Genomic DNA, 144,179 nt, shown 5'->3' on the forward strand with positions numbered 1-144,179 from the left:
CGTGTCATTTCAGGTTGTTAATGTTGGTATTGACATATTCTCTGAAAGGTTTTCTTAAACTCATCGTCTGTTTTCGATTAATTTCATTCATACTTTATTTCCCTCATATGAGGATTACTTCAGAACGTACAATTATACATACATTCAATACATATAATTATAAAACAAAGCATACGTATTTACATTGATACACGCAATAAAAACACAAACAAAAATTCCAATAAAAAAACACAAAACAAACAAACAAACAAAACCAAAGAAAGGGGGGGGGGTCCTACACGGGGGAGGGGGCACGCACATACACAGGTTATGCTGCTTACATTTTGTTAGGTTGAGCTTTGAGGGCCCAGATTGTAGCGTGCAGCAGTGTGTCGGATGTAACGAAAGTTAAATATACGAACAGGAACAAGCGATGTGTGGAAAAATGTCTACAAACATGGTGTCGCATAGTCTGCAGATAAAGGGAGTCTGTTCCGGAGGGCAAACTATAAGCTTGCAGATTTTACATGGAGAGATTTTGTATGAGTTGGACGGAATAGACCAGATGTAACTTGGGTTTTGGTTTTGGATAATGGATTTAAAACGGTAAAAATCTATCTTTCTATCTATCTATCTATCTATCTATCTATCTATCTATCTATCTATCTATCTATCTATCTATCTATCTATCTATCTATCTATTAAACCCTGTATATCTATCGATTCATCCATCAATCTGTCAATTCTTCTTCAATGAAAAATGACAATAACAAATTGTCAACCATCTCAAAAATTTATAAAACGAATTAGAAATTCAAAGCAGAGCAACACGAACCCCTAAAAAGATAGAGGTAGGATCAGGTGCCTTAAAGGAGTGGGTATCCTCTGCTGACAGGTCACACCCGCCGTGTGCTCCTTGTCACAAGCATGTTATGATCGAAGTAAAGGCCAAAATCGGGAAAATGTCATAATGGGGAAAAATGAAACGTTGATTTGATTTCTTTGTGATGGTCAAAATACAAACAGTGAGCCAAAACGGGCCTCCATACCATTGGAGGTAGGAACAGGTGCCCAGGAGGAGTGAGCATCCTCTGCTGACCGGTCACACCCGCCGTGTGGTCTTTGTCGTAATCGGGAAAAACGGAAAGTCCGTAGCCAATTAGGTTATTTATTAAATTTAATTAATTAATCAATTCATCCATCATTCGATCTATTCCTCCATCAATCTACCATATAGCATGATCTCATCATCACCATGCAGCAACAGCGTTTTTATTAACGCATATATATATATATATATATGTGGTGATTGTTCAAAACTCCTGAAGATTATAATGAAACCGGTAGAGTTTTGATTCGGCTTTCTGTTATTTTTTATTATTTAATACTTGTGTGGATTAACTTTACTCATTTTGGATTATATATATATATATATATATATATATATATATATATATATATATATATATATATATATATATATATATATATATATATATATATATATATATATACGACATACTCCTAGTACTTTTGTAACGGGATAAACCGTGACATTTATAGATTCTCTCGACTTCGCTTGTTTTTCACTTCGTAGCCCTAACAAGGCTTTAGGTCAAATCTCACTTTACAGCGAATTACAGAATACCGGTAGAGTTTTCAATAGCTTGCTAGATTGATCAATAGGGTATTCAATTTGGTCAGCAAGGTATCACATTAGGTTTAAATCTAGGTCATGTGATTACTCAGGTATGACAGCAATAGAGTGAGTTAATCTGGTTAACATTTGCACGTTTTGGGCCTTTTTGTTTCTCCCTGTTATCCTACATTACTGCTATAAAAGTCTGAACTAATTAAGCAGTCAGCACAAAAACCTATTAGTGCTGTAAGATGCACCAGGAATCAGGGAACTAAAATGTTTAATGATTTTTTGCAGAGAAAAATATCTCCTTTTTAAAGTTATTCTTTTCTCTTTTGTTTATTTCTTCAGAACTGCCTTTTGAATTACATTTTTTGTAAAACAAAATTCAAATTACTCCAAGCAGAATTGATGCTCTATAGAGTCCAGTGCTGTCCAGGTGAACATTCTTTTTAAAAGTCTATGAATAGAATAGCTAACAATAGGAGAGAGTGTTCTAGAGGTTTTCTTTGTGTAAAATGAATGGGTTGAGTGCAAAATAACAATCTACACTTGAGTAACCACAGGACCTAGATTTAAACCTGATGTGATACCTTGCTGACCAAATTGAATACCTTATTGAGCAATCCAACAAGCTATTGAAAACTCTACCAGTATTCTGTAATTCGCTGTAATTGTTGTCAGTTTTCCAAATAAGAGTTTCAGAAAAAAGAAAAAGAAAAAAGACTGTCTTGAAGATAAAGAATCCCCCATGCAACTTCCCCGTGTTATGAATCCATCATTTATAAGGAATAAGGAATCATTCTTTGAGTATTATGAGGTGATAATTTCGGTCGGGGCGTGATCAAATCCAATAAAGCCCGAAGGGCTTTATGATAGATTTGATCACGCCCCGACCGAAATTATCACCTCATAATACTTGTATTCAAAGAATGATTCCATATTACTTATATTTATATAATTTTAAACCATCATACGATTATATATTAAATATAAATAAGCAAACCCCGCTGGCGCCTCAATTTGGCTTTATGAGTTATATAGTACAAAATCGATACGTAGTGTTATCACAGGCAAAGACACTGGAAAATGTAAATATATTTATATAACACAATCTGTTCATTGTTTACTACCAATCTGTCGTGTTAAAAACCTGTATGAAATTTATAAAAAACACTTGTGGATGCATATTTATTTGCATATTTTAAACCAAAGCTGTCAGATATAAAGTATCTGCGCAACGGTTAACTCGCCCTTCACTTTCCGCCATGACATTAATTAGTCTAACCAACCCACCTTCCTCGGCACCCGTTCTGGAAAGTTTTTTCCATCAAAACTAAAATCGTATCAAATTAATCCAATTGATTAATTAAAAAAATATATAATTTTTTTTTATTGAACCATACACTGCCGATTAATGGTATCGGACTGCGATGCATGACGAACTCGTCCTGTAAACTCGCAATCCTTGGTTTCCCCGGTCCGGAAAGTTATACGACTAGACTTTGAGCCGTGCGTGCACGGGTTGGTATTGGATATGATATCGGACATTTACGAAATAGATACATCAACACACCGTATTGTTGACATTTACATAATTAAGCTTTAAGCCAACAATTATAATGCTATTAATTTCACTACACTCTGATTAGTTAGAATAATCTAACTGTCTCGGTACAGGCCTTTGCCACAGTTAAAATGCCTCCCACATACCCGAAATGTAGCAAAAAAATTCAGAATCGCTCCAAAACGATTTTGCAGAAAACCAATGAAGCTGCATTGAACATGTTGAAAATAACAGTTAATTTATTCACGACAAACCATTTTGATGCTGTAAATACCTTTCATCTAAAAATTAAATTCATATTAATGAAGAATTCATCAAAACTTTTTCACCAACGTTTTTTTCTCGCTTCGAATTTACACACCATGTTAACATTTGGAACTCTCAGGATTTTTTTCATATTAAATGCACTGAGTTAGAGTTATCTCCGTATTTCCTTTGATGAACAGAATATATGAAAAATTTTCAATGAATATTTACATGTATTTGTAATAACGTTTGTGAGTTTATCCATGCAAATGTGATATTGTGGAAACAAAAACTAAAGAGCCTCCCGTGATTAGCATGAATGTGATGCCCATGCGCAAAATTGTAAAATCCAAATAATCCAGATGATTTCCGGATTTTTTAAAGGAATTTTCGTTGATTATTAATTACCGAAGCTTGATTGAGAAAAAATAAAAACAAATTGGTAATCTTCAAGTACCAATGATGTTTAAAATATATAAAACAAAAGACAGTATTCTTCCGATTTCTCGGTATTAAAGCCCAAAAATTCGAGTCTATTATTTTAATATAGTAGTATAGATTTTCTCACCAGAGTTCGTGCTTTGCAATCATCAAAGCTAAAATCGCGCATTCAAGAAAAGAATTGACTCATTTTTTTTTATTCAACATTTGTCATTCTTAATTTCTATGTTTACCCTAAATAAGTTTCCTATAAACATGTTCACACTTTACGTAATAATTCAATATAATTTCATTGCAAGAATATATTTTGATGCAAAATCTCCCTGACTTGGATCCGCCAAAGCGTGTCCACCACCTTACTATCATTTTTTCTATTCGGACTGGTTTATCAAAAAAAGTAGGTTTTTAATTTTATTTCTCAATAATTATTTATCAGGTAAAATTCAATTATAGCTTACGGCACACGTGTTGAAATACCAAAGGTATAAGCAGTTACTCTTGTGAATGCATTTCGTAGTTTACTGGCGAAATGTTTAATGTATAAGTAAAGTTATGCATACAGCATTGCCACAATAAAGCGTAACATCATACAATTTTTCTTTAACAATATGTTGTTTCTATGATCCTTCTACGATCCTCAACCTCAAAGTATATTTTATTTTCATCATAAAAATGTCATTTATCCTTCAAACTTCATAAATAAAATCAAATCAAATTACAATTAGTTTGTTGGTTGCATCCATGAATTTTACAAGGCAGTTGCAATTTTTGCCACGATCGCTATGATAAAATAAATATACAAGTTGATATAATCAGAAAGAGAAAAAAACCAGTTGTACCGGTGTATCAGTTGCTCGAACTCCTTTACCTTTGGGTACGAGGCCTTCCTGTAGCCTGTAGCCAAGCAGTTCGTTGAGAAGATGTGTGCAATATTAGCACTACACGACCTATATATCAAAATAATTTCTTTATACGAATAAACAAATTCCGGACAATTTAAATTTATCGAACATTGTTGAGGATCGGAGATCGTTAAAATATCTCCTAAAAAATACAAGTTATGCAGTTATCCAAGAAGAAGGGTTTTTATCATCTTACATTACATCAATCGAATCTTTGTGGTTTTTGTGACGGGCATAAGTAGCATTTATAAGAATTCTTTGATTAAGTACAGATGTGAGTAAATAAACTACTTAAAAGTAGAGAAAACAGAATGGGGTTTTTGGAAACCCTCTACACCCACTGGTGTCACGTGGTCTTTGTTTTTAAAACATAAGAAGATTTTTCAAAGAAGTGCATTTCATGGGTCTTGAGCATATAGTTATCGAGTCGAAACTAATTGAATGCAAGAGAACAATAGAATATAAAGTCTAATGCTGAGGCAGTTGTTGTAATAAATTCATGTCAACGATAAAACATTATAGTTGACAGTTTGACACATAAAGTCGTACATGTTTAAAATAAAATAAGGAAAGCTGTCAATGTAACAGCATAACCGGCTTAATTTTCTTTTGTATGAACAGTATATTCACAATCCATTTGTCAATCCTGAATCAATGAACACTACATATCCAGAAAAATGGGGTACTCTACATGCAAAATTTTTGGCAAAAAAAGACTAAATTCAACAGCTGGTATTTTTTTCATAAATTATCAGAAATCTAGATCCTAGCAACAAGCACGTCTCTGTTATATGTGCAATTGATCTGTAAAACAGCATTTTTCTATCTTGAAAACTGTAGGAGGAGTTATCCGTACAATAAGGGTAATACTTTCCTTTTGGCAGCCCGTCTGCTTGGCAGCAGTTTTTTATCATTTCAATAACCGGATTTTTTCCCTTTGGAAAAACCCGGTTAAAAAGACAAGAAGACTATATTGACGTTGGTCATTTATTCCATGTAAAGACATGTATGATATAATTTACATAACGGGGCCACAGGTGACCCAAAAAAACTACAATGTACATAAATGGCAAAACACTAATACTTCGAAAAAACTTCCGGTTCATTGCAATGTGGGAAGTCAATGCATGACGGGAAAATAGAACATGACTATTTCGATGTCAAGTTGGCATTTTAATGCCCTTTTTTCGTGTTTCTACCAGTTAGAGAGTAAACAGTTCATACTACAATGAATCCCACATATCAATGCTAAGTCGCTAACATAAAGTACTGAATAAAAAGAACAGATTTGAGCAAAAATTAGACATTGCACGGCGCACTGTGGCTAAAATAGAGAAAAAATACCTTATTTTACTCCTTCCAAAAAACCAAAAATTAAAAAGAAACAAAATTGTTCCATGATTGACCAATTGCTGTGGATAGGAATCCTAAAGAGTTTTCTAATGAAAAACGGTCAGTATTTAATCTGACATTTTAGAGTCCATAAGACAAGAAATATAACTCGCACAAAAGATAAGTAGCCCTCTACCACGTGACAAAAAACAACCAATCAATGATCAATACTGACCACAATGACAGAATACTACAACAGATTTTTTTAAAAAGAGTAAACAAGTACGAAAAACAAAGCTAGTGAAAAAACAGTTTGCATAATTTATATATATTTTAAAATACATAAACAGACTTATCTATGAGACGCATTTCTCTTACGAAAAGGACGTGTAGAAAAAGGTGATTTAAAACCAAGCTATTTTTACTTTCGGAAATCTTTCACTCGATTTCCAAATGTAAACAATAACAAAGTGTCACTTGATTGACAAATTGCATGAGTGATCTGTAAGCAGTCCCTAGTTAATATACTATATCCTCTGAGCGTTTTATTTTACAGAGATTGTCAACTAACAAGAAAGAACAAATAGAGAGCTACCCTGTTAACGATTAAAATCAACAATGTTAAACCTAATTTTCCATAGTACCGCTACACACGACCAAAATTTATTAACAAAGAACTTTCAAAATGCAATTGTATCTTTAGAAGAGGCCTAGACGGCCATGCCCAAGTTTAAACTATATCAATTTCCTTCAGAAGATGAGCTTTGTAAAACGTTTAGGAAACATTTCTAAAAGTAAAATACTAGTAATTGGATATTCATCGACCCAAAAATAATTTATAGCTTTAAAATCATAGATAAATTTTTAGCTAGATCTGATGGGTAATCTGTTGACTATTGAGCCTTCCTACGGGAAAGTACGAATTTCTATCTCTAAAGGTTCGATGAAAACTGAAAAACCATTAACCATTGCAGCAGAAGGTTGAGTATCGATTTACAGACAAAAGCAATCACTACTAGTAGATATTTGATCTCTGAAGCTAAGTTTGATCCTCCTATGTTTTGTTTTGTTATTTTTCGTGATGATATTTCATACCCTGTGTCATCGTAATTTTGTTCTATACGCTACATTATGATTATGCTACAAGTATTTCTAGCCCTGTTTGTAAAGTTTAATTCGATTGGTCAACCAAACGCGTCGCATTTCACACGAATCATTTGATTGACCGCTCAACTCGTATGTTCAATTTGATTGGTCAATCACAATATCCTCAATGATTATTCACTGGATTTCGTAGTAACACAATAATATGAGACAGACAATCAAGATGTAAGCAAATATATAAAATCAATAATAAGCATAAGTTTGTAACAAGTGATCTTATTGGTCTATACATCCATTGATACACACATGTAGTACAGTAAATACACTTTCACGCCACATTCACCAGCAAACCTACAGCACTAATACCAAATCAACAATAGTTATATAAACAGTTGCATATTTGTTGACATTTTGCGAACGATGAATATCATTTTGATAAAAACCTATCCTACTTGAGACTATTTTACAATAAATAAATAAAAACATAAATAATTGATCAATTTCTACTCTCCAGATTTAAATTCAATAACGTGTACTAAATGATATTCGTGTTCTGTGAATGCAAAACTTTTCGGATGACGCAAGAATCGCATAACGTCAGTATAAAAGTGACCAATCATCTGGAAGGGATTTTTCAGTGTCATGGAGTATGTAGGAACATTTTCATAGAGGAAAAAATGGAATGTTTTATTATCTGTACAACATCGTTGGAGAGTGAAACCTTTGAATGAGGTGAATTAGAAAGAAAATGAACCATTCAAAATAAGAAGGAAAAAAAGACATTTCTAGTGCAAAAGTGCTTATCGAATTTTTGTTGCATATTAGCCTAAGGTGTGACAAGTGAATCTAATGACCGACTCTTTAACTCATCTAAAAACACAACCTTGTTTTATCATCTAACAAGTGCGATGGTGCATTTTAGCAGTGTTTTTATATTGCTTTAAAAAAAGGGTAACGGTGCCTTCGCATTACTTTTCAGAGTAGACAAAATCACTACTGGTTTACATGTGTATTACCCCTGAACAAGTTTACCGAAGCCTTCTTTATACGATTTTAAAAACTCCAAATAAACAAAACATTACAAAGAGATCTGCCGTTTTGAACACTTCATTAAATCCCATAAAAAAGTGCAGAAAATTTCGAACTGGAGTGATTAAAAAATAACACTATTACGTTTTAGCAAAGAATCATTATCATTCCTATTTCTTTTTAAAATTGAAGTAAGTAAAATGAAAAAAAAAAACTGTGAATCTCAAAAACTGAAAATTCTACATGTCCTGTTTGTTTAATATCTGTGAGTTTGTGCTTCTATAAATCCATCTTGTCATCCGATATGTTAGAACAGTGGACGGATAACCTTGGGAAATCTATTCCGATATAGCGCACTATCGATATAGCGCCGTATCGATATTTCGCTTCATGCTTCCTGTTGCCGAAAGCTGTCTGCTTACACACCCTAATACCAGTTTACTTCCCCATCACAGTAAATAATTATTTAATTTTTTTTAATTTTTTTTTTTCAAAACTGACCTTTTTGATAAATATTTAAATGCTAATGTTCATGCATCTCTTGTTCTTCCTTTAAAATTAGTGTTTCCTACAAAATTGCAAGGCTATTATAATTAAATACAAACGTTAATGTAAATTTCGCTCAAGACATACATTATTTTTGAAGAGTTGTAAAACCAGTTGCTTCTTTCAAAAAATTTAAACAGCAAAATACAAAAGAAACAAATTGCTTATTCAGGATAGCAAATCTAGGAATCGTACATTCATGATTTGTCAACAAACGTCTCGAATGATCTTGGACAAAAAATAAATAAATCTTAAAAGTCCCTGGGAAACATTTATCATACCTATCAAATAACACACGCTTTTCATCACAGCAAAAATGAAGAACAAAAAAAATCGTATATACCAATCACAATGATTTTGTAGGCATCAAAAGTCGATGACGTCACAATGGAGTGCACTATTTCATTTTCTTTGCAAAATAATTGATATTCATATTAGATTCTCAACAATTATTCGAACGTGATAAAAATTCACACAGTTCTGAGATCTTCTAGGTCTCTTTGCTTGAACTCTAAAGACCTTCTTATTTGCATATCACTTTGTGACGACAATGTCAGGTGACTTCATCAACCAATCAAAATCTTTCATATACATGTAATGTATGCATGACTTATATAATATCAAATACACGATAAACATTAAGTAACATGGATTATCTACAATGAGAATCAATCAACATATTGTATACAGATATATATGTATAATATCTTATAGAATAACAATGTCTTTACCACAAAAACCAAAAAGTCCTCCTTATTCAAATATATAATATATCATATAAATAAATTTAAAAGTAACACTCGCTAGCGATATGAGACCATAAGTATTATTAATAGCAATCACTCAAAAGGATGAAACAAAAAAGCTTCACTGATGATTATTTTTATCCAATCACAGCGAGTCTCCTCGACAGATGCAGACAACAGGAAGGGGGAAAAGCCGTTCCTATGGAAACACAACCTTTTGAATATTTATGAGAAAATCGTTGTGGTGCTTACTGGGGATAGACCAGAGGTTTCTTCCTTCTTTCCCTGCAAAATAAAAATAATTCAAAAGATTATTTTCAATTAAATACGTATAAATCATAAATGACTTTTGGGAAACCGTTATAAATAATGTAAAATAGTTCTAAGTTGTAAAAGTCAACAACAAAACTTTTAATATGTGGGTTTTTCTTAAATTTTTATTTAACTTTTATTTTAACTATTTGTAAATAATAAGTAAAAGTGCTTCAAATAAATGATTTATCGCCTAGGATAACAATGTTCAATATTTGTAGAGCATATTCTTTCATTTAATCATATATTTTCTTTTAAATATCGCATCAAAGAAGGAAAATCACCTATAAAGAAATCATGGGGGAATATCACTCAATATTTTAACATTTCTGATGATCCAGTGCTTGCAGTGAAGTGAGTATATAAGCTTAGATAAGAAACTGAACATCTACATGCGTCCTTAACTGTCAAAGGTCAGGGAGCAGGTTTTATATTCAAACAATGAAAATTTCGCACTTAAAATTATATTTTTTAAAAGGTAAAAAGGTGGCAGTTTTTAAAAATTCTGAAAAGCAACTTTTATTCGTGTGCGAGAAATTTGTACGGGGTTTGTAAAAGCCTCATTGTCGTGATTATTTCTCGCAGCTAACCAGTATTTGCCATATAGTTGTAACAAAAAAACAGGTGTGGATAAGGCTTGGTCGCGAAAATTAATCACCCCGAAGCAGTTTATCTCAGGTAAATCTTGAAATAAAGTTGTCGTGAATAATAGCATAGTATTTTCCAAATGTACCTTTTGAAAAGCAAAACTACTAAAAATAATAGAGAAACTCAAAGATAAAACGTAGCTACATAAACGTTTCTTTTTCTTACAAATGAACTTAGAAAAAATTATATTTCTTTGTCCTTTTGTTGATTCAGGAAATCATTTTCAGATACTCTATTGTTAAATTCAATCTCCAATTAATTGTTCGAGTCAAGAACACAAAAATATACCACGAAAATGTTTGATGATGGCTTTCAAGGCCCTATGTTAGGTCAACAAAAATGCCCTGTATTTGAGCCTTATGCCCGTCTGATTATTACTCACCGTAAAGTCATGCAGATTATATCACTCCTACAAATCACCACACATGAGAAGGAAGTTTCCATTGTTTAATGTTTACTACTTTTTAAAAATCCCATTAACTACCCCCCCCCCCCCCGTCTAAAAAATATATTTCAAATGCATATGTTATGTCCGATTCCGTTTGTTTCCTTTTTTCCTTTTTTCAATTTCAAAAACTTGGAATGAGTAGCAAACGAATCTAAATGTGAATCTCACAGGCAGGTTAAAAGTATTTTTTTAAGAAGGATTATTTCTTGTATTGTTATAATAACGTTATAATATCATAGTACAAAAAGTCATCCTACTATAAAAAGATAGTTTTAACCTCGGTGGTAAAACTCCAACTGCATAACAAACACGAGTTCCTTCCCTTGCCTGGTTGATGGTGCAACAAGCGGTGAAAATATGCTATGGCTGAATACAGGAAAAATACGTAATGAACCTTACTTGCATAAAGTTGGTTGGTTGTAGCGGGTAACATTAAATTCCACTCACCACCTCTCCCATCTTATTTTTAGCATACTCGATGCGGATTCCGCCTCGATCTGAGGAAAGAAGGACGAAGCCCTGAAGTCGCCCCATGGCCTCCGACGCTTGTCTCACATCCTGTCAATCAATCCCATCATGCAACGTTAGAGGGTGTTTTTTTTTCAGACAACGCCATAATAATTTTCCTTCTCACGATATTATTTAATATGCAAATTGAAGATCTTACATGGTGTTTTGTTTCACAGAAAAGCATTTTAAAACCTATATATTTAACGAATAACAAAAATTTAATTTGAATGTTCTTTTAAAAATTAAATTAAATTTTGTAAACCCTCCAAATGATTTTTGAAGACGCATATAAATAGTTGCCGCTCAACAAATTTCGTAAGATTGCGATAAGAAACAAATATATTGGGCTTTTTTTTGGGGGGGGGGGGGTCTTATTTAAAAAAAAACAGTTTGTCCTTCCCTAGATGGGTGTGTCCCATATCTCTATATAGTGTCAAATCGACGTGAAGCCCTCACCTGAAACTCTACAAATGCTACGGGTGATCCTCCTTTGTTATGCATTCTTAGCCGGCTGAAACCCTGGAAACTAAAAACAGAAAGCAGACATGTTGTTTAAAAAAATTGCTGATAAGTTGAACATTCATTGACAAGTGCTTTTAACACTCAAAAGTTGAAGCAATGTTCAAATTTACTCTTTTGTCATTGAATCACAGAAAACTATATTTGCAGAAAATTGACACCGGAAGTAAATGTTGTATGATATGTCATATAGAAAGTCTTCCTTCAAGTAGTACGAGTTTTAGAGAAATGAATAAGCATATTTTCATTGCTAACATTGTTCTGATTTTTTTAATGTATGTCAAATTTGACACAGAAAAAATTAATACGCCAAAAGTAGTTCAGAAGATATAGGTGAATGGATCGCCAACCCTGGGACAGTGTCATAAGATAGAACTGCAAGGGGGCGTGTCGTGATCACAACGAGGCTGCATGCAAACTAGAAAATGGCGGCGATCGAAAAAAGCAAATTTAAACTGGGGTTTAATGTAACAGTTTGTGTTTTTCTTTGGTTTTTGTGTTGACACGGTTGTGAGATATCCTACATTGTAAGTGTTGAAATACATGTTTACATTCATACACAACGATAACTGACCAAAATACTTATTTTAACAATTTAAATGCTGTACAACTGTTGACTGATAAGTGCAAGTGTATTTTGAAAATAAAAAAGATAACTCAAGCTTTTTGTACAGATATTTTCAGTGGACAGCGTGAAAGTTCAAAATCTAATAAAACATTTTACTTTATAGTAAACTTTCGTGTTTCACCCCTTCCTTAAAGGAGTTGTTCTCTCCTCACTATCTATACGTGGCTTGACATCTACTGACACATAGTCTATGTCGTGTGGTATATAGAGTTGTGTTGCTCAATTCTGCATTGGCTTTGTGATAAAAGCGAAGAACACTATATGACAATAGTATTCCGTACAATTGCAAACTACCCCTTGCTGTATTTGCTAAACCTTTTAGGGTGTGATCATATTAGTGCCTAAACAGCTTGACCAAGGAAACAAAAATAGATTATATATTGCATGTGACACCAACACTTGATGGATATAATAAAGTAGTGACCAAAAATTGGTATAGTACGTTGCAAAGCTCTATATATTGTATGAATATATATGTAAACAAGAGGAGAACAGACAAGTTGGTTAAAAAACTGAACATGTTAAAAAAGTATATCATGAAAATAACCTCATTCCATTCACGATGCATGGGGAATAACTCATTGTGGTCTAAGTAGAACAAGGGAGGTAATTTGTGATTCTTTAAGAGGGGAGTAAACAAAATGGTATTAACCTTGCAACTCTGTTCTGAAATATGGACTTCAGTTGATATTATCATCAAGGATAACAAAGGAAAAGCACCAAGGCTCTCTGTTGTTTTGTTTTCCATCTTGATAACACAACTGAAAGGTTTGTCTCTTGGTGAATTCTCAATATCAAATACCCAAGAGACATTTCAATCTAATACAGCAGCATCCATCTTTCACGAGGTCAGTTCTTCAAGAGACGATTGGCTTTCATGTTTAGTGTTAACCCCTTTGAGTCATCGTATGTGCATATGTTCTGCATCTATATTTGACCTCGGTAAAGAGTTCTGCTGCTTCAGAATGTCAAGGTCATTTGCAAGTTCCGGTGAGCTGATCTCAATGTATTAATTTAAAGAAAGAGACAAATTCCAAATATAAAATTTTACAGGAATAAATATTATATAATAGATTAACCATATCATGTACCATTAAGTGAACAAATATTTTAATACTTATTTCTTCCACAACAAAAAATTCTTTATCGCCATTCTGAAAATTGAGATTAGCAAGAGGATTCTTTGCAGATTTTGCAAAAAAAAAGGTAAATCAGCCAGAAATCAATAATAATATTATTATTATATAATAGCCTTGGTGGTCTTTGACAGATAAAAGAGTGAATGGTCTCTGTATTCCTTCCAAGCGCTGAGTGCGTCAAATATAGCTACGGTGTAATCAGTGTCTACCAAACTCTTGTTGTGAACTATAAATGATGGTAAAGATGTCAAACGTTCGTGTGATCTATAAAATGGAGATTAAACTGGTCCGCTTACCTTCATGACTTAACGTTATATCTACAATAACATTTTAACGTTTCACTTTCACTGACATGATACATATCAATGACATCAAATTCAGAGAAAATACTGAATATTTTTTTTTATCAAGTAACCATGGTAATAGAACGGGGAAGGTGTTCTATAGAGGAAATACATGTAGTCCAAGACAGGGTAACATTTTATTATTAAGAGGACAAGACCATAAGTAGATTTATGTTTCCGTGTTTCGTTTTAAACGAACACAGGACTAGAATGTTACAGTAAAATTATAATCATACAAAATCCTTTATCAATCCATGCAATCGAAAACGGATCATCCAAACATTTTGCAGATGCAATCACGTTCTATCGTCTTGCGGTGCATTATGGAAAATTTGTTTTAATTCTGAAAAGGTGACCGACAGATTTTAAAATATTAAGACTTAGTTTCCATTCAATCACTTTTTGTTTATATGTTTTCCATACACATAACTCCCTTTTTTATAAATACGTGTATTATGAGTCTTCACCTACCTTCTCCGAAAAAGTCAAGTAAAGCATCACAAATGGTTCAATCTGCTCTCTGTTGTTAACCAAAGACCACAGACATAGTCTCTGCCGATACAGAATTATTCTTGCCCAAAAATATCATGATTCAATCACGATCCCCTCTGCTGTGAACAGGAGAGCAATTACACCCACCTGTTGAACAATCCCTCTTGCTCCAGTTAACAACCACCTGTTGAACAAGCCCTCTTGTTCCCGTTCTTCGAGAAGTGTGTAATAACAAGAGACAGATCACACACTTACCTGTTGAACAAGTCTTTAAGCTCCTGCTCGGAGGAGAACTGTCCCAAATTGGCCACAAACAGGGTGGAGCAGGGCGAGTTACTGGTGTGGGCCGCCATGGACACCCCCGGGCTCTGGGAGGACGTCTGCTGGACCTGTAGCGTGCCGGCGCCCGCCGTGCTGACGCTAGTGCTCAGGGGGCTCGTAAGAATGGGCGTGGCCGCTATAGGGGGGTGTGGCAAGGCGGCCGACACAGCCTGGGGGGAGGCTACCATGGTAGGGTGGTGAATCTGTGGAAAGGACAAACCCATGACGTCACAAAGCCGTGACGTCACTGTCACGGGTCTCCCCCAGCATACGGGTGTGGTCTTCGCATTTTTTTTCTATTTCCCAGACACTGACTAGCCGCAGGCTACTCTTCCTAAACCCCCAACCCTGCCTTTGTAATTAATAACATTAACAAATGGATTTAAGGTAGTGCCTCGCAAATGGAACGACATGCGGTTTATATACACATCCTTTAATAGACAGAGTCGACAATTTAAGACGTTAGGTCACCTGATACTATTAAATTATACATATGATCACTCTTGTTGGATACAACCACCAATGAAAACTATCAGTCCATAACCTGGTCTGATTTTTTGTGAAGAGGAAGAAGAGCTTTCTTGCACACCCATCATTCATTGCTTGTTTGTAACATTCCCTGCATGCATTTCATCGCCACCTACCTGCTACTTTCGACTTTAATACTGCTTGAACCTGCTGGGTTTACTTAAATTATGCTTGATTTCTACTTGACTTCTACTTAAACATGTTCAAATGACATAAATCTAAATTTCTACTTGAATTCTGCATGAACCTTCTCGATCATCTAAAAATAATGCTTATATTTTTACTTGAATTTTGCTTAAATCTACTTGGTCAGCTTACTCTTGGCTAATTTCTTATTTTCTTATGTTGGTATTCTGTTTACAAAATTACAGAATACATAGAGTCAAGTGCAAAGTTTGTTAGTAGCAACGTTTGCTTTCTACAACTTGTATATTAAGTCCTTTCCTGAATAGTTAACATTTGAATGTTCAAAGTGTCCTTTTGTGCATGGGATTCTTTGGAAAAAACACTTATACACTGTACAAAGAAAAAAAGGGGTTCACATAAATTTTGCTGTAGTGACTACTCAAAAATACAAGGGATACTTTGGTTTCGTTTTTCTTTTTCTATATTAAAATCAATTGCATTGAAAGAAGATAGAAAAAGTGCCACACAGATAAAAAGCACATCTAAACATATGTCACAACTGGTAAATCTACTACCACTCAGAAGGGTTGAAATGTATTGGACAATAATCTACTAAGATGAGAATAGACCGCATTTTTTGAAATTTGAAAACCCACAATTTGGAGATACTATTTTTCTTTATGATTTCATTGAGAATTTTCATATAAAAATTCACTTTGAAAAGACAACCAAAATGAGCAGAGCATTAAAAAAAATGCATGATGAATTTTTTTCCATTTTTATTTAGATTGAAGTTTTTTGCTCCCCACCCATTGCCAAAAAGTTAATAAGTGAAATATGCATCAAAAAGAAAACTGAAATCTTGTAAAAAAAAAAAAAAAAAGTCCAAAAAAATTATAAAAAAATAAATAAATAAATGAAGCGGCAGAGCTATACGTTTTGTTTTAGTGATTGTTAGCAATGAATGAGAGTGGTGCCAAAAGCCCTCCTTGCATGCGACCCCGGCTAGGTGTGTGTCTGAGGTTTGCTGGGAAAGACGCCGTACTTTGTGCTCTATACAGAGAAAATTCGGGTGCTGAAAAAGACATAGGCAGTTTTCTATCAGTGCAGAATCTCTACATCACAGCTTTATAATGGGGTTTAGGTTTTGTTTCTATATTGTTGCTTTCTGTGCTCAGTATCGACGCTGTCAAATCAAAAAATTATCAGCAATGCTGATTTAATTGTGGCGTTTGTTATCATGATCTTTTACATATCTAACATAGTCAGGCATTAATCAAACAGCATGGTTAAATTTGAGTAAAAGATCATGCAACTTTGCCTATGTCCATCAAAATATTTTGCTTAAACATTACATTTTGCCCACAGATTTCAATTTTGCTCTAAAATAAAAAGTGTAGGGGTATGAAATTTAAGCTTCTTAATGCATGGTATGATAAGAACATTCTCCCATTATTTGACAAGAAACTGGAATTGGAATTCATCCTCAACCATGATTAAGAACAATGGTTTGTTTGTTTTTTATTTTCTCATATACTGGTGTACATTGCAGAAGACTGTGATGCCGAGAACTTCATGAAAATAAAATATAACATGTCATGCATATAACGAAGCTTCTACATAAACACGTGAGGATGACCGATATTACTAATTAAAATTAATGGCTTTTATATTAGTGAACCCTCTGAAAGGAACACTGTCCTTCACTCAATTATCTCCCTTTGACAATGTGGTTCAACAAGAAAATTGGTTGGACACAGTTTGAAAACAGGGCATTTTCAAAGCATAAATATGGTTGTAGTTTTACTTGTCATTTTTTTTCTTTTCAGGTAGGTGCATGTACTGCAATGGTTAGGTTGTAGAAGAAAAAAAGCTTAGACCAAAAACACATGCGTTATTTGATCATGCCATATTCTGAAATCACACATTTGACAAGTCTGTTCCGTAAGACATTTCAGTGAGAGCAAGAACCATGAGTGTGCCAGCTATAAGGGTTTTTTGGATTAATGTGCGGGTTTCAGAGAAATAATTACCAAGCCAACAAATTTGCTTTTCCTATTAATTCAGAAAACCCACCCCCATACAAACCCAATCAAGCTTATAAAACTGATCGAGTTTAACTTAAGTTTTACTTATGTTTTCTCTTGAAAACCAATAAAATGCTTTTATTACCTGAAGATGAGGAATCCATTCCTATAACAATATAGATTAAAAGTTTTCTGTTAAATAATGTCTCATGTGAATTTTGTAAAACAAAATAAGTATTTTGTCCTTTAAGTCTCAAGATTCAAGTTACAGTCTTAAGAATTTTTAAGTTACAGTATGCAGGAGAGAAGGTGTGCTGTAACTATAAGAGTGTAACTAGTTGTGCATTCAGTTGCTGCCGTGCTGTAACAGTTTGGAATCCATGTCTGGTTTCTAATCTTACATGAACCATTTAGGTAATTTTCAAATTTTGCAAGCTTTTGTCTCAAAGTTAAAACATTCATTAGCATTGTATGTGACGTGATGACCTTATTAATGTAGAAACTCTGAAAATGGGTAATTACTACATGTATTTTTGCTTTCTATTTTTTGTCTCCCAAGACCCTTGTGCAAAACAAATGTGCACATGATTTTATTACAGCCCTAACAAGCAGATGCAGTATGGCAAAGATATGGAGGTTATTGCATGATATGTATATTGAAGAGGGGCAGTATTTTTTTTTTTTTGGCTAATAGGTACTCTTTTTGAAGGAAGAAGGAAGAGCATATTTGTTGCCTTGGTAACTGGTTGATTGCGTGCCTGGTAAGTGTAAGAAAATAATGGTATTTTTTCTCATACCTGAGGAAGGGTGTGAAATGTCCATTCCTAGAATTTTACAAAGAGGACAAAGGTCAAAAACAAGGTCAAAAGGTTAAAACATAACTGAATAAGATTACCTAGTACATAGCAAGACACAAAGACTCTAGCTTTTTGTTGTAGAAGATAGGGGTGTTCTGTTTTCATATATTTTTCATTTTCTTTTCCAATTTTTTTTTTCAGTACTGCCATACAGTCTTATTTCTTTTCTCTTTTTTTTTTGGTATATAAATTAACTATAGAGGAAAATAGAAAACCCACACACATTAAGATCAAGAAATCAATTTGGAGGGGAGGTAACAAATATCATTAGTGGATGAACTTGTTAATATAACTACACTGATATGCAACAGGGAGAGTCTCTAAGTCTGCATCTCTTATATGTAATCAATTCAACAAACACTTTATTTACCCAACAGCCAAAATTAATAAATTTTTAGATCAAAATTTTGCTTTTTATTTTTTCAATCATATTCCAAGGTCTTTAAATTTTAAATATTAGTTGGAGATAGCTGTTGAGTAAATATCACATTTTATCCAAATTTCATAAAATATTCAACATTTAAGAGGGCCTTTCAATTTACAGCTATCACTTTATACAGATGCCCTCTTCTTATACCAATTACAACACCGTGCAAAACAACATTCAACAGGAAACAACAGGAAGACAGATTTTTCTCCCACAATTCCTCTAGTCAAAGATACCTAGAAAAGGGGTGGTTTCAAAACCATATGGAATTTGGACTATTTTTTTACTCAATTGCACAACAGAAAGATACCACATCATAATTTACAACATAAACCCCCCCCCCATACCATTTTTATGTGCAATGGCTACATCTATATATCAGGAGAGGGTAGGGGAGTTGCATTTATTATTTTTTAAAGAAGAAAATCAATAATCATTTTGAGTTTATGTATGCTGATTAGGGACTTTTTGTCACATTAATGAAAATTCATATGCAAATTATTGACAGATACCCCTTTCTCCCATGGCATGTAGTTAAATCTTCCTAGTCACTTAATCTCTATCCTTCTGTGTGCTTGTTGTTTTATCTCTTGTCACACTGAACATAATGTTTAATATATTGTTTTGGTATTTTAGGATGTTAACTAGCTTATCTAGGGATAATAATATAATGAATATTACAACATAATGCACCCATGTGGTTATATCTATGTTATTTTATTGTTGTGTTTGTTTTATTTTGTGGAGTTTTTTTTTCTCATCGATGTTTAACAGACATGGTCCAATTATGTGAAGGTGTACAAAAAGTAAATGCCTAGTATTTCCCATACTATAAAATGAAAATAAGGTAGTTGCTGTTTCAATAGTACTTTTTAAAAATACTGACTAAAATATAGATAAAATTTGTTGCAAGATTCGTTGTCATTTTTGTAAATTATATATTAGCTAGTGCTCTCTACTGTATATGCATTGGTAATGCATTTACATATAATTAGTCAGTGAAATAAATCTTTAAACTCAATTTTATGCCTATTTACTACCCTACTCTGTTCAATAACAAACAAACACACATTCTAAGAATAGTAGTGAAAATTTTAGTGAAAGTGTGAACTTTTTTACCCAAGTGAAACCATCAAACCCCCAAAAACACAGTGGTTGCTATGCAACACTCCCATGTGATGAACAAGTTACCATGGTGACAGTGTTGCTATGCAACAATCCCATGTGAAATAACAAGTTGCCATGGTGATTGTGGTTGATATGCAACACTTCCACACAAGTTACCACAGTGACTGCTGTTGTGTTCCTTTTAACAAGTGTTTTGCACATGTGCGGTAATAGGTATAATAAAATGACGACTAACCCGTACCGGGACTTGAGCCAGAGCTGGGTGCTGTATGAGAGCGTGGTGGTGGAGGGCGGCTGTTGGTGCGGCTAATTCTGGGTATGCCGCAAGGGGATGTGGTGCCCATGTCTCTGTGGCTCCTGGGAAAAAGGCTGCACTAAGTTCCTCTGAAAGGCAAAGGGAGATAATCCACACGTGTGCATGAAAACAAAGCATTGTGTTTTTTTATGGTTGTTACTAAGCTGGCTAAATATTCATAAACCAAGAATCCACCATAATGTAATGTAATGCTTTGCAATGACCTGCTTCCCTTCATATTTTTTACATAAAAAGAGAAATTGTATTAATGTAATAAACATATTAAATTGCTCTGCAACAGACTTACATTAAATACAATTACTCTGATACAAGTGAAAGCTTAAATTTGTGTGCTGTCTCTTTTGCTCTTGATTTCATTATTAGTCTGATTCACACTATACTCCAACCACTAGAAAAACAAATTCCAAAGAAAAAAGACACCTCCATAACCAAAATATTGTTTAGTGCCCTGAAGATTGCTGGTGCTCAAAATTAATCTCCCTTGGCATTTCTGACATCTAAATACAAGATACTTCTTTAACTGAACTTTATGCTTTTAAATACTTCAATTATCTTTTAATCTGTATTCTGCACATTTTCTTTTATAGTTACAAAAGCATAATAATGTTTCAACACTAGCTAAATCTTAACAAATAGTGAAAATATTGGAGAAAAATTTGCCACTGATTCATTTGTGTAAATCTTAAATTATTGCAGGTCCCAATGTGGTGTGCTATTTTTTTCTTTTTATCTCTTGATGGAAAAGTCATATATTTCATGATACATCTCCTCAAAGTAAACATTGTTTCTCTTTTTGGTGTGATATAAGGATTATTTGGAATGGTGATACTGAATGTGTTGTAATTAAATTGGCACTGTGATATCTGATATGTGATCAATGATTGGTTGAATATCTCATCTGTGATATCTGTGATTGGTTGATTTTAATGTATGTGAAATCAGATGTGATTGGTTGTTGGTTTTTCTGATCAGTGATTGGTTGGTTTAAAGGATGTGATGTAAACCTTTGTCCTGTGATTGGCTGATTTCAGAATGTGACATGGAACCTGCAATGTGATTGGCTACTTACGCCCTGTGATTGGGTGGATAAGTGTTGGGTGGGTGGCAGCCGGTTGTGGACTTTGCTGTTTAGGTTTGGTGACTTTTGTATTGCTTTTTGCAAACTCCAACCTTAATGTCTGTGGCAAGTCAGGGTCAAATCTTACTCCCTGTAAAATATCACACAAAAATCTAATTCAAAAATACATTTTCTACAATGCAAACTCATTGTATTCAATGCTTAACTATTACTAACAGTAGTAAATACTTGTATTGCATAAAAAAAAAGTCAATTTCAAAAGTTTATATTCTTTTTATTGATCCTTGCACTTCATTAAAAATATATAACTTGAAGCTTTTAATATGTGTTTCACTACTAAACAAATACACCTAAATATATATTTTTTGCATTATAGAGTTATCTTTCTTTCAATTCAGAATAAAAATTTTCTTCCACATTGAAATATATGATTAATGCTGGGATATTTTCCTTCATAATTTTTTTTTCCAATTAAAGAGGCAAGAGACTAATTCAAACTTAATTGACATGGAACTAAACCAGAGGAAAATGGTTTACCTTTCCAGGTTGAAAACTTACACACTTACCTGTAAATCTTAAAAAATCATTAAAAAAATTAATAAATTACCTGTAAATCTTGTTTGGCAGCCTCAGCGGCACTCCTAGAACTAAAGGTCACGAACCCTACCGGCTGTAAGCACAAAGATGATTGGTCAGTTTGAATCATCACAAAATCATCAGAACTTTAAGTCACAGAAATTCAGTTCATTCTTTACATGTATATAATAATCAAATATCTCTTCATTAATATTGAAATAGAGAAATTGTTAGTATGAAATTCTTCTCTGCAAATGATTAAGTGCTGTTTGTATAATAGCAAATAAGAAAATAATTATATCACTGAATCAAAAATAAATTGTCTTGACTGTAATTGTAATGTTTAATTAAAATCAGTGTAAAATTCTGAATATTTCTTTACAGTAATATTTAAATGATGAAAAAGTCTGGAGAGAGAGAGAGAGAGAGAGAGAGAGAGATGAGGCTCTGAGAGAATGAATGAATGAAGATCAGGAATACTGGAAACTGGATTTAGGGGAGGAAAATCTCTGCATGTATATCAGATTCAGGACTTCCTAACTTTGCATGGGTTTATAAACTGACAGCTGTTAAGCTGGGTTAACAGACAAAATCAAGGTTTATAAATATAAGATAAAGATAAAGATTTTAAACACCACATCAATATCTGTTCAACAAGAAAAGAAATTGAAAAAGTAATTTAAAGACCTCTTGTCATACATCTGTATTAATTGCGTGGCCAAAAAAAAATCTAGATTTCAAGTTTCATTAATTTTGCTCATCAATGGTAAAGGTAGCTATTGACTATTAATGTTTACTGTAAACAGACATGCAAAAGTTTGTTGCAATCATGCATAAAAAAATATATTGACAAAACTATTCAAAAATTCTTTTCAAAATTATTTCTATCATATTATCATTTATGCTAGATAAAGTAACAAACCAAAATTATACAGGAATTAAAACTACTGTCAAATACATTCTATTTTTAGACAGCCAATCAAAAACTTTGAAATCTAACATTGGGTAAACAGAGGGTTTATGAGAGAAAGCAGATAATTATATAACATTTAGTCAGTATAAAAGAGCATTTTAATGACATACACGGCAGGAGAGACATCTCAAGGCATCAAAAACAGAGGATTTAGGATTAGGTAAATGAAGGAGAGATTCCTATTAATATCTAACATCACATAACAGAGGGATTGAGGAGTAGGAAATGGTTTCATAATGGAGGGAACAGAAGAACAGAAAAAAAAGACAGATATATGCCATATAAGATGAAGGAGGGCATCTGGTATTGCTAGAAAAGAAGACATGGCATACATTTCATTTTCTTGAATAATATACCACCACCTACAGTCATGCACAGTCAGACTGCCATGCAGAATTTTTCACCAATCGCATTACAGAATAAACTTCTTACAAGATCAGCTGACCAATATACAGTCCAATCAAATCACACAATATATAAATTTGGTACATTTTCTTTCTCATAGGTTTAATAGTGATCATGATTGTCATAAAATGGACAATATTCTTTGATATACCAAAACATGTAAATTGATGTGCAAAATGTTGTGTATAACATTTTGATTAGTCAGCTAAAATTGTATCCTGATCACCCCTTCAGCACACACATGGACTAGTCCAAATCTCTGTGACAATGACCCCACACATATTATGAGGGGGTGGCAGGATGCTCTGTAACGGATTGGCGAGTGATGAGTACTTACGGAGGTATTTTTGCCGTTTTTATTTGTGACTTTTAACAGAGAACCTTCGTATCCCTGTAAAATAAACATGTGATCATTCGCAACATGAGTGCCTGGTGAGTTACAATGTGACATCAGACATTACGCCTCAGACCTGCTGTTGTTCAACTACAACACTGGAATCATCTACACATCTCTACCCCATTAAAATGAAAACCTGTTTATATCGAAACACACTTCGTTCAAACAGGTTTCATTACAAATAAAATTTAAGCCTCTCTTTACATAAGAAACAAATTAGATATTTTATAAATCCACTCTTTGAGGTCATTCGAAATATATCTATCTTCAAATTCTGTGTCATTCATCTTTGATGGATGATAAAGCGCTGTCAATTGTTTTGCAAACTTGAAAGGATCTGAGATTGGGATGTCCAGTGTTTAGTAGAACTCATTATTAATTAGCATCAAACTGATTGCTTCAGACCTAATGTTCAGAAAAAGATCACAAAGCCAGTCATTGCTTCTTAAAATGACATTGCATCTTTTTTCTGAACCCATAATCTGAAACATCAGATGACACTTGTAAACATGTACATATAAAAAACAATATTAGTGAGTTAATCAAACGCATTCAAACCTATGGGTTAGCAAACACGCATACACAAAAAGAAACTAAGTTAGTCTTGCACATAATTAGCATGCTAGATTATCATTTTTTAATTCAGTTCAAAATGGCCATAACCCTTTGTACATGTAAAAACCATTAGACAAGTGAATGCTGCCAGCCAGAACGCAATGTGAATGTTACTTTGGTGACGGTGCTGTTATGACGACGGTGACCTTTGAACTTACACTGTTATTTTTGCCAGGTTTTCCCATCACCTTTAATAAAGCGTTTTCATAACCCTGGAAGCAGAACTTTTGTGGTCAGATATTTACAGACACACAGACAGACACAGTGAGAGATTTTATGAGGATGTTGCAATTCTTTTTCAAATTGTGAATTACAGAAAACAGAATGTTTTGTTATGACAAAAAGGAACTGTGACCAAAATAAAAACTTACTCTAATTTGAAAGTGTATTATTTAGCCTAGATAATCCCAAATTTCTATGCCTTTATTTTTTGTGTAACAATGATATTTCTCAAATTTTGTTGGTGGTATATAGATCATGACTTTTAAAAAAAAGAGTGCTTTCAATGACTGTACAAAAAATGAATTGTCAAGAGTAAGAAATTTGGTGGAAAAAAATATTAATATAGAGAAAATAAAAGGAAAAAATGTTTTATTTCGGTGTTATTTGCATATGAGTGTATAAAAAGTATTTCAGAATTGCGTGAGAGTAGGGAACTAATTAATTGCAATGCATCATCCACAGTAAACAAAGAAGGGGGAGGGAAAAAATTACAAAAGCAGCAAATAATTCTGAGTAATTTTCTACATGTAACATAACAGCTGAGGAGGGGAGCACTAAGACATTATTAATAAGTTACAAGTTTTATTGGGGGAGGGAGCAGTTATTATTTGGGATTATTTTTGGGATCACACACTCACACACATGGTAGCACACATTGACACAGCACACTATAATAATGATCCAGGCTAACCCTTTTCCACATCCACTGATTTAATTAATCCCAGCACAAAAGGGGTTAATTAAGTGTTCACATACAGAAACAAATACCAATACACCAGTAGCTCTTGTTAATTAATCAGTCAAGGCATGTTGTTTGTCCCTGCATGTTATCACACTGTAAACAGCTTTGTTTATTCAACCCTCAGTATCATAATAAAGGGCACCTGCCTTTGTCAAAATGAGTGATGATTCTGCCTATTATTCATATCATTATATTTGTCAGATCTCCCTTGCAATATGTGTAATCATAATTTTCCCCATAAATATTTGTACATGTGTTAAATATATACCGGTATATTCTCTGGAAGTTGTAGTAAGCAGTTTGCAAAAATGCAGCATTATCAATGAATGAGATATCTTAATTCCAAGGATGTTGATTACATCCAGAGTAGATCAATAAACTAATGCTAGATTTATATACATTTATTGCAGAGTGTTGAATTTTTGTCAAAAGAACTACTCAATAAATACTCAATGAATTATCTATTAAATCAATACACTGTAGATACAACAAGTTGATAATGACCCTTTTACTATGACTTAACTTATACCCTGAAATTCATACATCCTGTGTTATGTGGCATATTAAGTTTAGTTTATTTGCTCTAAACCATAGTACATGGATGATTTATAGGTAAAAGTATTAACTTAAAGGTCGACGCCTGACATTTGCTACTATGTACTAATACTAATAAGAACCCCACACCTGTCCACCCTACACCCCAGAAATCTGTTATTTAGGAAGGCTTAATTAGAAAGCTTCCAGACAAAGTCATAATTATCACTGTCTGCCTATTGAGACCAGTCGTGACAGCTCTATATATCAAAATCCAGACTTTGTATTTTACATCTAGAAACGAGTAGGCTGAATGAGACTTTGAAGCGTGTTTGATACAGTAAATTTAAAACAAGTTTACTAAGATTTCACCTTAAAATCAACAATATCAACAAGAAATAATTATGAATTTTATAGTTTAAGGGATAAATAAGGGGAGTAACTGGTTAACGTCAATTTTTTAGGGGAACTTTGAGGTTACTATGGTTATGACCTTGACCTTACCTTGTAAGCTCTGAATAGGAGGTAGAGTTCCCGGGGTTTGGCGTCCATAGGCAGCCCGCTCACAAACAGGGTGCGGACCTGGAAAACACAACAAAATCATACATAAGACAGAGGTACTAAATAACTGACAATAAAATAAATATCAAATTTTATTAAAATGGATGTGATATAATTGAGGATGCACAGCCAAAATTCTTTGTATTAATTGAACAGCTGCATAAGCACCATTGATAGATTGAAATGGGTTGCTGTTCATTTTATTTTCAATCTCGATCTCAATAACTTAATTAAACTCAAAATAAAAAGAAGCATCTTTTCAGGCAAGATCTTCAGATACTAAAGTTTTTTTTACAAATTATTTACTCTTCATTATCATATAAAGAGATTTCAGTTTTCTAAAAGTACTTTTTCATTGAAAATTGTCAATCGACATTCAGTCTGAATAACAATGCACAACTAATTGATATATTGTTGAGCATAGTTCATAAGAACAACACATTTTTTCTAATTCTATACTGTCCATTTTTGGACCAAAATTGCTAACTGCAATAATCATTTTCCCTGTTTATTGCCATATTAAAAATTTCATAGCTGGAGAGCCCAGCTAATTTTCTTGGAGAGATTGGACGATCTTGGCGTGAGAAAGTTAATAAGGGGATTCCCGCAGTTCACCTCCCATAAATCTGCCCTTCTGATCACAGAGGAACTTTTTGAGACAGTCCCCAAAGAATCTCTCTTTCCCTTCTTCCCTCTCTCTCTCACCCTTACACTGGGTACACAACTAATTATTAATAAGATATTTTGTAAGTCACCACAGGTTTAGGGTTGGTTGTTTGCGATGATATTCATGAGATAATATTGAGCTTGAATACAGTGAAAGAGAGGTTCCTTCATCAAACAATGATACTCTAATTCAAAACAACTAATTAACAGATTATATGTCACCACAAATTAAGTACATGGGTAGGGAGGTTGCATTATTTGCCTATTCTATAAAGAGATTATTGAACCAAGGAGTTGCTTCTTCATTAATTAATGATAGCCTAATTCCTCTCAGATAGTTCATAGTAATTGAAAGTTATTGATCTCCAGAACAGAGCAGCCATAAAGAGACCCATTATTTCCTCATTTACTCTCTGAGCCCTGTGTCCAACTCTATCTATTTTTCACAGGGGCCACACAAAAGTGACCACCAAGGGAGAGCATTCTGTAAAAATAAAATCCTAATTAGGATTTAGAGGGGGTTACCTCCCGTATTCTATCTTAATATTCCCTTTAAATCATCTTTTTTTAAATAAGATTTGCTCGCCATTCAACTTTCTATTATAAAAAAAAAATTTATCTAGATGCTCTAAAAAAAAATAGCTTTCCATCCATTTGTCCATTAATGGAGGAAAATTATAAGCTCAGATAAACCAAAACTCTGCATTAAAATCAAAGAGTGACACCTCAATCGTCTCTCTCTCAGCAATTGCAAATTCTGCTTATTTGCAACCAAATAGACATGCATAGATCAGTGGGGAGGGGTAAGTAGGGAATGGGTGGATGGTAAAGTTGTTTTAATCTATCCGTTTTATCACTACTGAATTAAAATCTACCTTGACAGGAATAAAACATTCTTTCACATTGCATAATGTCTGCATGACATGTTATTAAATTGTGCTAGCGTCAACTTGCCCCTTCAAAGTGTTTTTTTTTCTATCTGTGGGTTTATGGTTTTCCAATTATGCAACTCACCGATACACAAATTTCATATTCATATAAATGATTGGAAGGAACCATCAATTAACCAAATGCCTGATCAAAACCACATGAAAATAAAATATGAATTTCAAATTTCGACCTGTCTCTGCAGAAATTAACATATACGTGTACCGGTATTATGATTGTACACATCACAACATTATATTTGTGCATTTGTACTCCAAAAACAAGAAATAGTGGGATTAAGAAGTTGATCAATTTCAACATTTAGAAGATTATAGCCATGTGCTGATTTCGTTGTCGATATTATCTGTGTCCCAAATGCATTAAAAAATCAACCAAGTGCTAATTATGAAGAAAAAAAACCATAACATGTTTAACAACGAGATTGATTTCTCCTTAAAAGTCGGTAGAAAAAAAGAAGGAAATTACAGGAAAACGGTGAGAGAGAAAAAAAAAAACAGCCATTGACTCCAGAATCTCGTACCTGGAATTTCAGCATCATGCTGCACTCGCTGTGCTCGTTATATAATGCAGTATTGATCCGAGTGTCATCAGCGTAAAACATTAAATCACGACAGTGTCACAATATTTTCTTAAAATCTATGAAGAACTCTTGTCTCTTCAAAGACTCTCCAAAGAAAATTTCCTCAACACAAGTTTCAAGGGTTGTTAACAATACTCAAATATATATAATCCATGAGAAGACTCAAATTTCTGTCAAATCACAGACTTTTGGTTCAACACTTCAGAGAGAGAAACATCAACATCTAAATATTGTCGGATGCTTGACAAACAAAGAAAACAGCTTTCCAAAATCCATACAAATAGGATGCTATATTTGTGCCATAAAATCCAATTTATAGAGCCAGATATTGTAAACTTCTAAGATCCTCACAAAAAATATTCCAACACAAAACAGATAAACGTAAATATGCCACCTTTTCCTGAAAAATTCTTTAGAACGATGTATGAATATCAACTGTTAGTGTCCTGTAAGCATATTAAAGTTGCACACATTGATACCTCCATCCAGTGGGTTCAATATCAAACGTACACCATAGAACCTTTCCCGCATTAAATAACACTGCTCTCCCCAAGAGCATATCCTTGATTTAATATATATGGCACACACAGGATCTCCCTCCAAAGACTAATATTTATTTCCTCCCACATTAAACCACTAGGGTTCCTACTTCAACAGAATCTGACAAAAAAAATCTTCAAACTCCGAATGATAAGGCGTTTTGGATCTTTTTTTTTGGATTCAAAGTCACATACGCTACCACAGAGTTACAAATTGTTGTCTATGTGGCGACAGGTGCCTCCGTATTTTTCTCTACCCCCTTAAAATCCTCTCCTTCCCTGGAGTCATAACAGTGCATGAGCAACGGCAGATCTCTTAATAGAGAAAGGATCCTTTTATTACAATGGGTCTCCCAAGTCCCAATCCACTAAAACATGAAGACTTGAGACTCACATATATATCCATCCTGGAGGAATATACAGCTAGTATACAAAGCACAAACTCCTAATTAATGAAAAAAAAATAGGTTTCTCTTATCACTTTGTGTCTCAAACTACTAAAACATTAAGACTTGAAAACCATGATTGTGCACATATTACATATTCCTCCTCTCATAATAGATTCTGAGCCTTGATATCAACATGTGTTGCAAGGGACGTTTTTTTGATGTAGGCGATAATACCACATGATGAAACCACCGGATGACAATTTAACTGCGGAACACCAACCACTGGTTTCAAAGAGCCATGACAAAGACGGGACCTAACTATAGCTTTTATTTTGTTAGTTTGGCCTGATCAAGGCGCTATTGAACATAGGTTCCACACAGTAGTTAGTGTGTCATGCATTGGTCCCCAAACACTGGAAAATCAGCTTGGTTCTGGTCATCGGGAGTTCATATAGGACCAAGTGTGATGATTAAACTGAGAATGTGTAATATGCAGGCAGCAATTTTCACCTCCGAAGGACCAAAATATCTCACCTTATACCAATCAAACTGATCATTTCATTATAGAAATGATAACATTCTGTAGTACAGTAATTACACTTTCATTAATAATTCACCTGTACTATTACCTAATCATAATAAATCAATTCAGTTTCCATTAACTGGGATAAAACTCACTGCTATTATTAAACTATTCTAGGATTTATATACAATAAGTCACCCTGTATCCATTCAACTATACAGTCATGCAGTTTCCCCATTTTCTTTCTTCTAGCTCTTATCATCAATGAAATTCTTGTGCTGAGATCAAATTTCACAATACTCTAATATTTTCCCCAACAGACTGCCTGACTAATCCATAATTCTAGCCCCTGGGACACATTTTCCTGATGCCTTAATTTGACCAACTCTGATCCCCCCCCCTCCCCCACTGAAACCATTTCTCTTCCAAATACAGGCCATGAGTTCTTGGATGCAATATCAACAGCTCTGAGTTTGCTATGCCCTGCAGTAGCACATATGAGTATGACAGTGTGTTAAGATTAAACAGTTCCATCATCTGCCTAAAAGATTGCATTAACTGGAGTTAAGTTGCCCTAAAAACATGCCTTCATCAATTTCCCCCTGTTTTCATTCATTTCAACATCATCCATTACATAAATTGCATGAAACCCTACACACTTCATAATACAGGCTATAATGGATCAGTCATCCATGCTGTTTCTTTCAAAAATAAGATACGAGCATATTGTATATCAACTGCGAAATTGGATCCCACTGTTTATTTTGTGTGACAAATTCATTTCACTCGCAGATGGATTCTATCTTACAAATCTGTAGCAGTATTTACTATCAGTCTGTGCTCTGAATATGTTAAAACAGACATGAAAATATTTACACAAAGATGTCAGCTCTTTATCAATTAAAGATACAAAGGGAAGATAACTCATGGTCCATTTCCTGATCAAGGGAGGTAATTCATGTCAGGGAAACCTACTATTTCTTCATTGATTTCAGGAACTCTTCCTGATGGAATTGATGCCATAAATACTTCTTCTGTCACACTAAATTGGTTTAATAATCAGGTTCCTCTGACAATAATTCCTAACCACTTCTGCTAATTATCAAGTTTTCTCACACAATATCATACATTACAACTGCGATGCTTCTTCAAGAATTCCGCTTGAGAGCTATTGAATTGTCACATCTTAAAGAACAACCATGCTGGCGATAAATCACATTTTAGGTGTTGGAAGATTAAGACCTGATTAAAGTTTACTTTTGATGTCAGAAAATCCACGACAATCTTATTCAAGGCCCAGACTTGTTTACTTCGTTCACCCAGTACTGATTCTACCCACCTTAATACCATCCAACATCTTACAAAAGTCAAGCAGACACCAGACAACATATTCTCTACAAACCATCATCCCTTTTGGGACTAACCGACATTTAAGTAAGGCATGGAAGAACATGAGACTAAAAGCTGAACTGAATGTAAATGTGGCTCTGTTATTACAGCTTCAAGTGTTCACACCTTTCACAAGGGCCAGACTATCAAATCTCTGAGTATTCTCTTCCATCAGCTTCTATGCAAGTTCATTGATCCTCATAATAACCCTACTGTTATGCAACACATCAAACGAAAAACCTAACTGCTTTTCCTACATTTTATTTTATGCAGCTGAGCCTTTTGGGATGTAATGGTCCCACTCTTTGTCAATGAATTCCAGGGATTACAAGAATTTTTGCAACTTTTGTGACAGCTATGAAGTAAACATGATTAATCGAGTTCATAAGAGATTCATGAAAAGGATTCTGATGGGTTATCTCCCTTGAACAAGCACCTGTTCAATTGATATTGGATTGCCTCCCTTGAAAAATGGTTGGCAGAAATTCATAAAGCAGTAGGAACTCCTGGCAATCTCTCCTTATTATCTAACTTTGATAACTGTTTCATCCTTCCTTAACACATACATAAAAAAAATATATATATCATATTGAGGGCATTATAACTCAAAAGATTATCAAAGCTAACTCAAAAAATATGTTGTCAGTTTTGCAACTTGAATCAGTCTGGTGGTTTCAGAAAACATGTTTGTGATCTGGGCAAAAAGTTCTAACTCCGCTGAACAAGCACGTTAAAATCAGAACGCACATCCTTGAATCAGGATTAGAGAACACAAATTTGATTTACCAATGTCTTAAGCTTTATATTTTAAGAATCTAGAATGAGAATTTAAGACTGAACTGCATCCAAAATGATCGACAACTGATATCAACTTGCCCTAAATAACCCTGAAAATATCTAAATACGACAATCAACAATAACTCATCATCAAAGCTCTCCTTTGTTTACAATATGGTCAGTTCCATCCTATCACCATTTCCCCTCATTTTCATCCATATGGTTTTCTTTTATAATAAACAAAACTTCACTTCAGTCTTTCTGCTACATCTCAATTAATCTTTATCACCATTTCATGTCAAGGTCGTTAACCTTTGGTAAATGATTTTCTTTGATAACACTGATTTCAAGGTTCTTTTTTTTTTCTTTTTTTTTTTTGGAGGGGGGGGGGGGAGTGGGGGCAAGGGAAATTGAAGGTTCGGGTTGGGGCAGAAGGGGTGTCTTTTTTTCCTTAAAAAACTAGGGGAGGTAAGGGATTTAAATCGGCTGTAGATGTTGAAATCCTTTACTACAGATCAAAGCCCTCTATAGAAAAGTTAATGTATTATTTTCTCCGTGTCATTGGTTTATATAATTACATTCACATCAATAAATTACGACGATCGATATATTCTCCTTGTTTTCAGCTGACGCCTCGGAGTACAGAAATATTCAGTCAAGCTTCAGTGATACATAAAACAAAAAAAAAACCTTGTCATGATCACACGAACGTTTAAACCTATACAACAGAACTGCATGGCTAATATCAAACAAAAAATTCAATTTCTAATGGCTGTCAATTTCCTTCCATTATTTATACTGCCTGGCAGACATCAATGGACAGACATTGAACTAAGACATCACTAATACACTATCAGCATTCATAACCAATTCGTGCGGAAACGGCTCCCTTTTGAACTGTACGTGGAAGTCAACGGAATATGGATGGGGCCTCAGAGGTACAATAGAATCTGCTGTATACATTGAAACATTTGTCTCATTAATTTCATTAAAACTGCATGAATGATTATACATTATGATATAAATAATAAAATGCAAGCTGACAGATGGACAAAGAATGGAAAAACAGACACAGAAAAACCAGACAAATTTTGTCCATATTCAATAGTACAAGTAGCTTCACTTTTCCCCATTCTTTTTTGATAGGTTAAAGCACATGATTGTGGATATATTTATGAATATCAAGTTATATCAATGGAAGTCAAAGATTATGAAATATTTAAGAGACATTATTGACACAATTTATAACACTGCCATATAGGAGCAATGACAAACCAACAACTATTAGTACACAAATTCTGAGAGAGGATGTCATGCTCATAGAACCCAAGATAAATTCTACAGAACAGACCATTGCCGAATTTACAAAATAACCCTTGGGAATTTTTTTTCAGTACTCTATTCTGGGCAAAAGAGTGTTTTGATCGAGGGGATCAAAAGAATGTGTAATACAACAATAACTCTAAAATTTGGCCGTAAATAAAGACCGATTTTCCGTATGCGATCGATACATTTTTTTTAACCACGTTTCGGAATTAATTGATTGAATTAAGCTCACAATACAGTAGCCATTTTCTATGGCGTAAGAGCAGAAACAGACCCCAATACACAGGAACAATCAAATTTAATTTCTCTTTATACAGATGCGAAACAAACACCCTCCGACAAGACAAAAATATTCCTCCATATCCCATTAGTAGCATCCTCTGAGGGTTTGAAGAATAAAACTGGAGCGGGAATATTCTACTTTTCATTGCGAAACGATTCTTTCGTTTATTTTGTGCTGTAATTCATCAGACAACCACCTCATTGTACAAAGATAGATGCGCGCTGCACTCCGTGAAAGGAACAGATATACAGACAGAACTCTCCGTAGTCATCCATAATGCAGCAACCCTCGGTTTGATGTTAGAAACGACCACCTCTCATGCATGTTTTATTTTATTTCTTTCTCTCCTTTTTTCTGTTTTTTTTAACATTTTTTCTCCCTTCACTTTAAAAGATCGATGAAACAATCTTCAAAGGTTTTTTTGTTTTTTTTAAGAGCTTTAGTGTCGGTGAGAGACACACAGAGAGAAAGAGAGAACATATTTTTCCGTAAGGTGAAATTTACAGCTCTACTGTTTAAAATTTGCATATCGCCAATGCTTCTAATTTACGTAACTAATGGAAACAGGAAAAACAAATGGGCCCCAGTCCTTGACATTAACATTATAAGATTTGCAGACAGCGCAGGTATAATGATGAGTCTATACCAGGCATCAAAACAATATCCCAATTAGGACAATTATTCTCCATCTCCAGGTGAAAATCAATTACTAAATACTCTCACACGATGTTTACTCAGGTTTCAGAGTCATTTCAAGAACAAGATCTGTACTAAGTTATACAATAAATTCAAAGGGAAATTCATCCATTTTACATCTTCAAATCTTAAGATACTTAGTTCAAGATTAATATTATTTTGAAGGTAGAAGTTGTATTTCTTGAAAAAAAAAAATGCATTGCTCTGAGAGAGTTGTATTTCTTAAAAAAAAAATGCATTGCTGAGAGAGAGAGAGAGAGAGAGAGAGAGAGAGAGATGTAATTTAGCTGACACAACACAATAGATCTGTTACACTCATCCTAATCTAGATCAATAACAACTGGCAGGGGGCATAACTCTTGTAGGAGACTTCTTCCATAAATATCCATCTTCTATCTCCATCTTTATTTCTTTTTCCAGCAGTCGAGTGAGAACATGTCGCTTATTTTAGGACTGCTATATTTCTTTATTTGGGAATCGACTTAACAATGCCACCTGCGAACTGAGGGAAAACTATTAACCCTCTTCCCCTACTCCATAGCTATATATTATTCATGGACTGGCCAGCATTGTTAAGTTCATTTGTTGCCTGAAACCACATGCAGGCTTAGCAATACCAATGCCTAAATGTATTTTGGTGCTTTTTTAAAGGCCAAAAAAAAAAAGAAAGCACCAAGTATATTTAAGTGGAATTAGATTCCGATGTTCTAAATTAATATTCCTAAATTTGAGATACAGGAAATCAAATTCTGGGTCATCAAAAAAATATCCCTAAAACACTCCTTGTATGTAAACATTTCGGAGTATAGCAAGTTCAGAGTGAGTTTCCTTTAATGCTGATGTTGTATAATTGTAGCTACTGAGCCTACATCCTTGATAAAAGCATTATCTGCAGTTTCCCTGGGGAAAGTTGACTTATAAGGGAACACGTTTTTTTTTTTATCCAAATTATACTTTCACATGCAACCCTCCATTGTCTGGGCTGTTTCTCTCACCTTGCTGACTCCATTACACAATATAGGATGTTTTTTATTTCTGACTAAAAGCAAGCAGCTTAAACACTCCTGCAAAGCCTTTATGTCAATGGATTAGACTCCTTTTGAAATTGAAATTTTTTTGTTTCCATTTCGTTTCTTTTTTATTTTACTACAGCACTTTGACATAAAAGAGAGAAAAATTCTAATTAGACACAAAGAAGGAAAATTGTGCTAAAAACCATTTACTTAGAAAGCTTTTTTGTTCAGTTAATTTCATTTCTTCAAGCTCTTTTTACCCAACCATCTGTTAAACTTTTTTGTATTTTCATCCTTCAAATTTCCCCTGAAAATACACAAGTTTAAAAGAGGACTGAAAAACCCCCTCTAATTAGTAGAACCCTTTTTAGACTTCCCTGCCATCATTCGATAGGTGTTTTTTCATTTGTACACAGATTTTCTGTATCTTTTTTTTTTAATCTTTTGACTGGATCTCATTCAATGGATGATCAAAACGTCAAAACACTGTAGATTAACAAGAATTAAGGGTCAAAATATGCCGAGGTCTTTATCACAACCCAATTAACTCCCATCAAAAACAGAACACATCTAGCTCCGATAACACCCGTGCCTTCCTCTCCCCAAAACTGCACTATACTGTTTGCTAATAAGTCAATTAGGGAGCCAGATATGGATGGATGTTCTGGGGTTCTGTAATTAACTCCAACTTTAAGGACCCCCCTCCAAGAATATCCCAGAATCCCCTGGGTGTAATTAACCATGAACTAGGACCCAAATTTGCATGCCTGAAACTAATTCCATTTGAATTAAAAATTAATTGATATTATCTTGTCTTGTAGACAAAATTAATTATCCTAGGGCCCTTTTGATGATGCTGACTATCATGGATCACTCCAGCGTTTGACTTGCTTGTGCAACACAGTTAGGCTCCAAGAGTCTAGGCAGCCTGGATTATATCATAGGATCTGTTGAGGGTTAATTTAAAAAGCTGATTTTGACATCAAAGAGAGAAAATTGACTGAACATAATCCTTGTGGTTTTTCCTATTCTGAACAAATTCCCAGGGAAATTTTGTCACTCTGTGTTTGGTTGGACGTTAAAATGTATTAAAAAATTTAAAAGATTCTATAAATCCCATAGGAAATGCACATCTTTGGTTCTCTAAAGTTAATGGAACAAACAAAATGGCCCCTAGAAAACTTTAATTAAAAAAAGGGCGAACATTAAATTTCAGCGCAACAAATTCAAAACGGAGAGCTGAACCATTTGGAAGAAACAATTATCCAAAAACACGTACTACAGTAATGCACCAGAAGCTCTATGGGTTTTATTTAGGCGGTCAGTTCGAAGTGATAAAGTTTGCACTGTTAACATGTTTACATATCACTCTACTTCACTGATCCCACACATCACTGACATTGAAAAAAATAACAGAAACCACAGCCTTATCTTCTGACAAGGAACTTCAAGCCAGCACTGACAAGAACTCAAATCTACAGGGGTCTGGGGGGTTAAACAGGTTCTTCTTCTGGTAGAACCTTGAGATCTCAGAAAGTCTGAACACGATCTATATAGAGAGGAATATAGCACCTCAGAGAGGATGATCACTTGTGAAACCATTATGTATGAACTTAAAAAGAAATGTAGAACCTAATCCTGTATAATTTCACATCTCAGGACCATCTCGCATCACTGTGAGGACATTCTCAGCATGAGAGGAGCAAAGCACCTAAGAAGGATTTAACATCTCAGGACAATCTCAGATCTCTGGACCATCTCACATGACATCTCGCACTTTACCTGAGCTTGCATGCACTTACTTTGTTAGAATGCATCTCAGTTTTGTAGTTTCCACTTCTTGATAAAGATCAACATCTCAGATACATGTATATCTCACATCCCAATAACATGTCATATTAATGATTTGTATTATCTCAAATCTCAACAGCATCTCAACTCTTATAAGCCGTGATGGCTTTATTTATTTACCTTCTAGAACTCTAATTCTATAACAACATAAACATATTAACTAAACAGTAGTAAAATATTGATTTCATATACATGTACATTGGAATGGATGCAGTCTAGAGCATGACCTACAATTGAGGTCTGAAGTGTAACATGAATCCCAATTCATCTTTATAATGGGTATATATAGAGGTGACTTTTGACTTTATTTCAATTATCAAGCAACAGAATGGCCTGGTCTGTGTAAGAGTCCCATGATGAAATTCAGAGCTTTTAATTTTTATCAATGTCTTTATAAAACGTGACACTAAATGTAAAATACCAAAGTTTTCAAACATTTTTTTCTCTAAATTAAGTTAAGACTGTTTTGAGTTTAGGGAGCTTTTATTATCATCGTTGAAGCAAAATTCCTTTTAATAACTTCCTATTTTTTTTACTTAATAAATAAGTCTCAAAAATGTATACCGTGACGTCTTAAAAGCATGGAAGTCTATAACTTAATAATACCCATGAATTATGATTTCATAAAACACTCTTTATTAAAATAACCGGATCTTTCAGAAACTCTTCGATTCTCTTGCTTTCACATTCATTACCCTATTTTTCTTGAACTTAAAAGCATTAGCCAATAAGACTTCGGATGAGTGCAGAACACTTACTTAAAGCAATAATTCTAATGTCACCAGCACATGGAGTCGAGCATCAGATTAAAAGCCTATACAACTTATTGCAAGTAAACATTCAATCAAAAACAACAAAACGTATACCCCATTAAATTAAGAAAAAAAATTCTAAAGACAAATTTTCATGCTCAAATGAACCATATAAAAACAGGTTAATTTGCAGCCAATGTATAATAAATTTCTTCAGAAAATTTGTCATTTAAGTGTTAAAATGCTTTTTCAACTGCACTTTTTATCAAAACAGGAATAAACAAAATTACTTCCAGTATGAATAAGCAGAGTTACCTAAAAGTGCCTTGGATCAGCAAGTGCTTGTTCATGCTAATTTACATATTTATAAACAGCATTTCATTTAAACCATAAATATCAATCTGTCAAAGGGAGATCACCCACTCGATCAAAGTTGTCTCCCCTGTGATCTGTCATATTTATTGCAGATTTCATGGATTTACAAGCATCAAACCAGTTTTGCAACTTCCTCTCTTTTTCTTTTATAACCCCTGAGAAATATTTTGCATACATTTCACACATTCTGACACTGAAAGTCTTTAGATCTCTTTGCTACAATTAGGTGATTCATTATCTGGGGGCCTCAAAATCTATAATTTTTCAAAAACTTTCATAATAATAAGTCAGACATTTAATATCATTCATTTTTGAGTCCCTATCTTTTCAATCTTGACCCCCCCCCCCATGTTTTGAGGAAGTGGGGAGGGGGGTGGGGACTACAGTTTATATAAAAGATAATAAACCTTATTTATTCACCATTTTACAATTGATCTATACATGTATAACATACTAAGCATGTACTAAGGTACTTCCTCGTACCATCTATCTCGATCTTTTGTTATGAAAAGAGGGAACTGCACAGCTGACAATATATATTGTACATTAGTGAGTTATATCTCATTCAACTATCAACATAAAAATGCAAATAAAGTTGGAGAAACAGCAGTTTGGTTTTCATCAGATAGAGAGAAAACGAGACATCATAAGAGTCTAAAGTACAGGGCTGTACCTATATAATACATATGGAAACCTCTATTCAATGTTATTTCATTTCCATGTAAATTTTGCATGTTACTTCAAATGCAATAATGACCAACAAAACAAGGGGGCCATATCAAAGTTCAGAAAAAACCAATTGATGGAATTCCTATGCAGACCCAGAGTCTCTTCAAGTAAACATGGATGTGGCATTTTAATTCATTTTTCATATGAACTTTTTCTGCTCTTTAATATGTCAAACCTAATTAAAAAAAGTTCATGTCTGCTGGCTAATTAGTTGAGCAGTCACACAGGATATTTGGTATTGCAATCATTTTTTATCGTCTTTGTATTTGCGATGCATATAGTGCCATCATTCCACAATGATCTATGACTACTAGTTCATTAATTATGTTAATTAAAATAACAATTAAATAGTACTTCTCATCTTCACTTAAGAGAAGTTTCTTTCTCTGAACCCATTCTAGGTCTCAAAAAAGCTTGAAATTTTGGAATTTGTGAAATTTCACTTATAAATACCATATGATTAAAGATCACTCTTCCCAAAAGGAAAAAAAAGGATGATTAGCATGGGATAAATAAGAATTAAATTGTTAATCAAGCAATATAATATTCAATAGGCAAAATGTTTCACATGGAGGCCAAACATGTATTTACAAAGCATAAAAACGGACACTTACAAAAAAGTTCCTTACCCGAAGATTAACGATATCATAGGGGGGATAACTCATGGTGAACAGTAAATATGTACCATCAGAATTCACACACGTAAGTAACAAAAAAAGGAAATTTTAAAACGAACTGTCACTAAATCTGATCCATCATCAAAGCGAGTCCATCGTCTCCGATTTCAAATACATGTTTAAAAATCCACGTAATAACAACAAACAGTAATCATTTTTCAGCAGCCTCCATGGAACACGATGTTGTTTTCCATAACAGTTCAGTTATAATCACACGGAAAAACGAAGTGATAATTTCTAACTAATAAGTTGTCAATCTCCGTGTCGTGGCGGTATTATTCTTCGCCAATTGAAACAATAGCTTTTTTCACCTGCCTTTCGCTATAGGTAACTCTACAGAGTGGTAAGCTTCCCTCATCCATTTACCGTACAAACACGTTTGTTTCACCTTCATGATTTTATGATCGGAAAAAAGTAAAAGGAGGCGAATTTGACAAGTAAAAATTTAAAACGTCACACTAGGCCGAGCAAAGTACCTGCATCATTTATGCGAGGATTTTTTTTTCTTTTCTGTGTGTGATTTTCAAACGATAATGGTTTTGTCGGTTGATCATGTATAGTATGCAGTTCATCTCTTCTGGTCACACCTGGATGAACACACAAAGTTCCATTATGGAAAGTCGGAGTCCCTGTCTATAAATTTCATAAATGTTTAAAACGGTCTCGCTTTGTCGACCATATATTGATAGGGAATGATGACTAGGACATTTATTCATCATTCTTCGGATGACATTCTCCAGAATAAAAAAAAAAAAAAAAATGATAAAAACAGGTTTGAGAGTTTAACAAGATTTTATACAGGATACTGTGTGAGGATAATTTGATGCAAAAGAAATTAACACCTCCCTGTTGTGTGAAATGCTTTCAATGACAGAAAACAGTGGAGAGATGTGACGAATCTAAAACAAAGAGCAGCAGCCATCTTGTTCTGCGTTCAGCCTCAGCGGTTGTTTGACGATTTACCTGGGGTTAAACCTGTCCAGGTAAAACAAAGGTAAATCCATGCACACCTGATCAATTTTCACCTGAATATCAGATATTTATATATATAATATACAGAATATGTATAATAAACCTCCTACAGCAGCTTTTGAATTCTGAATATTTAACAATGTCAGCTGGCCATCCTGATGCTACGTGCACACTTGCATATTAATAATTCACAGCTCTATATTATCAAATGGGCCCTTACATGATTCAGTTCTTAATTAACTTGAGTATAGATTGTATAAGCCTATATACCTGTGACAGACTCAGTTATTAAAGGAAGAAAAATGTCTGCCGCACAACAGCGAAATACCCTGGGCCAACAGTACTTCTGCAGCCGTATTCAGGTATTAATTAAAATAAGTCCTGGTTGATGACTTCATTAATTAATAAGGAGACAGTGATTATGTTCTCTCCTCCATGGGATTTCAGGCTTCAGAGAAAGTTGAAGTTTCACAAGGAATAATTCATTTCCTTGCTTTCAAGCATTCAAAAGTCATGTTCCATTGAAAGACAGTGGGAAGAAAAAAAGGAACCTTTTATTTTTTACGACAGTAATAAAAAATTCCTTTTGAATTTTTCAATAATTTTCTTTTGGCGATTGTTGATGATTATAAATTCAAACTAATTTCTGGCACTGTCAATTTTATTTCATCCTATCTAACCATAAAGAAATACATTAAAGTCATCGTAACATCTGTGGAAGGTGGACAATCAATGTTCAATTATATCAACTTTTGTATAAAAACTTCTTTATACATGAATGTGATACATTGTTCTGTAACAGTCTATCTTCATATACTATTACCTCCAGTTTTCTCCCTTGTTTGAGAGCATTTTTTAACTAAATTATGTGGCCATGCTTTGTACCATGTACTATGTAAATGAGGCCATCAGATCTATGCTCCACTTTTATTAATGAGATGCATAGATCATTATCAAAAGTACTTTAATTAATCAAATCAACTGATTGTTTCCTCTCTCTCTCTCTCTCTCTCTCTCTCTCCTCTCTCTCTCTCTCTCTCTCTCTCTCTCTCTCTCTCTCTCTCTCTCTCTCTCTCTCTCTCATGTACTTTAACAGTTACATGTGGTATAGGTTTCCTCAAAACAAAATTCCACAGATTAATGAGTTATTGGAGGTGAGAGGTCTCCCATTGTTAGTATATAAGCTGTTTGTGAAAGTTATTTGACTATATTTGATGGTTTCGCTGTCCTATGTTTGGCTGTCCTATAAATACATGAACGTGTGGGGAATATTGAAAATCAATGTCAATGAGAAGTTTGAATCCCTCTGTAAGTAATTAACAGTCATTAAGAATTCAGCTCACCAAGAGCTTAACAATAGTCACCTGTTTACTATAGTGAAAGGACTGGTAATTAACAATGAACACAATGATAATTAAAACGATCTCCCTCGACACATTATCTATCAATTTTAGGAAATGAAATTTTCATCAAGTTAATTCCCCTAACAGTTATTAATATTTTCAAATGTTAAATTAGTTGATGCCATTGAGAGAATGCACAATTTCATGTTCAGCGTCCACATTTCAATTTTTATGGGTAATAATATTCCTTAAAATTCACTCATGAATTCTTGAATATCACATTGATACAGTTAAGTAGCTATTTAAGTCACACATCCATCATTTAATTATTGAAGTCATCCATATCATCCATATCTGGGTTCGGAAATTCTTTACATAGCAGAAATCACCATTGTTCACATGATGAACATTTAATTCTTTTTTCTGTCAAATCATATTTCCTAATTATGAAAAATCCTTACCCAAAATATTATATAATACTGCCTAGTAAAAAAAAAACAAAAAACCTTTATTTGTAAATGCCTGCCTCTTTAAACACAATATCCTGTCTTTCAGCATAATTTAATACAAATATATATCTGTCAGTTTTTCATTTATTTCGTTTTTATCTTTTTTCTCCCCAGTAGCCTTTATCCCTTCAGTCAGAGGCTGCCCCTCCGATCTACCATTGAGGGGTGATAATTAGATACCTGCTCAGGTATTCAGGTGTCACTCGTCAGTCAAGTAAGTCTGGTCTGTGCTGAACACTGACCGCCCCTGAGTGACAGATGGACAGATTATGGTAATCAGAGACAGCTAGCTGCTGCTGCACACAAATCACTGCCGATCACACCTCTACTGCCAGGTGAGAGGAAAGGTAATTCTCTCTTTCTCTCTCAGGTAAAAATCAGAACAACACACCTGTCCTCTAGTATTGATTAATGTGTCTCTTCAGACATGCAAACCTGAGTTTTCTCCCTTCGCATGTAGAAAGACATTTTGAAATCTTATATTTTAGGCTTATGTCAGAGAGAGAGAGAGAGACAGAGAGAGAGAGAGAGAGAGAGAGAGAGAGAGAGAGAGATATTATTCCTTGTACTTTCAAAAAGTATAACGATATAGCTATCTGTATAGTATAATTGCTACAACAGTCTCTTTTGTACTGCAGAATGATTCATAAAAACCATGCACTATCCTATTACAGGGCTACACAGAATGGTTGTGTCCAGGGAAAATATTTGCACACATGATGGTGAACCAGAGCATATCTTATAACAGTATGGATACACAGTGGCCACTGTCAAAACAACCTGGCCCCAACAACAGTTTTTATGCAAGGAGTAAATGAGAGAGATTAAAGAAAGAAAGAGCACAGAGAGAGAGAGAGAGAGAGAGAGAGAGAGAGAGAGATGTGACAATTCATACCAGAAAGCATTCTTCTAGGAACACTGAATTCTATCCTCCTTATCTCATGTGGATATTTGACTCATCACTAAGTTTATGTGTACACATGGAGATCCATGCAAATTTATCTTTTATAATTAAAAGAAAATTCTATCCTGCATTGAAGAAGCCAATGGACAAGGTACTGTTTTTACAATTCACCAACCTTTGACAATTGATTATTTTTATAAATACAAAAAGAGTACATGTAAGTGTCTAGAGATGATCAAATAACATACTATAAGAATTCACCAATACTATCGGTACATAGCGATATGTGCAAGACCCTCCTTACAGTTGAAAAAAACCTACTCTGAATTCAATAAAGCAATGGTGTTGGTACTGTTTTCACACCTTGACATGCTTAGACATTGATTATTGCTGGAAGAACTGAAGATGGTCAATCAGCCAGCACTCCAGGTATCACAGACATATGGTGTGTGTAGAGAAAAATGATATCTCCTAAAACAAACCATCTTAATGATTAAAAAAAAAACTCAACCCTGCAAACCAATGGTGAGGATACATTGTGACACCTGGTCATGCTAATTTAGACATTGATCACCTGACAGGTATGACCTAAGATGGTCAGCTACAAGGAATCACCAACACAAGATACAAGTACACATTGTGCAAACCCTTCTGATCATTAAAACAACACTACCCTGCATTCACCTGTTTTAATACCTGGTCATGTTAAAGACATTTTTTTTTCACCTGACAGGTATTACCTGAGATGGTCAGCCACCAAGAACTTACCTGAACACCCAGCATGTCCAGATCGGCGGACGACGATCCAGCAGAATCCGATGACATCACAGCGGTCGTTAATAATCAACGCACAAGTTCATTATACCGATAAAACATAGGGAACCATGCAAAATGTCACAATAGGGAATCACAGTTGAAAATCACTCTCCACCTAAATTCTCAGGTGTATCCAATGTCTAATGCCAAATAGTCTCTCCCTCTGTGTAAACCACGTCTAAACACACACAGTGTGAATGAGAGAGAGTGAGAGAGTTGTTCACAATTCAAACCAGGAGTTACCTGCCCTTGGGTGAATGGGTATGTATATGTATAAGAGGCTTTTGTTGAAAATACCTGTGTTTAGAAAACACAGAGAGAGGGAAAATCTATATGGCTGTCGACTGGTTTGACTGGATGCAAACGGACGCTTAATGGATTTCTGAGCGCTATATCCCTTTAAAAAGGTTTCCCTCTTTTGTTTGCTTTTTTTTCAAAAGTCCATACAAACAACTCAACACTAATATTTACTTTAAAGACAAATATGGAGTGACCGACCTGCATTTTTCAAAGTCTGGGGTCATTACATCACGTTAAAGCTTTTCTTTTTTATTCTTCCTTCTTTTATTGAAAAAAAAAATCACTGGCACATATATTTTTTTTTTCATATTTGTCGATCTCCCTATAGAATTTATTAATAAAACCGAAAAGACTTTGACGCCGCGTAAGTAAACAATAGCTTATGAGAGGAACATATCCAGAGAGAGAGAGAGAAAAAAGCCTCACTTATGACATTGATTAGCCTGGGTGCTATATTAAAAACCGTGTCTGAAAATACCCGAGACTTAGAAAATCAACTTGACAAGTCCTAATAACGGGGCAATATTTACCTAACTTAGCAGCCCCGCTATGTGGAGAGAGATCTGGTGTGTCAAGAAAACTAATCTGCTTTAAAACATTGAGGACTCGGAGAGACGTGTCAACTTTCAATATCTGATCGCGCTTGACTTTCTCTGAACCCCACAGGTAAGGGGGGGGGGGGGAGTCATAATGGAGAGAAGAACAAAAACCCATAGAGCTATAAGCTCTCGAATTCAAGGACTCCCTGATTTATAATCGTTCCTACCAAACTCAGAGTTGTTCAAACTTTGTTTAAAAATACAATACCATTGTTATTCGCAGTGTTTTGAGAATGTATCATTAATATGAAAATAAAATCATCATCATTTCCAAAACATGACTTATGATTCATTTGACATGCTCTTTATTAAAATAGACACCATGCAGTTTCCAAAACTATAGTTATTCCGGACCTGTGAAATGTTTGCACTGCAAAGAATGGAAGTACACTGTTCATTATTTACACAAATTCCAGGATTACTCAACAAGTTTTAAATCCAATGTCGCGAGATATTTATTATTTACATGCCTGTCGCGTAATCGTAACTGAGAGGTACACCCTGTGACGTAACAGTCATACAATTCCATATTGATAAATACGTGACAGAAGACCACCTTAATTTCTCGGATGACTGGTCGCAGCTTAAATTCAAATAAGTAAAAGTACAAAATACTGGACCAATGGCAGAGTCAAATGTTTGAGCTCTGTGAAAACTCAGACAAAAGATTCAACCTGCCCTCACAAGGCGGGGATATATTACCGAATCTCTATACTATTGAGCTTCTCTAAAAGAAGCCATTAACCTTCACAAAGGAAGCAATTCAATTAGAAAGTCACAAGGTATGAATGTCAGAGGACAAAAGACGCAGCATTTTAAATGGCATTTGATGACAATCGACCCTAACTGTCGCTTATACAATAAATCGGAACAAAATATTGAAAAACGTCTGAGGCTCACTGATTTCTAAATAATATTTTCACTAACGAACCACAAAATGACCATGAGAGATTCAATCTAAAAACCTTACCCTCCACATTCAGTATGAGGCAAACAAAGGAATATTACCTGTTTGATGTCTTATGTTGGCTGTATTCATTTTTAACTTAATCTTCAGTTTGATTGTCTGTCTGTTAATTTTTTGCATTTTGCTACATACCAATCTCTTCAATTTTTTAAATTTGTAGTATATTGCTATGATACCATTTTCTCTGATCATATCGATCAATCAATGCTAAAATGATTAAAATCACTATAATTGATCATTCAACCTATCATTAGAATAACAGAAGAAATCTACAACCCTTTTTAATAATTGACATGCTCAATTAAATAGAATCTCCTTTTTTTTAATATTCAATTTCTACATGCATAATGCATTTTAATCTCTGTGACAGACATATTGAAAATTCCTGCATTACATCAAAGCTATCATGAAAGCAATCGTTGCTTGAATCATCAATGAATGAACCTGCACGACTGTACTAATTCTGCCAAGGAAATCGTGATTATCAATCACAATATGGTGGAATATCAAGTTTTACCACTTATTAACCTGGATCTCTTATTGAATTGGGGATTTTTTATCTTTATTTCATGACACCATTAAAACTTCAGAACCAGTCATTAAATCAGTGCAGACTCTGCTCTATATTATAGCTTAATTCCGAGGTGGGTATTAAAAAAATCTTGCACGTCGAGATGTTGCACAAATTTTCTCACCAGTATCTCTGATCATACAACAGAAAATTCAAATAAAAGGAGGTTTGTTTTAATAAGTCGTTTAAAAAACCCCGACAATTTTCTTCTTGCTCTAATTTTATATACAGGACTGAGAGAATCTTAATGTCTTTGATTCAAGAGGAAGAAACAAAAGTAATAAAAGTAAAGAAAGGGGTTGATAGGGAGGCTGGGTCAAGGTCAGTAGATACCAGCTAAGTGTCAAGGTCAGTAGATACCAGCTTGTTTTGGGGTTTTTTTTTGAAGAGATTGAAATTCAGTTCTAAGGGAAGGTCAATTTATACCAGTTTAACTGTGCAGGGGTGGGGGAATGTGATTAAGTTAACATTTATTTTTTTGCGGGGGGGGGGGGGGGGGGGGGTGGAAGGTGATTGTCTCAAGCATCACTGAGGAGGGTGCAGGGGGCTAGGGTGAATACCAGTTTGCCAACCAGTACCTTGGCTCCACATAATTTTGTTACATAAGATAGCTGTCATATTACTTCACTGACAGATATTGAATCATATCAAACACAATATCCACACTAACCAATACAGCCTCTCCAAGAGACTATTGTGCCAGGTTCTAGGACTCTTTAACATTCATGTCTCTCCCATTCAGCTTGTCTCGCATTGTGCAAACCGAAAAGAAAACTCATCAATTCATTTCAACATAAGATTTTGAACATGCAAATTTACACATGCCGTAAGTGCTATTTGTTTTATGGGGGACTCATCAGCGAACTATTGTCCATATTATGTAATGTGTAATGAAACCCCACACGCATTTTCCTACACATGCCATGAATTTATTGTTCCTAACAGTAGATATATGTACCCCTTGTGTCTGATCGGCAAATACTTCATCACTCCCCAAAATGAAAACCAGTTAACCTTGCAAATCTTACAGAGTGTTTTTGACATTGTAAGGGAGACAGTTAAAAAAAAAATTTTAATATACAGTCCCAGGTTTTCCCCTCCTCTTCTCTTGTCCTGTTGTGGATCTAAACACAGTTAATCTGTTTTAGAATTTAATCGTAACATAAACGCTCTGTCGACCATCATGATGAAGGACTCTGTTTAAGGGATTAAGATGTATTATAACCGCTAAAGCCTGGAGTTTCTTAGGTTCACTGGATACACACTGTTATGGTGTATAAAGACTGTGGACACAGGCTACGGTAATTCTGGGGGAAAAACATTGCTCAACTCCAAACTAAACCTTATACACTAGACAATTCAAATAAGACAGCTGGTTTTAGGGTGGGTGAAAAATGAGATGGGGGTGGGGTGGAGGGGCAGGGCAGGGCAGGGCAGGACATGGTGGGTCATTAAGATTCAATACTCTAGCTGTTAGAAGGGGGGGGGGGGGTTAAATTGGGAGGCTGGGTAAATAAGACATCATTCAGTTACACCTTTCCTTCCTATTACCATCAATAACTCGATGACATTATCTAGCTTCACGTTGCCATCAAACTCGAGATTATAGACTGATATATAGTCATGAGGCGGTAATTGTAGACCGATTGTTTGTCGTCTTTTGGCTGACAGAGCCAGTCAATGATAAACCTTAGTCCAAACATTAGTGTTACCTGGAATATAAACACTGGCTTCACCTGAGTCTGTGGTCGGTCCCAGAGGTCGTGACCCCGGAGTCGGCCCTGGACATCTTGACCACAAGACTTATACGTCAAGACAAAATAAGAGAAAAGACCCCATGTTAGAGTGCCGAAAAAGAAACCACTGATTTTTACTGCATAATTACATTACTACAATAATTCAGTGTTTTATATTTTATGGATTATTCATTTATTGCCATCATTTTTCACCTCCATTAGTCAATGTCCTCAAAGAAACTACTGATTTTTACCAATTTGTCAGTCTTATAAGTAAAACAGTTTACTTGATAAATTCACCTCAATATGTTAAAGGAAGCAACTAATTTTTTACTGATCCCTATCAGTGGTAATAGTAATTTAGAAATATTTCTATTATGTCACCTAACTGTCCTAAATGGATCCCATAGAAAGACTTGATGTTTATTGGTTATTACCATACGTTAGTATTATATTGTAATATATAAAAATCGCCATATATTTCACCTCAATGTCCAAAACAAAACTGTTGAAGCATGTTTACTGATCAATATCACATTGGGGCAGTTAAATCACCCGCAACTTCAATTGACACTGATTATATTTCCAATACAAACTGCTTGACTCCACACAAATGTGGAAAAACTATCACCATTTATAAACTTTCAAGGTTTTTCATCTATTGAGGTGGGTTATTGTGATAGAATATGATAGAGTCAGCTTTATGGCTTACCGCTTCAATGTTTACATAGATTCAATAGGTATTTTATCATTATTTCTTGGATTTGATGAAATAAGCAAGAACAATTGGAGAACGTGATGAACGGATGGCTTTCGATTTATTCCGACATTCATGATATGGATAATAATTTAAAATTTCTATTCAGGATTGAATGTCTGCAGTAACAGTTATCTGCCTTAGTTTAGGGGAGAACCGGTGTAAGTTGATGGATTTAAAGCTCAACTTAACACGACATTAATTGCACTCAATCCATAATTAAACTGAATGAAAACTCTCTTGTACAGTGCTTAAGAGTCTGTAATATCAACACACTCCAGCGAGCTAGCTCAATGCCCAGAGTACACAAAAACCGTCCACTTTTGAAATTCATACGCGAGTCTATACAAAGGCGTCCCCTCCACTGCCCTGCTAGTGAATACATTACGTTGAAAGAAATTAATCTCGATATTCATTGCTTCTAAATGACTCGCTCATAATATTTTTCAAGTTTTGGAAATGATTTTTTTTTCTCATTATAAAATTGGAATTAATATCGTCATTTCTTAACAGCTTGTGGTTCTCAAATGGTTTGCTGTACAATATATAAGTACGCACTTTTGAGAGAAGATATGCTTGGATATAGTAGAGGCCTTAGAAAAATGGAACAATGCTTTTAGAAAGAGTGAAAATTCCCTTGCGTCTCATTATATTTACAGAAAATGGTCGGAAAAAAATGATTAATAATAAAATTTCTTTCATTAGATAGGTGGAGCATCTATTTGACATTTTCACATTTATTACAAGTTGTATTGTTCCTTTATGGCGAGTGTGAAAAGAAACCCTTGTTGAGACATTTGACAAATAAAGCCGCCGCAATAACCAAAATGTCGAATCACTTTCTGAGTAATTCCAGACTTAATAATTTCAGGCATTTATTCTTTGCCCGTTCACGCACACAAAATGTTATACCCACTGAAATTATCTGTGTTTTGATTGGGTTTTTTGGGTGTCTTTGGTAACTTAGTTTATTGGAGAAAAGAAAACCTGACTCCCAAAACTGCTAAAATGTTGTCCACACATCAAAAAAAATGTTTTCCACGGTTTGAGTAAACAAATCAATCGAGAGCATGAGGCAGTTGACAGATGACTTGATATTCTAATGAAAATTCATTATTCCTAATTCCTCATTAAATGATTTACAATCATTTTAAAGTACTCATATTTTGACTGCATTTTAATACGACAAGCTTCTTTGTTTTTTCCATCATGCATGATCCAGGAAATTTTTCAGGGGGGACTGGGGGGGGGGGGAAGAGTCTGAATTAGGAATATTTAAGTTTGCCAAGAAAGGTCAAAAGCATACCGGTATTTGGTAATTTTAAGAAATTGGAATTTTCAGAAGGGGTGTCGGGGGAGGGGTCCAGACCCCCTGTCCCGACCCCCCTCTAGATCTGCATTTTCCCATATATTACATATATTAGTCAACAGTTTCACAATGCATACCTATCTTTAGCTCTAGAGTTCCCCCTTTTCTTATACCTTAAATAACAGGTATACTTCTTTCATGCATGTTACAATAAATCTTACAACTATCATATAAATCAATCAAAATACCTGCCTTAATAGGAACATTATATCAATCATTTTAACAAAGAGTTATCTCCCCTCTCACTATAAGTCAATACTCCATAGAATGACCTCCCCTTGTAAACATAAATCAACCTTTCAAACTCTTAGCAGCTATACAGGAGAGCTCCTGTCAATCAAACGCTTCAGACACCTTGACTCTTATCATTTTCTCCAGTGAACAAACTTTACATGCCTCATGTACATAGGGTCATTTTCTGCTTAGTTAAACGCAGCAAAGTTATTCTCCTCTCCCTCTTTGCTATACGATAGCCATAACGTCTTTATCACAGTCTCCCATCTCTCTATTCTCTTCACTCAAAAAAAAAAAGAAAATAAATAGGGGGCATAAACTTTACAACAACAAAAAACCCTTTAAAAATCATAGATAAGGTTGAAACATCTTCATTTATTTCCTTTTTTCCGCCTGCTGCAATCCTTGAGAAATAAATTAAAAGCTGCTCTACCTCTGAAGTAGAAGGAGCTCGGTTTAATTCCATGTTAACCTGGGAGAGGCTGGGAAAAGGTAGGCGTATCTCAAAATCTAGAACTAAAAGCAACCATCAAATGGCGTATTAACTTCCTCTCTGGCCATTCTTTGAGGGTCAAGGAATAAGTGGAGATGCAAGGCTTATAACTTGTTTTCCAACAGAAAGAGTAATGTTTTTATCGGGGCTCTAGTCTTTACAGCGAGTGATCTATGATATCTTCTAATTTAAATTTCCTGAATACAGGGTTTTATTTTTCAACATCTTTCTCCTTGAATATCTTCCCAGATATATCAGATAGGCAACACCCAACTTCTGTTTTATATGTGTATATATATATATATATGTACTAATGGTTTTCATGTTCAGCTCTCTTAAAATACAAGAAATCAATTTTCTTTTATTCTGAGAAAGATCTAGGGGTGTTAAAAAGATGGAGGAAAGAACAAACACATAAAAATCAAGACACTCTGACAAAGAAATAGAAAGTCTGCCAAACTTTGAGACCAAAAAATATTTTTTAATTAACGGGTACTTATAATTACCCATTAAGTAGTCAGATAAATTAAATACCTCTTTAAGGTATTTCTGAGCTAATATCACCCAACATAATAATGCTTGGCAGTGGGTACCCAGTATATAAAATATGTTCAATTATTAGTTAAATTATTAATAATCACCCTGAATAAACATTTGGATATCATTTCAAAACTGTTGTAGTAGATGAGATCATGGGATCACATTTCCGTGTATCATGACAAAGGGAATATTATAGGCGGCATTGTCCGAGCTGTCATCTATTTAGATGACACAATGAAATTCCTGATGATCTCACTCAAAAATTCGCGTCAAATTAATATCCATGATCTTATTACAACAAAGGAAGTCTTAAAGCGCTCCAAATGAGGATTAAATGGGCACAAGTTCGAAGATCTTTTGTTCCGTCGGAACAAAAACGGAAAAAGCAAATGGAAATAAATAAAATTTTATATTTTATTTCTTATGCGGACTCAATAGAGGGTATTAATGGTGCTAACATTTAAAAAGCTTTGTTTAAACAATGGCTAGACCCTGGCGGCTAAGAATTTAGTGAAATTTAGTGACCCATATTATAAATATTTAAACACCTGAGTATAAGAGTGTGTATACAACATAGCATCATGTTTCAAAGGGATCTTTTTTCGTCAAGGCAGATCAGAATCGCTGATCAAGGTCTATAGAAAGTTTTGACCGAGACGTTCAGGTATTTAATTGTTGAATATATAGAGATATAAACTTGTCAGACGCAACAATGGTCATGCTCTTGTGTCCAAAATGAGGCCCTCACCATTTTTAAACATACCGAGGATTTTGGATTCTTCATTAAGAATTCAATGCATTCCCTTCCTACCATTGCAAAATTCCATTGAATTTGCTATCATAATTTGTTTTTATTTCATTGTATTTTTTGTTCATTTGAATACATTTACTATCTGTGAAATGCTTATTACAAATTGTGTTTCACAAAATTTGTCCATTTTTTTATAGATAAAAATGAAAATTAATCATTAAATGCACTTAAAATAAACCATTCAAAAATTAATCTCTACAACTGTAATGCGCAAAATTCGATGAATCAAATAAATGCAATTTGATTAAGTAAAACATAGCACTCGTAATGCAATTTTAAGCAGTTTTCAAATTCATTCATAACATTAATTAAGCATGAATTCAGTGGAAGTCTTGAATAATTGTCATATTTTTTCCCCGCCTGAAAACACTTAGAATCAAATTCTGTTATTAGATTCAAAAACACATCTGCCAATAAATTGAATGAAATCAAATGATTTCAACAATAATCCTCTCCAATGTCCTTCTCTCCTTATAAACTGTCAATAATCCGCAAACATACTCCTAGCATGAACCATCATCAACACGAAAGAAAAGAAAAAACATTCGGATGATTGCCATACAAAGCTATGCGGGGAATCGCTAGCTCGGAGAGTCTATTCGACAGAAATTACCGACAAATAGTTTTTCGGGAGCTTATTTGATTCCGGTAATAAAACAATTGATTATTCTTTATACCAATTGTTTCCATATCAGTGGTTTAAAGATTTTTTTTCCCCTGCATTAATGGGAGGTCTGGGAATTTCCTACACATCCTGACAGAGAAGAGAGGTGAATCCATTGATAAAACTACACTCTGGTTCTACACGTTCTCCGCAAAAATATATCATTTATTGACTAGATCGCTCCGTGAATTGAGAGAACATCTTCTTGAATCTTTTTTCAGTATACATATGTTCTCTATGCAGCAGTGCTGATGCATCAAATCTCTATAAAAAACTGTTCATTTTCATTTGCAGACTTAGCTGCTTAATAAACTCAAATTTATTCCAGGACCTAAGGCCCTCAGCAATTAATCATGCAACCAGTATATGTTCTTCACATCAAGAAACTTTGTACCCAAAGGCAGTGCATGCTACATCAGTTCAGAGATTGCAGTATCTACATGTAGACCATGCACGCAAGTTCACACAAGTTCAAGCAATGCAGCCCAGAACCATGTGCATTTTAAGATGTCGGAATCATGCCCCTGCTTGTGTAGGAGGTGTCAATAACAAAGTTGTTCATCCTTTGATAAGAATTGTCTTATAACAGTGTCTTAATTTGTACAAATGAACAGTCCAATGTCTGTGATTTCTTTTTATCATCCGAGGGAGCATTCATTGTTTACAGTTGTTGTTGTGTCAACACTCACTGCTCCCTCACCTCCCTTATGTGGTCAAAGATTAATGGTGTTATCAGCAGGCATGTCACAAGATCTCTATCAATTGTCTCTTGTTTGCAAATTTTTGTTTTGCTCTAATCTGCTAAATTCAGTCAGATGTCAGTAATACTAGGGGAATGTACAATCAGAGTTGCCCCCCTTGGCAAGTAAATTCTCTCTCTCTCTCCTCTCTCTCTCTCTCTCTCTCTCTCTCTCTCTCTCTCTCTCTCTCTGTGCCCCAATCAACCCATCCCCACCCCCAACAAAGCAGAGTGGTGTTCTGTTAATGGAAAACAGTGTGTAAAACATCACTGACGACAAAAAGTTCAGATTAAACATGACATATTTTATGTATTTTCAAGGCAGGGCCGCCACAACATTCTCAACACGTACACTCATCTCCTAGTCCCCAATCTATAATCATTCTAACACTCTCCCCTAACTTCAGCCAATACAACTGGGAGGATCATTGAAGTACCCCCATAGTTGCCTTGGCTTGTAGTTTTGTATAGATTTGTACTGTGCAATCGTTCCTAGGGGAGAGGTCTGCTGAATTAAAGCAGCTAGCCAATCAGAAGAGAGAGCTGCGGTCCGGTTGGAGATAACACTAAACAGATAGAGTACAGGGAGACCGACATTGATACATAACAAGCCTCGCAGCAACAAAAGCCTCAAAAACTGCACCACGGCCAGCTATATATACCGATCATTACCGTAATGTACAGCAGCGATATAAAAGCAAGACTGTTTGATGCCCAGCTGCCAATACAAATTTCATGTATACCAGTTCATGTTAAAGATTGCCAGAACAGTTTAGATGTCTCGCTGTTCTATCATACACATTTTGTATCAATAAAAATTGACAATTTAATCTTCCGCAATGTGATTTTTTTCCCCCCCAAAGAATAATAGAAACTCAAAGCCTAAATTTATATCCTGTAGTGACTGAAGAAGCTTGCAAGGTTCCTTATGTCTTGTTAAAAATTCAAGGTGGCCCCCTTATACCATCACTAATCAGCTCCATTACAATAAACAGGTGCTTGTTTTAAAATTAAGTGTCCCAGTAGGAAACACTGAGCTAATACACACGAACATTGCAATTATTAAGTTGTTTTAGTTGTTTTTCTTAATTTTTTTCTTTTTGCTGAAAATTTTCAAACTGTATAGTCAGCAAGCCGCTTATCTTGAAGTTTTATCCAACATCTGACTTTATTTACATGCAGCGGAATGTGCAGCGTAATTCTGTTCTATTTTACATGATTACTTTATGCGATTATTTTTTATTCTTCATTACGTCCTGTATCTAAATGAGGTGGATATCAGGAGTAAGACTTGATGATTGAGACACTGCTTCCCTGACCTTTTTGCACTGAAAGTGGAGAAATAAGCTGAAAATCATGCATACTTCACACGCACAACACCTTGCAAACATTGTACCCCCTTTCGACAGATTTACTTTCCATTACTCAGTTTAATTGCGCCCGTTAATTAAAAGCTCTTGTAATGTTTTGCCATACTCAAAAGATCCATTTCTCATGTACTTTCTTGTCTGTGTGTACCCACAGACAATCAATAATACCTTTACATGCAAAATCATGATGAGAGTGATTAGAGGTTAATGGCTGTCTGGTGTCTTAGAGATCACAACAGAATTTAATACAATGATGATTTATCCGTCTTGTAATTTGTGTGTGTGATAAGGGAGAAAGAGTGGGTGTCACACATAAGTGTATGTGTAATATAAGTAATTAAATCAAAGTGTTTATTAGCACTCCTATGCATAAATATTAATCATAAATTTTCAAAACAGTGTGTGACAAGAAAATATAGCAAGAACCACAGACACAGAGAGGTTAGCTAGGGGGGTAGGGGTGTGAACAATGTGCCTTAGATTAATGTACTTACAGACAAACAAACGAATACATGTATACAGATAGACAGATAGATGTATATGTAATTCATTGAGAGAGGGGGGTGAGGAATAGAAATAATATACTATAATACTCCATGAAGGTACAAAAACATGCATGAGAGAGAGAGAGAGAGAGAGAGACTCAGAGAGAGAGAGAATGAATGTCAAGAGGTACCGAAGTATATGTACACACAGACAATTGATTGAGGCAGGCACCTTGATTCTCTTAATACCTAGCTTTTAATGAGACTTAATGTTCGGCCCTATGTCAATATTTACAGAAATACAATTAACACCTCAGCTGTCCCCGACCAATCAATGGGTCTAATTCACTCCTTCCCTGACCAATCAATGATAGTGTTAATGAACTCTCTCACTAACACTAGAAATATTTTTTTTTAAAAATTCACTTTGTAAAATTGATATCATTATTAGCCCAACAATATTAGCATCCTGATTCCCACATGATCCAATTCCACTGAAACTTTGACTTACGCAAGCACAGTGATGGATCCTTTTTCAATTAATTTTCATTAAATTGATCAGAAAATTAATTAAGGGAAGGCATAATGAATGTGTGCACATACACAATTGCCCTTTTTTTATGCTATAAAAGGTCAACTTGGGAATTATTCTCAGCTAATCAAGAGAATGACATCATATTAACATGCATCTAGATCACTTCAGATTTTGGACAGACATAATTAATAGCTATAAATAAATAAGCTGTCTTATCATAGAACAATGTGTACCAAAGGAATTACTTTCCTCTACACAAACACCAATATCCCTACACAACACATGTATTCAGTCAGTTTAAGGTTCATTACTCTTCTATTTGTTTAAATGATCCTCAACTCCATCCAGAGGAAGGTGATTTTGAATTTTACACAACAGTGCATCAAAACAAGGGAAGATAACTAGGTAGATCAAGGGGAGATAACTAAGCAGATCAGGGGAGATAACTAGATAGATCAGGGGAGATAATTAGGTAGATAAAGGGAGGTAATTGGGTAGATCCATGTCCTCTGGTCCCTCGATGTCTAATACCTAAAGAGTGTTTAATCTGGCCATTTTCACCATACAATACCTCAACACTGCAAATATTTAATATTTTCTGTGACAGAGTTCAGTCTGGCCTATTACATAATAACATCAATTGTTAATGCAAGAGTGAAAGGATTACTCATTTAATAGACTATTGGTAAGACACTCTGCAAACATAAATCAGACAAAATTTAAAACCAGAGTGACTGAGTACTGTAAACATAAACTTTACAGTACAACCTAGTTTTTCTAGTACATGTGCTAAGAACTGGAAATTTTCTTGTATTGTTAAAATTGCTTCAGTTATATGGATTCAAAACACCAGAACTTGAATCCATCTTGCAAGATAAATGCAGGTGAATATCCTAACCTTTCTACGGCAGAGATTTTTTTTTTTTGTTGGGGGGGGGGGGGGGGGGGGCTTCTGAAATACCAGTCAGGTCGATTAGCTCTGCAATGTTGCAATAATTGGATAGGTGCATGTTTGTGCTATATTTGGCTTGAGATGAAGCTGGGCCTTTTAGACTATGTCTGCAGTTTATGGAAATTGAATGATCTGGATCATGGCAGATGCAGATACGTGTATAAACAACATACTGCATTGATTAAGCTGCACTGGTTAATTGCCAGGACATAAATCATACATAATGATTGGTCAACACACAATTAGCCGAGATCGGGTTACAGAAGGAGGCACTGTGTGAGCCAACAGCGTTATCAATAAACAGTGTACCGGTGTACAAAACTGAACTCTTCTAGAAGGCATGGGGCAATGTTGAAACTCCATTTGCCCAGCAGTAAAGAAGACAGAGTAAATTCAGTCTAGGCAACATGCTGCAGGCATTTGCAAACAAATCATCCCCTTCAATTAAAACCTTCAGTGGCCAATCAGAGAGGACAAATATTGCCAGTCGTCGTCTCCCACTTGTCTGTCACAATCTGTTTCCCCTCCATATTTTTTTTTCTTGCTGCATCATGTAACAACAGCTGTGCAATAACTGTGTATTAGCTATCAATACCCACACAATACACCCCCTTACTGTGTCATCAATACCTCCATTCATTCCCGTACATAAACAAACTCAAAAGCCACAGCATTCACAACAAATTATTTCATCTCCAGCTTCGCATGATAATTGTTATCCTAGATTGAAGCTAACTATTCTTTCTTAAAATCTAACACTCGATGCCCTCTCCCAATTATAATTCTAAGCTATACCTCATCTTAAGGAAAGCTATACTTCCCCACCTCACCACCCCCTTCAAAACAGCTACTGGTACTTGCCCTCCCACCCCACCCCACCCACCTGGCCTTCTCTTGAGGAAAGCTAAGTATGTGCCCCCCCCCCCCTCTTCAGTAAAGCTACATCTCCCCTTTTGTCCCCTCCCCTACTACTTCATTAATCTTACTAACCAGAGCCCCCCCCCCCCCCAAATCTTACTAAAATTTAAGAAAACAGGATCACACTTTGCACCCCCTTTCCATTCCCTCTTGCCTCACACACAGTGACTGACACCCTTGGTGTGTAGAGACTGCTGTTAAACAACGCTGTTATTTGTAACTGACATATGTTTTTGGTTAATGGAGATGTACACCTATTTGTCAGGTGATGGCCTGATGAATTAGCCTGATTGATGCTTCACACTGTCTGTCTCTCTGTCTCTCTATCACTCTCCATTTCTTCTCCCAGTTTCTTTCACACGGTTACTAATGAGGCAGTCATCTTGGTAATGTCTATCTCCCATTATAACAATTTACTTCCTCGCAAGCACAACATATGCATGTCTCAGTTCAGCCAGACAACCGCTAAGGAAAGTGGAAGAATGAATGAACGAACGGCAACTGGTTCTCGTTTACTGGGTTTCTGCCCTGATTATGTGATCCCAGTGGGGTCTGGAGATAGTTACTTCATGTGCTCAACAAATATGTTACAGCTGACATTATTAATCTATCATCACTACTGAATGTCAACCCTCCATCCCCCATCCCCGAAAAAATTGTAATCAAGGTTGGTTCCTTTTGGACAAACTCACAGTGCTGACACTGTCAATGTGTACTCAATAATTTCAATTTGATGGTCTGAGGTCAAGGTCATTGTACTGTACTAGCATGGACTTGACATTTACAAAATTATACTACACCTCAATTGAGTTTTTTATTCTCTCTCTCTCTCTCTCTCTCTCTCTCTCTCTCTCTCTCTCTCTCTCTCTCTCTCTCTCTCTCTTCCATCCAAGCTCCGAAATGTCAAATCCCTGGAAAAAAGATAAGAGTCTGTCTGTTCCAGATTGAAATGTCTCTTTTATCACAGTCAATCTGATTACTGACTGTAACACACACCCATGAAGCAGTGATATAATGTCACACACAAATAGTCTACAGTATTCATTGATGTGATAATCAAATTATATTAATTAGAAAACAATCGTCTGTTATCATAAGGAACAGACAGACTTGTGTCCACATCAGGAGCATACTTTGACTACTGTTATTAAGGGAATCAACATTAGAGTACCGAATTCTTGTCTCTTACCTCCGATATACAGTTCGTGTCTATCTGACTAAAGATTTCCATCCCAGATGATTTAATTTTATCACACAATCAAATCTTTCCTCTTCCAAATTGAATTGAACAATGTGGGTTTTATGCCGAGATAATTTTTCCTTTTCTCCACTGTTTTTGGTTTTTGAGTCTCAAAACTGAATATCATCTGAATTTCTCAATAAATCACTCCTGCCAATCAGGTTCCCTTTGAAATGTCTTCACCGTCGTCAAAAGAAGAAACGTACGGTAAGTGTCAGTAATATTCATGTTTTTTCCCCACGTAATTATATTCCTGTTTTAAACTTTTTACCGACTTGTTTGTATTAATTATGAATTCATAAATTTTCACTCTTTTATCTTTTCCAGCCTCGTAATTTACTTCCATTTCACACCTGTAATGGCATATATCCCTACAACTAGATCTAACATCTCAACAAGCATGAAGTAAAATAAAAATACGAAAAAAATAAACATCAACACGATTTTTTTTTTATTCAGTGAATCTCTTTACGTTAATGCACCTTTAAATGTCGTAAAGAAATTCATAAGACATAAAAAACAACTTGTCATAAATTAAACGCACGAGTAGAGAATAACGGCTTTTATGGCGGAACACATTAGCCTCTCAAGTTCAAAGTAACTTAACAAGCTTTTTTTTTATGATGGAGGGAGATCTAAGAGTGTGATGGACCAGGTTGAGTATTATTTGTATTGGCTGTTTTCATTGGTTGCGTAGTACAATGTAAAATTCTCCCTTACCCACTTGTGTATAAGGACTCTATGTCAATCATGTAGATAATCATTTGTCCCAATTTTCAGGTTGGTAGACCAAGTTACCATGGAGAAAGAAGAAAACATCACCATTTTAATTTTAATTTTAGATATTTTCAAGAAATGAAAAACACAATTAATTTTTCATAAAACGTCAACCTAGATTTTTCAACAATTCTTCTTCAGTTAGGAATTTCGTATACATGTACCATATTTAGGGCTAAACTTGAAAATTTTTAAATTTAAAAAGCCTTGAAAAATAGTTGTGCTGCAGGGTTTTAACATTCAAATTTAATGCAATCAAACACGCAAACAATAAATTATCTCCCTACGTTAAAAACTTCAATTCACTTTCACTGCCTTCCACAAGCTGTGTTTCCAACACAAAACCCTCTGACTTGTGCATGAAGACAATTAATTTTCAGAATTGATAATTGGCTTATTAAGTGCAGCAATCAAATGAAGACATTGTCATTCGATAATGATTGCAATCTTTTAACCGGGAAATGGTCTGCCCGCAAATTCGCCTCTGTTCAAAAGAGACATTGACGTAAGTCAGTACGAAAATTCGACACGTAATCCATCAAAGAGAGAAATTCTATTCCATTTACATTGCAATTTATTCATATTTCACGCCCTGGTTGAATTATGCTGCACTTTTAATAAGTCTTATGGGAAATATTAAAAGACCATGCAGACATCTTGAATTTACATATAAACTGGCCAGAAGAAGTGTTTGTTTAAAAATTCATATTGCTGAGAAGTATGAAATAATTTAAAGTCTAAATTCATTAAAGGACTTGAAAATGTGTTAATTGGTACATAATTTTGGTGTAAAAATTAATCCTTCAGCTAAAGTAAAACCCATAACAAAAAAATGTAGCAATGGTGACAAATAATCACTTTTCTTATTAATTGTGCAGTAATTTCTGCGTAAATTCATGGATTAATAATCACGACTCTCAAGTGCAGGGTTGATCACTGTGCAATGATCATGAACCCTTGAGAGATTAACATAACGGCACTGATTTCTGTGTCCCTGTCACTGAGGATGATATGAGTGTAGGTGCATGAGGCCCTTAAAATAGAACTAGCAAATTTCACTCTGTCATCACAACTTTCACCAATATGACAGTCCACCCAGAGAATATGTCATAATAACAGTAATAACAGTCTATCACCACTAATTTTTGACATGGATTGACCCTTGCCATACACTAACAAAACCCCTTTTTTAACCCACCCCCCCTCCTCACCCCCATTATATCACCCCCCCCCCCCCCCAACACAATGTTTTATGAAAATTCAGAATTCATGTCATTATAACAGTTATAACCACTATTTTTTGACACTGGTGAGTGCCCTGTCCTTACAACGACACCAATAACCCCCCCCCCCCCCCACTCCCCCCTTCCTCACCCCCTCCCCTTCAATCCCTATCATGTCACCCCCACCCCCATCCCCCAAGCCAACGTTTTTGAAATTTCCAGAATTCATGTTGGTACAATTAATGTACAGGAATGGTCATGAAATGCCGAATTTTATGTGAAAAACATTTAATTTCAATAACGAGATTGCACATTAAAAGCCTTGTACCGGCCATTAAACGGTTTTACATCCATCGATAACTTTGTTGAAAGGACATGAAAATTCAACAAAAGTTCAGACCTAATGCCTGGTTATAGAAAAATTGGTCTCTCATTCAAACTCTGGAAATTTAAACCGAGTGAGAATGGTTTTATTCAATAGGTTAATTTCAATGTATTATATTGTTGTCGGGGTATATATGCATGGTCACTGCACACTGAAATTCAACAAAGGTATGGACTGTTAGCGAAAAACACGAATCCATTTGTTTAGCTAACACAAAGCTGTATTTTAATTTTTTTTTTTCATTTTTTGGGGGGCAAATTTTTGTTCCCCTGTGATCTCTATATTAAAAACCTGCCCCGACATCATAAATCGACAAAGGTATCAAACATGAGAATGAACGAATGAACAACATGCTCTTCATAATGCCCAAGTAAAAAACAAAGCACAAAGAAAAAAGGTAGGTTTTCCCTTAAGTTTAGGTTTATGAGTACCCTTTAAGCCTTTAATGAACACAATATTTCTTTGTTCTTAGGCAACGATCCCAACATTTTTCATCGTTCATTTTGATCACGACTTAAAAATGTTTCGACATGGAGAGAGAGAGTGTGTTTACCCCAGATACCCCAGGGTTGACTCGATTTCGGTAGTTTGACTAAAATGATTACAAGTAATTTGTATACATCAATATAAGATTCCGTCCCTAGCGCATTTAGAATGGAGACAGGCAGAAAGTCTGTCTTTATTAAAAATCTGGCCGTGTTTGTATGTTACATAGATCAACAGCTAAATCCTAGGGGGATTAAAGCCCAAATCCTTCTAATATGAAACTTTACAAACCAGAGGTCTCCTATGAACTGACAGAAATGAAATATCTGGAGGATTTGTTTTTTCAAATCATATTGAAATCAATTTAATCACAAAATACATGGCTAATTCAGAATTAAAATGAAAGGGATCAACTTTTTGGGAAACGTGTCGAGAGGCCCCCGGTGGTGAAGGCCCCGCCGACTCTCGTTTTTCTTGTCGGGAGTCACCTCTGCATTTGAATTCCTGGGGAGCACAGGATTCTCCACAAGATCATGTTTGCACAGAGATTCCTGTATTATCTAAGCTTTATCCAGTGGTTCGTTAGAACTACACCAAAACTTTTCTCGAAGTATTCCAATTAATGGACCCCTTCGACTCTCCACTGGCTTATAACACATACTTCAGTCCTAATCTAACAATTCCTGTCTCCCAAATTCCCCTCACCCTTGCTTAGTTTTGACCATGCCATGACTGAATAGACAATCCTCTCTATTACGAAGCACAAAACCCAAATTCTATCATTTATTCTTTGGTATATTCCCTCAATTTTTTTCCAATCTTCAACTATATTTTCTAACTTCTCCAGTACATTTACATCATGAACTTGGGAGGAAAAGCGAAAAGTACGCTACACTCATAAAGACAAAACCTTCACAAGTACACAAGATTCTGGGTCCTATATCTGTTCGTTTAATTACACGTCAGAGTTTTCCTTTTTGCACCTTTAATATTATAAAGGTACTCTTAACGGATGTCCATGCAAGCGACATAGAAAGCCACTACCCATTTTGTCAACACTGCTGCAAGATCTTGCCCCATCAATAACATGTCAACACCTGGGTTTTATTTTTAATGCCTAAAATGGTTTTTTAAATTCTGTCAACATTGACTTGGAGAATTAAGAGATAAGGGCTGGGAGGGTTGAGGCGTACTCTATTGAAATGTGTTCCTTCCTAGCTATGACTGAAATAAGATTTCTTATTAAACTAAAATTTGTTCCAAAAATGTTCCATATTGTTGTATATCAAACGTGTTCCCCATTCTATACTCTATATTTCATGTCTTTTCGAAACATGTCTCCTAACACTTTTTTGGAATTGACTGTTCCTTATATAGTTATCTTGAGATAAGTTTTTCTTGACCTGAAATATGTTCCGAAAATGTTCCACGCATATCATATATAGACTGAAATATTTTTAAGCTTAAACTGAAAGAATTGTTCTCGAACTGGTTTGTTCCTTAACTTTAAATTGGTACCCTCAATGAAATTTGTTTCTTATCCAGTCACTTATTGAAATCTGTCCCCATTTGAATGAACTTTTTTATAAACTAATTTAATGAGAAGAACCTTTAGTCCGACTATAAAGGATTAAGGCAATCTCTACTTGTAACATGGCCGTTTGACCTGCATGTCTTTTTCATTTTTTCCACCCTTTCCATTGAAAATTTATTGCTGACTGTTGATTTTATTCTTTTGTAATCTTAATGAACTGAGAAATTTGCCCTAATCTGTTTAAGCGACTATACATCTTAATCCTGTATCCCATGATTACAGTCTTAATCATTTAATCTCTTAATCCATCTGCATTCTGTAAAGAATTAAACAATATTTCTTCCTGTACAATTCATTTTAGTACTGTACCCCAATATTGGTTGAAACTTTTTGAAAAACCCAATCGCAAACAGCGAGAGAATTAGAAAAATGTACATTAATTGATTGGCTGATCAGTGACTTTTGATGATTGAAGAATAGCAAATTTATTTATTCATAACCAATCTGTTATAAACCAAAAGTAACTACAGAGAAGACCCCCCCCCCAAAGTACATCAATAAAGACATTATAAACAATGAACTGAGAAAAATGACAGAAATTGTAATTAAACATTAATGCCCTTTCCGTGGCACTTTTCGCCTGCACCACTGAGAAGAAACATTGTGGATCTAGCAAGCTTTGGAATTCTTGCAGCAAAAGTTCCTGAATAATTTACAGCTTCTTCTAAAGACCAGAAAGAAAGCCATAAAAAGGCTTCAACTGACTGTAGAAATTGTGTAAGTAAAAGAGTAAAAAACATCAATAGCATCAATTTTATATTACATTGATAGAGGGTTTTTTTTGCCAAGAATTGGTCCAGATGTCAAAAAAAAAGTCAAAGGCTTCCATTCTGAAAATATTTTAAAAGATAACATTAAGGTGTTTAAATATTAATATTTTGCCTTAGCCCAGATATTACAGTGAATGAATTTCAAAGCTTATCTCAGGAAGTCTTGATAAAACAGACCAAAGTCCCATTGAGAACAACTGATAATTCTTGGAACATAATCTAAGCATCCATAATGAAGTGTGATTGATTTAACATGACAATGCAGATGAGCTTTTGAGTTTCTGACTTGGGATCATGTTCAATTACTCGGATCAACCATTGGGGGTTTTTTTTGGGGGGGGGGGAGGGTTGGGGATGTGATTTTTTTTTATATCCCTTTTCCTTTTTCTTTAATCCCAGAGAGTCCAGTTACTGAAGCACGGCTTGCATGTGATATATTTGTAGGGTGAGTGTAGCTCCATTATGGAATCACACCTCAGGGGCAAATTTAGGGTGCATTATAGCCTCATTGTGACTCAAAAAACCCCAAATGACCTCCCAAATGACACTGCAGATATATAACAGTATATCTATCTTAATAGTCTCCGGAAATCCACTATTTATATATACATATATAATGTCAGTAATGGTTGTAGCAAGACCATCATTTGGAGCTAGCATGCAAACTTAAAGCCCACTTAAGTGGACTGAACTCCAAATGTTGTAATGGATTGCTTCCAGTCATCTGGTCCATTTAGTTTGTGACTAAGTTGTACTACAGTGTAACTGTCCCACTATGGACTTGGGTATATACCAAGTTAAGTCAAGATTGATTCATCTCCTAATACAGTGGCTAAAGTGTTCACCTACTTCCGACCATCTCTTACAGGCAAACCATGAATCAATAATTTATTAAAGTGTCAAAAAAAGGAATTGATCCCTGCATGGTTTTTTGTTGTTTACTTAAGGTTAAAAAAAATGATTTTTAGACGGACTTAACTTCAGACCAATATATAAACTTTCTAAGCAAGGAATAAAAGACAGGTCTTAAGTCCCCATACAAATAAATATTGACTGTCTTTACAAACAATGGGAAAATTACCACTGTATGATTTTTTTCCCCTTCAAAATTCAGGTCATCTTTTCGACTCCAAAGTAAAGTAATGTTTTATCAATTTCACGCTGTAAAGAATTCAATGAATGCATTGATCCTACCCAGTGCAAGGTCACAGGAAAAAGCTTTTATTCAGAAATTAATTGATTCTAAAATCGGGGATAAGTCTGTCGTAAAATGAGAGCTTTTTCGATTAATGTTACGTCAGTCATGGGTATAGGCTTCTTATACGACATCAGATGCTTGGTAATTAAGGTTTCGTAGGTACGCAACTCAGGAGACTTAGTGAGCTCTTAACAAGAACTAGTCTACCAAGGTTTTTTTTATAAGGTAGATTAGGTAATAGAACAAAACCAGTCTAGTCTCATTACCTAACATCAGAATGTTAGACATGAAGAACCAAGAACAATTCTGAACACCCGAAACAACAATATATGTATCATTTAAGTCAATTCTTTAATATACTGAAAACTGCTAAGAGGACACGCAGACTGATAGACAAAATGATTGACAGATAGACATGTATTTGGATGGATGGATGGATGAATGGATGGATGGATGGATGGATAGAGATATGGATGGCTGGAGATATGGATGGATGGCATGGACTTCGTTTTGACCATCTATATAATCTGTTTTGATTGCCTTGAGCATAGCTCACATGACACCCATGAGAGCCTTATTTATTACGTATCATAGATTCCCTTGTTAAATTGCATCATGATGTATATCCTATACAACACTGCAAGCGATGTAGACCTTATTTTTGGATAAAACTGGGCAGGAGATTGAAACCAAATGGCAGAAATTATGTAATCTCCTACACCTTGGCCAATGTAAACATCCTTGTAAACAGATCAGTTTTCGTATATATACGCTACCCCCCCCCCCCCCCCCCTTCTCTACTCCCCCCTCCTTTCTCCTTACCCCCCCCCCCCACCCCTTCACTTCTCCCTTCTTCAAGACCAGGGTAAGTGGTCCTAAACATTTTGGACAGTGAAGAACTGAGGTTAGGAGTGAAGTTGTCACATTCTACCAAATAACTCAAGAGGGGGTTGGGGTGGGGGGTAGGGTTGGGGGTGGTGAGGGGGGTTAAAACCTTAATATTTTTAATGGTTAAGAAGAATCTTCAGATCATAAATACTGATACAGACAAATTGATAAGTGGATAAATTCCAGTGGAGAACTATATATATAGAATATAAATATTACATAGGGTCTATTTTTTGTGTGATTATTGCATCGATGAGGAGCACAGGCAGACATCCCGATCAATGCATAATGTGGTAGATTTGATAGGAATCAACATCATAATAATACCACAGCAGCAAACTCAATTGATGCAAGCGCTCTATATGAAAATGCATTTGCATCGATTCGAAAAATTAAGGAAAAAAAACACCATAAATGCATCAAGCCATTTTGCCTGCATTATTGGCATGCAATGTTTTATCTATGGATGTATATAGGAGATCGAGGACGGTAGTATACTTAAATGCTGACATACATGAGGGAAGGGAGAGAGGCATCAATGTATACATCTTACTCAAGACTGACATTTTAACAAGCGCGTTCAGGCATTGATGTTCCATTTACAAGTGGTGCGCAGAAATTGAGGTGTGAAACAAAGAGTTTCTACACACCTACAGCTACGCCAAATATCTCCCGTCAAATTCCGTTGTTTCGCTGGGGGAGATTTTGTTGAAATTAAAGGATTTAAGTAAGAGGATGTTGGAATTTTATTTTTTTTTTTGCTGTAAACTTGAGCCTCTCTCACAAAGCTGCAGCTTCTTAAATGATCGTTTACAGTTAATTTTCCCTCAGATTACTAACACATCTTTGCTTTGCTGTAGTGATTGGATCGGATGATTTTTTTGAAAGATTTCTCACTGAAATTTCTTGCAACCAAAACCATGGGAACACGGGATCTTATAAAAAGATTGTTTTTTTATTTGAGAGTTCAGAGTCTGCATGAACTCACAGAATCTCAATCCACATCACAGTACACGCTTCTTTTGGGCCCAACCCCAGCCGAGAATTTTATACAGGTCTTATCACAATCTCCCTGGAACTCTTGCTTCAATCATTTAGGTACCTAATGAAAACTCTGAATATTCATCAAAATTCATATTCATGATCACAGTGTTAATTAAACACAAAGAACTCATTCCAACTTCCCTATAATCCTTCCCCCCCCCCATGCCTGCCTCTCTCTCTCTCTCTCTCTCTCTCTCTCTCTCTCTCTCTCTCTCTCTCTCTCTCTCTCTCTCTCTCTCTCAGAGAGATGATCAGTTTTCTCTCTTTGGTGCAGGTGAACTCTTTCAACAGTTAAGATAATAGCCATACATCTATAAAGTCTGTAAATTCATGTCACTTATATTCCAACACACATGTGGCAAAAGAAACAAAAGAGCAGCCACTATTCTACATACCAAAACACAACACTGAAATGGATAGCAAAGCCATATGGTTCAAATCTGGAATAATTCATTCTAATTGGAAGAAAACAACAATTTGAAATATATCATTTTGCCTGTTTCTGCCAAGAAAAAAAAAAATTATAATGGAATGAGACAAGCAGTGAAAACTGCATTGCAATGCAGACAGATTTATAGATAATCTTGTCTGGGACAATCAGTTATATATATGATATTGTATAATCAATTTGAGGGGGAGGGATATAAAGTATGTTGCAATTTATCCTATACACAAACTTGACACATTTTCTTTCTTTTGTTTTTTTTCAAAACATCTATCATCAACATCAGCAAATTGACAGAATCCTGAAATTACAGACCCGGTTCAGATATTTCAATCTCCCTCAATCATCTGGCAACCAAATACCTTTGAAAAACGATAATGAATTTTTCAAATGCTGGAGGAAAGTTGAAAATTGAAACCGGCTAAAATCTACCCACTCAGGGTCTGACTATGTGTGTGGGTCATCAATATTGTATTGTGTACGATACCTATAACCTAGCTCTGTTGTGTATGGTATAATATCACTTGATCTATAATACGCCATTTACAGTCCTACTGTTTTATCTAATATTTCTCCGGTAACGGGCAACAGCTACCACCACTTTATCACACAACGATCGAGGCTGGGTAGACCTTCTATCTCGAGATAATTCAACTATGAGACATTGTACTCACTCACTCGAGATTATACCTATATATAGGTGCTAAGATCACTGTCGTTTCTACTGCATTGTAACGCACATATAATAGGATTTAGTTCTGTCATAGACAGATCTAGATCTGTGAAAAGCAAACATTTAGGCGTACATTGATAATTTTCACACTCCGTTTGGAGAGCTGAAGAGACGTGGGTTCAGAGTACAATAAAGTGTGACAATACTCTTTAAGTGTTTCTTTTCTCTAAGAATCTTTGAACTACTTTGAACAGAAAAATAGTCCTATGGTAGCATATTATTGTATTACACTTGCATTCCCTAAGAAGGCTTCTGATGACAGCTGATAGAAGTCTGGGTGCTGGTCCAGTAAAGCTCAAAGTGTCCTTGACCCAGGAACCCAACAACTTAGGGTCAGTTAGGTTTAAAATTACCTTGACCTACATTGGTCAAGGTCGTTCCTCAAAACAAATAAATAGGTGTTTTCAGTGTGACTACTCTCATGCAAACAATTTGTTTATATTCACAATGTTAGCCTGACTCTGACTATATAGATTTATTTGCTCTGATAATAAGGATATTGTTCTTTTGCCCAAACCGTTCATAATTCAATTATACGCATCTTATTCCATCCATTCTCTCTCTCTCTCTCTCTCTCTCTCTCTCTCTCTCTCTCTCTCTCTCTCTCTCTCTCTCCGATCAATAGGTCAGGTCTGCCGTGACATAGATCCCGGTTAACACATGCTACCCCTATCCTCCGGTTACCCTGGGCGGTTACTAAACCGATACACATATCACATGACAATCACTAACGGGGGAGATTCCGTTACACCAGCGATCCATTCCATCACAGTGAGCGATGGGCAAATTGTGTCAACTCTATATTACCCACACCATTGACTGTACCTAAGTGCATTTAAGAATCAAAGAATGAAAAAGACCTGAGTAACAATTTATGTTCACCCTTTTATCATTTGAGTGGAAGAGATATAAAGTAACTCTATGCTGGTTTAGGTTATGTTTAATTTTTTCTGAATAACTTGTGTTAGTATGTTGTGTATACATAATTATGCCTTATCTTTCGTATTGACTGTAATAATAATTTTCCACATTGGTACTAATTCCTTAGCAATTACAGACTTTAAATTCAAAATTTCAAAACTTTACTCTCTTCTTTTTTTTTTTTTTTTGGGGGGGGGGGGGGTGGGGGGGTGAAGCTTTGCTGGTTATTGAATTTCCCTGTTATTGGCTCAACATCCCATCTAGCATTTCACCCTGATACCAAAATTAATGTCTTTTTTGCATGATGGCAAGATAATATCTTGCATAAATCATAAGCTTCATGCTTAAAAAAAAAGTTTTGCTTGCTGGATTCTCAGCAGCTAAGCCTAGCTGATATTGCCTTGAAGCTAGCCCTGTCTACTGTTTTGAAACTCTGTATGTACTTGTATTAGCTAGCTCAAATTTTTCAATAAATGAAAACAATATGTTTTCCGCACTTTCCGATGATCGTGGTTATTTAAGTCTGTTAAGTTTTTTTCTACATCATATAAAAACAATTATGGGAAGGGTATCTGTCTTAATTCATATATTCAATGTACCAGCAATTAGGAAATTTTCTTTCAAACTTGAGAGAGAGAAAAAAAGGGGATAGTCAAGCATATAAATCCTCAAAATTTACGCAAACTTCCCTTCCACTAAACAAATGAAACAAAATAGATAGCTAAGTCATTTCTCTTTCAATATTTCTTTTTTTTTCAATCATCATACTTTGAAATATTGATTTTATATCAAGAAGAAATAGTAAATTCATCAGTTTCACCAACATTGAAAGTTTTTCTCTCTTTTTAATCCGATAAAATAAGTTAAAATTATGGCCTTTAAATAAAATTCCACAGAATCAACTCCAAGCTGTATCTCTCCCTTCTTCAACTCAGTATCAAATATTCATCAATTCCGTGTTCCAAATTCCATTAGATTAATTAACCAGCAAGGCTAATCAGTCATTCTCCCTGGGCTTAATTGCCACAGAGTCGTAGCATTAAGGGGGAGCACACACATCCAGGGCTCTCCATGGTAGACTCCCAAAGGAAATGGTTAGACTAACCCCTTCATTGTCTTGTACAATAACAATAAATACTCGCAGGAAGCTATAATTTTGGAATCAATACTTTGATCCCTTATAAAACTCCAAAGATCCCCCGACATTGCACGTATCTTGTGTTAATCGGGGATCTATATAGTTTCCAGAGGACACCGTAAGTCGGCAAAAGTCGACATTAAACGGGTAAATTGTTCCGGGATGTTCATTTCGGAGCCGATAATCAGAAGGTTGGGAGGCTCTTTAATGGAATATATATTGTATGTTTGGCCTGATCGAAGATTAAACACCGTGGCCATGAGACACGAACTTTGTCCCTGCGGACCGGGAAATAAAACCGATTAATGAAAGTCCATGCAGAAATTAACGCTATGCAGGAATTAAGGTTCAGCAATATGTAGCTTTTCTATCCTCCTAGATTAACATTGAAAGTACTACAAGCATCAGTTTTTAATATAGCTATCCACTGACAGCTACCCTTCACAAGCTTACATTGGTATCATCTGATCAGATCATTTATACAACCAGAATATCAAGACATCAAATTCTTACAAACTTATACCATACAATATTTACATTTTTCAGTGTCTTTGTCTTTGATATCACTATTAATTGATTTAATTGATACAAAGCAATAAATTCAAATGATGTTTGTTTAGGCGCAAGTGGGGTTCACATAATTAATTTTCAAATATTTAATCGCAGGATTGCTGAAAATTATATAAATATAAGTAATAAGGAATCATTCTTTGAATATTATGAGGTTATAATTTCGGTCCGGGCATAACCAAATCTATCATAGAGCCCTTTGGGCTTTATTGAATTTAACCAAAATTATCACCTCATAATACTTGAAGAATGATTCCTTATTCCTTAAATATCATCTTACAGAAGTATTTACATTCATAATTTATTTTTGTGCACCAGTTATTTCAAATAACATCATATGTTAGGAGTAATAGAACCATGATACACAATTTATAATCAATAATTGTGCCCTGATCAACATCTCTTGTCAGTGAAATTCTTCGAAATTCTTAGATCTTATTAACAAATATATTATAGCTTCTGTTACAAATGATCAGAATGAATTATGAATAAAAGATTGCATTTAAAGTGCAACGCTAAAAGCCAGTAAAAGGAAATTGTCAGAAATTAAAATCTACATTAATTAATAATTAGAAAACAATTAATTAAAAGCATTTCCTTCAAGGTGAGGACAAGCTAAAGGAATGAATGCTAAACACAACTCTAGTTTTAGTTTTTTCTTTTTTTTTTAATTTTACTTATTTGACACACAATCTTTAAAATTAAGAATGCACTGGAGTTTTCTGTCTGTTTTTATAATTTTATTCAAAATTTATTCATTGAAAATTGTCTTACTCTTTTGGTATTTATTCAAATATTATCTAATATTCCACTGGGTTGTTTTTTAGTTAAATTGAATTAATAAATTTGGCATTTTCGTTTTATTGTACATTAATTACAATAAACTTATTAAATGAATTCATGCACAGCGAACTGTTTTTCCCACCTGACTAATAATTTCCTTATATCTGATGGTGTGGACTAACTTTAAATTAACACTGCACTAATTACAATGAAAACAAATAAGATTGATATCATTCAATAGCAGAAAATGTCGAATATACGACCAGAAGGAAAAAAGTAAAAGGGGGATGAGATTCTCGTAATTAAGAGGGATGGATAATTAGGCAGTGTGCTAATTAAAGCCATATCCAATGACAATGTCAGGAATATAGATGCCTCCTTCTTATGTTCTGGACACCCAGACAGACTCCCTATGTATCTCACATGCTCAATATGTGTTACAACAGATGTTTACATGTGTACGTACTGCATGTATCTTGTATTGGCCACTATTTGTGAAGTGAGCCAATGGGCAAAGAGACAACAACAAGCGCCACATCCTATAGTCACAACTGTTATCTACAGAGTCCACAACTGTTGCCCTTTAAACACTCTGACCAACAACCTTTGTACAACTTCAACAACTGCATTTAAACAAAAATATCATAATTTCAAATGACCTCACCCCCACCCCTCCTTGACCCCCCCCCCCCCAACCTTGACCAACAAAAGTCCTACACCCTTTACTTTTAAACAAAGTGTGTATTACATGTTCTATGATATATAAGATTTATTATCTGTATGATGTCCCAAGATTTTACACAGCCCCAATTGGTATCAGATATAACCTTTGTTGATACGTATATGCACTGGTTTTGTAGTAAAGAAGTTATGGAGACTGAATTGTCTTTTTATCTTTTTGAGTGACATGTGTAAGAAAACAGGTCATTCGTGAAACTGGCCAATTTATTATATTACAAACCACAACAATATCCCAACCATTGCTATCAAATCAAATAGGAAAGCAATTAGGTGAGAAATTCTTTCTGGATATGATCCATGCCAACAGAAAAACATGTTGACATTAGGGCAGGAGGTTGATCAAACCCAAGCATCGATAACCACCACATCACCGCCACCCCCTTTCCATAAAGAGAAGTCCCTTAATTCACTTGGATTCACCCCAATTAAGGTCTGATTTCCCTGTCCCCTACCCTTTGAAGTGCATCCCTCCTTAAACTAGACCTATGCAGTAATAACCCCCCCCCCCAGCTATGCAACTACTCTGATTACTGGGGATTAGAGGGTCCCCTACTCCTTTAGATCCACCCCTAAAGAAGTTCTGACCCCCCCCCCCCCCCCCCCCAAACCATCTGTGTTGTGTATCACCAACACATAGTTTGATGCTCCTCCAATACGAGACATTGTACCGTACAGTTTGTAACTGTTGGACCCGCCAAATCACTGTATACACAGAAGATTGTCTTATCACTGTACCCTGATAAAAGCTGACAAAACTCCAGATAAGCTCAACAAGGCCTGTCCTAATCACTAACATAACAGGTTGTTCTGGCCAAAATTCACATCTCATCATTTTGTGTGAGTGTGTGTGGGGGGGGGGGGGGGGAGGGGGAGGGGGTTGTATTCAAATTGCTATTTTTTTACTTTTCCAAAACTCTCTGCCTTTCTTTTTTCAAATTGAAATTTTCCCTGTTCCGAGACAAAATTCTACCTTTCTTTTTCTCAAATTGCTATTTTTTTCCCCTGGTAAAAATTTTATAATGGTAGAGGAAAATCATCATTAATTAATTATGATTAAGCTATATTACATTGCAAGGAGGGTTGATTTCAAAAGAAGGAAAGGGGCCAATCTCAGATTTATTTTCTTACTCAAATCATTGCTGGATCATGTGCCTCATTATTCGAAAGATATCCCCACATTTTTGGATTGGTGATTACATATGCTTAGTTGGCACATTATGTGGGTTGAATATTATTTCATAATCATAAGACTCAGATCCATACACTATTGAATTTCCCTTTCCTTTGAGTGAGAGGCACAGATAGTTTTATATATGTATAGCTATGATTTCAGTGGTCTAAAGATTCATTTTCTATACTACATGTCAAATGAATACAAGAGAAAATTGGACCTTTGGGTCAGACAAGAATCCCTTGCCGTTGAAACTCGTGTAGAGGACCTTTAATAGAAAAAACCTCATTCAAATTCCCCATCGCCGATTTAATTTCACGTTATTTATACAAAAGCTACATAATCAGCCTTATACACATATTTGTCGTACAATATGAAAAAACATATTCATACACTGCCAAAAATTTCTTTTTCCCTCTTAAGTTTGCCATGCATTTTAATACTTTTCGCATTGGGCTGTCTTGAAGTGACATTCTATAAGTGAAATGAACAGAGAGAAAGAGAGAGAGAAAAAGAGAGAGCTGAGTTAGGGCGAGAGAGAAAAAAGAGAATAGCTTTAAATGAAATGCTGTTATTATACAAGTATTAAACCGGTTTTTTGATATAAGACTGGGGTATATCGTTATAACCCAAGCTGGCGTTGAGTAGATCGAAAGAAAAATCCCCCCTCATTAGCGCTAAAAGCCCATTGTAGGCATTAACAATGGAGTCCTACTGCTCCGAATCTCCCAAACTTGTTCCGAAATATGTACAAATTAGACACCCTGCCCTTTTTCCTTTTGGGTTTCTTTAGAGAAAACTGTCCGTTCTCTACTGGTTAACATATTTCTATTGGGTAGTGGGAAAATTAGCTAAGCTAAAGTACACCAAGTTTTGACAACTCTTCATTTGGAAAGGGAGGGGGTGGGTTATGTTAAAGACAAGGTAAAATATAGGTTTTACATGCACATGAATAAGGTTTCCCTGTTCAGCGAATGAAAATCATACTAGAAAAATTTTCACTGGTCTGAAGATTCATAACGAAATTTGGACCTTGCATCTTTGCACTTTGTTGCAAGTTGATTAAAAAATTGAAATCTAAGCTTTTTTCAGTCTGAAACATGAATACATATACTAGTAGCCAAACATATTTTAATTCTAAATGGGTCCAATATTAACCTGCGTCAAAGCACTATTGCAAATTTAAGCCCCCTCCCTCCCCCTCCTTAAACAAAATATCCATTAAAAAAGTTTCTTTCCCTTTTATTCACCCACACCAAAAGACTTATCAAACTTTTCAAACTTTAAGACATACGGCTGATAAAAGAGGAGCACAGAGAAGAAACAACCCTTAATCCTCAGATTTATCAAGACACAGTCGATTTTGCATCACACAAATTAATGAAGAGATTCAAGGGCTGCAGTTCCTCGGCTGGTACCAGAATCCAGTAAAAAAAATCAGAATAAAATCCCCGAATTTGCTGTTGCTTGAAACGTTTTGGAGATTATCAGAATCGCTATCATGATAAGACAAGGGGATCACAAGGCAAAGTTGGTTCTGCGGGACCCCAGACTTTGCTCTGAGGATGTTTTTGATTTGCTTGACTTGCATTTCATGTACTCCAGAGGCATACGTTCTCTTCTTTGGAGCTTTTTTTTTATCGTCTTTAATTTAATACAGTAATCAAAGAACTTGAAGCAAAAATTGGGGTCGCGGGATAAGACAAGCCTGAGGGCTTATGGGAAGAGAACGAAGCAATTTTATGTAAGACTTATTAGCTTGATTAATTCTTTATCATCATTAAGTGAACGAGGTTCTCTTCTTGCAACTCTTTCCCTTCTAATTTCGTTTGATTTTATGAAATTCTTTCGAGGGAAAATTAAGAGATTTTACAACATAAGTTTTCTTCTTTTTCTTAGAAAAAATAGACTCATTAGGCTTTGGGTGAGACCTGCTTCAGATAAAACTTGGCTGGAATAAAAAAAAAATGCAGGGTTTTTTTTCATGCCAAACTTTTTTTCTCTCTTACTTCATATATGATAGACTTATTGCATGACCAACTAACAAAATTAATTAGTGACTTGGTAATTTGATAATTAAGTCTGCCATTACTGCGCTCTGATCATTGATTTATCTTATGAAGACAACGTACAGATGTTGTGAATTTTCAATTCGTTATTGATTATAGACAGGGCACCCTGACTATAATCTTATATCCTCCGAGTCTGCTGTCCGTGGGGTCAGGCTACATAAGTGTGTGAAAGTGGTTCACATGTGGTTCCCACCCAGAAGAAAAGTATCCAGCCTGGGGCCATAAAACTTGGACAACTCACTTTTGGTCTCAGAAGCACCCCCCTCCTCTTGAGACAGAATGAGATCAAAAGTGAGCTCTTTTAAGAATAATGGCCCCAGATCCTCAGTCCCTAACCAATAATTTTTTTTTTTTTTGGGGGGGGGGTTAGAAAAAAAATTGAAGGGCTCTTTAACTTTACATTATCACTTTTCAGATCAAATCATGGAAATTTGGGAAGTGGTGGGTTTCTAATTCTACATGATATGTCCTTTCCCTTTTATTTCATGAAAGGGGAGGGGGGAGATTTTAAAAAGCAATTAAAATGCAGACCAGCTTAATAAATATATAAAACACAATAGAAAACACTGAGCCGCTTAGCCGAATGCTCTGGGTCAAATTTAACACAAGGAGAGAAAACAATGAAACGCTCTCTAAAGTTTAGAAGATTGTAGGGAGATTACATTATCAACGGACACTAATAAAACAGTTTCACCTTCGCTAACCACTGTTGTGAACCACTGCATACTGACAAAAGCCCCCAGGGGCTCCCTAAGTTCAACTATAACAGTATAACAGCAGAATATTATGGAAATGAAACACATTGCCCACACATTTGCATGTACAGTGTACATGTAATATCATGCAGGAAAAAGAGCACTCTTGAAGAATTTTTTGGGAAACCTGGGAGGAGAAGGGGGTAGGATTATAATATGATAAAGGGCCTTGTACTAAAGTCGCAGTAAACTATACCCTAAGAGCCTGACTCGTCAGTTTTATGAAGTTTTATTTCATAAAAAAAAGCCACAGATTTGCGTGCTAGACGCTATATGCACCGAGTTTAAAGTTTCGATTAAAAGTTGTGACATGTTTACTTTTTTTGTGTAATTTTGTTTTCATACAATATTCCATTGTGCTACAGTGGCTGCATGTACAGCCTGTTGTTATGTCTGCTTCACATGGAACTCTATAGCTGGTATTTAAAAATTACAGACTGTTTAAAAATTCCAAACTGTAAAATCAATTTCTTTCTTAGTCATTCAATTTTAAAGATACGTTATACAGTATCCCCAACTTTTTTTTTCAGGGAAGGGGAGTTATTGTACAGCATGGATGAGGGGAATTTGAGGGGGGTGGGGGTAGGGTGGGAGGGGGCTGGCGGGTGAAACTGACAATAAGAGGGGGGTCTTTTACTCCTCATTTTTTTAGGGGGATAATTGTGGTAGGGATGAGGCATCCGTAATTTATTTTTTTTTTTTGGTTTGGGGGTGGGGGAAAGGGGACAGGTGCGCAAAATTTTGAAGAAGGGGAGGGGGGGGGGTCTGAAATATAAAAAGTTGACAAGCACTTACCTCTTCCTCAGGATTAGTGTTGACAGAGTCCATTGACTGACTCAGGGCGATAGTTGTTTCTGTTTTCAAACTCGATGTAGCCATCTCCATCTGTCGCATTGTATTTTCCACACGAAAATATAGAGAAGAAATTGGTTGCACACTTATTCTTTCTGTCTCTCTCGATTTCTCTGTCAAGTTTCACACACAAAAGTTGCGGTGAGTTGAATCAGTTTTCGTTGTGCGATAATAAATATAGGGTGTCCTCTTATAATACACAACAGGTGCGATTTTCAGTCGATGTACAAAGTTCCACAAATAAATAAATAAAAACAAGATAAATATTCTCTTTTCTTTCTCCCTCACTTTAAAACTTCGTTGAATAGTAGAGGGGGTGATAAACACACAACGGTAGAGAGAGAAAAAAATACCTGCTTATATATCAACACACTGCAGAATTGTACAGATTGGAATGCATATCGAAGTCCATCCAAAATGAAATAACGGCAAAAATTAATAGGACTGCGTGTCGTTGAAGTATCACAAATATTCGTGCAGCGGGGCTAAAAAAACTCACGTGGAGTATACAGTGCGGTCCGTCTATATCAGTGAGAATAGAGTAACAATTGCTGTGCAGCTAAAGTACAGAAAGGGGTAACGTGCCAGGCCAGTGATTAAACGAGGGGTAGATAAAAGCGTCCGTTTGTATCCTCCACGAAATCACAACTGGGGCCTCATAGTTCTCTAATTTTCACCTGGAATGAAAACATGGCACCTTTTAGTTTTCCCTTTCGCCGTGACTATTTTGTTATTCAAATGTGCGCTCAATGCATTGTGACGTCACCGCATTTGATGTGCGAACATTCAATGGAAAAACAGCTTGCTTGGTTTTAACTCCGCCCACTATTTGCAAACTCCACGTGCTTTTTGTTGTGGTTTTTTTTCCTCGTTCACTCGCATAGCATTGTAGTCGATTTCGTTTGTGTTGAAAAAAAAAATTCAGATTAACTATTTAAATCCATCAAACCTGATCGCAATATTTTAAACAAATACCTTTATTAAATAACGGTCCTCGCAATCGATCTATTTCTCTAATCCATCCGCCGGCGAGAGTGTAAGTAATTCTTTTCAGACATAAAGGAACCAGCCAATCGGAACCGGTGCGAAAAAAAGTCTTTTCAAACAAAAGATTTTTTTATTTAAAGGTTGAGGGAGAGTTTAGGTTTTCTAGTAGACTTTACAAAGCGCGACCCAGTGTATATACACATTTTGACAAGTACAACAATTGCGCCATATAATCGGTTTTCCTTTGTACTTAAACAGCAAAGCCCCAAATTCGTCATAACTATTCATTTAATTTTCACCGGTTGTAATCGCATTAGGTCAACTTTTAAAAATATATATGTACTTCGTTATTTTACAGATAAACGATTTATAAAGTGTACCTTGGTACATGCGCGATATATTTATTATACGTAATTTTAATTAAGCGATGTATTTTATTAATAAGCTAATTACCATTCTTTAGTTTTTGGGGTTTTTTTTCAGTCTTCCATTTCTTAACTTTGACACATTTTTTCCCCTTAATTTCTTTTTTTTTTATTAAATGTTGTAATTTACTGTTATACATAAGATAAACACAACGCAAGTTATTGAAAATGTTCATATCAAATACATTTCAATGTTTGTATATGGCATGTTTAATTGTTTGGGATTTTTTGTTTGTTTTAGTTTTTCTCGGTGTTTGCTTTCTTTTGTTTTTAAGAATTAAGTTTTAATATTGGCAATATTCTGTATATATACTTACATGTATGTTTCCTTTTTATTGTTATATATTTTTATGAAATAAAGTTACAATATACTTAAGACAGCATTCATTGCTAACCGATTACTTTAACCTTTAAACAAACAGGAACATGTATTAACACTCTTTACTAAAGATATAAAGATGTCTATGTTTTAACAAGTGTGTATATATTTACTTACGCTTATTTCATGATCTTTTAAAAAGAACTAAGAGAGGGTGGGCGATGATTGATGGGGGGGGGGGGGGAGGGGGGTCTTTTTTCACGAATTTGCTCATAAAGAATTATTTCAATAAAATTATTATAGAAATTATTATATTGTAGCGAAAATGTCGTATCAATTTAATGGTAAATTGTGGTAAAAGATCGATTGAACATTATCCTTTATCCTGATACAGAAATTTTTAATTTATCTAGTGCTAAAGGTCGATTCAATAAAATCGGGGGGGGGGGGGGGTTAAAACAATGTATCACCATGCAATATAATGTAACCTAATTCCATTCTTAATCAAAGCTACTGAGGTTAAATTGAAAGTGGCACGTGGTTTGATGTGTCTCTACGGAATATAAATCAAAAGTGAAAAACAAAATCCGTGTAGGAAATCACGGATGCCAATAGGAATCTAGAGGACCTCACAGGGATTCATCAACTATTCCTATTGCTGGTCCGAATCTTACTGCCGTGTGATGTTTCTTTTCCCTTCCTTCTCGCATAATCTTCTTGCATGTTATATATAAACCGTAACCTTATCTTTATTTCAATTTCTTGTATCATACGTTAATTTGCAGGAGTACATGCATACTTTTCCTATTCGTCCGCATTTTAGGATGGAGTGTTTTAAGGAGGCCGGGTGGTCGTGACCATTTTTTAGACTGTATTGATCTCCTTTGGAAGAAGACCTTTTATATACAGATGTAGGAAAATACTCAAAATTTAAAAAGTTAAAATTAAATTCCTGAGTTCCCCTTTACTTAATACTTTAGAGATTAACAAGTAATATCTTTCTTAAAATTCAAAGATCTGATGGTTAATTCGATCATCACCCAGACTCCTTAAGGAAAATTATCTATTCTTTCTCATTTTCTTTTCATATTCCTCTCTTCCTTTTCAAAATTATTTACATAATTTATACATGTAATTATATCTCTATGTAAACTCTCTCTCTCTCTCTCTCTCTCTCTCTCTCTCTCTCTCTCTCTCTCTCTCTCTCTGTCTCTGTCTCTCTCTCTCTCTCTGTCTCTCTCTCCACAGCAACACGCAAACACCCTTTCGTGTCGATTAAAATTGACTCCGGATTTCATTACATCTGCGAAGATTCCGGCCATCAAATATTCATGACCTCCTGGTCAATCTCGCGATCTGAAGTGGCAAAAAGCTAATTCAATTGGTCCCCACAGACCGCTTAATTACTGCTAGAATACCCCCTCCAACCCAGCTAACAGATGTAGAATGTCCAATGACGGCCACCATACGTCTTTTATTTCTCGGTAATTGCATTTCATCACGTGACAATATTTGTTACCTGTTCAAAAATTGATTGAAGCGTTAATTGAAAAAAGCGGTGCTGGTTTTCGCACTGTAACGATAAGAAATCCTCCATCTGTTGTCTACAAAAACGGAAAGGATTTTGTGACACGTTTGAGTGAAATCAGGGAGTTTGTATTATCATTAATTGTCATTGTCGAGAAAATTAAGGAAGACACACACCCCCACGTTAAAATCACTAGTTGTATTGTTCCGGATTTTTTTTTTCGGAAAGGAGAAGACTTTACGTGATGCATGAGTTTCATATCATTTTCAAAGCTTAAGGAAAATATTAACTATTAAATCTGTGTATTTAGTTAAATTCGTACATACAATCAATGTGACAATTCATTAATTTGTCAAGCTGTAAATTTTGAATTTACTGTGTGGGTGTAAATACAAAATTTACAACATGACGTTATGTTGTAAATTTTGTATTAACACACACCCAGTAAATTCAAAATTTACAACATGACAAATATAAATCGTTTTCGTATCTCAGATTTCATCGAAAAATTAGAGGGGGTTGCATCGTTGCTGATGGAAATCTAAGGAACAAACTATAGACGACATTTTTATAAAGAAATCAGACTCATTTAGATAGATTTATTTGCTTATATCTAAATAAGAAACTGTGTGGTTGAAAATATGAATGTCTATGTAATTGTCAAATGTATCGCGTCAACAGTATTCCTTATCATGTATTTATCAATAATTGTATCCAAGGTAGTTTGGTGAGCTATTGAAATAAATTAACCCAAACTTGGTCTCTTTACTTATCATTCTGTAGTTTCTGTAGTTAAGTTCATCTACTAGTATTATCAAGAATTGGTCACATGTTTGCGTGATTCGAAAGAGAAGACTTGGAATCTCTGAATCGCATGTGATAAATATCGATAAATCAGACAGTATGATTTTAATAATTAATGTAGCAAAATAAATAATTCACGATAAAATCATATTCCGTATGCAAAAAAGGGAGTTAACTGTCACACAGACTACAAAAATATGCATTCGCAACTTCTCGGGCCTTTCGAGCAAGCTCCGAGAAGTTTTTGTTTTTTTTGTTCTTTTTTTTTTTTTTTAAATTTTTATTCTTTATTTACATTTGTTCTTAATACAATAGCAAAAGTACTTACTACATAATTTTTCAACATAGATGTATAGGATCTTTAAATATAAGTAGATATGCACATTTTCATACAGAGTATTCGACATAGGTCTTATAAGTAAAAAAAAGATATTTGAAAAAAAAAAACATAAGAAAAAAAATGATTGACAAAAAGGTAACGATAAAAGGTTTCAGAATTGTTCAAACATACATGTATATTTCACTTTTAGTACAGCAAGATATTGCCTATGCTAACATGAAGGGCCACAATCTACTAACTACAAGTCTCTAATGCCCCATGTTAGCAAGACAGCGACCACACCTGGTATGTGGACCTGTTGGCACTTATTTGTATAACAAAACAGATATAGAAAAGATATATAGATATATATAAAATAAAAATAAATTATGTATCCTATTATATGAATTATAAATTGCTTCTAATACGTTTTAAAAGGATTGCAAAACTCCTTTGTGACAACGATTTGTAGACCTCAGAGAAAAAAGTTAGTACATATTTTATATGATTACATATTTCTTGAGGTTTTTCCTCTTTGTTTTCAATTCTACAATACATTTTATACTTATATATCTTACAGGCAATCAAAGAAATCAAACTGTTAAGAAATAGTGTTTTCTCATTCTTTTCAAAATAAAAACCTATTACTACTGTTTCGAGCTCCGAGAAGTTGCGAATGCAGAAATATGTACATGTATCTCATAAAAACCAACGTTACGACCGGGACAAAAATATCCGGATTTTTTATTTTAACTTTCTATCTCTCGAACTTAACCATGGTCCCTTGAAGTTCGAGTTATCTAGATTCACCTGTATATACTTGTATATATGTATAATTAGTCCAACATTTCTTCAAGACCACATCCTGCATGTAAACTAATATATCAGTACAATGTACATATAATTTATTTTTAAGGGTAATAGAGGAGTTTTGACAGTTCTTTGCCTTCATATAATAACATTTGTACTGAAGTCCTGATTGATCATTTTGTTTTTGTATGAATTTTTTGGATCAAAATAAATGAAGATTACAAATATATGTTTTATTAAATTTGGTAAAATGGATCACAATTTTAAAATCACGATGATATACAATTGATTTATGCCCGAGAAATCAAAAGACCATACTATTTTTGCCTATGTGCAGGGAATAACACAATGTGTTCGATTGCCCGAGGCCAACGGCCGAGGGCAATATATGACACACATCGTACGATAACTACATGTACATTATGCGTAATCCGCGTAAACATATGAATAAAACTTTTTTGAAGATCATAATTTTATTTTTTTATTCAGTCCACTTAACCATCAATATAATTTTCGAAACTCCACTGTTTCCGTGTACATTTGTAATATTTTACTGGTCGAATAGGATCCCCATACGTTTATAAAATATTAAACCCAATTGAAGACATTCTTCTTCCACTAAAGTGATGGAAATTAAGACGCTACGTATATTTTTATAGGGTGCTATACCAATTATCCTATTTAGAAGAAATAAACTTTTTCCTTTTCCTCTGAATTATTCAACAGCTATAGACAATACCTCTGGGCCGTCAAGGGACCTGTAATTACCCCGTTCTCACGACGGATATTATCACACGTTTTACCGACAGCTGAGGAAACTGTTGAAAAGCACGGGTAATTACAGTACCCCCAACACTCCTATAAGAGGTTTGGCTCTGGTCAAGCTTCGAAGTCCATTATTTGATTTTCGAATGTTTACACGTGTTTCTTTTTATTGTGTAACGTTTCGAAAGGGTTTTATTGTACTGGGATGCGTTCGAGTTCGTAGCAGCGCCTAGCCGCTAGGCCGTATATAGAGTTTAGCCAAAATAGGTGTCTGATTTGAAATTTGTAATATTCAAATAAAGACTTATAATATCGACATAAATTATCAATCTCAAGTGGACGTTTGCTTACACTCAAAACAACTTACATGAACAAAAGATCACTAAATTGTTTATTATACAAAGTGGTAACAAAGGTAGTCATCTTGAATTTGATGCTTAGCAGTAAAAATTTAAGCAACGTAAATCTACATGTACATGTACTTAGCGGCTAGCCTAGCTTGCGTTCAACAGCATAACTGCTGCGCAACACTACGTATCAGATACGATCTTAAACGCACTTCTGGTAATTTAAGGTCTTAGACCACTTGTTCTGTGGTTGGATTACCAAAAATTCTGCAAATAAAAAGGTTGAGCATCATAAACATGTATTTACTGACGAGAGAGAGAGAGAGAGAGAGAGAGAGAGAGAGAGAGAGAGAGACTTTACGTAGATTAAGGCAACAATAATTAATATTACAATTACCAAAAGTATATTAACTAGTGAGGGTAAATGCATTCTAGAACACCGAAAACTACCAAATAATCAACCTCCTTAAAAAGTTGCATCAGATGTAAATTTGAATATTTTACCGAACAACAGAAACTTGGTTGGCGAATTTCTGGATGATTTCTACTTAAAAGTGCCGATACCTTACTACAGCTACATACTTTTGACCTATACGTAACATGGTTCATTTTTGTACGTCTGCATGGGATTTGATTTCTTGGCATTTTACGTCGCTTCAGTAGCTACATCAAACACGGAACGTGCCTTTTCTTCACTGGCGTTAAATATTCACGAGCAAGAGCTTCCGCTGAGAAGAAATATTCCCCGTAGAAATGACAAGATAACTGTTAAACATTAATGAGCCAGTGTGAATAGTTTTAATGCTATGTTTATGGTCCATACATCTTTTTTCTTTGTTTGTTGGTTTTTTATGGATTACCATTCAGAGGAAAATACATCTTCCGCTTTGGTGCTTGTCATGCTGACGTAACATTGATGAAAAATAAAACATGGTGGTGCGCTTTACAGTTTTATTAAGACGTGCTCAGAAAATACAGATGAAGACTATACGTAACGATGCATTTCAGAAACTGGTTACATGTTCACAAAGAAAAGAAAACATGGTCAACACCGGTCCCTCTCTCTCTCTCTCTCTCTCTCTCTCTCTCTCTCTCTCTCTCTCTCTCTCTTTCTCTCTCGTTTGTTAAGATCCATATATAAGAAACTATTTCATAAGTAAATTTTAAAATTTCTTGATCTACCAATCATGTCAATCATACCAAATCATACTTGAAATGGTTCCAACAACATAGACTGGGAAGCTTTAATATGGTGTTCACTATACTAATGTCCTTTCCAAAAATTTAGATTATTGATAATCAAAATTTGTACATGACAACACAAAAGGAAACTAAGCTACTCCTGAAAAAGAGAAAAGGTCACGAAAAATCTACTAGTATGTTCAAAATTAAGAGTTCGACCAGAATAGAGACTGTTGAAAAGGTTGAAAGAAGATAAAGGTTAGCAGTACATATGTAGATAATGGTGAGAAATTCGACTTATTGCTTACATAGAGCTATCACAGATTACTCTACAGATGAAAAGTGTTGCAGTAACGTGTCTGGTCTCTTGTAAAGTTGTGTCATATATGTTGTACATTTTGTGACTTGATTTGAACATATTGTTCAACTTATTGTTTGATTGAAAACAAAAAGAATTAGGCACACGTTCTGAAAACTTAGAATATCTTTTCCTATACAATGATAACACAAAGTAATGTTTAATATTAAACAAAAAAGTATCAAATGTCAATATATACATTGTACTGGTTGAAATTATGACAGTAGATATACATATAAATTATTAAGAGACAACGTGATTCTAGCTTAATAAAGACAATAGACAAAAACCGCCCGGATCTATCACATTTTGTCTTTTTCAAGAAAATTTCAATGTAAATTTCGAATTGCACAAAAAAACCCACGATTAACTGGTCAATCATTTTAGAAACAGGAGGCAGAAGGTGGAAATATTTCCGCAACTCCGAAAATAATTGCATAGGCTTCATATGCTAGAGAGAGAGAGAGAGAGAGAGAGAGAGAGAGAGAGAGAGAGAGAGAGAGAGAGAGAGAGAGAGAGAGAGAGAGAGAGAGAGAGAGAGAGAGAGAGAGCGCATCATGACTTTGCGTTATAAACTTCTTCTGTGCATACATACATATACACTATATTTTTCCTTCGTTCCTTGACTTTCGGCAATTCTCTTGTATCGATTGAGAAGAAAATCCAACAAAGGGGTACATTATAAATTGAAAGTATGCATGTACGTAATGAGTTTTTGCCTTACATTATAAATTATCACCATGTTTACAGAGCAGAGTTTGTTTTCTGTCTGTATTGTTGGGGTAACCCCATCAAATTGTTAAATCCTTTAGATGAGGTCGAATCATCCAAAGAACGTGTTTTTTCTCGTCAGAAAAGCCCAGTGTTATGAATGCGAATTTGAATGATCCATTTCTAAAACGTTCCATTAGAATGAAGTTTATGAAAAATGTAGAGTTCTTGTCAGAACCGAATCAATATACGTCATTAAAGCTCCTTTAGAAAATACCCCCCGACCCCAAAACACATTACGTTGCAAAAGAGTGTAGGTACTATATATATGAAATAATGTTTGTTCAGCGCAGAGTTCCCCTATGTCAACCGAATAGCCCGGGTTCAATAGAATTACGGGCATATTAATCATAGTTTATTTTATTTTCCTCCGAAATCCATTGAAACCTTTTAAACAGGTACTCTATGTAAAGATCTTGTTTGTTTTGTGGAATAATAGACGAGGAGAAAGCGTGCATTCAAGTTCACTGAGACGCTTCCCATTCTCCTGACTTTTCAGCGAACAACAAAACATTCACCTAACTGTGACATCCAAATAAAATCGACACGAAATCGATATGGTCGGGGAGCGCGAGTTATATGGCGTATTTGTAATAAGGAAAAGAATAAAATAAAAAACTTGAAGAAACTTGTCTAATAACGTTAAATAAAACACGTTTAATCGCCAGAACGCATCGCTCCCATGGGAGACAGAGTTTCACATTTCGCAGATAGAATTTTCATTTTCTCCAATATTGAATATATATTTGGCACCCGCCGGAAAATAAACTTCTAATATCCTCGGCGAACACTTCTCAATATATCCACTCCTTTTCTTTTTATGATATTGAATATATCTCTTGGAAAGGTTCCTGACTATAAATGATGGCTGTATGATCATTGCAATAAGTAAGGAAATTTGGCATTAGATGGATATTATTATACAATGCAACAGACACTGCAAGATGGGAAGGGGATATATACGGCATTGACTCTCAAGATAGCAATTACATGTACATTTGTACCGAATATGTACACTAGTACAGTTCACTTAAATTTAACGTAATGTAAAATAGGTATAAAAGTAATGTTATGAAATAAATGCCAAACAGTATGAAATCAGGTGGAATGTCCCTTACAGAAATATAGTTTCTATTTAAAAATCAAAATAATGTGTATCTTAATTTTAAGTAATACATATGTCTGGAGAGAGAGAGAGAGAGAGAGAGAGAGAGAGAGAGAGAGAGAGAGAGAGAGAGATGTATATGGGTTAAATTGGCTAAACATTTTGATTAAATAAAAAACAGTTAATTTAGTGTTTTTAGTTTAATACTATAAATATAACACGGAATAAATGTTGCAGAATCAAAATATACTCTCTGACATTTGAATCTTTGAGTCTTTAGCACTTTCAATTTGGTTTTGTTCGCGAGACACTCAGTATCTTTAGAGATTCACTCGTGCTTATAGAAATTCATTTTAGCATTTTAAAAATTCCAACAAGGGTTTGTGTTTAAAACCAAATATTTTTGTAAATGCAATTACTCGCACTCAGATGGAACACAATGGAACAAAGGTATGGAAACTGCCACTTCTAAAAAACAAAACCCAAGAAACATTCATGAAATTTCTATTGTTATATCTTCCTATCTATTGCAATCTCCGTTAACTGATCGTATTTAGTCGCCACTTTCAGAATCCTTTAAGATCGTTAAGCGTTTTTTTGTCAAATTGGTTCTTATCGCTAATCAGCCACGTGCGGTGTCAACAGAAATCGTCCCCCGTCACCAAAAGCTATCTTTAACACCCGCGACCTCGCTAACAACTGAACGGGTGATTAATCAACTATACAGCGGACGATAATCACTGATTTTTAAAGACCCGACGATTGTCAGAGATGTTTATCTAAATGGGGAAGAGTACCTTAAAACAAAGTCCCCGAATCAGCTTGTCGCCGGGACGGAATCGACTGAGAACGGTGACGACAGGTACATGTATTAATTACAGGTGTAAATTGAGAGAGAGAGAGAGAGAGAGAGAGAGAGAGAGAGAGAGAGAGAGAGAGAGAGAGAGAGAGAGAGAGAGAGAGAGAGATTACATATGCAATACAGATAGAAGGATATATAGGAGGTAGGGTATCTCCCCTTCATAGGCTTCCCTGCCTTTTTTGGTCAAGATTTCTGATAAGTCTAGCCCCCCCCCCCCAACAAACACACACAAAAACAGACTTTCAATTTGCTTCCGACTCTACACGTAAGATTGCACAATTCCTTATATTCCAAAAAAGCTCAAATTTAAAAAAACCTAGATGTAAAAAATTAAGAATTGATAGCCAACAGTGGCTACGGCAAAATTCCATGGGATAACGCGGGAAATCGTGTGGGTGGAATTCACGCCGGTTTTAATTCATATTCAATTATTAATTTATATGGTGAAAAGAATCTTCAACCAACTATCTCTTTTTCCCCACAGTGATTAGATTTGGTAAGCTTTACAGTTGTTTGGTTGAATTGATGTATTTGTTTTATTATTAATAGCATATTAAAGCTACCAGACAAATCCAATTATCCTGAACGTTACAAGGTCATGAATCTCTGCCATGCACAGAGGAATTGCATTTCAGGCTTTAAAAAAAAGATTTCATTGAATTTTCTTTATTTCTATTGCATTTCTTTTCTTTTTATTAGTTTGTGGTTTTTGTGTTTGGTTTTATTTTGTTTATTTAATTGTCTGTTTGTTTTTTAGAGGGAGGGAACTGGTAGATATCATACAAATTTTACTTAAAATAAAATTACATGTACGTTAACAGTAATTCCACATATACGTATTTTTGCACATGATGTAGTTTCATTCAAACTCGTGATGATTAATTTGTGTCAATTTCCTTAAAAAAAAAACCAATTGGTAGGAGGTCGATGTTTCGCCAACCCCTGCACCACGTCATAACTTAAACGAAATGCTGTAATGCGCATCATAATTAAAAAAAAATATGCTATATAGATATACCAAATAAATACTTTTTAAAATGATTTGTTAGGCAATAAAAAATAATCGAGGAAGGACAAATTCCATAAATTTTAATTAAAAGTTTGAATGTTTTTCTATACAGAGCTTTTCATTTGAAGGAGATTTATAAAGTCTAAAATTGCAACGACCATACAGCCCACTTCACAACAAAATTTTTGATAGAAAAAATTCAACATTCACAACGTGCGACAATTTGTAACTTTTTTATCAATGCCTTTTCCCCACATCTTCTTTAAAAAATAAGAAATTACCACGAAGCAACCAATTTTTCGCCACGTAACAACATATAAAATGATTTATAAATATCCCAAGGAAACTAATTTGAAGTATTGTCCATTCCTTATAACTTAATAAAATTGGCCCCAAAAATGCAAGTAGATGGTGAATGTCTATTATAAATTATTGCCCACCCAAAGAATAGCTGTCAACATACAATAGGAGGTAGATGATTTATTCTACCTTCAATGCACAAAAGAGCTCTTCTTTAATTACACAAAATTACATCGCCAGATAGTTACATAACAACATTTAATTTCTTATCACCCACCCCGAACTCGTTATTGCTTTATTTCATAGATCTTTTTTTTCCGAGAAGACAATTCCCTTGTTTGTTTATAAAAAATAAAGCGCCCTTGTGTGAACAAGAAATATTTTTAAAATTCACCGGATATAACTTGACATGTTGACAAGAGGCGAGTAACAGGTAACGTTTGTTTCAAGCTCTTGTGCTTACTTTAATTCATGGAAAAGTTTTAAAAATGGTACATGCAGCCCAACTGATACGAATCTTTTTATAGATTTTATCAATCGGAAGTAAATGCTACCCCCCCCCCCAAATAACGGAGTTATGCCGCTTTAAAGTGGCTATTTTACCTGTTTTAAAAATAAAATCAACAGAAAATAGCAAAAGAACATGCGTGTGCAAACTGAGGAAAAAAGTAAATATATTTTTGGGGGGTTTTTTGTGGTTATTTTACAAATATTCTTGTTTTTGTTTGTTTCTTTTTATATTTTCCCCATAACTTTAATTAAGAACATCGGCTCTAAATGATCATACACATCAATTTAGATTCCAATCCAACCATCGAATATACATGTACCATACACATAAAAAAGTGAAAGCGTCGGGAAATCCGAAGCAAGTCTAAATAATGGACTGGCTGTCTGCTGGTGGTATGTATTAGAATATATCTTATGATAGCTTGACATGCAAAATTATTTCAGTTTAAGGTAGAATAACTGACAAGTACGTCGGAACTCATAGCTCTGAAAACAAAATATACTTACAGGACAAGGCAGCGTGGGATGACACAGAGTAAGAGCAACTTCTTTCCAGAACTCCATTTAATTAATATCTAATTCTAATTAGCTTTTTTAAATTGTACGATTTGTTATGGGTTTGAGTTCAACTGTGTTACGCGAAGATTGTAGTCTTGTGAATATAATACAGAACTGTGATTTTCATCACGGATATTCGCTGAATACCAATTTTCAACGATTTCGTTGTTAATGTTTTCCATAAATTTAAATGTTTAAGGGGACATGGTCACGATTTTGATCAAATTCTATTTTTCTTTTTTTATTGTTTACAATGCTTTAGGAATGTATTTCTAATAATCAAATTAAATTTGAGAGCCTGTCTTGAAGTTTTAAGCAAGATACAGAACTCACAGTTCTTTGTCATGTATAAACAAGGCGCATGCCCTGTTTTTGTTTACATATGTTCAATTTACAAATAAAAATATCTTTTTTAAGCTGATTTGTCTATCTTGTTATTCGTTTTAAGCATAGATAGATAGTTCCTTACGTTTAACACATTCATTTTAGGTCTGGAACTGAACTTTTCACTTCAACATTCAAAATGTAAACAAAAGCTTTGTTTACATAGCAAAGAATTGCAAGCTCTGCAACTCGCTTATAACTCAACGAATGACACTCAAATATTGGATGCCTATTAAAAATACCTCACTGAAGCTTTCTAAACGTTAAAATCAGAAAAATAATTTTTGACCAAAATCGTGACCATGTCCATTTAATGAATAACTAAAAGAATATCTCTACACCTAAATGATGATTTAGTAATCTATAATATTTTACAACATTGAACAGTATTATTCCATATTTTAGCTCATCAATTTTATCTTAAGTTATATCTTATCAAAAATGCATAAAATTAAGTAAAGTAACTCACCAACTGAAAATTAAATACATGTACTTAAAGGTAAAACATCAGTCCTCTTGACAGACTATGAAGATGTGCAACTTGCCTCTGTCTTGGGTTTTGCCGTGATAATTATTTTTGAATTGAATAGCATGCCAAAACCAAGATATAATATGCCTTAACATGCGTACGTATTCACACAAACCAGAAAAACCAGTCTAACACCCACTTTCATATTCACCGATCCACCCGCCATTCACAATCACGTTACCACTCGTACTACAACCATACTCTGAACAGATGGATCAATGAACGAATGAAAGAGTAATAGCAATTATAAAATGCAAACAAATGAACACTGGAAAATGAAAATATGAGATGTTGAATATAAATGAATATGAAATGAGTTGTTATAAATATTATGATTATTATGTTCAATATTGTTAACTTATGATAATTTAATATCCTTGGACTTGATAGGGTCATACGCCATGAATTTCCGCGCTATTGAAACTAAATTTGTTTACTGTATCCACGAAAATTTATGCCAACGAGTATTAATGGAAACACAGTTTATACAAAGGGCTATATATGATATGGGCCTAAAATGGTCCCTAAATTGAACATCATCACTTTACAGTCATTCTTTGTTTTCTTTGTACAGATATACATGTAACGTTTTTTCATAGTTTTCATTTTGATCCAGTTTAACATAATGTTAACCTTTTTCCGCCAATTTCGCATTTTTAACTTAAAACGGCTTGCTCTTAAACAGTGTTTATTTCAAAAAATATTGGGAGATTGCTTTAACAAATACAATATTCAATCAAAGATGTATCTATTCAAGCCTAGTAAGTTACCAAAAAAATTTTCCTTGTTCAAACGGTCGCTCTACATTTCCAATTCGAAACAAAAGATATGAAAAATGTTCATTTTTGACTGATTTTGATTAAGTCACAAAAAGGGTCACTACCGACGATATATACTTTAAGTAAGCGCAAATAAATCAAATACATGTAAATAGGTACAAAATGTATTTTACATCAACTCTTCTAAAAGTTTACAAAACAATTTAATGTACATGAAACACTTCGCAAAATGGCAAAATATGGGGGCCGAAATTGACCCATATCATATATAGTTCTCTTCAAAAGCCCAATACTTGCTTTTATTTAAAACAAATAGATTGCAATTGAAGCTTCAATCAAACGTTTATGTACATGATCGTGAACATATAACAAATGTACAACATAAGCGGTTAATCCCGGTGAAAAGACAATGCACTGGCTAGCGACGTCAGTGGATATAATCAAGTACACGGTTGTCAAGTAGAGTTCCTATAAAACCGAAATAAATCAACGTGAACGGGGTAAATGTGTCGCTTTGATGAATATATTAAAAAAGTTTAAGAGCACAAAAACTGGCCGGGTCAGTGTAAGATTCGGTTAGAAGAAAGTTTTAATATACTAGTATATATATAATGTATTGATTAACACTTTACATGGTAACATCATATATAGTTTATGAAAAATATCAATGTTTTGATTCCTGCATAACTTTTATTCATAAATTTCGTCAAAGTTAAGATAACCGATCAAGGGGAATTACACGAAGAGCTTTTATTTAAAAGTTTTAAGGGACCATTATAACATTTGGCACTGTTTAAGGATTCTTAGTCAAAGTTAAAATAACCGATCAAGGGAAAATACACGAAGAGCTTTTATTTAAAAGTTTAAGGGCTCATTATAACATTTGGCACTGTTTTAGGATTCTTAGAAGTAATATTTTTGTTTTTCTGAAACAGATTTCGAAAAAACAATGATAGTTTTGAAGGTGATAATGCGAAGAAGGTTTTTTTTGGGTGTTTTTTTGCTTTTGTTTTTGTTTTGTTTTTGTTTTGAAGGACCTTCATAGCATTTGGTTCCGTTCTTTATTATTAAAAAAATAACTGCTTTCCTCTGAGACACATTTCAATTTCTGCAAAAATACCCCGGTAAGACCCATTTGAAGACACCATATAACATTTGATATTGTCTTAGGAAATTTTAGAAAAAAAAGATAGCTTTTATTTCGAAATCTGTGATAGTTAAAGGCCAAATATAAATAGCGTTTGGATCGTCAGTTCATCAATCGCATTTTTTTTTAGTATATGCCGTGAACCGAGAGTCCGGGGCCCAGGTTTCGGAGGAAGCGACCCCCCGTGGTAGTCCGCCATAGATCCGTCCGTACTGTCAAGAAGGCAGGCGAAAATTGCATCAATATTTTACCGAGGCGGTCGTAAAATATATCATTTGGTTCAAAATAATGCGCGCTGTACGTTGATTAAATTACGCCGAGTGATAAAAAATTAATGACCACCGGGGTTTCCGCGGATAATTCTACAAGATACAGACGTAATTGGTTTCGATTTTTCTTCTTTCATTTTCTTTAGATTCGTGCGAAAAACAATGCCCTCCTTTTGGTGTGCTGTTCTTGGCTGCTGGATTTGAACTTGGCTCTCTTTTTTGGATAGCTACATGTATATATGTAGGGTGGTTATTTTGACAACACCATCTACAATAAAAGTGACTTGGTCAGATGATGGGGCTCGAATATATAACTGTTTAAAATATGTACAGGTTCGGGAGACTGAGAGGTCAACAGCAATAGATTTATACCTCAAATAGTTACCTTAGATATGAAATTGTTAAGCTATAAAGTATTAATGGGTTAAGAAATATTATCCAAAAAGATATTTTTTAAGATGTCATATTTATTTGCAGATTTTCGTGTACAGTATCGAATGTTTTGTCGATAGATGGCTGGTATCGTGCGCGATAGGCCAAAATCATATTTTGGATACACCAGATTCGCGAGCTTAATTAATTTACGACCCCCCCCCCCCCCATCTCCGACAAAAAAAACAAATTTTGCTATGTTTAATGACAAATGTTCTGTTACGATTGTTCATAACGTGTGCATTTTAATATTACCCCCCCCCCCCCCCACCAAAGAGAGGAAATAAAACAACCAAAACAAACAAACAAAAACCCCAAAAACCAATCTCCCCTAAAAAAAAAACCCCCAAATTTTATAAAAATACATTTTTCTATGTAAAAAAGCACTAAAATTGTGGGAAACCTATATGTACATATATTTAAAAATAAATAGCGTGCGAATGTTATAATGCGATTTACTTCTATTTATGATTTTTAATAATTTATCTAACCCACCCCCCCCCCCTTCCCTTCGGTTGTTTAAAAAGAAGAAATTCGAGTTATATACATGTATGTATATATACAACTTTCTTCATATATCTCATATACGTGTTATGTGTGTCTTCCCTTTGAATTAATGATATTAAGTGAAGAATTAAAAAAAAGAAACCAAACAAATCAAAACCAAAACTGTGATTCAGGAAAAAAATAACGAAATGAAAGTCTGGCGTTGTCTTATTCTTTCCAATTTCTGGCGCACCTATACTACACGTGCACAGTTCTCAATTTCATACTTCGTAGGTAGCAGTGGCTCACACACACCATAAATGCACCATGCAAGTAACTATAAATTAATATATTAAAAAAAAAACAAATAAAAAAGCCCCGCCAAGTACTATGACGTCTTCTCGTGCTGGCAACAGTTCTTTACCGACAAGCGCATGCATGCTAGAACGTGCGCACGTGTTTTCCATTTTTGACTTAAATTCAAATATTTATGTTACCATTATCAATATTTAAAAAAAAAACAACAACACCAAAATGTTTCCTAATGAAAAAGTACAATGAAATAACTTTAAAAAATCTCTAGCTAGAGAAATGGTTGTTACATTCTGTCTATAACGATGCGAAAAGGTAACTCAAGAAAGATAACTCCAAATCGAACGACATGTAACTGCATTGTCCGATATAAGACGGAAGTTCGTTTTAAAAAATATAAAATTAGGTAGACTGACAGTCATAAAACTATAAAAAAGAAAAGAAAACAGACGTCAAAAACTTTATAAAAAAATCCGTCTGTCCCCTTTTTATGTCTAAAAAAGAATACTTTTCTGTTGTCTCTTAAAATGGTATATAGACAGTTTCCTCACTCTCTCACCTTTTGCGGAGAAAATGTTTTGCCTATACATACTACATAGTCATTATACTGTGTATATATATACATCTATATCGTAATTATATACATAGCCCATCTCTACAAACTCTGAGAACCTTAATCTTCATTGCTCATCGATTGAGACAAACTCCGGAACATAAGGTAATATTTCCATGTATCAAAAATGTTTTCGAAAATGTTTATTTCTACCACTGATTAGTTACCAGTGTCTAAAAACCATTCTGTGTTTTGAAAACCATTTCCATGTTTAAAAAATGTACTGTAAGTAAACCAACTTCCAATTTCACAATCAGCAAGTGTGTAATAATCCTTAACAAAATACTTGAGTTACCGTATACTCAGGGTTTTTTTTCGCGTGTCACAAAATTTGCGAAAATGGGGAAAATTTGTAGCATTTTTAATTTAGAAGACATGTACATGTATGTGTTACGTTTGGTCTGTATCTAAGAAAGATTGCTCTTGCATAATTTATAGCAACATAATTTACGATACACATTTAATTAAGTAAAACATAGTTTTCAGGTGCAAATAGTAGTACAAACATTTGTAAATACCTTAAAATTAACTTTTAGCAATACAGATTCTAACAATGACCATTTTACTCTCCATTAAAAGGAGATAGAATCGGCAGGTTTACAAAGCGATGTAAGCAAACATGGGTGATCAGATATCTATAAAATAAAAAAAATGTTTATAGGTTTAAATTTCATAAAACAAAATAATACACTTTCCGAAAATTGAATTTTAGGATTATTTAGTATGGCTTATCTGATACGAAGTACTTTAGACTTGTGCACATGTACTGTAAACACCAAATTTTATTCGCGGCGACTTTATTTCGTGGTCTTCTTTCGATAAAGTGGTTTGCGAAGACTAATGTTCGCGACAAAGCCTTATCTGGAGCTGTGTTGTTATAACAACCATTTGTCATTGGTCCGCGGCGAGAAATATTCGCGACAGCGAGGTTTTCGGTAACCACGCGAAAATTTCTCGCAAGCGAATTAAAGTTGGTTTACAGTGGCAGCCAGATCTACCTTAACATTTCAGAGATAATTTCTTTTGCCATAAGCTATCTTTAGTGAAGAAAACCCCCCAAATATTTCATCTTTAACATTTGAATATATTCTATATGCTCTTTATTCTATATATCTTTTAACGGTGCTCCACTTCTAAAGAAAATTGATATAGTTTTAAAATTGCAACTACTATCGATCTCTCTTAGGACTAGCAAGCATGGCCTATCTTTGACAATCTCTATTAGAATGTCCTTTAACAATGCTACAATAAATATTTTTTTTATATATATAAAAGCAACATATTCCAACAATATGCAATAAATTCGTAACATTTTACAGTACATCCTTTTTCAAAAGCTAAATTTTCTGTTACATTTGACATGGCGAAGCTACAGAAGTTTTCAGTATGTAAAGCCAAATGTGGACATGATGACTGATAATTATCATCAAATTTAGTCCCTCAAATCCCTTTGAAACTCCAAAAGAAAAGAAAAAAAAATGTAACAAAATATAAAAATCATTATAAAAACCGATTACTTCACATGAACTAGAAAAAAACCCCAATACTGTAGAGGGAAGATAAATAAATAAAAAAAAAAAAAAAAAAAAAAAAAAAATAAATATATAAAATAATATATGTGCACATTGAGACTGAAATCTCTTTCGCATTTCAGAATTTGGATAAAAAACGATAGCTCTTGGGGAAATCTGATGTTTACACATCATGTCTCAAATGAGAGATGATAATAACACTGATAATAAAGCGCTCGAGAAGTTGACAAACGTGGTCCTGAGTCTAGAAAAGGCCTACTACGATGGTGTTGGCGCTCTGAAGCTAGAACACATGTACGGATATTGGGGTCTGCAGTACAATTTCCGATTTGGGTACTTCTTGTCCGCTTTACCTCCCGTTGTAACGATCATTATGTTCGTCATCTTCAAACGGAGAAAACTTCTAGGGGTGACACAGAAGTTCATTTTATGCATCATGGTTATGGATTTAGTCTACACCACGATCTCGAGCATCCGTGACATCCTGTTGAGGGCTTTCCAGATGCATTATGGGTTCATGGAATTTCGGGTGTGCTCGGAAATCATCGTCTCTTTTCGTGTACAACTGTTTCTCCACGTAACCTCTATCTGGCTGAAAACCTTGATGTCGCTACACCAGGCACTATTGATAGGATTCCCGTTCAAAGTAAAACAACATAATCTATCCGCTTACTTTTACACCTTTATTTTTGTCCACGGGATCTTGTGTGTGTCATTTTTCCTTTTTTTCAGCGCTCCAGTCTTCGAACCTGTTCCTCTGATTCAGGAATTCAGACCAGGCTATGCTCTCAAAAAGATCCTTGGCTGTAGATATTCTCACTCAAGAGTTGTCGCAGATATCAATATTTCGTTAGTAGGGTTGGTAATAACATATGCTCTTTATTTCTACAACCAAGTCCTTCCGTTTACTCTTCATTGCATTATCATCGTTGTCCTCGTTGTCCTTTTGACCAAACAAATTCGGGTTCTTTCGGTTTTTTCTGGAAACATCGCTATCGAACGAGTCACATACATATCGTTAATGAAGGTAAACATAGCTCTTGGATTGTCTTTCGTGCTTCAGGAACTTCCGGTGATTATATTCATAATGTATCAGTTCCTTGTCAACTCCGATCGCCTAGATAGCGACAAGACTGGTATGCAATATCAAGGCTATGTCACTGTTATTATGTCAATTTCCTTCTGCATTGGTAAACCCATAGATCTACTAATCTACAGTAGCCTGAGTAAAGCTTTTAAGGAAGAGTTGAAACACCTGTTATGGAGTTTGTGTAAACCCTGCAGGAGAAATGTAAAGACTGCAGATAACATTCGTAGTCGGCCCGGTGTCTTCCTTCCAAGAACCACCGAGGAGGTCAAAGGAACTGCTTCAAGTAAAGTGCAGGTGTGATATAAGGGCACTTTAAACCCGAAACACACGCACACGCGTACGTGCTTTAATGATGAGGAACTTAAAATAATTGTTTTTGCAATCTATATGTCTAGATCTGATTTACTGTGTCTGTACTGTCTTTGTGTTACGTGTTTGGAAATCACGTGATTCTTATCAATAAAAGTTGGCTCTTATTATACCTTTGTGATCTGTTAACCAACATATTGTAGGGCAAATGTTACTGTGGTTTCATCAATATTCATTGAATACCAATTTTCGTGGATTTCGTTGTTTAGTTGATCCATGAAATTAAATGTTCATTGAAGTGCAATTTTTATTAACATTTTGTATTGATAGGGTCATTGGCCACAAATTTACGTATCCTTGAAACTGTGATTTTCACTTTATCCACGAAAATTGATGCCCTTGAAAATTAATGAAACCACAGTATCTAAAGTTATTGGTTCGTGAAAACCGGTCTAATTATTGACCTTCTTCTTTACGAGTGAATTGATACTTATGTTTTTAAAATGACAGTATATAAATGTTTCAGGATGAAACACTCTTTGTTTTTAAACAATTCAAATCCTCATAGTGACATTACTAATTGATTTTATTATAAAGAATTTGATAGATATTGTAACCAACCAGTCACCCTGATTTTAAAGTCATTAATTTTTTCCTTGACATTCATTTTATCTTATCTCATTATCCATGTTCAACTGATGAATGATGAATTATTTTTAGGTCAGTGTGATTAACGTTGTATATACAATATGCATACATTTTCACCTGCCACCTCCTAAAGTGGGGCAACATCTATAAAACGAGATTTATATTCATTTATTCACCTTAAAAAATAGTATTTATGATTAATTATAATTTTATACGTATTCTAAACAGTATTCCTATGTTTGAATGACATGTCAAGATTTTCTTGTCTCTGGTCAAAAGTAAATCAAGTAACTTTCTAAAATTGCCATCAAATATACATAATTGTCGCAAATTAAAAAAAGAACCAAACCTAATGGTTTACTTGCAATTGCAAGTTTACGGAACTTACACCCCACCAAAAAACTGTAAACTTGTTATGGTTGAATAAGGTTGAATAAAACACAAACATGCGTTATCAATAACAATGTATGTTTATTTGACTAATCTTTCTCTTGTTTTTGCAGAATTTAAAAAAAATCAACAAACTCAAACTTCTGTTTAACGATGTCTGAATCGCAAAGCATAAACAACACCGATGAAAAGGCGATTTCGGCTTTAAACAACGTTTATACGAGCTTGCAAAAAGCCCTGCACGATTCCGCACGCGTTCTCAAGCTAGTAGATCTCTACGGAAGCTGGGGTTTGACCTACTCTTTTCAAGTTGGATTCCCTTTGTACATCTTGCCCTTCATAGCTACGATTCTCATGTTCGTCATCTTCAAACGACGGAAGCTCCTGGGAGTGACACAGAAATTCATTCTGTCCATCATGGTAATGGATCTATGCTACACGTCCACTTCTAGCATCCGAGACACCTTACTGAGACTGTTCCAGATGCATTATGGGTTCATGGAATACCGCGTCTGTGCGGAAATCATCGTTTCTTTTCGCGTACAAATGTTGTTTCATGCCACCTCTGTGTGGCTTAAAACCATGATGTCTCTTCATCAAGTGCTTATTGTAGGCTTTCCATTAAGAGTTAAACAGCACAACCTGTCTGCTTACTTTTACTCTTTTATTCTCGTTCACATCGCCCTATGTTTGGCATATCTTGTGTTCCTTGCAACTCCAGTTTTTGAACCAGTGCCATTGATCCAGGAGTTTAGATCGGGATATCCTCTTCACAAAATCATCGGTTGCCAGTTTTCTCATTCGAGGTTTTTCCCAGATATCAACGATTCTCTGATTGGAACGGCGATAACTTTAATCATTTTTCTGTACAACCAAATCATTCCGTTTATTTTTCATTTTATTACCATTATGATGTTAGTATTCCTCTTGACAAAGCACATTCGAACACTCTCGTTACTGACTAATAACATCGCCGTGGAACGCGTCAAATACGTAGTGTTGATGAAGGTCAACATCGCTATGGGGGTCTCCTTTGTTCTGCAGGAACTCCCTGTCATTTTGTTTTTCGCGTACCAGATTTTATATAGCGGGAAAAATGTGGACAACTTGGCAATTTATGAACAATATCAAGGCTTTGCTACCTCAGTCATGTCAATTTCGTTTTGCATTGGAAAACCAATAGACCTTCTGATTTATTGCAGTCTCAGCAGATCATTCAAAGAAGAGTTAAAATATATCATAAGCCTTTGTTGTAGGCCGGGCAGGAAAAAGGTGAATAGTGAAAAAGGCAATGGTGCACTCAACTGAAAATATCAATTCCAAAACTCATGAAAAGCTTAAAAAAGATTAGAATCGTTTTGTTTTTAAGATATAGAAATTTGAAAATATCTTATTTTTTGCTATCAAAGGGATTGTACATATGATTTTGATGCATACGAATCTTTAAGTTTAGGACTTAACTATGTTTAAGGAGTTTTAGTGCGTTAAAAAGTTAAACCATGTTTCGCTTTTAAAAAATAAAGGTATGATAAAGCCTGCAAATTGAAGATTTGTGAAATTGTGTTAACTAAATTAAATATTTAATAAAGCACTTAGATTTACTGAGAAAAGTATATTACCGCAATTCTCTTAGCTACTGCACTTATTGACTCTGCAAACAGAAAAAAATAAAAGGTCGTTAAATCTGTTTTACTTTAAGTCCATGCTCAATACATTAAATGTCTTTTTAATCATCAATAAATTAAGATGTATAATTATTTGTCCACAAACGTAACATTTGGTATAATAAGCCATACAGATAGGCAAAATGCCTTTCCGAAAATTAAAGGAATTCATTGTTTTTTCTTATCTGACAGACATTTTTTTAATGCTAAAAAATGCCAGTAATTTCAAATTAATATACGTTTCATGAGATTTAAGGAATCTATTTTTAATATTGTGATGAAGGCAATTTGCTTATCTCTTACTTGTCTTTCTACGAAAAGGAAAGATCAAAATTTACGTCTATTTTTATCATCACTAATTAAATTATTATTCTGTCTGTATACATTTCCTTTTTTAGCTCACCTGAGCTGAAAGCTCAAGTGAGCTATTCTGATCACATTTTGTCCGTCGTCCGTCTGTCTGTCCGTCTGTAAACTTTTTACATTTTGAACTTCTTCTCTAAAACCGCTTATCCAATGTCAACCAAATTTGGCACAAAGCATCCTTATGGGAGGACGAATATAAATTGCAGAAATGAAAGTCCGATCTGTTTTTAAAGCGGAGAAAACCTTGAAACTGTAGAAAAAGAGGGGTGCATTTTTAAAAATCTTCTTCTCAAGAACTACTGAGTCCAATTCAACGTAGTTTAGCATAAATTATCCTTATGGGAAGGAAAATATAAATTGCAAAAATTGAGGACTAATTCTGTTTCAAATCTGAGTTATTACGAAAATAATAATAAAGGAAAGGCGTGTTTCAATCATCAGTTTAATAGCTTCGGGTTCGGCATCCGGTAAAATGGGTAGGCAAGACTTGGCCTGGGCAAAAAAAAAAAGATTGGCAGTTGTTAATCTGCCAATCTCATTAAAATTTCAGGATATTTGATGGACCAGTGTATTCGTGTTCGCTGTAAATATTGCTGCAAAATAATGCGTATTTGAAATTGACGATTGCCGATTTGCCCCGGCTTTTATTTTGCCACGGCCCGGGTTTGCATACCCATTTTACCAAGACTCGTATACTTCTAAAACGAGGTTCTTTGTTTAAAGCAGCCATGACATTGTACGAAAAAGGGTCGATCTGACTATGATGAATTTGCTTGTTGTGCAACAGTTTGCGTATGAAGGGGAATTTTTGAAACATGCAAAATATATTGGTGCCGATTTTGTGAAGTAAATTGAGGCTAAATATTTCAATGCGTTGACAGTTTTCACACATGACGTTGGTGTTAGCTTGTTCTGATTTTCGTTTCGTTTTCATTATTTATCAATATGCTTTGTAACCTGGGAACTATCGTCTGTATTTCGTGATGTTTACGTATCAAATCAAACAGAGACTTCGGTAAATCAAACAGTTAACTGTTTACCTGCGCAAATTATGCAAAATCTGATGTATCAAAAAAGTACTGAAATACAATTCATTCTATCGGTAATTCGGCATTATCTTTTGCGTAATGGTAGATGAATGCAATAGGTTTTGTTGAGATGCTCGGCATTTTCTCGAGTTTATTCAGTTTAAATAAAGTTTGATATCGCTGACGGAAATATGTAGGTATATATATGTATATATATATATGATTCATTTCGAAAAAATAAATTGTGTTCTTTATTTGTTATAGTGCATGTTTCTTGCGTTTAATTGTTTACAATTTCTATTTACTAACCATATTTGAGTATTAAGCTTCGAATTATAAGGAAGATACAGAGATTTGCTCACAATTCTATGTTTGTACACAGATCTTAAAAACTAAAGATTAAAAAAGTAAAAAATTTGTCAATTTTTATTAAGAAAATTTTCAAAGTCTGTTCTTCCAGAAACCAACTTTAACAACTTATTGTATTGTAAACTTAACCTTTTTTCTTCATTATTACGGGCCGCCAGAAGGCGGTCCGTTATTTGATATACATTTAGATATTGTAACTGCGTTTCTGCGGGATAGTTTTTTTTATAGAATTAATATTATGCATATTTTTTAATGAATTAAAAGTAAATTTGCATGTAGACATATGTTATTCCTTTAAAAAATATTACACATTTTTTGTTTAACTTGTAAATGTATAGTAGGTCATAGACTTTCGTGTTAGGTGCGTTTTTATCGAAACTACAAACTATTCGGAGTTTTTCATTCTTTTCAAAACAATGTATCGGGATCGGTATACGGGACATACTAAAAGACCTCAAATACTAAAGACCTGAATGACATGAAATTTTATATTAATTATATATTTGAATCATGAAATGACATCCATATCAATTATTTACGCAAAAAGATGAAAGACCCAAATATTTGAGATGACCTGATTTTTTAAAAATACTTTTGAGAACCCCATGCAATTAAATAAGCATGATTATCTTCATAAACTGAAGTGTAGATATTCTACAATTCAATACAATGCAACAAAAAAAAATCAAAATAGTTTGAAATACATAATCTCCAAGAGAATAATGATGACCACAGAGCTGAACTTTGATTTAGAATAATGTACAAATCAATGTGTTCTCCTTTACTTCATACTATGGCAATGATCAAACAATTACCGTTTGAAATGCTTACAGTAAAGAACTCGATTCTTAATAATAATAATAGTAAAATGTGAAACTTCAAAACGTGTTGCTGAAAATATATTAAAATTTACCTTAAAAATTAGTAGAACCAACTCATTATTTTCTTCTTTGTGGTGTGTTTTTCTGTAAACAACCAATGATGATTCATACACATTTATGTTTTTTGTGGCCCATTTGACGCTTGCTCCTACTGTACATGTGATACTTGACTGTGTTTGTGTACATTTGTATAAACTGATTTTGAACCTCAAATACCAGTGAACTGGTCTTGAGTGAATAAAAGAATTGAAAATCTTAGGCCATTCTTTTTTTTTCCAGTTAAAGGGCATTGGCAACGTTCCTGGTTTCTTGACAATATTTTTCATAAATTCTTAAATGAATTTATATGTGTCTATATAGACAACAACAGACACTAGAGACCCCTCTTTCAATCCTTGTTAAAAAATATTTCCAAAAATATTAATTTCGCATTCAACATTGATTTCAATGTAATTAAAGGAACAAATCGCAATAATTAATATTTGAAAGGAGCAATTTTCTGATGAGTGAGATATGTGATTATAAACTAAATGATACATATTATTGAAAATCGATTTTATATGATATCCTACTGATAATGAAATATAGGGCGAATATTTTCAGAAAAGTGTGAACCTCAATTTGCTCTTTCCTATTCAAGAGTTACCGTCCTTGATTTTGTCACCGTACTGTCATGTTGTAAATTTTGAATTTACCGGGTGGCAGTAAATACAAAATTTACAACATGACAAAGTTGTCATGTTGTAAATTTTGTATTTACTGCCACCCGGTAAATCAAAATTTACAACATGACAGTACACACACACAGTAAATAATAAGATCATTAACACTTATCTATACCGGTACTTATCTTTGAGGTATCAAGAAAGAAGACGGTTCTAATATTTTTGAATTCCTAGTTAGACTTTAGGCGTGCTCTAAGAGAGCAAAAGTAACTCATTATTTATTGTCAGAAATGTCTCTTTTACAAATTAATAATTAAAATGTGAGTCATTGATAATTCTGACTTAGCAATGAGGTCAGTTTAATTTAGAAATGATCTCATTGTCCACAAAATAAAGCAGCTATGAATAGTTTATGTGTATATAATTTCATGCATATACATGTATATGTGTGTATTGTACTATAATATCAAAACAATAGGTATGAAAATAAATGAATTTAGACTCTCGGTCTACTGTCTTTTGTTAAAGAGTATCGGAGTTAATCAATGTTTGGTTCACTTCTTTTTTTCTATTTTGCTCGTCAATATCTTCTGACCCCCCCCCCCCCCCCCCCAACCTTCCTCGGTCGTCTGTCAATAGTAGACAAGATAGATAGATAAGAAAACGAAAGGTCATTTAAAATCTCTCTCACAATTTTTGTCATATAGAAATTTGCTCCTCTCTTTTCTGAGGCCCATGTAACCTGCTTGTTGACGCAGAGCGATATATGAATATCGCTTCATCTATATACATGACATATTTTGTTTACCTCAGAAACACTGCTTTTTTACCATAATATTCAAAAAGATCTCATATAACGGGAGATAATTACTCCCAGTTGGAAAACAATTCAAGAGGGGTAATTCTAATTCATTGTATAAAATAGAAAATGCAGATGCGGATTTTTTTTTAAATCCGGAGCACTTCGTTGCCAATGCCCTTAAATGCTGAATAGGAAATACCAAGTTAAAAATCTTAAGCTGAATGTAATAAACTCATGTGAACAAAATATGACTCAAACCTAGGCGAACTGTGAGCTCTGTATCTTGCTTATAATTCTACGATTGACGCTGGAATTTTGGTTGAACATTAGAAATTCTCTATGAATTAGAGTATGTTAAATACTTGTACAAACAAAATAAAAGAATGATATTCTGTACATACCTTCACTCTGGGGCCCCCTCTTTATACAATAAATAATGTGGAATCTAAATCAATTTTGATAGTTTTTCAGAAACGAGTAAATAAAAACGACATCTTTAAAACAGTTTCCATAGTTCTGACACATTTCTGTTGCGGGGATAAAGTAATTATCGCTATTCCTAAGAAAATATCACAGCGGAAAATTATCCTGGTTTGTGTGCGAGGTAAATAACAGACATTTAATTATTATAGAGAAGAAAAATTAAATTGTTAAATGTTTTTAATTTGAGGAACTGAGCTTTTTGAGGTACATTTTTCTTCTTCACATCAATACATGTAGGATTTTTAAAATAAAAACAATAACTATTATATATTTTTTTTAAATACAATAATTAGTAAGTTATAAGTGTAAAATTCGAATACTTTACAATTTTTATTTTTAAGGCGTCGAGCTAATGCTCGGCAGTCTTCTAGCGATCGTCTGGATTGGCAATAGTCCAAAAAATCATAAGTTCTTTAAATTGTTAAACGTATTGCAAGATTTTTATTCCATTTATTCAACTATATTGTGTACAAAAAACCCGATTTTGCCTCCCTGGTTATTGACAACTCATTGCATAAGTATAAATTTGCTTGATCAAGAAATGGCGGATGAATACAATAAGGTGAAAAAATTCAATAAATGTTTTTTTAAGTTTATCGCTTACATTTTAAGGGGAGATCGTGCCCGATAGAAATAAAATTTGTAATTTTATTTGTTATCGGGCACGGTCTCCAATATAAATGTAAGCGATAAACATATCTAGTGATTTTGTTGCAATAAATAAACTGGGTAATGCAGTCGGTTTGGTCAAGCATTTAAGATAGCTCGTGTTGTGGATTTGTTTGTAAACAACCATAGGTAATCTTGTTTCAAACGGGAATTTAAATATAAATAGAAGTATGTTTTATTATTATAATTAGGGGCACACTGTTGATGTATTCAAATTATGAACCTGTGAAAATTGTTCAAAGACTGTTTAAAGCAGAAAGAAAATAATTTATTTTTGAACTTTGAAATTTCTTTTTTGATTCTTGTAACCATGATGAGTTATTGTATTATAAACGCATCACTACCTATTTTATAAGGAAATATACCGATTTTTTGTTTTTAAAGCAACACAAAATTGGCCATAATTCAGTTACTTTTTTTTATTCAAATATAATTTTATATACAACAATTAGTAAAAATTCTAATTATTGCAATTGATATCTTAATTTCTATATAAAAGAACATGTCAGCTTGACGCCTTTGTGGCCGTTCCGGCCTTTGATTTTTTTATTCTACCGAGGGACCATATGGCACAATATCTTTTGAACGCCCATTGTTGCTCAAGTGAGCGATGTGGCCCCATGGGCCTCTTGTTAATTAAGTTATACACGAGATAAAAGACTAGTTGCTTAAGAGAGAATCTTTATCTTTCAATTCAAGTTTAATTTGTGAAAAAAATCATACTAAATTCTTTATCAAATAATAGTACCACAATTTTAGGATACCATGCTCGTCATTTGACCAAGCATTCATATAATATGCTTTCCAAAAACTTAAAAAAAAAGATCATGTCAATGAGTCAACATTTTGGACTCGTATTTTACTGGTTCTAAAAATCGGAAGAAATATTTACAATAGAAATATATCACGCACATTTTCCTAGGGGTAGCTATTTCAGTTTTATTTTCACCCTATGTCCCAGATATCTACTGACACACCAATTATAATGCATTTTTGTTGATTTCTGTGTGGCTTTGAAAATGTGATTTAATCTACAAAGGAAACACATAGACGATATAATTTACTTTTCAACTATTTTCCTAATCCTTTTCATAGTAGATAAAAACCACATTCGAGACAATTCTTGAATTGGAAAACAATTCTCTCTCTCTCTCTCTCTCTCTCTCTCTCTCTCTCTCTCTCTCTCTCTCTCAACCTTTTAAAAAATGCCACGTTTTTACACTTTATTATGAAAATGAAAATATCGCTGTTGCGCCATATGATTGCATTACTATTCGTAAGTACTTGTGTAGGACACTAAAAAAGAAACAACGTTATTAATATGGCCATGACCTTTAGCCTTGTAGGTAACCTCAATAGAGTTACAAAACGCCCTTTAGGTTATTGATAGGACTATTAGAGACCTCTTGATAAGAGCAATTCTGTTAATGTACTTGATTTTGAAAAAAGAAGTATATTAAAAAAATCAAATTTCACGGCTATTTAATCTAGGACAAACAAGGTACATACTCGCATCACAAAACCTTGATGATTTTTTAAAATCAAAATTTGCACACTGTTGTGTAAAAATGTAAATTTATAAAATCTAACATTTCTGTCATTTATAAATGTAAATGCCATCTTGATAACATTTAGGCCATCAGTACAACATTTTGCTGCATAATATGTTTTACAAATTATGTGCACGTAAAATAAAATTTGAATTTTTATTTCTTGCAAGGTTTTTTTTTATTGAAATGTGGGTAAAGTGTTATACAAACTTGAAGAAAATGCTTTTGATAGTTCAAAAGTTCGACCTTTTAATCCAGACAGTCTTGATTTTTTTTTGGTGCAGTGTTTCTTCGTAAAGATAACATGAATTACTCAGTTCTGTCTGAAAACAAGAGTCTGTCACTTTAATTCAAAGACAGAATTTCATAAAAAGGTTTAACAGTGACAGCCATTTATAAGAAATGAAAAGAAATAAGAATCGTTACGCAAAAAAACCCCCATAAAATGGACGATATGTAAAACATCAGAGACGACAGAAAATCCCTAGTCTTTGGTCTGCATACTTTACTTTTCCTTAGTCTGCATTGAAAGACTAAACAGGTGAGTGCTATTTGGAAACATTTTTAAATACAGAATACGTCTATATGATATCAAGTAATTAATATTTTTGAAAACAATTAGCCTCGGTTTAGAGATGTTTTTTTCTTTCTCTTTAGGGAGGCAGCGCTTTTTTTCATTTTTAGGTATTTTAAAAACGTAAGTCTATATTTATTTGCATTTGCATTCAAACCAGTTTATTCCTAAATCTCAAGGTATATTACTTGGATAATTTCGAAGTTAGAATTTTGGACTTTTCTTTTCATAACATGCAAAATGAAATTGATTGCTCATGTATAAAATCATTGTTTATTGATTGTTGAAACTCTGTATCAAATTTAGATATTATCACATAAAATAACATTTACCTTCAGGAATACTTAACGGAAATATTAACAAAAACTGGCAAACCACATTCGAAATAAAAATAATTTGTTGTAGTTGGTTTCAGGAACAAAACTGTCTCAATGCTATTATTCGTTAATTATCCTTTTAAGAACATATTTTACATTCGATTAATAAATTTATGTTTGTTAAATACGAATGTTTATGAATGCTTAGGTTGACCAACTTTTTAATTTATCATCCTTTTCTATTCATAAAGAGAGGCCATTATTAACTACCAACGGTTAAGAAACAACATCAATTTAAGAGAAATGAATAGCCATGACCGATTATTATGCTATTTAATCTCTTATATGAAAGAAAAAGAGCGTTGTAAAATGATAAAAGGAAAGGCGCAACTTTTGAGGAGTTATTGTATTGAATTTTACGTCATTATATAATAGTTTATAGCTCAAAATATCATTCAAAATTTAGATATAATTAATTTTACTTTTACTCTATTTTGATGTAATGTCAAGGGAAGTAACTCACAGTGACAACATATACTATCTTCTAAACAAATTGATTTGATAGTGGATTTGTTAACCACCTAGCCTCTAAGAGATCATGCATTGCATTACTTCCAAAATGATATTGAAATGATATTGGGGCGCATGACTGACGTTTTTCATACTAATTGTTAGACCATAATGACCTAATTGTCAAAGGACATTTCCGGGTTTTTTCCCCGATTACGACAAAAAGCACAAGGCGGATGTGACCGGTCATCAGAGAATGCTCACTCCTCTTAGGCAGCTGATCCTGCCTCTATTTTTTTTAGCAGTCTGGTTTGAATTGTATTTCGTTTTAAGGATTTTTGTGATGGTTGACAGTTTGTAATTTTTCATTGATTAGATCATTGCGAGGTTCTTTATAACAAAGACCTTTCTCAAAAGTAAAACATTAGATACTATAAAAAGTGTATAAGTAAAGTAGTGAAAGTTTAATTGTAAAGGTTACCACCAATAGTTCGTAATATGGATGACTGATGTTAGCCATTGCAAGTCGGAGGAGATTTTGCTGGAAAATTTATCTTAGGTTTAAATCGATCGACAAAATTATGAAATTTCACCAAAACTATTACATCAAAGATTGATCTCCCCTACCTGTCATTGCTATCTTCATAAGAATACTGTGGAATCATTTAAATTCGTGGGGACCAATTTTCGTGGATTGTGCATGTTGTGCTTATTCTTGAGGATGTTAATACGTTGATGCGTCGGTTTTCAGTTTTAATAAGATAACTAACCTTTTAAAATTTGTTTTTGTTTTCGAGTGTGTAAATTCGAGGGGCAACCACTAATACCACGAAAGTTGATCCATCCACAACGAATTCTAATGATCCCGTAGTAACTGACAATTGATTCGTTTAATATGTCGATTCATGAACGGGCTGGTGGACTTGTTTGGGTTTCAATGTTTGATTGGAAAATGAGAGAGCAAAATGTAATCCTTCTGAAAAGAGTAAAATTTGCTAGAGTTGTAAAACAAGTAAAGGACACACGAGACGTTCCTCAATTTTATTTAATTTTCCTTGGTGATTTGTTCCTTATTTATTAACATTTAAACCTGTTAATTTCCAAATTCAGGGTACATTACTAGGCTCTTTTCGGAGCTCGAATATTTCGAATTTGTCTTTAAATAGCATGTAATGGCATGCAAAATGCATTTGAATGCTGATAAATAAAGCCATACTATACATTTTCAATGGGGCACTAAATATCTTAATAAAAAAAGAGTCATATAACAAAAATTAATTATAAAATTACGAAGTGGAAATCTTTACATTGTGGAGATAGGGAAAAAAAAAGAAGAAAAGTCTAACAAACAGGTTTTGAATCAGTTCAGAACTTGATCTTAGATTTTGTAGATTTCTTTCTTGTTAGTTTCTATATAGATTACAATCGAATTTCTTCTGAAATTGAGGAGAGATTGCTTGATGGATGGAAATATTCTAACATGATGATAATCTAAGTACACAATTTGTAAACTATATATCAGTATTTTTTTTTGTATTCCAGAGTTTGGATCCAGAATTTTTTTTTTTTTAATCTGAAACTCAAGGTTCGAAATGCAAGGTGTAAAAAGCACTGATAAAGGACTTGCAAAAATGAATGAACTTTTTGTTAGATTGAAGAAGTCCGAATACGATGCTTCTCGCGTACTCAAGCTAGAAAACATTTATGGAAGCTGGGGTATAGAATATGCCTTTCAATATGGATTCTTTTTAAACTTGTTACCTCCTGTCGTAACGATTTTAATGTTCGTCATCTTTAAGCGGAAGAAACTCGTAGGGGTGACACAGAAATTCATTTTGTCCATCATGGTCATTGATCTATTTTACACGTCCACATCAAGTATTCGAGACACCTTATTGAGGATGTTCCAGATGCATTATGGGTTCATGGAATACCGCGTCTGTTCAGAAATCATCATCTCCTTTCGTGTACAAATGTTCTTTCATGCAACCTCAGTATGGCTAAAATCTTTGATGCTGTTACATCAAGTGTTACTGGTAGGGTTTCCGTTAAAAGTAAAGCAACACAATCTGTCCAGATATTTTTACGTTTTTTGTCTTGTTCACGTGATCCTGTGTATAATATTTTTAATGTTTCTTACCACTCCTGTTTTTGAACCAGTGCCCTTGATTCAGGAATTTAGACCTGGTTACCCTCTTCGAAAAATCATTGGGTGTCGATATTCTCATTCAAAAATATTAAAAAATGCTTCTCAATTCGGAATTGCGATGTCCACCGTCATGTTAGTCTACAACCAAATCATCCCGTTTGCTTTTCATCTGATTACCATTGTGGTCCTCGTAATCTTCTTGACCAGGCACATTCGAACCCTCACGCTCCTGACTAATAACATCGCCGTTGAACGGGTCAAATACATAGTGTTGATGAAGGTAAACATCGCTATGGGGGTCTCCTTTGTTCTGCAGGAAATGCCTTTGATAATTTCTCTAGTGTCACAGATTGGAATCACTCAAAATACCAAGGAATCGAATATCGAGGCGTCAGGTACACAGTTTCAAGGCTATACGACCGTTCTTATGTCAATTTCGTTCTGCATTGGAAAACCAATTGACCTTTTGATCTATTGCAGCCTTAGCAAAGCGTTTAAGGAAGAGTTGAAATACCTGCTGATGTTTTTTTGTAGGCTTTGCAGGAGAAAGATGAGTATTGAGGAAAGGCATTGTGGACAACAGAAAATACCAATTCCAACATCCATGAAAAGAGTTCTAGGAAGAGAAAAGTATTGAGGTTATGTCCTGTGCGCTTTTGGGTCATAATCCAAAAAGGCCAGATACACGGAAAACAAATTATCTTTTCTTTTATCTCTCTCTCTCTCTCTTTCTCTCTCTCTCTCTCTGAGAACCAATACAGTATGAGTACAGTACGGATTTATAAAAGATTTCGAGGTTCAAATGTTTTTGTTACATGTACATATTTTTCAATTCATTGATGTGGGTTTACTTTAGTTGGTTATAACAAGGTCCAAACTTACAAACGATTTCGTCCCGGGCTTGAATTTGCCCATATGCAAGTGTATAAGGTATCATTTGTAAGAATGGAATTCACCTAGTCTAAAATTTGCACAAATTCACTCGAATTTTTTGTTTACATGAAATGTGCAGAAAAAATAGTATTGTTTCAATAAGCAGTTGAGGGCAAAGTGTTACTGCAAAGTATAGTATATGTATAAATGTATCTCTGCTGGTGGACAGTCTGTCCCCGAGGATACTTGTTGTTCGAAACTTCCTCTTTCATGAGCAGTACGACATATAACACTATGGGTTTTTGAGATGGTTGACTGGTATTGTCATTTTTTCACATACATTTAAAAATATCCAAATATAATAGTTTATCTTAAGTTGTACATGTGATATAGGTATTTTGATGTTTAAGAAGTGTTTGATTTAATGTGTACATTTTATGTATTTTTATAAAAATATGTAATGCTGACCTTATATTAGAGAACATAGTATTCGAAATAAACGGTGAATCTTTATTCGTCTTTTAATTATTGCAGAAAAAGCAAGCAGAAAAGATGTTGTAAGCAATATCTTTATGTTTTGCATAAAGAATGTACTTGTATTTCTAAGAAGCAGTTGGTTATTTTATTGATAATTCAATCACAAATACACATTTGCAATCTAATTAAAATTAGATCTTTGATCCGCTTCTATTAGATCGCTACACAAACTTTGTGTAGCGATCTGATAAGGAGCGGATAAAAAATCTAATTTCAATTAGATTGTGTGGCGATCTAATAAGGGGCGGATCAAAGATCTAATTTTAATTATATTGACACATTTGTTAAGTATTGCAAGACGGTAACTTTTATGAATATTTTAATGCTTCTTTTAAAATCTTGTTTTTTCCTTCAATCTTCATATCATAACAACAATTACAGTGCCAACTATTAACTGGAGTTCTGATACACGGGTCGGGATAAAAGGATAAAATTGAGAAAAATATTTTCATCTTAAAATTTGACAAATAAATGTGCTCTTAAAGGGCTCGATAGTCGTGGCCATTTTAAAACTATTCTAATCTCCTAAGAAGAAGAGCTACATGTATATATAAAGGTTTAGGAAAATGGCCAGTTTCTAAGGATGAAAATATTTGAACTTTATTTTTATCAAATGTGCTAGTTTATGGCACAACATATCAAACCTGAAAGTCTAGAGCATATTTGATGGTTAATTTGTTGACAATCCTGCCTTCTAATTTTCAAGATATTTAATGAAATAACCTTTTTTCTCTATCTCAACTCCATAAAACTAATCCTCAATTGGAGAAATTCAGGTATTACACCGGTTTTGTGTTATAATCTTTAAATGTTTTCCTATGAGTTTAAAATTATATTACTATGATTTATGCATCCTGATTGGAAGAGCAAAAGAGTGCGCGTTGGTATAAATTGATTCCTTTATAGGAATTTTATTATTATTCTTAAATAATTCTTATTCGACATGCATCTTGAATATTATCACCGTAAGTAATGTTTTCACTGGTCATCTAAGTTAACAAAAATACAGTCAATTAAATGCTGCTTTGTGTGGCATAAAAAATTGTTTACCGAGTTGATTTTAAATGGAGATTTTTCGAAATTTTTATATAGCATATAATTAAGGTGTATAACCTTTAACTCTTTTCGGTAAACATTTATTTTAGAACGTTTCTTTTATCTTTTAACAAACTATCAAATGACTACTCTCTGTATCTTTATTCGTTTATATCAACTCAGTGACTGATAAAGAAGTATGACCCCCTTCTCATACACATTTAAATATAGCTGCTGATTTTTATACCATTGAGTAATTACATTTGTTTAAAAAAAGCGGATAAGGATAGCAATTATGTCAGTAAAAAAAGTCAATTGAACTAATCGTGAGTTAGTACAGTTTTGTTCATGGCAATCATTACATTGATAACTGATACCAAATCTAAGAACGTCGGTAGATTGTTTCAATCATGTTTAGACTTATAAATGTAGATGTTTAAATTGAATTTTATGCATGATCAATTAAAAAATATGAGAAAGTGTGCGATAATTATTTACAGGCAAAGTTCTTCAAAGTTTACATCTCATGATGAAAAGCTCAGACAACAAAAATAATATTAGGTAAACTTTAATGATATATTTTTTCCTGAAATTCATTTTCCTAACTTTATACACTTTAAAAACTTTTATCCGTTTTTTTCTCTTGAAATGTTTACCATACTTAAAATTATTAAACTCTAATGTTTTTTTTTTTTTTAATTTAGAGTAATGATAATAATAAACAATAATGTTTAAAAAAAATTTGTTCTAATGCTTAAAAAATGATAGATTAGGTTTGTCTTACAAACCTTGTTAAATACAGAGTTGTTTTGTTAATGAATATATGAACAGAAAAAACCCCAATAAAGACTCCCTACTTTGTAGGATTCGATGGGAGAAATAAACAAGAGGTCCAGGGCCACATCGCTCACCTGAGCAACAATTGCCTTAACTCTGATCAAATTAGCATTACAATATCAAAATCAAAATATCTTGACAACTAAGTACAGTAGATCTTTCTAAAAAAAATTGAAAATCTGCCAATTTTTATCCACATCTTTTTTTGGTAAATACCAAGCCCCTTTTGTTGTTATACCTCTAAGAAGATTTTTCTCTAATCCTATATACCCCCCCCCCCCTTTTGTGGCCCCACTTTTCTCTAGAGAATCGTGGTTTCATCAAACTTAAATCTGCATTACCTGAGCTTTCACACAAAGTACTGAGTTTTGGACTGAAAACTTTCCAAGATTATATTTTTAAAGATTTTCTCTATATATTCCTAGGTAAAAATTCAATCCGCCATTGCCGCCCTGCCCTACCCCCAGGGACTATGATTTTACAAACTTGAATTTACACTACCCGAGGATGCCTCTACACAAGTTTAAGCTTTTCTGGCCAAATAGTTTTTAAAAAGAAGATTTTTAAAGATTTTTTTCTATTTTTCCTCTGTAAAAATTCATCCCCCATTGTGGCCTCACCGTATCCCGGGACTATGATTTAAACAAACTTGAATCTATACGATCTGGGGATGCTTCCACTCAAGTTTCGGCTTTCCTGGCCTAATAGACTTCAGAAGAAAATTTTTAAAGATTTTCTCTATATATAAAAAATTTATACCCCATTGTGGCCCCGTCCTACCCCCAGGGACCATGATTTGAACAAACTTGAATTTATACTATCTAAGGATGCTTACAAGCCAATTTGAGCTTTCCTGGCCTAATAGTTTAAAAAAAATTTTAAAAGATTTTCTCTATACATGTATATTCCTTTATAAAAATTCATACCCCAATTGTGGCCCCACCCTACACCTGGGGACCATGATTTGAACAAACTTGAATCTACACTATCTGAGGATGCTTCCAGTCAAATTTGAGCTTTTCTGGCCTTATAGTTTTGAGAAAAATATTTTTAATGATTTTCTCTATATATTCCTATGTAAAAATCCATTCCCCCATTGTGGCCCCGCCATACCCCCGGAGACCATGATTTGAACAAACTTGAATCTTTACTATCGGAGGATGCTTCCACTGATATTTGAGCTTTCCTGGCCTAATAGTTTTTGGGAAAAAGATTTTTAAAGAGTTTCTCTATATATTCCTATGTAAAACTTGATCCCCCTATTGTGGCCCCACCCTACCCATGGGAACCATGATTTGAAAACACTTGAACCTACACTATATATTCCTATGTAAAAATCCATTCCCCCATTTTGGCCCCGCCATACCCCAAGGGACTATGATTTGAACAAACTTGAATCTTCACTACCTCAGGATGTTTTCATTTTAATTTGAGCTTATCTGGCCTAATAGTTTTTGAAAAGAAGATTTTTAAAGAGTTTCTCTATATATTCCTATGTAAAACTTGATCCCCCTATTGTGGCCCCACCCTACCCATGGGGACCATGATTTGAAAACACTTGAACCTACACTACCTGAGGATGCCTCCACATAAATTTAATCTTTTTTGGCCAAATAATTTTTGAGAAGAAGATTTTTGAAAAATATTAACAAATGTTCAATAATTCTTAATTATCTCCCCTTTAAAGAGGGCGTGGCCCTTCATTTGAACAAACTTAAATCCCCTGCACCCAGTGATGCTTTGTGCCAAATTTGGTTGAAATCTGTCCAGGGGTTCTGGAGAAGAAGAAAATGTGAAAAGATTACAACGACAACGCCCCCGACGCCAACGCCGACGCCGACGACAGACAACGGACAAATTTTGATCAGAAAAGCTCACTTGAGCTTTCAGCTCAGGTGAGCTAAAAAATAACATTTATAATTTACAAGTTATTGATAAGATTGAATACTCTCAGACGTGTAAGATTGATTTCAAAACTAACGAGCACCAGTTACATATATTTACTCTAGATGCAATAATTGTACCGCAGCAATTAAAGAATATTTTTTTTTAAAAATCTATGTCCTCAGAGATTGAACAATAATTCTATCGTTGTGGTTTGTTAATTGTTGCCGATCTGGAAGTTGGATTGTCATCAGTCATTACAGTCAGGTCTAACATATAACTGTAATTGTGAATTTTTTTTTTAAGCCATAAAATATAATTTAGTTAAGAAACATATTAAATATTTTGGATGAAAGTTTAAGGCTAAATTGAGGTATGCATGCAAACGTCGGTTAACCTACATTGTATAGAATTGCATTTATTGTTTATTAATTTAAAGCGTTTTATTGAACTTTAATGTTATCAGAACGTAGCAATTACATTTCATGTTCATATAGTTTTTGATTTCATTATATCATGTTTAATTGTGGCTGTTTTTCTTAACTAATGTAATGATGTACATTAACAGTAAATTAGTTATTTTAACTTACTTTTTATAATCAGTTTACTTTTTTTGGTAAAAAAAAAGATGAAAAAAAACCCCATTAAAATGTTTTCTTTGAAGATTCATTCGGGTAATAAAAGTATCGATCATTGCAAAAAAATACATTGTTTAGCGTGTTATGAATTTTTTTTTAAAGTCTAATTGACTTTTATTTTCAATGGGTCTTGAACGTTTAAATTATATTTCAAATAAAAGTACATATTCATTTATTTAAGTAAAGCGTCACACTAACCTTGTCTTGCCTTTTGTTTCTTTTTTTCATCGACATGAAGGCTTTAATGTATCAAACAATTCTGGGCCATGTTCCTTTGATTTTTAATTTCAAAAAGCATCTGGCAAAGGTAAACGATCATACTCATTACCATGTAAATCAATTGCTATTTTAACGCAGAAAAAACAGTGAAATATTTTTTCTCGTTTACATCTTGTCAATAACATACATTGTCGTCTAAGAATTTTTACATTTTTAAACATCCATAATGAGCTCCTGCTGAGAAAATTCTTAGAAGGAATCACCATCAAAAATACATTACACGATGCTAATGAAAACACGTAAAAGGTTATTAGTGCATCGATGCATCGTTACGACAACTCATAGAAAATCCAAACCTTATATTCAGAATCTTCACTTTAAAACTTATTGCTGACGCATAAAGATAGATATAAGATTATAGCAAAATATCGGTGATATGTTCCAAGCGACATACATTGTACAAGTATTTCTGATCATAAATATTTTGTACAACAGGACGGCCAGTTGTTTCGAAAGTTTTTACGGCTTGAGAACAACTGACAATCCGAAAACTTCATGTCTCAAAATTGCAAATATAGAAACTGCTGGGAGATGTCTGGGAACATGTGGGATCACAATGAAAACTATCGACATGATCAGCCACGACCAATCTACTAAAACCTGTATGTGTTGCAGCGATCTCACGGGGAGTGACATAACTGGTCACAACTGGAAGTCATTTGTCCTGCATACTTGTAAGTATTTCACTTATTAGTCCCCTACCGGATTTCACCGGAGGGGACTATAGCTTTCCTCTGCGTCCGTCTGTCCGCCCGTCCGTCCGTCTGTCCGTCCGTCTGTCTGTCCCACTTCAGTTTTCCACACTTTTTTCTTTATGCATTTGAGGAATAATATGAAATTTGCTGATCAGCTTCAAAATGTCAAACTGCTGATCAAGTTTACATTTTTGTAGCGTCTGGTTGACATATTTTTGAGAAAATTAATTTTTTATATTCCAATTCTTAAATGTTCGGGTTCGATATTCTGCATAACAGTGCATTGTTTTCACAATTTCCACACACCGGTAGGGGATGTGTATTGCTTATGCAATACTCTCAGAATGCTTGTTTAAAAGAAGTTGACTTCTTATTGCAAAGTCTCCTGAAATAAAACAAGGGCTATTCTATATATTTTTACTCTCAATGAGTATAGTAGGAAAATACAATTAATATTTTTTTTTAGTGAAACTTGTTAATGTGATAATGTTTGGATACTCCAAAGAAGGTCCACAAAAAGGTCACACCGCACAAAATCTGTAGAAATATACTATGTATATACAGACGAATATCAGTGGCTTAAGTGCAATATTTCAAAATATGTTTTCTTTTTCATTTCGAAATTTATTTTTATTATTAATTTAATAAACAAACATGATATAAATCTTCAGTTAATGTAAATGACAATTTACTTTCATTTAAAATAAAATGAAAATAGTTCTAATGTAATAAATTTTCGATGGCATCTTATTGTTGGAAAATTTTCAGACTATACATAAACTCGATTTGATATGTTTTATTTAGAAGAAGGAGAAATAATAAAGAGGAAAAAAGACAACAGAGACATTTCATTGAACATAGGATACATATACTCTTTCAAACTTTTAAGTCCCGATAATTTTATAAGATATATACTTCTGTGTATCGCAAAAAGGCCTGATTGTAATATGAGGACAAACGAATTCTGTGAACCTTTGCTATTAACGTAATATGTCGATTTTTAATGATATAATTAAGAACAACGCTATTTTTTTAGTATTTGTTTGATTTGGGCAATTTTTGTCACCGTATTATTTAATTCTGCCGGGTTAAAAAATGTCATTCTGTATTAAAATTCAATAAAATATCGTTATTATTTTTCATTTTAAGTCTGTAAATATTATTCATGCTTAAAAAAAAGATTCTTTCAAGAATCTCTTGCATGGGTAATATATTGTTTAAAAATCATTCTGATAAACTGACAAATTTCATAGAAAACAATGAATCGATCTTTTGATGTTGATATCAAAAATGTTTTATAAGAGGTTTACAACTATTTAAATTTGTTATTGGGGCTAATAAAAAAAGATATTTTGGCAATTAGTTTTAATTTTTTTTTCAAAATTAGAAAATGTATCCGAATGCACAAATAAAAGTTTATTCAACTTCATTTTGACATATTATTATATTTTCTATCTGCAGAAAAAAACATACTCAGAAGTATCTTACCTTAATTAGTTACAAATAGACAATGGGAGGTGTAATGTCTTTTTTTAAATTTATCTAATCGCCTTCATATGTTAAGCTATGGCTTAACCCTACAATATGAAACTTTTCAAATATAGAGTAATAAGCATGTTCCTTAGGTAGATCTAAAAATGGTACCAGCGTCCTTAACTGATGTTTCAATAACAACACGGCTAATGTCTGTTTATCTGAATGGATTCAGTGGATATAAGCTTGTAACTATGCTCAGTATTTTTTTAAATAAACATTTAAAATAAAGTTTGTCATAATAAATATAAAGTCCTGATATATCTGAGATGGTTTATGAATGAAACTGTTAATTACAGTGATATAAATAGGAGATGTTTAAATTGAATCTGAAAAAAGATATATGTGCATTTTTAAGCAAAATGTAATAGATAACAACAATGTCTCTAATCTGGATGTTAATCTGAAATGCGCCCTAGAATAGATGTAAAGTTGCAAATTGCATGGATAGCGGCAGAGTATTTAAAAGGTACATTTAAAAATATCCCCTTTGTTTAAACTTAAACATATTTCCGGTCATGTGGGTTCATAGGTTTTGCTTAAAGGTCAAATTATGACGTAGCCAAGTTATATGACATGAAATTAAAGAACAATTAATAATGATTTAGATATTTTTATTCCTATGAACGGATTTTCGTAGAAAACCGGAGATCACACTCAACTTAATGATTGAAAAAAAAATACGGTTCTTATTTACTATGCCACTTATTTTTTAGTACCGTGCAAAGACGGGTACGTTGAATATAACTCTAATGGTACCCAGATCTGTCTGAAGTATGTTTCAACCCCCTCTACCTACCCGGAAGCTATGGATTATTGTCAAGCAGATGGAGGGGACCTCATCAGACTCGATAGTAAACGGAAACATGATATACTTACGGAAATGTTAGGTATGTGTTAAAGTTTCGAAGAGATCTTTGAAGTGATTTTTAGTATTCTGGACACCTATCCTATGAAAAGATAATATTCCGTTTCTTCAGTGCGTCAATATGCCAGTAAAGTCATGAGTTTTCTTCTTTTTTTTTAATACAGAATAAACATTTTAACTTTGATATAAATTCAGCACTTAACAAAACATCTTAATGCAATGATTTTCTTTATTTAAGTAGTTTAGAGTCACATATTTAAAAAAGGTTGGTGTATATCTTTTTTTTTTAAATTTACAGTAACGTAACTAAGCATAAAATGTGTTAAACATTGCTAATTTTATATCTTTTCGTAAATCGCACCTAAGTTGAAACAGCATGATACAGCTGGTTATCAACATAGCCCCACACAAATGCACTGAAATAAGATAATGGGAAAACAGTGTATATGTTTAAGCTCAAAACTAATATACATCTAGACAGAGCAAATACACGATATGAATTTTAATGGTAAAACTGAAATAAATAAATCGGGTGAATGTTAAGATACAAAACGTTATGTAATTTTAGTGAGCTAAACTTTAAATTACTTATTGCCAGGGTCGATAGGAAACAAAAAAAAGACATCGATCATCAGTATTGATTAATTAAAAATTAGAACCATCGTTGAACATGAAAATTGTATATTTATAAGTATTCTTTTGATAATTAGTTCCTATAGCCAATGGATTTACAATCGATGTGTGGATCCAAGGAACAAAAGTGGAGGGCGAGTGGTTCTTCCATGACGGGTCCCAAATGTCGACCGATTTCAATGAGATCTGTCCTCTTGATTTGGACGGCACCGTAGGTGAAATAAATCTTCGAGCACACGGATCTACATCGTTTTTCTGCTGGGACATGATTCCAACTATGAACTACAGTTTTCTGTGCGAACATTACCGCCATTTACCTTTAAATTGATAAAGTATTCATCACAAACATAACTAATTGTTTCGTTTCGGAATTTTTTCAAATAATGGTGATTTTGTTTTCATTCTATACATACTCTTACATGTATATAATTATATATTTACATTTCAAATGATATGTTCTGGAATCCTGATAAACTATACATTACTTAGCTGTATAATATATTTGTTTTAATCCAAACTGATGACTCTCTTGTAATAATGATAATCCAACACCAGTTATTACTTACATTGTTCCGTAATAGACAATATGTCACAAGTTGTTGCGATGACCACCTCCCCCTTTTCCACCGTTCAAATAAGGTGGAATGCTGATCTATTTTTGAATCATGATTACACAAGTTCACTGCATGGTAAACGTCTCTTTTACTTGAAAACTTTTGCTCACTGTTGTTATTACATGCCATATAATATTTTCATCAATTGTGAATGTAAATGCTGACATTTTTAACATGCATCGGTTAATCTTTTTGTGAAATATCATGACATTGCTTGTCCCCTTGTCTGCACTGTTTCGGAGAATGCAACTTTTAAACCTTAGATAGGCCTGACGTCATTACGTTAGGCAATAAAGGAACACTTGTCAACACAATAAAGAATGTTCATGCAAAAAGCCTGCTCAAAAATGATAAAGGTGATCATATTTTGAGATTCCCGTATATTTTTGATTTAGAATATACACAATTACACAATACGGCAAAGTATGGTGTGGTTTTTTAGTATTTAAATATTAAATCAATGCGTAAATCAGTTAATGTTCAGTTTGATTTAGAAATCTTCTCTGATCCAGTTTCATGCAAACGGACGACGTTAATTGAACACTTTCAATAAAGAGAATTGGCTATGTTTCATGTGCAATAGATTATTTTGATTTTGTAGAATTTTTCTCCTCAAGTTTTGACATGTACATTTTATTTTTCAATGATTTTCTTACGTATTTCGTACGTATTTTGCACGTGAAAGCTGATAAATTCCTGTTAAATTGGAAAATAAAGTAGATTGAACACTGAACATGTGTTTTGTTTCTACACAAATTATTACAATGCAGAAGCAGTCCAAAATGTCATCTGTAGTTGTCTAATAAGTAGAAACTTGTAAGAAAGCTACAAGTAACGTATTGGCCGGTTGCAGGGTAATAAGACAATTTCTGGACTCGGTTCAAAAAATGATGGCATCACAAAAATCTTTCCTTGCCAAAAGAAGCACTTGTGCAGATCTGTTCTGTTGCTACTTTCATTATGGAAAAGTTATCTGCGTGCGCTCACCGTTTACCAATCGCCCACCACATTTCGTTAGGCGTATAGACAAAGTTCATTCACCGTTCTTATTGAAATATTTACATTTAAAGAATGAATTCAATATTTGTTTGTTTTATACGATATAAAATGGTTTGGGGCAGTTTACGCTTTATAAACCCCGAAGCGGTTTGATCTTTAAACAAGGGAAATAAACGTACAAGGGAAATATAAAAGCAATTATCATCTTTATTCTTTACACTTAACTACAAACATCGAAACATTTTTCAAACAGAAATTGAGAATTTTGGAATATTCTTCAAAATCAGTAAAAATAATGTTGAATAAGTTGAATATATATTTTTCTTATAAGAAGCATATCAGGTAATTGGTGTTGTCCTTAATTTTGCTGCGACCGATCAACATACTTGATTATTATTTGATAAGGAACAATAATGATAAAAATGTTTGTTTAAACAAAAAAATTCTTTATCTGCTTTGTTTGTTATAACACATATGTCCACTGGAAACAAAAATGTAATCGCTCACCTGTTGTTTTACGTAATTGTGTATACTCCGCGTACAATTTAATATTGCCGATGCACAGGGAATTAAATTACCCCGTTATACAGATTTTCGATTTTTTTGGTATTGAGTAGACATTAAAATATCATAAATACATCATTCAATTATTCGTTGATATAATCATTGTCTTAAATTTCGTTTTATTTAATTCATATTTAAATAAAAATGGATAAGGTGGAGCTTAAATGCAGACTATAGGCTATAGAATAGGGTAGAATTTGTTTGTCGTTCATCTTGCGTTCATAAAGCGTTCACATGTCATTTACAGTGCCTTCACGTTTCTTTTGCGCTCCGTTTGCACTCTTTTGATCATCGTTCACTGTTCATCAGCACTCACCAAATTCCGTTTGGCGTGCGATCACCGTTTGCCCAGCGTGTGCTCACCGTTCACTCACCATACAAGTAGATAAGAAGAACGTTCCAGGGACTGCATGGGTGTTGCAGACAAATTCATATGGCTTCAGCTCGCAGATGATGTCAACATTTATATTTGTCATATAAATAGAGAAATATCCACATCTAATGGTTTATCTTTATGAAACCAAGAGTTTTAAGCATTTGTGTTGTAATATAGATATCTTGATTTTATCAAATGAACAGAGATGTGACAAATCACCTTTTTTTAAACTTAACCCCATAACACTAACGTTATACACGAGGAACAAAAACAATCCGACTGCCCATTATTTACATATCAATCTCATTAACTAATTATGTAATCATATGATTACAATGCAGAAATCTGTCTTAATGTATAAATAAAATGAAAGGTAATTAGTTTTAAATCTGTTTTATTCAATTTAGGTAAAATAATCAAAACATGCAAACATGCTCTTTGATCACAACATTATACATTGTATTCCTTCGGCTCCCATGAAAACCCTTTTAAATGCAATGTTTACAGTGCACGGTGTGTAGTTCATATAAAATAAGATATGCATGTTTAGCAAATTAACAAATAAGAATTCAAAACAATGTTTTATGTAGTAGAGTAAAATTTCATAGGTTTTTAATATTTCAATTTCAGAATATCGATTTCTTCATCATTATTGACATGTTCTAATCAATTTCAACGTTTCTTTTCAAGAATTTTACTATTGCAGACTTTGATTTATTTATTCACGTAATAAAAAATTTATTTTCATTTTAATTTTAATTATATTGATTTATCATTGATGAAAAAATAAATTATTTAGTTGAATTTATTTATATTGATATTTTGTGTTTGTTCTGTTTTTTTACAATGGTTACTCCTCTTTAAAGTACATCTGCAGACTCTGTTTATAGCATTTATTTGAGTGGTCACTTAGATCTGATCATATGATTGGTTTATAGGGCTATTTGTATTCTCCATTCTTATTCCCGAATTTCATGCTAAGAGGCTAACCATGCGCTTCTAACTGCCATTGTGGTATTTTGAAGTTGCTTTACATATTGTATTCACATTTGAAGTATTTTTCACATAGAAGTTTTGCTATATACAGAAGTTCCACGACCTATACTGGTAGACGTTTCCATGACCTTCGCACTTCATGGGAGGGTCGGGACTTTAACTCTGTTATTCTAATGCTATGCAAAATAAAACCAACAAAATCATCACGAATGGAGTTCTTCCTGTGTTTTTCCACTCGGTTTCATGTAATGTAAGCCAGAGTTGGGACAATTACTTTAAAAAGTAATTAATTACTTTCAAATACATTGACAATTTTATCAATTACTTGCAATTGCAATTACATTGATTTTTAAAATGTAATTAATTACTCTCAATTACTTTGATAAATGTAATTAATTACATTTCAAATACTTTAGTTTTATTTCTTTAAATCTTGAGAACATATACATATATTAACAGCATTAAGATATACAGAGCTTTATGTACGATTATGTTTTAAAAGGTTGTATAGTTCAGTTCGGATCAGATTTCTTGAAAATTTCTAGAAAAATTTTCTTTAACATTAAAGTCATTAAGTACCATTGAGTTCATTTTTGGTTATGAATAATATTTTGACTATAGTGAATTAATTTTTATTCACATATTAAAACTATGTTTATTCAGAAAGTACAACTTTCGGCAGTACAGCATATCAGTATATAAATTATAATTCACAAGAATGAGATATTTTGACTCCCTCAAGTCTAAAATCAATGGGGGTTCTTGTGTACTGGTATTAGAGGAGTTCACACCTCCACAAAATTAGATCTTTACCTATTGCCCTGGGCAGTGTGTTATGCTGTATTAACATATGAAACATTATGGGACATTTAATTATTGTATAAACAAAAGTCCATGCCAAACATGTATAAAATCTATGTATCATTATAAGACACCTTTTTTATATTTTAAACTTGGAAAAAAGTAATTGAGATGTAATTGAAAAGTATTTGAAAATACACAATATTTTTGGAATGTATTTAAATACATTCAATTACTTGTAATTGAAGACAGACTCAATTACAAATTACTTTCAATTACTTTGAAAAATGTAATTAATTACACTCAATTACAAATACTTTTTTCAATTACCCCATCCCTGATGTAAGCATAGATCCAGCCAATTTACTGATGAGCAAAAACATGCGCGTTTCGATACACTGGACTGAAAAGAGCAAATAGTTGAATAAAAACAAAACTAACACGAGATGTTCAGTATCTAAATTTCCACTCTTGATGTTTTGAAGACCATGCATTATATGACAATCTTGATACATCGCTGTCATATGTTAGCAATCAAAACAAGGCGAGTAAAAACGATCTATCAATTATTATTTTAATGAATTTACACAGATTAATAAACATTTTTTTATTATTAGTAATAAAGAGTTGTTGATATTTGTAAACATTTGGTTGTTTGTAGAAGTATGAAGGAATGTATAAAACTCTCTTATCTTTAATTGCTATATCTGTACAATGAAATAAATAATGAAATTCATCTCCAATCTCAATACAGTTACAAATCGTACATATGGTTTTCACGAGATATATGAGATACATCTTTCGAAAAAACCATCATTGTTTTTCTGTTTAAATGTCATTAAGTTTTGATGACTTTTGTAGGTCTGACGCTAGGCTATATTTGGATGTAAACAATAAGTTCTATTTAATGCAAGATAACCAGTGGTCGTATTTAAAAAAAATGCACTTGTAAGTTTCTAGTCCTACATTGAGTTTTTGTCAATTAATTAAGTTTAAAAAAAATTTGAACAAACGTTACAAAAAGAATACGTCAGTTAAAAATGATTTGCTTTTGTATAGAACCTTTCAAGACCATTCGTTTATTGTTGTTAATAAAGGGAAATGTATAGAAATGTACAGTGCAAGTAAACAATTCGTTTGCTTGTCGTTTCATTCAAATGCTAATATTACTGCAGAAAACCCACAGATGCCATCTATTATTTACAAGTCATTAAAAAGATTCAATATTCTCATACACTTCAGAATGTTTACAATATCGAATCGACTGCAATTATTGATAAACAGTGAAATAAAATCAATATATATTGTAACGATTACACAACGAAATATAAACGGACGTTTGTAAAATAGTTTCTTTACTTTAAAACATAACTGTTCTGTCACAGAGATACATGTAGATATAAGATTATACTAAAAGTACCATCGTTATGTTACAAAGGACATACGTTATATTTCTAATCATGTATATTTTGTACAACAAGACGACCAGTTGTTTCGAAAGTTTTTACGGCGTGAAAACAAATGAATATCCAAAAACGTCGTGTCAAGAAATTGCAAATATTAAAACCGCCTTAAGATGTCTGGGAAGATGCGGGAGCACAATAGATAATATTGTCATGATCAGCCACAACGAGTCCACAGATATTTGTATGTGTTGTAATGACATCACAGGAAGTGACATCATCGGTGCAAATTGGAACTCATTTGTTCTAGGTAAAAGTATTTTGGTCTATCTTACAAAAGTTGTAAATGCAAATTGATTGTACATTTCTGGTCCTGTGGTAACAGACTGGACTGTTATCTACACGCCCCTTTTATCGACACTGTAACCTAACTTTTCGACGTTTATAAGTGAATCATGTCAAGTTTATACTAATGATCTGACGCACTGTTAACAGCAGTAGCTTTAATTCATATTAATGACCCGGTGTCGACAGGCTCATCAGTGAACTTAAGTACACATTTCTCCTTGAATGCAAACAATAATACGCTATTCATATAGCGAATGCCGTTAACCAATTTCTGTAGAATTTCCGTTAGAATAAATGAATGAAATATATACAAATAATTTATTTGATGATTCATGTGGGTTGTAAAAGTAGCAATCATTGCAGAAAAAAAAAATCATGACCCGCCTACTTAAATTAGAAAAATATAACAACTGGATTACTATTATTTTATGCATTTTGTTTATTAGTAATGTGGTTACTGCGTAGACGTAAGGAGATGCATTAATGACGTTGCGATGAGTTTTGCGATACTCCAGGTCACAAGTTTGTCAGCTAACTAGAAATTATCATATAATCTCATTAAACGGACAATTTTACATTAATAAACGGCATACCTTTTGGTGAAATTGTAATGTTTTTCCCCAAAGGGAAAGTAACTGTCGTGATAATTTCCGAACATTAATTGTATCTAGCATATATCATAGTATAATAGTCTTATCTTTCAAAATATGGCCAATTTAAATAAACTTGATGCTCTTCAATTTTAGTTCCGTGGTCTACCGGCTGCACGACCTACACATTGACGTCCAACCAAATCTGTTTGATGTATTTCCCAGTTCCGGCAAGATACTCAACAGCTAAAACCCTTTGTCAAGCGGGAGGTGGGAATCTTTTTAAGATTGATTCCCAAGAAAAATTTGACTTATTCGAGGATTATCATGGTATGCTTTCATAGTGTATCTGTGTTGTTTTGAATGAATTCACGATGACAACAATCAGAAACAATCATAATATACATGTATATGACAAGTCTGGTTAAAACGGTTGAAAAACAAACTAAAATCAATTTTATCTTGTCTTCAAGTTGCATAAGTTTTCTAATAATTATTACAATACCTAATTATATTGGTTAAAAATGAAGAAAAAATATATTTTCTAGGGATGTCAACGAGTACTCGACTATCGCTTGGTCACACCCGTCATCGGCTAAAATTATTTAGTCGATTACTCGCTAAAAAGTTTATTTAATTCAAAACATTTGTTTTCTCTACGCCGCAGTTTTTTTGGATACGAATGAAAACAACAGTTTTGTTTTCTTTGCATGATTGATCCATAAGTTCCATTATTTCCATAGGTTTGCCTGGTGTATTTTTAAGCGGTTAATAATTAATTCCTTTGATATACATAGGCAGATATGTACTTGAGGAGAACAATTTGTATTTTCTTCGACTAAAGCACCCAATTTATCGACTAAGCCAACCGGCTAAAATTTACATCCCTAATATTTTCAATTAGTTTTGCTCACTTCACAAAATTGTACTGATTGATGTGTAATATATTTTTCTCAAGTATGTAATTACAAAGTGAAAAAAATAAGAAATCGTTTTTTTTTTAATCTTACATATGTACATGTATTTTGAAATTACAATAATTGTCATTCCTAAACCAGAGAAACTTTTTATAAATCAATGTCCAAGTAATATGAATTCATATATGCATGCATACTGGTATGTCCATTTGGTATACAACAAACAAATATTAATCTAAACATTGTTGTTTTTATTTAAGTGCCGATTGCCGACGGTGCACTCCTTGAAGTGTGGATTCAAGGGGAGAAGACAGGGGGTCAGTGGAGGTTTGATGATGGCACTCTGATACCCCACGTGTGTCCCCTCGTCACGGAAAATAAACCAGCTGAGATACATCTCCGGGCTAGGGGCCGTACAGGTTTCGATTGCCGAGATGCTGAGGAGAGTGTTTTTTATCACTATACATGTGAATACCAGCGATGAAATTCACACTTATAAACCACACAAATAATTATGTGAACTTTTAGTGTTGTTTGTTTCTTCTGGTATATTTTTGATACTAGTATTTGCTGCATACTTGACGCATATTGTTAATTTAAAAGTTTTGGAATAATCAGTTTAAATTGTATTAATGGTGTGTTTATTATGCATTTTCAAATAATAAATGGCCATCTTTAAGTTAAATGTGACTAAATGATGCTTAAATGTGGATAAAAGAAAATCTTTACGCTATTTGTAAGCTTATATATATGCTTTAACGTAGCTTGAAGATGTTTTAATTAGAGCGAAAAGATGGATTAAAGCTCCTTAAATTCAGATAAAACATTCAGTGAGCAACCTTAAAGCTGACATGAGTTCGTAAAAGCATTTGGTCGCCATATTAGTTTCGAACGCTCCTCTAATGCCACTGGGGTTTATATACCGGTTGAGAAAGTGACGGTCGGTTGCTTTACGATCGAGGCATTAATCGCGTTGCACGGACTTCTAAATGCATGAACTACACATTGTAGTGAAATGTAGTAATAGAGAATAAAGAAAACAACAATGAAATACAAAATATATTTATTCTTTGAAAGGATGTCCAAGGTATCCGTATTATTTTGCACAGACAGTGCTGCCTTACTTCGAATGCACATCGAACACGTGTGTCGTTCATACAGAAGGCATAACGTCTTCATCTTCTTGAAAACCACGGCGACACTACATCCAACACAGTAGCTAAATGATAGTAAATCCAAGAAAGTAACAACGTTTCCATCCGTTCCTAAAAAAACCGCCCCATTTCTACAATCCATGCGATAATTGACATTGCTCGATCTGCCACAGTGTGTGGTTTACGCATGTGCGATGTTATAACATACACAGGAAAACGGTCTACTTTCGAAGTATCTGCTCCTGGATTTCAGTTTGTCTTGTTTCGTCGTTTATTGGATATTTCTTGCCAGTGAAGTGGTTTTCATTATTATCTTTGTTCAAAACGCGTTTTTACAAGTCTTTTCGGTCAAGGTAACGTGTTCGGGTGTATAAAATTCCCGAATGCGTTGAAGCATGAATAGTGCTCTCGGCTTTATATAGCGATAAGCAGAACAATAGAAATCGACAACTAATATGGCGGTAGTCGGAGATAAAAGGGAAATAATGCGTATTTATGAATTCATGTCAGCTTTAAGTCCACATTTACGACAACGTATAGGTCCTTAATGTCGAATCTTCTATAAGCCACAGTCAAGTTTTTTTTCCAGATATTTTTCTTTGATAAAATTTTAGCTTACTTACCCAACAAACTGTTATTTTTTAAACAATTAAACCAAAATATATTTCTAATTTGTGTGCAAAGTTCTGTTCTAAAAAAGTGTATGGCCGTGCATATGGAAACAAGACTCACCTGTCGTGAATATTTTATATATTCCGTCTAAGTTTCATTTATTTTAGGTAAATAATTTTCGGAATTCTTTATGCCACCTCCTATCCTTTTTCACACATCAATCGAACTGAAAAATTTGTTGAAAATTTTATTGATCAGATAAGAATATATTCTGATCAAAACATAAAAACTTAAAAAATTAAAACAATATGATTCCATATTTTCATGATCATTTAATACAATTACATGCTACTTTTAGTGATATTTTAAGTCAATTTTTTCAAGTTGATTTTTTTTCTAAAAATTTAAAACAAAGTATGTAATAAATAAAAAAATACCCTTATTCTATATCACAGTTTTCGTTGATTGTTAGTATGTTGCTTATACGTAGGGATATAATTACGTGGATGCATCGGTTTTTAGTTTAAAAATACTTAACAACATATTTACCAAATTAAATTAAATTATTTAATTAAATGATATTGTTTTGAAATAAAATAATGTTTGATTTTTAACGAAAAATTATATTTAAAAGAAATAGCGTCATCAATTACTGTTGACGTATGTGCTTCATGTGCCAGGTATTCGTTCTGTGCAAATATGTGCTACTCTTGGTCTTATTTCTGAAAAACAGTACATTATTAAATCTGCATTTTGTACTCTCATATAATGTCTTTGATTCTTAAATAATTTAATGGATTGAAAACCCAGAGTGAAAAAATAATACATATTTGAAATAAATTAAATATTAGTAAATCAATGGTTCAAATTTATTTAACGTTTACATAAATTAAAAGACTTGAAAGCCTTTAGAAATCCCGACGTGCACACGGACACAAGTCAAACCAGCAGTGTTGACAATCTTTTATGTTCTCTGTTAGTCTTGTTTTTTTTTTTCTAAAGTTGAACAAATAATAGACTCTAACTAGAGCCGAGCTCGTTGCAAAGCAACGAGTAGGTCTTCCGTCGCAACTTCGTGTCGCGAAAGGATTGTCCATCAGTCTGATTTAAACACCTTCTTCTCCTGACACTTGTCAGAGCCAGAACCTGTATTGATAAAATGTCATCTTTACACGACCATTTCTTCTTACCAATAAGAGCTTTAGAAAATTGATTGAAACTCTTCAAATGGAGACAAAAAAATTAATTCATGCCTGTTTTCTATGTAACCTCTAGATTGAGTATTGCACCACTCATTAAACAGATAAAGGCATATCTTTGCTAAGTAGGTGTTTATTTAGATTGTATGCAAATGTGGAGGTCAAGTGGAGATAGTCTGTTATTGATACAGGTCTATCAGAACCTGACGAGTGTAAGGAGAAGGGAAATGGTTTTTAATGATACTGGATTATCAATGTGATAATAGTAAGTTCAAGAAATCGAAAACGAGACTCAATTTCAAAGTATTATTTTCATACCAGGCAAGTTCTTCGTTTAACTTACTTCAAGTTTATGATAACTTTAAAAAAGACATCATTTATGTACATGTATATAATTAATTTAATTATAATAAAAGTGTGGATGTGGCGGTGGGGGAAATGACCCAAAAATCAATTTTCTAAGCGTTAACTTAAGGGAAATTTTGGTTGAGAGAAAGGGGGGCATTGCTCCCACTGGACCATCTAAAAGGTACTGTTAGCAAGCTCACAAATGATATCCCCGCTAAGAAAGAAGTCATTACGTATTTCTCTATTAGAGAATAATGGATGGTTCTTTTTCTTTAGTGAGTCAGACAAGGCAGGGTATATTTACAGGTCACAAGTAATCTTTATGTCAAACTCTAGCTTTTACTCATTTCCATTAATACAAGATATGACACATGTTTGACTTTGAACTTGCGCAACTGACCCTGGGTCAAGTTCATGACACATCATCGGTCATCAGGAATCTTTACATGAAATAGAAACTCCCAATGTTTCTCCTTAAATGACATAGGGACAAATCATTACACACCCTCAGGTCATAAGCAATCTTTGTGTGAAGTAAGAAATTCCAAAGTGGACCGGAAATAAATTTTGCACTTTTCCTGCCAGTGACCTTTACTTTGTCCAAATGACCTTGGGTTTAGGTCATGACGCTTCGTCAGGTAATGAGTAATACTTGTATGAAGTAAGAACACTTCCAATGTTTCTCCATCAGAAAGATATAGACCGGACACGACGTACGGACGGACAAGGTGATTTTTATTTAACCCCCCCCCCCCTCAATTTATTTTCTTGGGGTATAAAAATCCTTTTCGCCCGTTTTGTGCGGCACAAAAAAGACCTATATTTTTCAATTATTTCTATCATCACATATAAATATACATGTAAATGTATGATTTGTATGCACATTTGAGTTCTTCTCATCATCGTCGGAAAGGATAAGAAACCCTTGGGGTCCAATAATGTCTTTCATGGGCATTTGTCAGTTTGCATCACTAAATAATTTCCAAGCGGTAAGCTATCAAAGCTTTTGAGATGTTACATGTAGATATTGAATTTCTATAGATTTAAATTTAAGGTTAGGAAAAACAACACTTTTTTATACAGTAAAAAAAACCTAAAATAGCTTAATGTACGCGTACACATAAATAAGAAGATGTAGCGAAAGCTAAAAAGACTTTTTTCTGTTCTAGACTTTTTCAGAGTTAACGAGCTACAAGTTAACAATCTCTTATTTTGACAAGCTAGATTAAAAATAAAATATTGAGCTGAGTTTTAGGTCACTTAATCTGCATTACAACCTCATACTACACAACTTCAATGATTTTTTTTTATCAATGTGCATATAACAATAAGTAAAATCCCCCAAAACAAATATCTATCACAATTAAATGATTAAATGCATACATTTTGAGAGGCAGAAAAGTCGCTATATTATAGTCTGCAAGTCAATTGAACTACTACAATTATTTCAAAGAAATAAGAAACTGTGGACACTTGCAGTACTCTGATGATTTAATGACGATCGACCGACTTTATTGCTTAATGTAGTCGTATATCATTACTTCTAATCCTGAGAACAAATTTTATTTAATCTTTGATTTAAAACTGTTAACTTATTAAACCAGAGACATAAATAACTTTTTAAGTTATTTATGTCTCTGATAATATATTTTATTCTGTTCATAACTATAGAAGTTTAGCGTGTTCAACAGGTTAATTTTTTAGCCACATTCTCAGATTACGATATCGCACCTTTAATGTGAGGTTGATTGACATCGAATATTTAGACACTTATTGTTTAACAATTGACCGCTGCAGTGAAAGCGGCCTTCCAAATGTTACTCAATTATTTATCAATTGTTGATCTGCAGCCCGGGGGCAATATTCTGAGCTATGTGCGCTGACGCGACACGAGATTTTTGGTCGCACGTGGAGCGGATTGACTTAGCATAGACTGACCGAATAAACACACGGGTGGGAAAATGACAAACATTGAGGAGAAAAATGTACACATGTTAAGTAGTCGCCAAAAATAGGTCTTCGCCACATTTTGAAAAAAAATAAAGCCCTTGCACTGTGATCATGAAACCGATAAAATCTAAACAAATCTTGTTTAAAAACTCATGTGAACATTCTAAAAAAAATCACTAAATCCCTCAATTCTGGACAATTCTTTTATCGTGTAAGCCTCTACCGCCAATCGCAACTTCTCGGGCCTTTCCGGCAAGCTCGGAAAAACACTTCGAATGTATTACCTAGGCGTCCATGACAACTCCCCCCCCCCCCTTTTTATAAAACTTGATATAATTACAACACATTTTATGATCTGTTGAGATGTGAGCTATACTTTATTAAAGGTATCAATATACACTAAAATATAACACAGAAACGACATACAAGACTTCTTGCCGATACATACGTATTTTAATGGGAAGCGACTCCATTTTGTATAAAATTCTAACATCTGGTGATGTTAATACATTCGAGGTGCTTTTTCAAACTTGCCGGAAAGGTCAGAGAAGTTGCAATTGCCTCTACCGCATGTGTTAATTTGATATTTGATTTTTTTTATCCTGCCTTGAACGCTTGGGGACTGTTTCATTTTCTAAATTCGGCGAAATAATTCTTCCAATTTTGAGCGCGCACTCTCTCTCTCTCTCTCTCTCTCTCTCTCTCTCTCTCTCTCTCTCTCTCTCTCTCTCTCTCTCTCTCTCTCATTTTATGTGCAACCTTATGAAGACCTCAACTACTTTCTACGATATCTATAAAACCTCTCAGCAATATTTAGCGGAAATATTCGTGGGTAAATAAAAAAAATTAAATTGAAACACAAGTCAATCTTACATGTACCGGTGTTGTATAGCAGTTTTTCCCCCATAGTAGCTTTTCCCCCCGGAAAACCTACTATATAGTAGCCTTTCCCCCCGGGGGGAAAAGCTACTATATAGTAGCTTTTCCCCCATAGTAGGGTTTCTCCCTCACGTTTTTGGTTCAGATTTTATAAAACATATTTATGGAAATCCAGTAAGGATTAAAATCAATGTTTCTACACTCCCAGGTTGCATACATGTATATCTGCATTCATCTGTACAGGTTAAGTTTCGTTTTGCCGATTTATTATTTCTATAGACAATGCTGAAAGTTGAACATGTGTGTAACGGAATTACACATAGAACTTAATTTAGGTAATTTATTAAAAAAAGTTTTACATGTTTTACACTTATATGCATAATTCTGTGTTCTGAAATTGAATTAAAAGAGAATGTTTTAAGAATATATTGATAAATTTATCAGACTGTTTGTTTGTTTGTGAAAATTTCATTCAGGCTAAACCTCTGTTTTAGAGAAATTTTGTTACCGATGTTTCAAAGCCCGATTTTTAAAATCCAATTATAATAATTAAAGTGCATATTTTTTTAGGGTCCAATGTCTCATAAACTAGAGATGACCATATCACCATATTTTTATAGTGGCAGTTTACCACTTGAAGATGACTCTGAAAATTTCAGCCCTCAGGGTAGGGGCCCTTGATCTTTCAGGGCCCGATGTTTAAAACCCCATTATAATGATTGAATAGTGTTCTATTAGTGGGGACCCGAATCTCAAATTCTTGAGATGACCAATTAACCATATTTTCACAGTGATAGTGGTATACCACTAGTAGATGACACCGAAAATTTAAGCCCCCATGCAGGGTAGGAGCCTTTGTTGTTTTCGAGCCCGATGTTTGAAATCCAATTATAAAGGATATGTATTTTTAGGGCCCCATATCTCGAAAACTATAGATGACAACATGGACATATTTGTACGGTCATTTAAAAGTTTAAACATCATTTAAAAATACACAATCACTCATATATTTCTTTATCAAAATGATTGAAAATTACGTTTAATTCTGCTGCTTTTTTTTAAATTTACGAACAAAATTTTTTTAAAAAGGTACGCAGGTAAAATTCATTATTCTTCAAAACATTTAATCAATTCATAAGATGACTAATGATATAATAAATAATTAAATAAATAAAACAATAAAATTTTTATCATTAAAGGAGAAACCGAAAATCAAAAATAAATAACCATAAATAAATCAATAAAATTTTTATCATAAAAGGAGAAACGTCAAAAATAAATAACCAACCTAAGCGCATATACGACTTTTTCACTTGTTAGATGATTAGAAGAACAAGCTTATATTTAAAAAAAAGTCAGCTCATCACAATATATGTGTTGGTTGCCTTTTGTTTTTTGTTTTTTTTGTTTTTTTAATTGCCCTTGTTTAATTGTTCGATCGAAGAAATAATATGGTACACAAGTAAATCTTTATTGCAAAAATATGAAACAAATAGTATAATTTTTTTAGGTAATTGAATCGTATATCTTGATTTATATAGCATCGTTTTCAAAATTGTATATTTATAAATCACGTGGCAAACTTAAAAGTGGAAAAATTAGCAAATAGTGAGTGACAATATAAACATAAAGTTAGTTTAGGCTCCATTTCACATTTTCCAAAGTAACCAGCAAAGATACCGACTTTGTTCTGGTTGTGAAGATATTTCATTGTTTTTTAAAATGTTTACATCATAATAGCTTGCGTTTCGTAGAAATGTGCTTAAAAATATGAATATGCGTAACTTTAAAACGAAATGGTAAACACTAACTTTACACATGCTTTTAATACATAATTAAAATACCCCTTAACCATGATTTAGAACCCCATCAATCAAAGTAAAACTAAAACATTTCAGTTTCTCATCATATCATTGCATCCTGTCTCCCGTTTGATATTTAGAATAAGAAATATATAATTGTTTTAAGATCGTCAATTCTAACGGTATAAATTTAAAATTGATATCCTTTTGGACGAAGGGAGTAATACATTTCCACTTTTTATTCCCTTCCTCTACAAAATTGAAGCTTATACATTGATGGTAATACATTGGAAAATTAAATTTCCAAACCGGCGTATTTTCACTCAAATGTGTTCTCACGTGTTCATAACGTCGAAGTCAAAACTGTAAATAAGCAACGATTAGATGAAAAAGATTCGAAGTATTCCGAAATCCGTGTAAAAGGTGTTTCAAAAAGGGGTGAGAACAGGTGAAATAAACGATGATGACACATGCATGTTATGAAGGCGCATGCCTTAGTTCATATTTGGGGTTGACGAACCATTTATTTTATTCTACATATTAATAAATACCATAATTATCCTTTTTTGTGAGAAATTAATATCATATCAGTTATTGCAAATTATTGTCACGAATGGTCCGCAATAAACATGGCCGGAAAGTAAAAATGGGGGAAAATCCACTATATAGTAGGTTTTCCGTGGGGGTAATCTGGCTATAAAAAGGGGGAAAGCCCACTATATAGTCAGCTTTCCGTGGGGGAAAAACTGCTATATAGCCATTTTTCCGGGGGGAAGAACTGCTATATAGCCATTTTTCCGGGGGGAAAGATGGCTAGGGGGAAAAGGCCCTATATAACACCGGTCAAAATCTCGAATAAACAAATAGTTGGAATCGTACAAAATATCAATAAACATGCACGTGTGATAAAGTACATGTAGAAGAACACGAAGCTACCGCGGATCACTTGTCCACTCGCGCGGGATCTCCTTGGCTATGTTCTAGGGGTGATCATCATTTTAAGGTTTAATCTTTGTGGTTTTTTGTTGTTTATCTATAACATTATTAGTAAATGTATAGTTTTTAGAACATTTTAGAATTACAAATTCACTACTGATGATGTTTCTGATTTGGAATAATATCGCTTTTATCAATTTTTAGAGGGGCTTCTCAATTCACATTCTAATGTTTAATTAGATAAATTGAAGGTGAACAAACTTTAAGAACATAAAATTGAAACAGTTCTTGTATATATATCTTGTTATTAGATAACCACTGACCTCTAGGTAGTGCAGCCGCGACCGATTTCCTCGGCCGCGGATGAGGGATCGGATAACTTACGGAAATGTAAAACACACATAGAAAGCTCAGAACCCAGGAAGATTTACAATGTTTGCAGTATGATGACTAAACTCTAATTAATATAAGTTTTTTCCCCCTTGAATCCCACAGTTGATCTATCTGTCTGATACTGCTTCAGTTCGAGAATGGCATTGCTTTTATGATTAAACAGAACGATTTCTTATTGACACTCTATCGTTTAATTCAAATTAAGAAGAGTAAGCTTTAATGTCATTGTGTACGATTCGAGTGTTTGCGGCTAAATAAAATCACATATGACAGACGCGATTCTTGTGTATTATATAACCGCTGACCGCTAGGTAGTCCAGCCGCGACCTTGACGATCGATTTTCTCGGCCGCGGGCGAGATGGGTTATGTAATGACGCAGACAGCTAAGAATTTAGGTCGATTTGAAATGCTTGCAGTAAAATGACTCAAATCTATTTCATGGAAGTTATTTTTTTTAAAATCTAGTTTATGTATCTCACTAGATAAGAAAAAGAACGTTTATATTTTCTCGTTTTTGCTTTTCGTAACGGTTGTCCACTATAGGACCTAAACAGAGGTGACTCCAAAAAAAAAAGGCTGTAAGAAAAACATGTACACGTATACTTTTTAGACACTTTTTCAAATGATTCAAAGCATCCCGTATATGCTGGTACACTTTAAGCTGTTAATTTATGTACGTTATGCGCACGAAGACGATTCGCTTACTTGCCAAATGAATATAGGTACATGTTAACAAGACAAGCTTTTTACACTCATATTACGCATTACCGGTACAAAATAATTTTGTAACGACATTGATAACACAATAATGAACAACTTTTCTATCGACAGCTATAGCGAAATATTAACTATTTTTGAGTTATAAAGCGAAGACTTTTAAGGGCTCTAGACCCCTAATTTTAGGGGCCAGCCCTTTTTCAATGGTGTCAAGTGAAAGCCCTTGATACTTTGCACATATTTTGCTCTATATGTGTTTAGAGAAAATTTTAAACTAAAGAGCTACATAACAAAAACACAACCAAAAATCAGCATTTTTTGAAACAGAAATTCAAATAAATTTTTTGAAACTTTAAAGGAGGAAAATTGTAAAAACAAAACTCGGAGGACAACGTTCAAACTCTCTATTTTTAAGATTTGCGACTTTGTAACACATGATGTGAGCGGTTTCAGAGCCTTTGCGTGCACAAGAATGCCTATATTTTTGGGAAAAAGGGGAATAACTCGGTACCGGAAGTGTCAATTTCAACGATTTTCCTTAAATATTGAGAAATAGTAACTACCAATAAGCTCTGAAAATTTGAACGTTATAGGACAACAAACAAGCAAGATATTTGAGTTTTAAAAAACGTCTAGAAGAAAAAAAAGAATAAAAAGAATTACCAACAGAATCAGTACAAGGTCTTCCGTTGAAAACGGAAGACCTTAATTAAATCTACTGAAACAAATCGAACCATTAAGAGACAAAGAAAGCAGCAATAGCAAGCGCGATTTAACAATGGCAATTAAGTCTTACTATATAAGTATGAACCTGCACTTTTAGATATGTCTAGCAGATAAAAAAAACAGAGTTAGACATAATTTAGATTGATCTGTAGAATACTTATCATAACTATGATAATTTATATCAAATTGTTTTCATTCAATTTTATTCTCATCTAATAAATTCACTGGAATAACCTATAGAAAAACAAACATTGAAAGAGATTAGCTTATGTGTATGCGTGCTCTTTCACGAAAAGAAAACGTATGTAAAGCGTATTTCTATGTAGATGAAGTATCTGAGCCAAGTTCAATGAACATATTGGATTAAATACTACGTGCAAACTTTTAGACAATTGATTGTTTTCGAATATTGAGTTTCTGCATAGTATGTATTGACAGTAATTTAAGACCGCCTAGAACCCCAATCCCCGAAGGAAAATTCAAACTAAACAATCAAACATCGGAACTCATTCCCCCACGCAAAAAAAGTATCCATGGGCCCATACCCCCACTACAAATTAGCATTTAATTACATTCAAATTGAACTTTTTAGTTTTAACAAACTTGACTTAATGGTTACCAATAGACATTTAAAAAACAACTTAAAGGGAGTGAGGCTCTCATATAAAGGTGACCAAAGGCTTATTATAATGTAGTTTGAATGTGGCTTAACGACGTTTAGATACTAAGGACATATAAACTCCAGTCTAAATAGGTATACATGTATTTAAAGGTTGCCGAAAGATTATACATCTTTTATGCCCCAGTCACACATTCACGGATTAAATGCCGGATTAGCTACGGAAACGATCCGCAATCATTCGTGGCGATATATATTGACCCGTGGCTTTTCCGTCCGTTATCGTATCCAAACGTAGCAATACTTGTATAGCTGCGACAATTTTTGAACATGTTCAAAATTCCACTACGGATGAAACCACCGTAGTACTTCCTTAGAAAAACTTACTAAACCGTTTAAGAACGTAGAAGTCCGTTTTAACTCCATTTAACTCCGTAGTAATTCGTATGTATCAATTTGTATCCATTCCGTAGTGCATCCGTACTTACTCCGTATCATTAGATTTTCCGGTGTCAACCATGGAAAATATTCCGCAGTAGAACCTAGGAGTTGATCTGTGAATGTGTGACTGGGGCATTAACGATTATTTAATTTTCCGGTGTCAACCGAAAGCCATATATGTTTTGTGTGCTCGATATTCAACAAAACCCGACTTTTCGGCATGTCAGCTGTCGAAAATTACCAAAACCCTATCTGTGAATACGGTTTTTATTTAATATATTTTGTATCCTTAGTGTTGAGATTCGGCCAAGTTCGTCAGATTAAAGATTATCACGTATCTTAAGACTGTAGCGATATGATGTATATGTTTTGTATTGATAAATTGTCAATTTTTTCCATCCATGAAACAATAATACTGAAAATTTCAATTAAATGAAATGAGGTTTAAACAATCCATCCACATATATTTATTAGCGCCTAGTGTTTTTTTCCTTATACAAGTCGAGTTTGGGGAAAAACGCTCTCATTTAACATATATCTCTGTTATATCTCATATCATTTTACGCCAAATGTACTGTAGTAATTAAATACTGTTTTTGAAAATTGTAAACGAATAATTTTTCTTTTAACAAAGCATAAACTATACCATTAATTAATTGTCAGGAACGACCGATATTTTTGGTATAGGTATGTCTACATCTTAGAGTAGTTTTTTTTAATGTATGTGTTATTATTGGATTTTAAACTACTGGTATAAAAAAGTATGTTATTTTGAATAGCTAGCCCTGATTCAAAATATAATGAATTATAGACATTGTATTGAAGGTGGCTATTGGGTTGTTTCTAAAGAAAGACGTAATTATGAGTATATTTGGGTAAGGCAGTCTTGATTCTTGCTGCATATGGGTCAAATTTTGTAATTTTTAATGACATTTTGAACGTAAAAATAAATCAAACAATAGATCAGTTTAAAAAAAATGCCAAATGAACTCAATATTCATGTTTGAAAAAGAATAATCCTGCCTTTGCTAATTTGAATCGGAGAGCAGTTCTCGAGAACTTTTAAATCGTGATTCGGGATATAATCTTTCAACAAAGTTTTTGCATCACTTTATGAAAAACATTTCAAAAAACCATTATATGCTAACAGCATGCGCGACGTCAAAGCATATTCTACGACATTTTAATATTCTTTTGTATGAATTCATTTTGCACTAAGCCTTTTTGTTGTGGTTAGAGTTATTAGTATACACAGTAAAAGTAAACAATGGCAATTCCTATAAATTGTGTATTCACTGTTTTATTAAATAAAACACCTTTTGATTAAAAAAAAATCACATGCTGTTTTAAGATATTTTTATTAGAAAAATGACATATTTGTGCTAATTAAAGGTATAAGTACGTACAGAAAAAATACACAATCACGCTGCTTACCTTTTGATTCCAATGCTATTTTGATGCTGGAAACATCTATCATTTATGAGTCATCGATAAAAGAATTTTAATATATCATAACATGTTTATCCTCTCAAAAAGGCAGCAAGAGGTTATACATAAAAACGAAATAATAAAAAATATATTTTAACGATTTCTAACGAAATATAACGGACCTCTGTAGTTTAGATTCTTCATTTTCATACATAGTGTTCAGTTGTAAAAATAGATACAACATTGTAGCTTAATACCAGCAATATGCTACAAAGAGCATACAGTGTATTTTTGATCATAAATATTTTTTACAACAAGTCGGCCAGTTGTTTCGATAGTTTTTACGCGGTGAGAACAAATGATTATCCTAAATCATCGTGTCACAAAATTGCAAATATAGAAACAGCTGGAGAATGTCTGTTGACATGTAAGATTTCAGTAAATACAATCATCATGATCAGTCACGACATATCAGCAAAAATATGTATGTGCTGCAATGACATCACCGGAAGTGACATCAGTGGATCAAATTGGAAAACATTTATTGAACGTATGTATAACTGTCATCAGATTGATTTCTATATTTTTTTTAAATTTCATATAGTTTTTTCAAATTTTGTATAACATAATTGAAAGGTGAATATCTATTATCATTTTTTATCATAAAATGATAATAAATATGTCCACACCATTGTGACATCAAATAAAGAATTTTTTACAGCAAAAAAATATATTTCAGATGATGAAGTTTGTTTTCAGCATATGTTTCCCACTATTTTAGTTTTTGGATTTAATAGTTATTGATATAATTTAAAAATAAAAGTTGTTAAAAACAGAAAACAAAAACTAGGAATACTGTTGACCACTACATTTGACGTCTATGACCAAATTTTACTGATATAATAAAAAGTAGTTTAATCATTACACTCTGTGTTCTGAACTGGTAAATTCTATTTGTAGCACACTGTGCAAACGGTTATGCGCCTTACAACTTGTTAGGCTCTCAAATATGTCTGAAGTATTTCCCAGTGCCTGTCTTTTATGCAACTGCTAAGGCCAACTGTGAAGCTGAAGGGGGCAATCTCATCAAGATTGATTCCCAGGAAAAGTACGACATTTTCAATGATTATCATGGTATGTTATAATTGTGCAACTTTTTACATACGTGAACCAGATTTTAAGTGCATTTCAAATGTTGCAATACTGCTAAGATTATATTTTTATCGACATTTGCTCTAATCTGTAAAAGTATACTAATTCTATTTTGTATGAAACTGCATTATTTTGTTGTCAATTTTGTTATTTACTGTTCGTTTCTATTTGCATTTATAATTTTTATTTTTATGACATTGCAAATTATA

At 33.9% G+C, this 144,179-nt stretch overlaps 2 protein-coding genes and 2 long non-coding RNA genes across 26 annotated transcripts; 3 read left to right on the forward strand and 1 right to left on the reverse strand.

The window, feature by feature from the left end:
- Positions 1–5,747: 5,747 nt before the first annotated feature.
- LOC105326681 (U1 small nuclear ribonucleoprotein A) lies at positions 5,748–79,162 on the reverse strand. 23 transcript variants are annotated; one of them, XM_066088017.1, is made up of 13 exons: positions 78,231–79,162; positions 26,348–26,425; positions 24,504–24,557; positions 23,671–23,724; positions 21,987–22,049; positions 21,371–21,509; positions 20,221–20,369; positions 18,371–18,397; positions 17,719–17,739; positions 14,827–15,095; positions 11,906–11,975; positions 11,387–11,497; positions 5,748–9,816 (listed from the first exon to the last, which is right to left on the reverse strand). In XM_066088017.1, exons 1-13 carry the CDS (start codon positions 78,327–78,329, stop codon positions 9,757–9,759), a joined length of 1,194 nt encoding a protein of 397 aa, XP_065944089.1. In that variant the 5' UTR covers positions 78,330–79,162; the 3' UTR covers positions 5,748–9,756. The 23 variants fall into 23 exon arrangements, 22 of the variants coding, with proteins under 22 accessions (XP_065944089.1, XP_065944092.1, XP_065944117.1 ...); XM_066088020.1 differs by having other exon boundaries at positions 20,227–20,369; positions 78,231–79,155; XM_066088045.1 differs by having other exon boundaries at positions 11,339–11,497; positions 78,231–79,148.
- LOC136276319 (uncharacterized) lies at positions 40,307–44,419 on the forward strand. Its single transcript, XR_010714814.1, has 3 exons — positions 40,307–40,911; positions 42,856–43,088; positions 43,416–44,419. It is a non-coding gene; the product is annotated as an uncharacterized lncRNA (long non-coding RNA).
- Positions 79,163–100,319: 21,157 nt separating the features above from the next.
- On the forward strand, positions 100,320–101,474 carry LOC117688432 (kappa-type opioid receptor-like). The gene has a single exon (XM_034466496.2). The coding sequence runs from the start codon at positions 100,320–100,322 to the stop codon at positions 101,472–101,474; it is 1,155 nt and encodes a 384-aa protein (XP_034322387.2).
- Positions 101,475–127,773: 26,299 nt separating this feature from the next.
- LOC105332398 (uncharacterized) lies at positions 127,774–130,018 on the forward strand. Its single transcript, XR_010711606.1, has 3 exons — positions 127,774–128,068; positions 128,853–129,026; positions 129,874–130,018. It is a non-coding gene; the product is annotated as an uncharacterized lncRNA (long non-coding RNA).
- The last annotated feature ends 14,161 nt before the right edge of the window (positions 130,019–144,179 follow it).

The sequence above is a fragment of the Magallana gigas genome, chromosome 1 (genome assembly GCF_963853765.1).
Source record: "Magallana gigas chromosome 1, xbMagGiga1.1, whole genome shotgun sequence".
In the NCBI taxonomy this organism is placed as follows: Eukaryota; Metazoa; Mollusca; class Bivalvia; order Ostreida; family Ostreidae; genus Magallana; species Magallana gigas.

What these genes read in the sequence shown, in the direction of transcription:
- LOC105326681 (XM_066088017.1), bottom strand. Translation starts at nt 78,329, where the DNA reads ATGCGACAGATGGAGATGGCTACATCGAGTTTGAAAACAGAAACAACT. An exon ending in CATTTCACACCCTTCCTCAG is followed by an intron (nt 17,740 to 18,370) that starts GTATGAGAAAAA and finishes ATATTGTTATAG; the next exon opens with GAATGGATTCCTCATCTTCA. An exon ending in AATGGATTCCTCATCTTCAG is followed by an intron (nt 15,096 to 17,718) that starts GTAATAAAAGCA and finishes TCCTTTCCACAG; the next exon opens with ATTCACCACCCTACCATGGT.
- LOC117688432 (XM_034466496.2), top strand. Translation starts at nt 100,320, where the DNA reads ATGTCTGAATCGCAAAGCATAAACAACACCGATGAAAAGGCGATTTCG.